Source organism: Euprymna scolopes, chromosome 7 (genome assembly GCF_053919585.1).
Source record: "Euprymna scolopes isolate OS-2025 chromosome 7, ASM5391958v1, whole genome shotgun sequence".
In the NCBI taxonomy this organism is placed as follows: Eukaryota; Metazoa; Mollusca; class Cephalopoda; order Sepiida; family Sepiolidae; genus Euprymna; species Euprymna scolopes.
The window spans coordinates 17,738,272-17,882,450 of record NC_136488.1 but is presented as its reverse complement, the minus strand read 5'-3'; the positions used below and the strand labels follow the sequence as shown (position 1 = coordinate 17,882,450).

Below are 144,179 nucleotides of genomic sequence, written 5' to 3'. Positions count from 1 at the left end.
ACGTGCGACCAGATTTTTAAGCTCTTAATTACCACAGGTTCCCATCTGTGTATTTTTCGAATTAGGGGCACCTCTAGTGCTTATCATCTCCCTACCAAGATACTCCTCTTGAGAAAAATTTTATGGGATCATAAAAAAACAAAAAACAATTGTCAAAAAAATATATATCTTTCTTTCGGCTTATCACATCTGAAAACTCTCCAAATACCCGTTTACGTAATTTATTTTGTCCCACTCTTAAAAATCTAACTGATTTCTAAGCCAACCATTCGTCTTAATCTTATTTTCTACTAGATCATTTTAATTCTAATGTATATATCTAATAATGACTTTGAATTCCTGTCGCAAAAAAAAACATTACATTTACATACATTTAAGACATTTTGCAATATAAAACCATTTTTAAAAAAATACGTTACATTATACATTTCAAAGTCCATTAACACAAATAAATTGTCCCTTTTTTCAAAGACAGACAATTAAAACACACATTAAAAAGCTGCAAAGTTCAACAGTTTCACATTTCTGCGTCTTTCTTTTTGACAATAGCGTATTTTATTCTTTTTTTATAATAACACAAGATTTTAAAAGTACATCTGACTTTGACACAAAATTGTTACAAATAATTGACAGCTGAACTTTAAACAAACTGCTTTGATCCCAGTTACAATAACATGCACAGTGACTTGTTTTTACTACTATTTATTTTTTTTCATTCATTACTACGGATTTCGTTTGCGGAATATCGGCCTTTTTTTTTAATATTTCTTGTATACTTTTGTTCCTTGTGTGTGTTTAAATTTTTTTTTCTTTTGTTTTCATTCATCTCTACTAATATTCTTTTGCGGCATGTTTAAGACTGTTTTGACAGATACAAATCACGAGCAAGATCATTCAGGTCTTCTTGTGTGATCCAGTGAGGCTTGTTGGCACTTGTTCCTGAATATGTAAACTAATATCTTCCAAAGATATTGACTCGGCAGAATCCTCCCTTGAAAGCATTTCTTCCTCTGATGAGGAAAGAAGATCCTTATTTACTGGAGGTGCGAGTACAGGAAAATCATCTGAATGGGGAACGGGTCTCATAGCAGATCGAAGGTTGGGATATTTGATCTTTTTCCTAGAAAATATATTAAAACCAATTATTTTAGTTAAACAAAAATAACAATCATCTGCGTGGTTTCACTGCTCCCTTCAAACCATCGGGACTGCAAAGTTGAAAGCCGCTTGTCCTGATCACCAATTTTACAGTCAAAATAGTGAAAGTAGGCGGTTCTGAGGAGCGAAGTGATGGTTCGACCCTGTGCAACTGTTTTGAAGTCCCCATACAAATAGCAGAAAGAATTGGCCTTGTTGAGGCATCCTCGACGTTTTAACGTGCTTGAAGCCGTTGGAGAATCTGAAAATATAACAAAGTAAAACTAAATCATATGCAAGGCAATAAAATGTGCAGTTGAGCAACACAAAAGATGTGTAACACGATAGTTTAGAGAAACCAACCTCTAGCACCGCCTGCGAGTGATACAAAATCTTCCAATGACTGCCAGAGCACTACTGAGTGTGGCTTGAGACCTGCCAAAATCAGTCTTGATTATATATATATATATATATATATATATATATATATATATGTTTACAACAGCACGTTTGAACCAATGTCAAATAAATATCTGGCGAAAAGAGCTTTCTCGAAATATTATATAACACAGATATACCACCAGACCGACTTTCCCAGGTAACCACGATGCAAATATAAATATAATGTGCATATGAAATGTATGAATATGTACACATGTATTTGTAAGTTGTATTAATAAAACTTTTTCACCTGCCTCAGCTTGTGTCTTTCCGTTACATCTGCATTGTGCTGCCTTCTATATATTACATTAAACTATACACTATACAATGATTACACTATACAATGATTCAAGCAAACTACATCCACCTCTTATATATATATATATATATATATATATATATATATATATATATATATATATATATATATATATAAAATGGGTTAAGAAATTCCAACGAAAGAAAGATGTATATTTAAATAAGGGAGTAGTCACCAACAATGTGTATCTTTTAACATTATTTTATTATTCCGTGTCTTGGTTTTTCATTGAGAATTATGTTTGGATCATTGTAATAATGTTTTTAAGTCATTGAAATCGTTTTTACGCGCGTTTCAGACGTTCTGTGAAGCGTCCTCGTCAGAAATTATTTTCAAATGTGTTGGAGATGTAAATTTAGGAAATTCAAGGAGGAAATGGTTTGCTGAGTCCAAAGTGGAGTTGAGGCAAACCGGCTGACAAGCATGTTAGCCTCCTTGGTTGCCGTGCAAACAATCTCATGATTGTTGAATAGTGGGGGAATTGTTGATTGCCCATTATTTATTACACTGTTGTAGATTTTTCAGAAATCACGGGTTCCTAATTTCTGTGCTTTGATGCGTTTTCTTATGGCTTCGGTATATTCTCTCTTAGCTGTCGCTATTTCTTCCTTACAATTACTTCTAGCTTCTATAAACTTCTGTATGTTTGTACTGGACTTATGTAGGTTAAATCGGTGGTATGCATGCTGCTATTGGGCAATGGTAACTGCACAAGTAGAATAAACCATTGGGAGAGTGGGGTTTGCTGTAGAATTTCCAAGTGAGAACATGTGCTTCAAGTGCCGTTTTGAACCATTCAGTGGCCTCATTTGCGCACTGCTCAACGTGAAGAGAAAAGATATTTTCTCATAGGGCATCTCTGATGAGATTCCTGACGGCTTCCCGGTGAGCTTTCTTATAATCCATTGTCGTTTCGAGCAATGGTTTTTCAGTTTTGGGTCGAGAATTAAGCAAGATTCCTACCATTATCACAGTGTGATCAGCATTCGTTACACAATTGTGGTCAGAAATAGATCTGGGAGGCATGTTGATCTTGCTGATCTGGGAAACGTGTCAGTCGCGTGACCGTCTGTGGTAGGGAATGAGATATAGAGAAGGTATATGTTATGCTACCAGCTGCCTCTGTGTAAGTAGAGAATCCAAACCAATTACTATGGTCACCAAAGTCACCAAATACATGTACTTGTGCGCTAGTATCGAGGGGGGGTATTGTATCTATGCTGTCAGAGACTTGATTGATTAGAGTACAGTCCTGGGCCGAGGAAGAACGGTAGAGAAAACATAAGAAGCTAATGTTATGTTGTATGTTAAGTCTAAATCATATAAAGGCCTGGTCGTCTGATTGTAATTTTGTTTCTCTAGTCAAGGGGAGGGTGTTTCGAATATAGATTCCAAGTCCTTACATATGTCTGTCTGAGTCCTCACGGCAAAATGGGAAATAACCAGGCAAGGTTAAGTGGTTGAACTGAATGAAAAAGTAAAGGGAGTCATGTTTAAATTTAGGTTGGTGTTTGTTTAGTGTTCGTAAATCATATTCAATTATTCCAGAACAGGATTGTTGCCAGCCATAAAATTTCTCAACGTATCCTTTGTAAGGAGCAACCCATATGTATTTGTTAATGTATAATGGGTGAAAGATAATAGCAAGAAATTATTAAAAAAATCAACAATGATGAATGATGCTGAAAATTACGACTATGAAGAAATCCCTGCGTAAGATGGTGGTGGTGGTGGTGGTGGTGGTTTTTACAGACTTTTGCGAGTGAGTTAAATTCACTTCGACTTCGTTTATATAAGTCATTTTTTTTTTAGAGTCAGTTATATCGGAGAAAATGTAAATGAAATAGAATGAAACTGACTGATAATTTCTAAAAACACGCATCAACTATTGGCATGAAGTATAACCATTAGGGAATTATATGTCGCAGGTGTGTTTAATGGTCTATAATGAGTGTAGTTTCAAGGAAAAATTCGACTTTACTTCATTTTTGTAAACAGTTATCATATTCTTCGCCTTGGAACCTTAAACTAAAGACTTCACTGGAACTTGCATCATTTTTTTTTTTTTTCATTTTGTTCTATTTTTAACTTATTTTGAACACTTTTTTAATTCCGTTTTTTTCATTTTCAGATAGTTTTATTTATTTTTTATCTATTTATATATGTATTCCCGTATCTCCTATTTACTGTTTCTTTCTTTTTCCCCTTCTTTCTTTACTTTCTTTTCTATCTGTCCTGTTTTTCCTTTCTTATTTTATTATTGACTCTTCTTTAGTGATCCCAATTATTTCATAGTGGCCTATATTTTTTTGATTACCTACATTTTTACTAATCTTCCTATTTACACTTATCTGCTTTTAATTACTATTTATCATTTTATCCTATTCCTAGTCATTAAGTTCTTTATTTTTCTATATTTGCATTTTGTATAATTCTGGCCCTTCTCTTCTGATGAGAAACATTTAGCTTCGAAATGCCATGGCCTAAAGTATTTTTTCTTAAATTTCCCCTTAACTGTTCATTATTGTTCTGATGATATAATAGAATAATATATATAAGTTTTATTCATCATCTTTCACTTTATATTATTGTTTTCTGTTCCCCTTGATAGTGATCACTTTTCTTATCTTAATAAGTTTTGCTTTATTAAAGATTTACTCTTTGATAAGATAATTATATATATATATATATGTGTGTGTGTGTGTGTGTGTGTGTGTGAGTATTTAAAGTTTTAGTTTTTAAATTTTAAAAAGAAATATAAATATTAACATTAACATTTATGTATTAATCAATATTCGAGGAAAGTGAAAATAATATTGATTTACAAATATTTATCTCTACTATTATATAAATGGAACTTTGTCTGCATATGTGAGTTCGTTCCCTATAGACTCAAAAACAGCTGGGTCGATTTTTATGAAATTTCGAAGGTACTTTGTGTGCCTGGCAGTGTTCTTGGATAGGTTTGTACCAGAATGTCTTCGATAAATATCAATAATCAATAATCGAAATAATCTGATGAAAAAAGGAACAGGAGAAGTTTTATTACCAAACAAGGCGAAAGGCCAGACATATAAAATAAACAGTACGTTCTTTGATATGACAGGGGTGCGTTTGGAATGAATATTTTTGTTCAAAGCACAATTGCACCATGACAATTGAATTTTGCATTTTAAACTTAAATTCAAACCATTATCCTCGCACAAATAGTAAGGCCCGACATATAAAATCAGCAGTAAGTTCTTTGATATGACAAGGGCGCGTTCGAAACGAATGTTTTTGTTTAGAGCTCAATTGAAGAAGTGCACTTTGGTTTTGCATTTTAAACTTTAATTCAAGTCATTATATAGAAAAATAATTTTATAAAACCAACACTAGGTGATCTACAGTGCAATGTAGACTACAATGTATTGTGGACTAAATCATTGCGGTGAAGTATGTTAAGAATCGTGCCGGTGCACCACAATGAGTCCCCAACTAGAGCAGGCAATCAATCGATTTGATTGAAAAATATGCGATTTCATCGATTTTGATGACAATAAAAATATGGGAGTGTGAATCATTCGTTAATCATCATTCAATCTCGGGCAACGTCGGTCTCTTTGCTAGTTGTTCATAAATAAGGGATACAAGATAAAGTGAATTATTTCCTTATTTTATGGCGTTTCAAAAATGTACCATTTTCTTGAGAGAGATGTACCAATTTTCTTCAGAGAGAGGCTAGAAAATAAATTTTATATAACATTCTTGGTTAGCGCAAAAATTCAAAGCTTCAGAGTGTGAAGTAATGTTCGAAAGATTATACAGAAATATATAAAGATGCCCATAAAAAAGATATTTAAATTGGTGTCAAAGGGTGAAGATACAGTTGGGTAATAACAAATTTCAGTGAATGAAGTTGGCTGAAAATTGGTAATATCCTTAAATTCATTGCTCGTAAGTATATTCGTAGAGTTGGAATAAGAATATTCAAATCATATAGATGTATAATTCTTCGGAAGATTAAATTGAAAGTGTGAATGCAGTTATTGTAGGTTGAAGAGGGTTTGATTTTTGGAATATAAATGTACATTTTCATAATTTTATAAATTATACAGAATACGTAATGTTGGGACGATTAATCAGAATCGGGAATCGGAAAACTCAGTACTTTTCGGAATCGATATAGGAATCGGAAGAATCTTTGCCTATTTTCTAATGCATAAATTATTCTTTTGACTGTCTTTTTAATTTGATTTTGTTTAAAATAAAATTTTCCATTGCTGGTAGCAATGATAAAATAATAATAATTTATTGATTTTTAACTACTAGTGATACAAAAATTCATTGATCATCTCCACAAGTGTATTCTTACGTTTGAGAAAATATCTGCACATTTAACGTGTTTTTATGGTAACTGGAAAAAAAATAACAACTCTGTAGTTAAATATTTAGAGGTTTAAAAAGAATCATAATTGGTATTTTTTTCTGAATATATATATATATATATATATATATATATATATATATATATATATATATATATATATATATATATATGTATGTATGTATGTATGTGAACCGTGGATTTTATTTATTTTCAGGTGTGATTCTAGCAATTCTCTACACGGACAAAGTCAGCGTATCTCCGATTCCGACGAGTACTGCTGACGATACGGGTCAAATTAATGCTGCATGTGAAGAAGTTGAAACACCTATACAAGTCAGTCTGGAAAAGAATGAAATAAAATGAGCGTTTCGCATCTTGTAAATAAATTTCAGTGTCTTTTTGAGAATATTATTTTTTTTTTAATTTAATTAAAGTGAATCATTTTATACTCTTTTTACAAAATCAACCAAGATTTTTCTAGTTATGTTGTTGTTATAAACCAAAGAATCAGGCGACAATGGCCAGTTTTGTCCAGAAAAAACAGAAACGCATAAAATTATATATATATATATATATATATATATATATATATATATAATTTTTTAAAGTTTCTTTTTGAAATGTCGTTACTTTCAATGTATACCGTTTTCGTTTAATGGGTCTAGATTGTTATTTTATAACCATTCACCGTTAATTTTGAGTTAAGCTCAATGTGTCTATTTATAAACATCTGAAGAAGTTGGTGGGGACAGGATATTTTTACGGAAACATAAGTCGTAAAATTGCCAACTCATTAATGAAACAGTTGTAATGGAAAAATCCAGGAAATAAACGAAGGTTATAAAAAAGAAAACGTGAGTCTTTGAATTTTCAGCAAGATTTTGCACTATATATATATATATATATATATATATATATATATATATATATATATATATTTATATATATATATATATAGTGCAAAATCTTGCTGAAAGATTTTTGCACTATATATATATATATATATATATATATATAGTGCAAAATCTTGCTGAAAATTCAAAGACTCACGTTTTCTTTTTTATAACCTTCGTTTATTTCCTGGATTTTTCCATTACAACTGTTTCATTAATGAGTTGGCAATTTTACGACTTATGTTTCCGTAAAAATATCCTGTCCCCATATATATATATTCAATAATTGAGGAGAACTTCCCCCAAAGAATAGATCAAATAAAATAAATGATAAGAACACAGTTAAACTTTCATTCCTAACCGTTGCCAATCTATGTAATACTATAATAGGTTCTAATAATAGTAAAATAAACAAAATAATAAATAATAATAAATGTGAATCAGATGAACCAAATTTGGGGAGAAAATGTAACTATAGAATACCAAACGAATGTCTACGGGATGGTAATTCCTAAATTTACGAAATTGTATATAAATATAAAGTTAAGGTGGATAATAGTAAGAGGATATATCTAGGGGCGAAATTTTTTAATGGCAGATTCAGAAACTATGTTGCATCATTAAAAATTGAACCTGAGAATGAACCGAATCGGGGTGTGGATAATGATAGAAATAATTATTAAAAATAAAAAAGAGGAACACAACTGTATAAGTGATTGGGTTAGGGAACTACGTAAAAAAAAAATTTTTAAGAGTTTGAATTAAAATGTTCAATAGTAGATAACGCTACAAAGTATAAACCAAGTATATCAGAAACACGTAATCTGTGTTTACTTGAAGCATACCACATAATGAATTCTAAAGAGGAAATCTTAAACAAAAAACCAGATGCTATACAAAGCTGCCCTCATAGGAAAAAATTCCTGGTTAACCTGACTGAAATAAATTTATACTGGAAATTTTACATAATATATTGAGGGTGAAATGTGTGTAAAGGGAATTCTTAAATTTAATATTAAAATTTCAAAATGGTGCCAAAAATAAGTAAATTAGTAGATCTTCAACTTAACATATAGGAAATAAAATAATTATAACCTAAATAGGAGAAATATAGGTAGTTTCGGTTTTAGTAATCCTTGTGGATAATAAAATTACACCCGAGTAATTTCAACAGCACAAGAATGGAAAAACAATTCTAAAATTAAATAACTGCAAGATATTGTGACAGTCAGTTATCTCCCTTACAACATTAAGAATTTAAGAATGTTATTGAAGAGAGAAATAAAATGACGAAATTCAAAGATAAATTTAAAATTTAAATCAATAAAGTAACTTATTTGAGCAGAAGTTAATTTTAATTAATAATTTTTTAACTAACCTTTGAATTACAATTCCTTTCTGAGAAATAATATATTAAATAAATTACTTATGAGATCGTAGATGTAAACAAAAATTGACACGAAACTATTATGGATTGAAGGGAATATAGTTGGAACATGTAAATTTAAACTAGAATTTGTGAGTGTAGTTTAGTATTTAGAAAATAAATCAACTAAATGAATAACTTGGAAAAAATAACAATTACTTAATTTATAAAAATACACGGAGGATTAGTGTAATATTAAGAGATATAATTGGTTGAAATATAATTAAAAAGTAGAAATACGAAAATAACAAGGCGATTTATAAATGTCATGGGTAACGGGAAATAATTAAACAAAACTTACAAGAGGGGGGTGGAGGTAGGTTCAACCGCTTGGTCTGTTAAATAGGGATTAGGAATGTGATCTTATAGTGTATTTCACCGTCGGAATTGAAATTGTCAGAATGGTCACGAGATAATTTTAATGAATATGAAAATACAAACGATGATGCTCTCATTTTTACTTTATTGTCTTGATTTTATGAAAATATTATATGAATGCTCGAGTATAAAAAACTGATAATAATAAAGCTTAATAATTGAGTCAATAAATATTTAATTTTTATTGATATATGAACGTTACCAGATTTTGATATATTTTAATCTATCAAAATTTTGGTTTAAAAATAATACAATTTTTAATTATTATTATTTATATATATATAGATAGATAGATAGATAGATAGATATATGTATGTGTGTATATATATATATAGAGAGAGAGAGATAGATAGATAGATATATGTACATAAAACACATAAAATTATGCGTACAAATATATATATACATATATAAATGAGAAAACCTGAAAATGTGACATGATGTAATCATTTTTATTTACTTTCTTTTTTGTTGTTGCTGTTAAAGTCAGAATTTATATATATATATATATATATATATATATATATATATATATATATATATATAGAGAGAGAGAGAGAGAGAGAGAGAGAGAGAGAAAGGTCTTATTTATTTGTTTTTGTTCGCGATAAGTTTTGAATGAAGTGCATTTTTACCTAAATGCGAGTTCGGAATAATTTTCCCTTTTACCAACTTTGTAAATGGGGAGCGGCATATATATTGCTTTTAAAAGTGGATTATTATATTTTACAAATTATATATACATATATATATATATATATATATATATATATATATATATATATATATATAAAAGAAAATAGGAAATAAAATTCTGTAAATTGAAGTTCACAACAAATTTATTTTTCGATAAAGAATACAAATAAACAAATTAAACATGTTTCCTTATTTCATGGAGTTTCAATGAAAGGCCTATACTATCAGAGGAGACATCGTTAGGAAAATGATATTCATAGACAGTCTATAAATTTTGCTAACTCGTAGCACATAAATGGAAAATTAAAAATTATCTAAAGAACTCGTATTTGTCTGAAAGCTGAAAAGCAACAAGTCTAAAGGCTACTCCATGGAATAAGGGAACACGTTTAAGTTGTTTATTTGTACGGCACACAAATAAATACATTTGTTGTCAAAATTACATTGGTTGTAAATTTTGATTTACAGAATTTTAATTTCCTATTTTCTTATATTATTGCACTATCCTGAATAGTGAGCTTTGTACTCTTGTCGGGAATGTCATATAAATATCATAAATATTAATAGTAATATTAGTTCTTTCTTTAAATCTCAATTAATTAATTGATATTTACGAATTTTAAAAGAATATATTCTAAGCGTAATTATGATTAATGTAGGTTATATTTATATTAACTTAGTATTATCAAAAAGTTCGTCACGTTGAAAATGAATGTACTCATGGATTAAAAAATATAACACACATGTTTTTATGAGACTTGAAATATACACAGAAGACGTTACGTGTGATGAGCCAGATTTGATTTGATTTTTGTAGGAATATATATATATATATATATATATATATATATATATATATATATATATATATATATATATATATTCCACAACTGTTGGTTATATTTTTATATAACACAAGAAAATGGCGTATTTGATTTTTTGGCGGTAGCAAATAAGAGAAGAAACCATCCCTTTAGTAAATAAATATATCCTACAAAAGGTTACTCCTTCTTACTCATTGCATGTGATAATATCCACCTAACCCGAATAATACCGAGTGATTCTGTATATAAACGAAACAGAGTTTTATGTGTAAATTCAATAAAAAAATAAATAAACGTAAGTATTGTCTATTTAAGAAACAATTGCATCCGTGTTTCTTTTCTCATTTTCAATCTATTTGAGCTTTATTTTTACACTCATTTTTTTTTTTTTCAATCAAAACCCGTTCATTAAGATTTTATCGTCTGCAGTATTTACTGATCTTACTATGGTGCTGCTTTGGCTTGATATCTACGACGAAAATACGCCTGACATTTTGTTTGTTCAATTTACGAAACTCCGCATCAGGCCATGTTCGTTCAATTACTTATGTATGTGCTCATGTGTTAGGATCGATTGCAGATGATTTAAGAAAAATAACGAGAAATGAGCGTTAAATTAGCGTAAGTTTTTCATTCTTTCCATGTGTAAAAAAATATTTGATACGTGTTAAGAACGTGGCTAAAATAAATGTACATATATGTATATATATATATATAGATATAGATATATATATGTGCATATATATATATATATGTGTGAGTATGTACACATATAGTTATATATATATATATATATATATATATATATATATATATACATATATATATATAATGTGTTGTAATGTAAATTAATAAATTAGTTTTAAAAAGCAAACTTCCATATCATTTTATAAATTATACTTTCAAACAATTGTACATTTATTTTAGTCACATTTTTAACATGTTATAAACATATTTTACACATGAGACGCTTCACTATTTTAAGTAATTTAAATGTAATTTAAACAGAAGCGTATAAAAGCATCCAGATTTTAAACGAAACAGTAATCAAAAACTGCCTAAGGCGACTGAAGAAATTCAGTTGAAAGTACTTGCAAAAAAACAGACGGATTTAAACGACAATGGGACTTTTTCACACAAATTTGACCGCGATATTAGAACGACCATACGAAAAATCGAGAAATTACAAAAAAAGACGATTAAGCAGAAACACTCCGTGCTGTTCAACAATGTCTTTCTAAATGAAAACATACTGCCTAAATACAATATATATATATATATATATATATATATATATATATATATATATATATGTGTGTGTGTGTGTGTGTGTGTGTGTGTGTATATATATATATATGTATATATATATATATATATTAGTGTTGGGACGATTAATCGGAATCGGAATCGGGAATTGGAAAAATCAGATCTTTTTAGGGTATCGGAATCGAAATATGTATGCCTATTTTCCTATGCTAAAAACGATTCATTTTTATTTGATGTTGTTAAAAACAAAATATTCCACTCCTGATAGTAATAATAAAATAATCAATATTTATTGATTTTGAACTATCAGTAAAACTAACATCTATAGATCATCCCCCACAAGTGTGTTTTGACGATTGGTAAAATATATGCACATTTAACATGTGATTTTGCGGAAATCGGAAAATAACCATTTTATAGTTAAATATTTAGTGATTTATAAACAATCAGAATCGGTAATTGTATCAGAATCGGGAATTTAGCACGGAATCAGGAAAATTTTGGAATCGTCCCATCACTAATATGTGTGTGTGTGTGTGTGTGTGTGTGTGTGTGTGTGTGTGTGTGTGTGTGTGTGTGTGTGTGTGTGTGTGTGATTATTTAAATAACTTCTCGTTTCCTATTTTGCAATAACTTTTGCTCTTTATGGTTTCAGAATTTTTATTCGGATATTATTTTTGCCTCTGCAATGATATTCAAATTATGTTTCGTATTATCTATGCCAACCATAGCTATGTGGTTTTATTCCACGCAGCCTGCGGTCTTGTATAGTTTCATAGACGACATTATGACATTATTTATGGGTTGAACATGAACATATGAATGAAAAACCATCATTTAGTAAAGTCAGAATATAAAGGAGGGTTTTTTTTTCAGACGGTTTGCGGTTTTTCATTCTAGTTATTTCGTTGATTCAATTACTGAAAATAAGAGAGATCTCGTCTTGCAGCTTCTCTTTTTAAGTCTTTTGGTTACAGACGGAGGGAATGGCTTTAGCAAATGAAACCTTCTCGTAGCTGAAGTTTTAGATTCGCATATCATGTCAGAAAACATGGATGATAATTATGCATGGTCAAAAAATGGATTAAAAAAATGTGATCTCGACTTATCTTGGCATTATTTCCAGTTGTTCTGAACTTCTCCTTGCCACTGGACTCAAGTAGTGCCAATTCAGGAGATGTGTGTTTGGCATTTCACATCGCTTACCTCACATTTACACGCCCAGGTACCCTTACAGTGAGGTATTTATTGTCTTTTGAGATTGGACGGAGGTGATGATGGCGATGATTTCGTAAGGTTAAATTTGAAATTTTTAGAAAACCGAGTTATGTTGTATAATTTTTTTTTTATTTAAAAAATCATTTTTTTAATTTGTCGATTCTACCTAAAGTCCCAGAAAAAATAATTTTTAAAATGATCTTTCATCTAATAAACAAATATTGACAGCATAACGCGGTTTTCTCACATTTTCAATTTTAATTTTACGATATAATGCTTTCAAATGATGTCACTAACTAATTCTGTTCAACTTTCGCGCCAATCACGCGAGTCACTTCAAAACTGACTTTGATATCATCGTCTTTTCTTCTCTAGTGGTCACCAACCCAAACTTACCATCACCAACAAAATAAGAAAAAAATATAAAATCTTCTATTATAAACGTGAATGCCATCGAATGTCTAAGAAAAAAATACGCTTTTTCATTTAATAAAAATATACTCGCGGTGGGTCATGAAATACACTTAAATATGATATTTTAATTTGTCGTATATATTATTATAGAGTCGTGATTTCAAAAGTAAAAAAAAGTATTTGGGTGCCGTGATCCAGTAGAGGAACTGAAAGCAAAACTGTAGCATTCAAAGCTGGTGACGTTACCACTGTACCAACGTAACAAGCATATGAACTGATTAAAAATAAATTAAAATGAATGTACAAAATTTATAATAATTTCAATTGTTATCTCTTTTGGACTCCTTAAAAGTGTTTTAACCGGTTAAAGACCCATAAAAGAACGGTTCATAAAAAATCCAATTATCTGAGGCCCCTTACGCCGCTCTGCGGTTCGTAGTTTCGGAAGAGATATAGTTTGAAAATATGCAGACAGATAGACATAGTGAGTTTTATGAATTAGATTTTAATTTAATTTAAAATCAAGATATCATGAAAATAATATGAACCGAAATAAATGTTGGTTTTAAATTTTAAAAAAAAATGAAATTCTAGTTTGATATGCATTGACAAATGAATGAGACTATAAAGTTACGACTGAGAACTCCAGAAAACAACTCAAACAGAATAGTTTTTCATAACAAGCCTTATTTTTATTTATTTATTTATTTATTTATTTTTAGATTAAATTCCACAGTTAATTGGTGAAAAATTGCAGTAGTAAAGTTGAAATCGACGTTGATTGGTAACCTGGAGTATCAAATCTGTGTTCTGTCAAATCTATAGCAACATTTGCGCTATAGATGTTGGCAACTTTCCTCTTGTTTTTATTCTGTAAATACTATGTTCGAGAAAGAATTATGGCAAGCAATGCCAGTAAAAATACCAACCTTACGTTTCAATCAGTCGTTTCAAATATTTAAGTCCAATGTAATTTAAAAGTGGGGTTCTTCGTTGATTTTTGTTTAACGGCATACTGTGCATTTTGGAGTTATTTACTGTCGAGTCTAATCGTTACTGTAAAAGTTTTAATGCTTCAAATTCTTGATATCTTCAAATATATATTCATGGTGACTAGCGAGTAAACGAGTTGGATGCGGGCTGAAGTGACGAGGGAAACAGGTATGGTTAAAGTAGAGAAAGACGTCAACAGAGATGGCGCTTGACGTCACGAGATCACGGTTAAAAGAATAACGTTTTTCACAAAGTTCCGTGTTGAGACTGAGTGAACCGGGCGCGAGACAGTATGCTATCATAATACGTTTAAAAGCGTTGAAGTTGTCAAAGATGAAAAGCTTCTCACCCGGTGTCCGTCGTTGTGTTAAGAATTTCATTAACGAAATAAAAGAAAAATTACCTCTCTCTCTCTCTCTCTCTCTCTCTCTCTCTCTCTCTCTCTCTCTCTCTCTCTTTCTCGCTCTAGCTCTCACGCGTTCTCTCATGTTCTCTCCAAAATAAACTTAATACAATGTAATGAACTTTATTAGTCTATCTTTCTGTGCAAAGAAAAGTTCATTTTATCTAGCTACACTGAGGAAATACTCGACAGGTTAACGTCCACACAAAAGAAACGACCAATTACAACAATAGAAGATAAATGGATGAATAATGTTTATACCCTCGCGACGATAAGCACTATCTAGTATACACGTTTTCGTGTCATGTTCAGGATACAGTCTATTTAACCTATACATACGATCGACTAGTACTACCACTCCGGCTCAGAGTGGACCTGGAAGTAATAACAACTAAAACGTGACTTCACATTCTCTAAAATAGGGAATTATTTTTTCTCTTCCCTACAGCCCTTTTCTCACAGAAAAAATAGTGTTAGTCTTTATCTGTATCATTATTTTAATCATATGTGCTCGGTTGAGTTTCAATCTTTGATCATCTCTGGTAGGACATTCGCAAGAAGAACGCGTTTGTTTTTTAACATAACTGTAAAGAATGTTCCCTTTTTCTGTGTTCCTTTCATGGTATGGGATTTCAATGAACAGCGTTTCTTTCCAAGAACTTCTTTTCTGTGGAACGAATTACCATGAGACTACTTCTCTACTGATAACAACATGGTTGTCATCAAACCCAGTGTCAATAAGTACTTGTCGAACTATCCTCTTAAGTAATCAAATTCTTCGCATTAAGCCTTATGTTTATTCATTATTCTAAGAGTACTTTTAGATAATGGGCATACGTGGACAGATTGGCAGTTGTAGCCAGTGCTGTATTTAGAATTGGGGATCAAGGTCATTTTTTGTTTTGTTTTTTACACAGTGATCACCACTTATCAAGGCCCGGAAGCCACTCAGGGATAAGGGTTATTGCAAGTACATTACATTAGTGCGGAGATTTGATGAAGTGTTTACTTAAGGGGGCGGTTCAATAGGAATTTGTTAACGTTGGACTTGAAGACATCCAAGTTGTAGTCCGGTGGGAAGCAGGCAGACGGAACAGAGTTCCACAGGCGTGCAGTTCTAAGAAAGAAGTTTTGTTCATGGAATCCGCGTTTTGATTTAGGCACAGATATAGAGTGGGCGGAATTTTTCACAGTGGATTCGGCTAGACGGGTGTTTTTCGTGAAAGATTGGCGAGGGGGGGACCAGAGATTGGAGTTCAGACGAGCACCTGCCATGGAAATAATGATAAAACAAGGATAGGCTCGCAACGTCTCTTCTGTGGGAGAGAGGCTGCAGGGTAGAGAAAAGGGCATCCCTACACTAAGCCGCGAAGTCTATTTTGTACTCTGTCAAGGCAGGATAGGCTGTTTTTAGCAGCTCCTGCCCAGATATGGCAACAGTATTCCATCCTTGGACGTACTTGGCTTTTATATAGATAGAGAATTGCATCAGTAGTGAGATATCTTCTGGAGCGGTAGAAGGATCCCACCATCTTTCCAGCGACCTTGGCAACAGACTTGATGTATGTGTTCCATTTCAGATCAGGAGTAAAGGTCAAACCCAAAAGCTTGTCTAAACACGGGGCCTCACCCAGACGAGAGCCATCCATCACAATTGATGCCAGATGGGGATCAGAGCGTTGATGATGTAAGGATAGGAGTTTGGTTTTGGATGCATTAAAGGTAACCAGCCACATCTTCCCCCACTGAACCACGTGCTTCAGATCAGAGGAGAGAGAATCAGAGAGAACTTTGTCATTTACAGCCTTTGATGTGTTGCCGTAAATGGTCGTGTCATCAGCATAGATGTCAACGAATGATTTAAGTATGTGTTTAGGGAGGTCATTGATGTAGATCAGGAAGAGAGTTGGGCCCAGGATTGACCCCTGAGGGACTCCAGCATTTATATTGCAGGCCTCCGATTTTTGTCCATCTACCACTACTCTTATGAGTCTATCGGAGAGAAATGATTTAATGATTGAGAAAACATTTCCAGTTATACCGTAGCTGGAAATCTTGTGAAGTAGACCCTTATGCCATACCTTGTCGAAGGCCTTTGATATGTCAAGAGCAATTGCCCTAGAAAGTAAGCCTTTGTCAAGATATTCACTAATCCTGTGGGATATAACCGTCAGCACATCTGCGGTAGATCTTGCAGAGCGGAAACCATATTGTGTGTCACTAAGAAGGTTATTCCTGCTGAGGTGGTTGACTATTTCTCTATTTAATATGGATTCCAGCAACTTACTCATAACACACAGGAGACTTATTGGTCTGTACTGAGAGGGAGATGACTTATCACCTGAATTCTTAAATACAGGGCAAACTGATGAGGTCTTCCAGGGAGTCGAAAATCACTTCTCCTTAAGGCAGCGCTTAAATAGTTTCGTAAGTATGGGAGCAAGTTCTGGTTGAAGCTTTTTTAACACTATAATTGGGATGCCATCAGGGCCAGTTGCTTTACTGGAATCAAGGTTCTTGATTAGCTTGGCGACCTCATGCACAGATATTTGTATATTACCTAGCTTGTTCTGTGTTATAGGAGGAAATATGGGGAGTTGATGGCCTTCGTCGCATAGGGTAGAATTAGCTGCAAAGTTCTTTGGAAATAGTTTGGCCTTGTCTGACGCTGACGAGATGACCTCTGGTCCATTGATAATGGTTGGGATAGAACGCACACATCTGTTCAGGATCCTATTTGTTATTTGCCAAAACTGGTGGGAACCAAGCCGCTGATCAGCTACCTTGGATTTAACAGACTGGGCATATAGCTCTCTTGCATTTTTTATTACTATTTTACAGTGGTTGCTGGCAGTCCTGAAAACAGCTTTAGTTTCAGTGCATCTATTACGTTGGTAGCTATGGAAAAAGTGATTTCTGTGCGCGATAGCAGCAGCACATTCTGGGGAGAACCATGGCTGGCTGTTAGGTTTTTGTTGGAATTTTTTAGATGGTATGAATTGGTCTATGCCTACAGTTAACCATTCGGTCAGATCTGATACTATAGAGGACACATCCTTTTTAAACATGGAGTGCAGAGGTAAATCAAATATATTCAGCCATAGAGTATCGGTATACAGTACGGTGGAGGGGTACGTCTGGGGGCTTCTTACATTTCGTTTTTAGATCATAGGTCATTGTTTTAGATTAGAAATTCTTAAGTTCAAATGGGTCTGTTGGGATCGTGGTTAAAGGTTGTTTATTTACCTAATATGTCATAACAAAATAGATGATTCGAATAGTGCAGAGCACATGTTGACATTGGGCGATGTTGTATTGCAACGTCAGAAAATGGTTCGTGAAACTCGATTATTACGAGATCGGGGAGTCTGATTTTGGGTGGCAGAGACAGCGGATCGAAAAGCGGGTCTCTTAATCTCATTGATGAGCGAACAGGTTTCTCGTGGAGGCGGCGAGAACAGCCACATTGAAATTGAAATCATAGCAAGATAAAGAGCCCCTCCTCCCTTAATTGGCAGGTTCAGTGTTGTAACATCAATGGTTGAATAATCATTTATCCAGAAAACTCATAGAGACTGGCGTCTATCATTTGTGTTTAAAGATTTTGTTTCCAGAGTCGAGAACAAGCAAATAGACGCAGGCGACTCATGGAACGGACACGCGAACGAAATGAAAGATATGTTCGATTTTATTGTAATGAAGACCATCATTCGGTTCAAACGTCTTTCTCATGTAAGAACACTTTTATAAACTTCCCATTGTACATGTACCGTACAGTGGACATAAAACAAATTAAGTCACAATATACAATTCACTTTATAAAGTGAACTAAATAACAAACAAATATAACCCTACGAGCAATCAATAAACAGTAGAGGAACAGTAAACAATTTATTAACGAGATGTGTCACGTAATTGACTGCAATGTGGCAAGCACGGTTGTGCTATGTGACAGCATTTAACGTATTATAAACACTATATGTAGGAATACAACGAGATACAAAAATATATTACAGTACCATTGAAAATACGAGTGGCGTAATGAATACCGATTGGTTCAATGGAATCGACTCAGTCGATTTCGAAATCTAGTCTTTTCTTTGGAATTGACTTTTATGTAGTATTATCGGAAAAGTACAATTCGTTCTATTTTAGTAAGGCGTTAAAGAAACCAAACCAAAACAAGTTCCACCTTCTCAAATTGGGTTATACGGTACAAATGTCAAAAACTGCTTTTATTTCGGGTAAACGTCTCTAAGAATTATAAATGTTATTTCCTTCGTCTTTTATTTATTTCGTGAATGCGAATATTTTTACACTATCTGTTATAATCCAATTGAAAAAAATCAAGGGAAACACGCCATGTTTCTTCGAGTGCGAAGAATGAAGAAAGCAACGAATTTGGTTCTAAATTCGTGTTTTCCTGTTTTATCTCACAGTTCTATCTTGTGTGTTGATCATATTTAGCACACGTTATTCATGGTTGTCTTCTTGTTTTGAGTCATACTGCGATTATCTATGTGCTCTTGAAGATCTGTCGTTTGTAATTGCATCAAAGCACAACAGTGGAATCCAAGCAAGACTGAAAGTAAGCCATCTTGAATTTTAATTAGAATTATTCAGATTTTTTTTAACTATTCATTTATTTTAAAAAAAACTTTTGGAAAAACTTTCTAAATTTTTTAGATGAGGAGTGATAATATGTGTTATTTGAATTGTTCGAACTACCGTTCACACCTCGGATGTTATTCTCAGAAAAAAAAAATTCAGCCTATGTAACCTCTGACCTGCATTAGATTTATCTTGATAATGGATTTTATTGGTGAATATAAAAAAGAATGTTTTTGTTCTTGTTTTCCATCAAACCATTTTCGTTGCACTATGGTATGCTTTTTATGTTGGAACCTGTTTGTGGGGGTCTCGACATTTTATTGCATTATCCTCACAGACAGGTTCCAACATAGAAAGCATACCATACCCTAGTGCTCGTCACAGGAAAATATTGTAAATATATAAACCTGCCTTTGAAAAATATAATAATTTTACTGATGACATATTTTCTGCCCTACTTACAACATTCCAGACGTCACCTGATACTGCATGTAGTCTGAAAACGAAAGCTTAATTCGGATTCATACCGATTTGTATATAACGTTTCTGATTTGTTCCGATTACCGATTCCATCTTATGAGAATAACACTCAAGAGGGGAAAAGTAGTTTGATTAAATAATTCGCAAAAATAATACAAAAGCTACTCAGTTTCTTTTAGAGAAAATTCTCAGTGTATCTTCTAATTTTATTCTTTCGATTATTCAGACTACTCATCGCATCTTGGGTGTTCTATTCTCAACATTCCGATGGATGTAAGCTCCAACCTTCTTCAAGTGTGTCTTGTCGAACTCGGGAATCTTTATGCTGAATTAGGAAATCTATACTAATATCGAAGGCATTCCAGCATATTTATCGAGACATTTCATTCTTGCGTTACTTCCCCTGTTTTCTAGACGGTGATAGCTGATTTGGCGCCCCCGACGAAACATTTTCCAACAGATATTTTATCTGAAGGAATTTATCACATTCTTAAACGAACTGTTAGTATTATTGTGAGTATTATTATTATTATTATTAGTAGTAGTAGTAGTAGTAGTAGTAGTAGTAGTATTGTAAGTAGTTTAGTGTAAGAATGGTGCTTTTCTGTAAAAAAATGTTTATTTACTTTTAAGAATGTTTCACATAAAAAATAAAGTTAACAATTACAAGAAATAAATATTAAACATTTATTAAATAAAAGTAAAAATTGTTCACATCGTTCAACCTTTTTTCGTATAAAATGTTAATAATAATAATAATAATAATAATAATAATAATAATAATAATAATAATAATAACAATAATAAATAATGTTATAATGTTACATATGTTGGAAGATGTTTCGTCGGGGGCGCCAAATCAGCTATCAACGTCTAGAAAACAGCTGCACTATTGCAAGAATGAAATGTCTCGAGAAATATGCCGGAATGCCATTTCGAACGTAATTTTTATTTAATGAATGGATGTCGAAATCTTGTAGCAGGCATAAAAAATTTTAGTGACCCCTGAAGTGCTCTTCCTTCTGACAACATTGCGGGTCGTCCTCGTTTCTTTCTTCTTTTTTTTTACCTTGAAAGTAAACTTTCAGAATCGTTAAAGTTTAATTAATTTCAATCTTTTCTAAAAGAAATGCAAGTACCCGTGGAGTAACGGATAAAGTACTAAGTAAAATTCAGTTCTAAGTTATACTCTTCTGAATGGTTGTAGGTTCAATCCTCAGTAAGGGCGATACTAGGGATATAATCGTGAATTAGTTAAGACCTGGTCGTGGCAGGCAGAACGAAAGCATGTTAATCACGTGGGTTAAATCGTCTGAAATCCTATACAGATTCACTAGTTCGACAGAAAGATTCCAAAGTTCGACAAAATACACCTAAAGAAGGTCGGTGGTTACATCGGCAGAAACGTTGTAAGAATAACACTGAAGATGAGAGCAATAGTCCGAATAATCCAAATAATATTTTTTAAATGTCAATTTACATAAATAAACGCATTTAAGTGTTACAAAATTACTTTTATGCTGGACTGTCGTTGATTTTCAAATAAACTAATTTTTTTTTACAGTCTACATTCGTAACACACACACACAAAAATATGTATTTACCCTTGCGGTTACGGAGCGCACACTTTAGAGAATAAGGACGGGTCGATATGATACTATAATTAAACGCACGTGCGAAAATATTCTCATTGCTCGACGTCGACCATTTCCTTTCGTCTGGCAATAAGCCGATACAAAAATCCTTCGCTGACAGTGATTCCAAACTCTCATTGGAAACAAAATTTGTCACAGACAATTGGCCACTAGTTGATAAAAAAAAACTCTTAACTCAAAATGGTTCGAACCAACATTGTCATCATGACATTCCTCATAGACGACTAGCAATGAGATGAGTTAACTTAACCACCTTAAATTCCGATGGGACAATTCAAAACCTTAAAAATTATTTGCAGCAGTTCTACGAAAATAAATTCATCTCAAACAGGATATAAAAACCCAACTAATGAAAGAAAAAATCGAACATCTTTAAGTCAACATCGACACTTGACCTTCGCGTAAACAAACACAGATTGAGTTGTTCGGTTTTTTCACCAGCGAGACTTATTTTTTTTTTAATTTAGGGTGTGTTTTTCTTTTTGAAATACAGATATTTTTTTTAATAAAACTATGTAGAAGTTCTACGAAAATAAATTAGAATACGATTAACTCGTTTATGCCTTACAATTTGAATTTAAAAAAAAAACTTTCACGGACAGATATATTTTAAAAAAGAATCCTCTCTATTTCACACTTCGTCAGCAGACGAAACGCAAATTCGAATCTATAAAACAACTGTAATTGACGGATATATTCAAAAAAGAAAGAAACTTTCTTTTATTTTGATGAACGTATGTTGTTTGTGCTAAAATCAATCAAGAAGAGAAGTATTTGTAGCAGCTATAGTCATTACAAGGACAACAGCAATAAGTAGCAACCTCAACCCCATTAACAATATTTGAAACATTTTCATTTGTAAGGTAGACGCTGATTGGAAGCAAACACGTTATTTTGATTCTGATTTGTCCAATTAGAAACAAACTCTCATATCAGTAGAGCACTGGTCTCGAAAGTTTTAAGGGGGTGTTCGCTACTATTATAACTCTTTAATTGTGAGAACCCCTACTGTGTAATCAACCTACATTGCTGAGTTCAACCACTAACCTTCTCCATTGGTATGCAAACCAAAACCCGCCAAAACAGTAGCTCTCAGAGTTGACAAGAAGCCAAGATGGTTTTCCTGTTTTATTTCTAATGCTATTTCAACACGCACTAATAAAGCACATATGAACTATGTCTGCTTTTAAACTAACACATACATACGAACTTATTAAAAGCATTCTCCTATTATGACCTATTATTCATTCTATACAAATAGGACACTTATTCTTTATATTATAGATCCTCAAAACTTTATTTGTCGTCCAAACTAACACATTTACAATTATTTTATGTTAACAATGATGGCCAACATTATTGAATAGATGTTAGAATGAGACCCTGTCCCTATATTATTCAGTCTTAAATCATTTGTAATAGTTTATAAGCTGTACTGAGAATTAAACGGACGCAACGGATAATAGTGGTAAGGTTATTAATTCTAAGACACAGTTTTTTGAAGGATGATGGTTCAATCCTCAGTGCCGCCGATACTAAAAATACAATTACGAATTATTGGAGACTTTTTCCCGGTCATGAGTAAAAGAACGAGAGCGCGCTCCCATCTGTGGGTGAAATAAAGGGTTCCATTCGGATGTCCACGCAGATTACTAGGTTCCAAATAAAGGTTCCTGAATTCGACAAGATGCTCCTGAAGAAGGCCACAGGTTACAGCAGCCGAAAACTTCTGAGAATAATATCCAAGATGAGAACAATAGTTCAAATAATACAAATAATACAAAATCCTCATCTTATAAATTTTGAAACATTGTATTGCTTAATATTTTTCAGACACATTCTCTAAGAAAAATCTGAAAAAAGTCATCGACGTCGGATGAGAAATCATCTAAATATGAAAAGTCTTGAATTATTTACTATAAATATTTTTTTAAAAAAACTATATTTTTCTATTAATAAAATATCAAATATTGCGCTTAAATTTTTTTCTTTCAATTTTTCTTCTCGTTCTAATTTACAAAAATCAACAAATGGAATGTGCTCCGACGAACTCTAAGCATTTGTACCTCCTCGACGTGAATACTCCCGACTAACTCTACAAACAACAAAATCTCGCCCCTACATTGTACATAGCGGAAAGCCTTCTACTCTAATAGTTTTTTCTCTCGAACTGCTAATCGTCAGAATTTCCTCCCGGTCCCCTCTGCTTCCCTGGCATACAGAAGTTCAAGTTTAATGTGAACAAACATCTTACTGCTCAACTCTCTACATAAAATGTATGTTAATTTGATCCCAAATAGTAGTCGCTTACTGTGCCTTGTTTGGAATGAAATTAAAAAAATTGTCAAAAAGTTGAATTAAAGTTATGTTTTTTTGTTGTTTTTTTTTAAGAAAGTTTTTTTTCGTTCTATATCTGCAATGTATTCGCATGTTTACTAATCATGAAAAAAAGTATAAAATTAATTTGTTTTTTTAGTTCAAAGTTTAACAAATATAATTATAATTAGGTAGAGTACAATAGTTCACAAGCGAGTAATTTGATCGTATATTCATCTTGCAAACATCTGTCGCTTGGTGAAGCTGTGCACACACGCACACGCACGCATGATAGCTGTTAGCCAAAACGCACTGAATGATTGAGGTCAGGCTGTCAAAACGGATGTCGCTAAATATTTGACGCTCACAGCTATCGAAGCTAGCGACCTGTAAAGAGTAGGTCACATATATAGCCGAGAGAAAAGGAAAAAAAGTGGAGAAGCAAAAAGCCAACAGGCAAAGCAACATTAGACGAAGGCATGGTTTCATCCACCCACCCTTCGGTTCACCCTCTCTGTCTGTAGTTGGCTGGCAATAGTTATTGGACTCAAAAAGTAAATTAAAGATTGTCTCTTACAATGTGCATTGAATAGAACTTATTAATTTATTTCAATTGGGTTGGTTCTATATTCAAAATACAATGGACACTATTTTCATATAAATGTTAATAAACTCATATTTGCTGCGTGTTATTGTTTTTTCATCCCAAAAACTAATTTTTGCGCTATCCAGATAGATATCAACGCAATGAAAACATATTCACTGATTAAATATACTTCTCATTCCGTGACATTTTATCGGTTCTTGCTAGTAAAGTATTAATTTTCAAAAGGTACGTGCCAACATTTAAGCCTTATCGGATTATTAGTTTACAAATTACAAGAGCTAATAATGCAAATTTTCAAAACAATGAAAGAAATCTGAATTCCGTGTGTTAGACAAACAATACTTTATGGTTGCAAAAGTACTGTTCAGGCAAGGCAATGACTTGAAAAGTTTTCTATCAGAAATAATATTTAAGAGATATTATGTTCATTTTAGGCGCGGTGGTATAGAAACAAATGGTGCTGAACATTAAGGTCGCTCAAATTCAGCAATTGTGCCAGAAAACATTTTGAATGTCCAACTAACTCGTTAAGATCGATCGTTTATTAGAATTGCGTGAGATACCAGATAAATGGAAGATATCAGAAGACAGTGTATCCACCATTCTGTATGAACTATTGTCAATGAGAAAGTTGCGTTCAAAGGTGGTGCCACGTTTTTGTACATTCAATAAAAAACAGAATATTATATATAATAACGCTTTGAATAATCAGAGAATTGCTTTCAACTATTTCAATGCAATAAAAGTTTTGTTTCAGTGTGTGACAATCAATGTCGCATTGATCTGGCACTTTAATCCAAAGTCAAATCGACATTCACCTGAAAGCTGTTCAAACCAACCATAGATGCAAACATCAGCAAGCAAGGTTTTGGCCACCATATTTAAGAATGTGCAATGCATTTTTTCCTCGATTGAATTGCGAAATAAAGAACCATCAATAGCGAATTAGTGCATAGGATTAGTAGTGCATTTGAAAGAAGAAATCGCTAAAATCCTCTATAAATAAAAAAGAAAATGGTGTTTCTTTCACCAAGATAATGCACCTTATACCAATCAGATCGCAACGCCAGCAAAACTAGATAAAATACATTTCCAATTGTTATCATCGCCATTCGATTCTCCAGATTTTATCCCTAACGAGTTCTGAGAAGCTAAAAGAATGAGGGATGGGTCGTTGATGGTGAATAATGAGTGATTGTGAATGCAAAAAGATACATGGCACACTCTATATGCAAATTGCGACTATCATTCAATTCTCAGTTTTGATACAAAAAAAAGAAACATTTCTAAAGGAGATTAAGTCATCATCACCACATGATAGAATAAGAAATACGTATGAATAAATGATTAATTAAAGACAAAGAATAGATAATGACAAAAAAAACATGAAGTGGTAATGAAAAAAAGAAAATGAAAAAGATGATCAGGGGAGATAATCGTGATTACAGGTTAAAGTTTATTTCATGAATACTAACGATTGGAAATGAGATATTTTACTCGACGCAAGATAATTGCAAATTCAATTTTTTTTTTCGATCACAATGATCATAATATGTGTGTGTGTGTGTGTGTGTGTGTGTGTGTGTGTGTGTGTGTGTGTGTGTGTGTGTGTGTGTGTGTGTGTGTGTGTGTGTGTGTGTGTGTGTGTGTGTGTGTGTGTGTGTGTGTGTGTGTGTGTGTGTGTGTGTGTGTGTGTGTGTGTGTGTGTGTGTGTGTGTGTGTGTGTGTGTGTGTGTGTGTGTGTGTGTGTGTGTGTGTGTGTGTGTGTGTGTGTGTGTGTGTGTGTGTGTGTGTGTGTGTGTGTGTGTGTGTGTGTGTGTGTGTGTGTGTGTGTGTGTGTGTGTGTGTGTGTGTGTGTGTGTGTGTGTGTGTGTGTGTGTGTGTGTGTGTGTGTGTGTGTGTGTGTGTGTGTGTGTGTGTGTGTGTGTGTGTGTGTGTGTGTGTGTGTGTGTGTGTGTGTGTGTGTGTGTGTGTGTGTGTGTGTGTGTGTGTGTGTGTGTGTGTGTGTGTGTGTGTGTGTGTGTGTGTGTGTGTGTGTGTGTGTGTGTGTGTGTGTGTGTGTGTGTGTGTGTGTGTGTGTGTGTGTGTGTGTGTGTGTGTGTGTGTGTGTGTGTGTGTGTGTGTGTGTGTGTGTGTGTGTGTCTTTTGCCCGAAAATTCACAAGTTATGTCTACCAATGTAACCGGATTATGTAGCTTGCGATGAGAAGTCGTTATAACACATAAAAAAGCCTTCTAATTATAAATGTGCGGACTGTCTACTAGAAAATTATCCCCAGTTAAAGGTAGACTTTTGTTATTTGTTTTGTTGTGTATATTTCTGGCACTGATGATAGCCCATTTTAATCTAAATACAAATACATACGTATGAATGTAGATAGATAGATAGATAGATAGATAGATAGATAGATAGATTTTATAATAATCTGTCCACAAATAAACAAATCAAAATTATGTCATACTCTGATATAGTCTCAGTTTCGAAGCAAAGAAAAGCTAATAGTGTTTTAAGAGATTCCAAAACATACTTGAAAAAAATTCAAATAGAAAAAAAAACTTTTGGCGTTAGAGAATTATCGTCAAACGGAAATCATATTACTCAAAAGTAAAGCAAAATGTCTTCTAATGTCAACACAAGCAACACCGACATCACGAAAAGCAATGACGAAAAAGAAAGTTCATAGACCTGAAAATAAATTTCAAATCACACAGATTTGAATGTTCAGAATAAATTCGATTGCACATCAAAAACGGTTCATTGATTACATTGTTAAAAGTCAGTACAATATTTTGGTCGAATAACTGAGAAGATATATCAAAAGTTTTATTTTGATGTCACTCGAAAAAATAATGAGTAATCCAACGAAATCTTGTTACTAGTTTGGAACATCATATGACTATTGTTATTATTTAATTGAACTTTTATGTGCAAAATGTTGCTGAAGGGTTTTGAACTTAAATAGATTCTTTATTTCTGATGATATCATTCTGTAATTTTAACACAATCTGACTAAGACATTGGGAATGTTTTTTAATGCAAAATTCAAACAATCTTTGTTTATGAAAAACGATGTCTTTTAAATATTGTCCCTTTTCAACATCGCATATTTGTGATCTTTCCAAAACATGACAGATTGCAGAATCTCTGGATTGTGATTTAACTCTCTTATTTCGTTCCTGATGTTTTCCTTCAATTCTTGCAGGGTTTGGAGTTTGACGTTTCGAAGTCTGCTAGCTTACAGAATTGTACGACTGCGAAACGCCGGATGTCCAGCTAGTCGACTATAACAAAACATTACGTCGGCGTAAAAAGGAACCCTAGCAAACAGCATGGTTACCGGATAACTCCAAATAAGACGGAAGCGATGAATGCACAAAATCAATACATTCTTGTGAATGGAACAATTGAACAAACGAAGATGAATTGACATCCCTCTAGGTGTTGGTCGATAAACCATACGCAGTGGGGATTAGATACTGTACTGATTACAGCATAATAATCAATAACATCACGAAGACGAACGCATACCTAATAGCAAGAACCAAAGACTGTATTCCTGGAATTGGTCAAGTAAACTATATCACTGTGATCCGTTAACACGACACATGGATATAGGGAGGGCAAAAGTCATTTCGGATTTTGTGGTTCTATATTGCAATTAAAAATATTGTGCGATGCCGTTCAAAATGTAAAATTCGTGGGTAACTTTCGTAGAAATGATGAGTGAATGCCTAAATGATCTCTGAGGAGTCGACACTTACATATATGACGTGCATCCGAGCTTACAACGACAATTAAAGGGATCATAGAATGATCGTATGAATAGGATTTGTTAGGGTGGAAAGAATAAAGGTAACAATCAGTTTGGCTAAAAGTGAATTCTTATATTTAATTGGACACAGGAGAATGCCATTACAAGAATTGAGAGTGAATTAAAGAATATTCAACACAAGTCCTTGAATCGGGTTAGACGTTATATCAGAAATCTGGTCTCAATTTTTTGGAAATTCTAGGTAACTGTCGTAGACTTGCAGGTCTGTACAAACACAGTGGTATAATTAAGAAAAAGTGTATTTTACAGAAGTACACGTCATGATTCTGTGGTCATAACTGCTACAAATCGGTACCCAATAACGTGTTAAATATAGATATATCTGGGTAAATCCATTAATACTGAAATCAGTAAATCAATTTAGCGAATAACAGTAATTTCACTTTAAAAGAAAAATAAATTCATTTGAATGGAAAAAATGTCAAAAGCTTTCGATCAAATCAAGGAACTTTTAGTTACGGAACTAGTATTACACGTTTCAAATTTTAATGAATGTTTTGAAATAATAATGAATGCATCGATATCGGCATCGGTGCAATAGTATTGCAGATAAATAAGTAGAAAAGATTTCACCTTATAATTTATTGGTCTCCCGACAAAAGGAATGTGGACCTGTAAATTCACCCTTGTCCGTTCGTCTGTTTGTCCGTTCGACTGTCCGCAATTTTCTCAATAACTACGCCTTGGAATTTTTTTAAATTTTTCACAAACATTAAGCATGATATGAGTAAAAAAGTAACAGAACGGATTTTCCGGGAAAACTCCGGTTGCCCTCTAGGAGTGCCTTTCAGGTTAAAATGGCTAAAAGTGATACTTTTTGTGCTTATTAAAAAAAAATTGATGTATTGGATTTTTATAAAACTTTCTGAAAAGTTTTAACTGATTTCTATTTAATTCTGTTTGTCTTTACTTCACGATAACTTTTGTGTGTGCCCCACGGGCTGTTTTAGGATTAATAAAAACACTCCATTTTTAGGACTATTTTACCATATTGTCCAAAATTTTCTGTGTGTGTCTATTTAGCAGTTCTGCATGGTACTGAACTCAAATTTAAATATGTTAAGGCCTTGTGGACTTTTGGGGCTAAATGGGGAGGGCAAATGATGAACTTAGTCATTTCTTTTTTATTTCTTTTTTTTTTTTTTGCATGGTGCAGAACTCAAATTTATATATGTTAAGGCCTTGGGGACTTTTGGGGCTAAATGGGGGAGCAAATGCTGAACTTAGTCATTTTTATATCTCGTTCACTGTGCACTCTCGGGTGAGCATGCATGCTTCACTTGTTTTGCTAGAAATCTACGTCAGCTTCAGAAAGCCTATTCAACTATTGATGAGCTTTAACAATTACTATACATTGAAATGTGCATATAATCGGTAGCAGTATAGACAGATGATGATCCAAGTAATTTATAAGATAAATTTGTAAGCTAAAATTCGAACATTGTTTTTGTGATGTTTACTATGACAAGCGTTTCATTTGGAAATTCAAAAAAGATTCCTGGAAAATTCAACTTTAAAAAAAAAAATTATTTAATCTTCACCCCAAACAAGGCACAGTGCCACTTTGAAGTAAGGGGCTACTCTCGGGGACATAAGTTGCAGCGAAACTACGAAGCAAGCAACAAAATGTCTGTTCACATTACGCTTGAACTTCTGCATGTCAGTACAGTTGGGAAATCAGAATGCCCAAAGGGAGTTCCAAAGTCTAGTAGTTCTGGGGAAGAAACTATTGGAGAAGAAGGCTGTTTTACACCAAGGGATCTCTACTGTGTAGGTGTGAGATTTAGCTGCTTGTCGGGTTTTTCGTGGGTATTTAAGTCGACGGGGTACAAGTGCTTGTAGTTCGTCAGAACATTAACCATTAAAATACTTGTAGAACAAGCAGAGTGATGCAACATTTCGTCGATGGGACAGAAGCTGAAGCTTATATGACAGTTCAGGACCTATCAGGTTGGCGACTCTCTTTTGAACCGTTCTAGGAGTGAGAGACTAGTAGCAGATGCACGAGCCCAAATGTGACAACAGTACTCCATACATGGGCGAATGGTGGCCTTATAAAGGTACAGGATACTTTCAGGCGTAAGTAGCCTTCTAGAACGGTAGAGAGAGCCCACTTTCTTCGCAGTAGCCTTGGTAATGCTCTCAATGTATACTTTATAAATGAAGACAAAAAACAAAAATCATATTGAAAAGAATAAGAAAAAGGAAAAGATGTAACAAGATATATTTTAGGGTGACGGTGGCTAAGTGGGTCACGATATGGATCGAAACTTGGGTGTGGCAAGAATACATGAGGGATTGTAACTAATCCGTCGGAGGATGCTTCAGGATTAACGACAACTTGGATAGAAAGAGAAACATTTTACTTGAAGACACGTGACTCTAATTACAAATATTTGAAAAGCTAATCGTGGAGGGAATCATAACGCAAGAGAAAAAATATCATGTATAAAAGAATAAAAAATCATTGTATAAGAAGCGTTCCAAAAGCAATTACTCGTATGTTTTTTATTCCGCCCGAATGGATCAGAGGGGATTGCAAATTCCATATATTTGATGACTGAACATATGCATTCATGACCTGAAAGTTTCATTTCTTTATTGCAGACATTGACGGTATAAGAGTCCTTAGAAAGCACTCCTAGTCATGGACGTGTGTCAGAAGCAAAGATGCGTCATTGAATTCAGGGCAAAAGTGCATTGAGAATGGTGGTGACTATTTATAAAAATAAATTCTGGAGCACAAAAGAACGCTCCTTTTAATCGTACCGCTCATGTCTTAGTAGTTCTTCAACTTTTAGGGTAAAAAAAATAGAACGCCTTACTTTTGGAATAAATTTGGTGATAATAAATCTCCAGGAACATTACTAATACTAAATTCTAAAATTTAAATCAATTCAGTAAACATAAAAAATACTTTTATATATTTTCTTATGAAAGTTTAGCAATCTAGTTATGGATGCTGGGCTACAAGTATTTAGTCTTGGTATTCATTTTTCATCATTCCCTCGTTGTCACCGGTTTCTTATTTGTTCTTCAAAGTTTGTCAAGCTGTTCTGACATGATATTACTCATAGGAAATAATCTGTGATCAACTATTTAAAAAATGATGTGTTCTTTTTTCAACCCAGCGACCAACATGTTCATCATGTTGCAAACGAAGGTACTTCCTTTATTTTATTTTGTATGAAAATCGCTCCAGACAAGGTATGAAGCCATTTGAGATAAGGAGCGCCTTGGGTTTATTTTCGGCAGTCGCGTAGTTCTCGCTTCTCATATTTTGCCCTTTAGTCTTCACATTCAATGAGCGATTTTTTTTCTGACAAAGATGGAAGAATTGCTGCTGTCTAGGTCACAATATATTTCATTAAACACTTATCGTTGCCAAGTTTTTTACCTTGAAGTAGCATTTTTAGCTCTTTAGATCAAGTGGCTTCATATTTTGTCTGGAGAGATTTCCATAAAAAATGAATAAATAAAGAAAGTGCACCCGTTTGCAAAATGAAAAACGTGTTGGTTACTCGGTTGAAAAGATGACACTATTTTTTATTAATAATTTACCAGGGTTTACTTATGTTATAAAAGCCTGACAAACACTTGTTCTGAGAGATCGAAGACACCCTAGGGTGGTCTCTACTAGATATTCAACTTCTCCTCCTGTATGCAACTTACTAAATATAACCAATCCATATTTAACTCTTAGCTCTATTATTATTTCTATTTCAAAATGTAAGCGAGTTATTTCTTTTGTTGTGTTGCCTCTAACCGTATTAGAGGTTTTATGAAAACAGATCAAGCTGTTGTGCGGATTAGGTCATTGTTTTTTCTTGATTATTGAAGAACATTATTATCAAACTCTTTATCAATACACACAGCTTGGCTCCATCGTAAAATTTAATTTTTTTTTCTCCTGCGATGAAAAACGAATTCAAAATCTATATTCTTCACAAACGATTAGAGACGGAGTGCGAATGTATAGTAAAAGTATAGACAAGAGAAAAAATCTTAAAAAATGAAAAATAAAGAAATTGTGCGAAACATTTTTGCCGAGTTTTCGGGGGGGGGGGGGGGAATATACAAAGAAAAACTGAATGTAACTTTCTATGAGATTGTTTAGATTTGACTTGTTTTTCATTATTGTTCCATTGAAAATTATGTTGCTTTTGTTGTCGTTTTGTTGCTTTCTGTTGTTATTTTGTGTGGGTCTGTTTTGAAACGTTAGTGTTGTTGTGGATGTGCAAGGTGTTCGTGAGATGATGATGATGATGATGATGATGATGATGATGATGATGATGATGATGATGATGATGATGTAAGGGAAAAGGCGATGAGGACCAAGAAAAATAATGGATAGTGATAAATAAGACGAGGGAAAGAGGAAGAGTATGAGGAAACGAGGAGGAGAATAAATAAAAAAAACAACTGAACGGATGTAGAAGACTGGAACGTGAAGGAAGGGAAAGGAAGAAAGAAAGGAAAACGTAGAATAAACAGGAGTATGAAACGGGAGAAAGAAGAAGGCAGGGGGGGAGAAAAGAAAGAATTAAAGAAGTAACAGATAAAATAGAACAAAAAAAGGAAAGAGAAAATAGGAGATAAAACAAAGACAGAAAAAAATAACGACGTGGAGAAGGAGAAATTGAAAATTACAAAAAAAATTTCAAAGGAAAAGAAAAAAATGGAAGCTAGTGAATAGGATAAGGAAACAACAGAATTTCTATCATCGGTATTACTATTAATTGTGTGATACAATAAGAAAGACGAAATAGAAGAAAGGAGTTAGAAGATTATAACAGACGAAATTGTAAGAAACACAAGCAGGAGCGAATTCTCACGGCTGAAGATTTTTTTATACACTTTCTTTCTGGCTTCTCCAATTAGAAGCAAGCTCTGGGTCACGTGACCGAGTTTATAAAAGATTAAACCGGCAATACACACTCTCTCTCTCTCTCTCTCTCTCTCTCTCTCTCTCTCATATATATATATATATATATATATATATATATATATATATATATATATATTATATATATTGTCATTTCAAGATTTAGGAATATATATATATATATATATATATATATATATATATATATATATATATATATATATATATTCCTAAATCTTGAAATGACAACTCCACGTGGAACGGACCTGTCGCCTCCAACTTTTCTCTTGACACTCAACAGAACCCACCCGGCCTTCAGGCTCGGAGTTCGATTAAGACGTTAATACAAACAAGCCAACATGACTATCTCCAGCCACGGACTTCAATGAACTCTTTCTCATCCTACAGTACTGTTTCTATTTTTTTTTTTTTTTTGACGCACGTTTTCACTACTACTCTACTACTTTAGACAAAAACATACGTGAACACTAGGTACCTCCAATGCGCGCCATAGATTTAATCCCTCTATGTGTAACGCGATGTAACTACTTTAATATTATCATCCTAACTTTTGTACAATTTAAAAAAGAAGCTTTAAATAAACTGCTAATATTTTTTTGAACATATGAAAATAATGGAAATGTGAAACTAAAATCGTTTTTACATTAACCACGCTTTAAAACAACGTTCCTATGTTGTGATCATTGTGAAGGCATAAAAACGCCTCTGTTTAAAAAATCTAGTAAAAATCAACTAATGGTCAGATTTTTATGAAATTTTCGATACTTACTCATTTTTAAATTAATTTAAATATTAAAAGTAGGTTTTTATTAAATATATGAGGGGAAATATTTTTAGGCGTTCAACCCCTCCCCCTATATTCTATGTTACGAAAACTAAAAAACAAATTTAGGTCCATAAAAATTTTAACATCTTATAAAGCTGAAGTGTTTAAATAATATATATATATATATATATATATATATATATATATATATATATATATATATATATATATATATATATAACCATTACAAAATTTACTTACCTTGCAGTTGTAAATAAAAATGGACATAAAATCAATATTATTATGTTAAAAAACTCAACGCTTCCTCTCCATAATATTTTTCTCGAAAATATAATTATTTGAAATATAACAAAAAACAGAATTCTAAAAAATAATTAATTTTAAAAGATTTAAATGACATTAAATTCCAATATTCTGCGATATGAATTTTAAACATTTTTTAAAGGTTTCCAATATTAAAAACATATATTCATATAATAGAATGTGTGACTACTGACAATGTTAAATTAGGAAATCCATTATCAACTTTAAAAAAAATTCATTTTTGATTTTATGTTTTAACGGTGGCAATCTTTCTAGGGCAATTGCTCTTGACATATCTAAAGCCTTTGATAGGGTATGGCATAAAGGTTTACTTCATAAGATCGCTAGCTATGGTATAGCTGGAAAAGTCTTCTCAATTATTAAATCATTTCTTTCTGATAGGTTCATAAGAGTAGTAGTTGAGGGGCAAAAATCAGAAGCTCACAGTATTAATGCCGGTGTCCCTCAGGGATCCATCCTGGGCCCAACTCTTTTCCTGATCTACATTAATGATCTTCCAAATCATATCCTTACATCATTTGTAGACATTTATGCTGACGACACTACCATTTATGGTACCACATCTAAGACAGTAAACGAGCAAGTACTCTCCAATTCTCTCTCCTCTGATCTTGAGCATGTAGTACAATGGGGAAAGGAGTGGCTGGTTACTTTTAATGCATCTAAAACCAAGCTTCTCTCTTTACATCATCAACATTCTAATCCACATTTGTCATCAATTGAAATGAATGGCTCTCGTCTTCAGGAGGCCTCAAGTTTTGACAAGCTTCTGGGCTTGACCATTACTCCTGATCTTAAATGGAACACGTATATCAAATCTGTTGCCAAGGCCGCTGGAAAAATGGTGGGATCTTTCTATCGATCCAGTAGATATCTCACTGCTGATGCTATTCTCTATCTATATAAGAGCCAGGTACGTCCAAGGATGGAATACTGTTGCCACATCTGGGCAGGAGCTGCTAGAAAGGACTTGTCCTGCCTTGATAGAGTTCAAAATAGACTTCGTAGCCTCGTAGGAGATGTCCTTTTCTCCTCCTTACAACCTCTATCTCACAGAAGAGATGTTGCGAGTTTGTCTCTGATGTATCGTTATTTTCATGGAAAGTGTTCAACTGAGCTTCAATCTATGGTCCCCCCTCGCCAAACTTTCACAAGAAACACTCGTCTAGCTGTAAACACTATCAATAATTCCCCCCACTCTTTATCTGTGCCTAAACCTAAACATAGATTCCATGAACAAAGCTTCTTTCTTAGAACTGCACGCCTGTGGAATTGTCTTCCGTTTTCCTGCTTTCCGGCTGACTACAATATGGTTGTGTTCAAGTCTAAGGTAAATAAGTTCTTGATGAGCCGTTCCATATAAGTTATTAAATTTACCAAATTTTCATTACTAATGATTACTATATTGACCAACTTCTACTGTACACTCTTTAACCCTTATCCTTGAGTGGCCTCTGGGCCTTGATAATGTGGTGATGCCTTTGTAAAAAAAAAAAAAAAAAAAAAAAATTGTAGCAAATTTATTTTTTGCGCCTTTTTCAAAATAAAATTATGGAGGCCTCTAATTAACAACCCCGTCATTTACATAATTTTCGTTAACAGCGAACGTTAAAATCAATTTAATACGATTAACTCTCGTCTGTGTAGTTTATTAAAAAGAAATCTATTTGTTTTACATAAGGTAAGTTATATTATTTTTTATCCATTTTTTTATTGTAAATATTTATTTATTCATAGATTTCTGCATCAAAAGCGTATAAAAAGTTTATCAAGTAACGTGTAAATTTTTATTGTTTTGCGGGTTTTTTTCATACAGTTCCAGTGGTATTATTAACCTTAACACGGGCTAGTTTTTAGTTCGTAATATATGAGAAATTACGTTTTTCGAACTTATGCACTTATGTTACCGTGCTAAAATAATAACCTTATTATTTAGAAAGCCATTCTTAAAATGGGGATAGGGAAGGAGTTTTGTAACTATTTTGTACTTTCATCTAACAATATAAAAAATATCTTAAAACTGGAATTAAACTTGAAAATATGATTTTAAAAAATAGCACAGCAAGATGAGTGCATAAGCACCATTTTTATTATTAAAATCTACGATTTATTTAACATCTACGATTTATTTAAAATCTACGATTTATTTAAAATCTACGATTTATTTAACATCTACGATTTATTTAAAATCTACGATTTATTTAACATCTACGATTTATTTAACATCTACGATTTATTTAAAATCTACGATTTATTTAAAATCTACGATTTATTTAATATCTACGATTTATTTAAAATCTACGATTTATTTAACATCAACGATTTATTTAAAATCTACGATTTATTTAACATCTACGATTTATTTAAAATCTACGATTTATTTAACATCAACGATTTATTTAATATCTACGATTTATTTAAAATCTACGATTTATTTAACATCTACGATTTATTTAAAATCTACGATTTATTTAACATCTACGATTTATTTAAAATCTACGATTTATTTAAAATCTACGATTTATTTAACATCTACGATTTATTTAACATCTACGATTTATTTAAAATCTACGATTTATTTAACATCTACGATTTATTTAAAATCTACGATTTATTTAATGAAAAATAAAACTAATTTTAGCCTATTTTATTTTCGCTTCTTTTTTCAATAATTACTGTTCGAATGTTAATATTTTATATTTAACATACAAATATTTGTAATATCATTAACTATCATTAAACTATAATAACACAATTATTTTAAATGATAATAGTACACAGCCAAATATTTATATTAACTTTTTCATTTGTTTAGATGAATATCGAAACCAATTTAAAATATAATATTTAAGCGTATTTTACGACCGGGCAACGCCGGGCAGCCTACTAGTTATATATATATATATATGTTGCATTACTGGATGTTATTCAGATGACGTATATTCTATATTGTTGTTGTTATTCGTCTAAGGAGAGTCTTAGTGAGATATCTAGAGACAGGGTACACACTACTACAGGAGCACCAATCCTGTAATTAAACTAGAAGAGATTTTTTAATATATTGATAGATGGACCGAGAGTGCGTTTGACATTTACGTTTTACAGTTGTACATATAATATAAACACGTTACCTTTCTCGTTGTAATGATGAACACAGAAAGACGGTAGTTATAAAAAACATGATGATCATTTATTCTTCGACCGGTCGGAAATGATTCTGTATTTCAGGGATTCAAAGTTGTTTACATGGTTACCTCTAAGCCTTCCGCTTCCCAGAGGGTGCCTTGACTCTAACTGAGAATCGGTCTGAACCTCTCTGCTTCTTCCCACTGACTGATCTGAATCTCTTCTAATTCACTTCGAACTCTTTCCTATATTGAGAAATCACACGTATGTCTGGTCAACGTGACCACAACTCACGTGTTTCAAACATGCGCGATTTGCACGTTTTGAAACCATTTCTGACGACCAGGAAATTTCCCATTCTCTTTGTTGTTTTACAAAAGAATTTAACTACTTATCTAATTCTGTAACCGATATTTTTATTATGAATTCTTTCTCAGAATTGTGAATAGTTTCCAGCCAAATTTGTATTTATTAAATATTTTAACAGAATCCAGAATTTAACTAGACATTCCATTTAAACCTATTGTTCTTTAAGTCTTATCTACAGGGTTCAATCCCCGCTTATTCTGATATCATTTTCATTTAACTAATTCCCTGTTTTTTTACTTACATGAAAAAGGGACAGCCCTTATCATGTAACATATATTAATAATTATATTATTTGTGTAAATCTTAAAACCTAACAAAATTATAACCAAAAAGATTAATTATTAATTACAGTTTGAAAAAGAAAAATTAAGGTTTTTAAAAAATCATCAAGTTGTTTTTGCTGTTCCATAATATTGAAAACATCGTATAATAAACACAAGTGCTGACGTCACCGATTTTGTACTTCATTCTTCACAGTCTGTTGGAGGTTCCTAATGAACTCTGTCTTTTTCAACAGACCTGTCTCATCTTTAAACTACGTCTCCATACAGGGACACTTTCTACGACTAACCCTTTTTCTTATTCTTACTAACGAAGATAACTAATAAAGCTGTTATTAAAACATAAGGCGACTTCTCGACTACATTTCTACATTTTGGCGACTCCCGACGTGACGGCAAACATGCAACGTTCGTCGATATCTGATTTTACAAGATAAAACAAATAAAACAAATAGTGAATTGAAAAATTTATCGGGAGGGAGGACAAAAGACCGAGTGACAATAAAAAAAATGAAGTGATTTAATGACGTGGATGGACATTCTTTGAAAAATAACTTAAACGGACGATTGAGGAAAAAGGCAAAATGTGATGCCAGAAAAATGAAAATAAAAAAGAAATTCAAACATTTTTAAAACGAATGGACGCATCTTAAGAATATGTTATATGTTCATTAGATTTGCGAGATTAGGAAAAAAATGCTATTGCAACTTAAGCATGACTGACCAACGAAAATTCTATTTCAAACTCAAGCGTGCTTCAAACTTAAGCGTGCTTCAAACTTAAGCGTGACAGATCAGCAAAAATGATATTCAAATTTAAATGTGACAGACCAGCAAAATAGTATTTCCAATTTAAATGTGACAGAGCAGTGAAAATGATATTTCAAATTTAAGTATGACAGACCAGCAAAAATTATATTTCAAATTTAAGTGTGACAGACCAGCGAAAATGATATTTCAAATTTAAGTGTGACAGACCATCAAAAATGATATTTCAAATTTAAACCTGACAAATTTAAGCGTGAAATGATATTTCGAACTTAAGCATGACAGACCAGTAAAGATTACATTTCGAACAGAAGCGTGACAGACCATCAAAAATTATAGTTCAAGCATAAGCGTCACAGACTAAGAAACAAATCACCTTATAAAAATAAGTGGACGCATCTCTTAAAAAAAAACAATAGAAAAAAAATCGAGAAAACAGAAACAAGAGAAAAACGAACGAAACTAGAGACGATTGTTTGATTCCAGCTTTCATCTTTGGCGGTCATTTTCCATCGTTCTACTTTTCACCTCTTCGATCTTCCGTTCGATCAGCTTATTGATTTCAAACACAATGAATTTAAAATTCTTCGTTCGCTTCAAGTATCTTCATTGAATCAATAAAAGCAAGAAATAATTCGTTTCGATATTTATTTCCGTGAAATAAACCGATTCAAGAAATGGCTATTAAAAATTGCTCTAAATCGAATTAGACAAAATAAATAACTGTAGCTAATCCTTTCTAATGTCTATAGACCAGTGCAAATAATCGGTTCCGGTCGTCCTACAACACACATGCCTACACAAACATATGTACATAAACGCACCTGCATACATATATACATATATTCACACACAGCTTAAAAATGTCCATATTGTGGATAATATGCATGTACGTTTTTGAGTATTTTGCAGCGTTATATTGTGTATGTGTGTTGGGATTTAGCATTGCAGTTACATGGCGTTACTCTTTACTTTAGTAATTCATAAAAATAAAACTGGAAATAAATGAATAAAAATCCGGGTCGGCATTTTTTTTTTTTTAACAAAAGTTTTTTTTTTCACCGTTACTTTCGGCACCACTAAAAATGCCACTTGTTCATTTTAGCCTGGCACTCGTTTCTCTTTCTTTTGACCGCACGCTATTAACAGCCGGTTCATTTTCGTCTTCAACTTCACATATCTATTCTATTCGACGCCAACTTTGCTTCTTCGCTGAGCACGTGATGTACTTTTCTTTTTCCTTCTTCTCGCGCACACTTCCTAATTTGTGTATGCCTTTTTCGGCTACTGCTATTGCTGCTAATCTCTTCGCAGCCAGCCATGTTCGCTGCTGCTGATACTTTCCCACGCGCTCATATGGACTATGTTACAGGTTTAACTGTTCTTGTTAGTGTATGTATAGATGTACGCGAGCAGATGGAATTTATACGTGAGCTATTGAAGATTCCTTTGCGACTGTTATCCCTAACCAAATGCGGAACATCGCATACGTTTTGAGGTTCTTCCGTGCGAACGAGTAATGAAGTCTCTCTATAGCTTTTGACTGTTGATTATCCTCGTCTTATAGAAGTTTCTAACGTTACATCGGCTTATTGTAACTTTTGATGTTAGAAACGATTTTCATTGGTTGAAAATGCTTTAAGTTAATACGTTCCTGCGAATGTTTTTAGCACTTGCTAACTGGTGACCTTCATATTCTCTTAATGTTTCATTTATTTCATGAAATGTTGATCGATCCGCGCAAATGTCTTACAATGTTTATATAATTTTAATTATTTTTAAGCTCTACACATGTATTAAGCATTTTTGAAAAATGTTGCTTTAAGTTCATGTTTATAATATACATAAACTTAATTAATACATATATATATATATATAAATATAATAAATTCCACAGCCAAACAACGTCGCAGCCCACAAGAGCCATGACAGTCAAAGAACCGGAAGTCCAAGACTCGAGTTTCGCCCTCATTTGGGCTCATCAGTTAGACACATCCGAACTCAGGATTCGAAACCCGAGCCTCTTGCATGCAAGGCAAGCACTCTACCAACTTTATATATATATATATATATATATGGGTTCGGCAAAATAATGGAAGCACCTTGTGAGACATCAATGTAAAAAAACCTATGAAAAAAAATGCCAAAATATTGGTTTCATTTTTATTTATTTATCTTAACTGTTGTACTTAAGAAATTGGTTGAATTTAATGTTATTTAAGGCATATACATATTAATTTTTTTTTTAACATTAAAATGGCAGATCTATTTGAGTTGATGGCAAATTGTCGGTGCCCGGACGACAGGTGCTATTCTAACGAAAGAGGCTGAGATAATGTCGTATCAGAGGAATTCTGTCGAAGGTGATAACAGCCTATAAAAAAGATAGGGAAACACTCTCATCTAAATAAAATGGTGTCAGAAGAGGTCGTAGAGATTTTGTAAAGATTATGAACAAAGGGCACATAACCACGGTATTCAAAATTATAGAACAGATTAAGAATCATCTGGATAATTCTGTTTCAACAAAAACTGCTCGTCGAGAATTTTACAACCTTGTCACATTAACTGAAGTATTCATACGGCTGGAATCTATTCATTGCAGGGATAGTTTGACTATGTCACCGAACATCCACGCAAGCCTGTATCGCACAAGGAAACGCGGTTGTATTACTATCTTAATGACTATGACATGTGTACATTATGCATACATGTACTAGACATGCATTGATATGGTCAGTATGTAACAGTAAACATGTTTCATCCTTGTTTGGAATCGTCAGTGTGGAGATAACTGCTGCTGATCACACAATTCAAACCCCATATACAAGTCACATTTTAACTCAAGTTTATATATACATACACACATTATATATATATATATATATATATATATATATATACACACACACACACACACACACACTTATATATTTATAAAACATATATTTCAACCTCTTTCATATGTGAAAAACCAATTTATGACAAACCTATTACAGTAACTATTAAGATTACCAAGAATGAAGGACTTGTTGTGGCAGGAGATTTGAAATATTGAAAACGTTTTTGGTAATTTTGAACATGTTTATGAAGCAAGTGGATATGCAGAAAAGGAAAACATCTTAAAATATGGTCCATATTGGTTTAGAAAATGAAAAGTCATTTAAATTGGTGTTCTTTGATCCCCACAGCATGTTCTTTTGATCCTCACAGTTTTTCCACTCCATTGACAAGATTCACTAGGCAAATTTCGGTGATAATGTGACAATCGAGGCTCCCATTTCCTGTTTCTCCCAATAATCACTTTTATAGGCATTATTTAAAAAAAAAAAAAAAAGCAAACCTCAACAAATACAATTGTGTTTTAAAATTACATTGGAATTTTATTTGTTCTTTAAATTATATATGTACACAGATAAAATAACTTTCCACTTCCTAAGAGTGGACGGGGGAGGGAGAAAGTATTTATTCAAAAATCACCTTCTCTGGTGGCAATGATGAGAGTGATCTTTTCTACTAAGTTAACACATTTGCTTTTTATGCAGATGAAGTCACAGCTACGACACATAATTTTCCTTGAATTCTTATTAGAAAATGCCACTATCTTATTTTTTAACCAGACAAATCTTATTCTTTTAATTCCGTCTCTAATACTGCTTCTGTATGAATTTTGCATGGCAAAAGCTTAAGATTATCTGCTAGAAAGAAAACATACAAAAAGATCTTGAATTACGTTTCTGAATTTTTGACACAAAGATTTTTCATATTATTTGGATTTTTCAAACTACTGTTTTCATCTTGTGTGTTATTTTCACAATGTTTCAGTTAATGTAACTTCTGACATTCTTTAGGTGCATCTTATTGAACTTAGGAATCTGCACAAAATTTCTAGCGGAACACTTTATTTAATTTCCAAGGGTAGCATGCCTTCATTCCGTCAACCATGATTGAATAAAAGTCCTAAGTAATTCACAATTGTATTTCTGTCGCCCACACTGAGGATTGAACCTTGTTAGGACCTGTAGTATATAGTTTAGGGTACTTGGAAAAATTCAGTTGTGAAAGTGACTTTCTTCTGAAAGTTGAAGGTTCAATCCTCAGTGTGAGAAATGAAAAATACAGTTGTGAATTACTTAGGATTTCTATGACGTCATAGATGATGGAATGAAAACATGCTATCCGCGTGAATTAAATTTTATGCTGATTTACAAATTTGAGAGAAAAATTCCCAAGTTTGACAAGATACACTTGAAGAAGGACGGTGGTTACATCGTTTGAATCAATGTGAAAATGACATGCAAGATAAAAATCCAAATAATATTGAAATCTTGAGTCATGTTAAAGAAAGACTTGAGGAAGAAATTGTATAACCCGGTTATTTATGAGCAAGTTAAACAAAGCTCATCAGATGAAGAAAACGTTTTAGGTGTGCATATAGAATGAAGAATATGTGAAATGTAAGTTTATAGACCAAGTGATTAAAAAAGAAATTGAAGGATACACTCTTTGAAGTGACCAGAGTTGTGGGTGGAAAAAAGACTTCCATGATAAAGAATGATATGATGGTAAAATGAGAAAATTGAAAAATGTATTAAAAAATAAAAAAATGCAAATGATGGATTTAGTGAATAAGGATATATACCGAATATCAAAGAGGACAGCAAGAAGAATAGCCTACAAAACAAAGACGCTGAACAAGTTAGGTTTTCAGATATACTACAAAGGGATGACCGGAATAATTAAATATTCAGAATAGTTATGCAGATGGAAAAGACAAATACAGATATTGTTTGCAATGTAACACAGCACGTGAGAAAATTAGCAGCAGCCGTAAGATAGCTGAATAGTGAAAATATTAGCAGCAGCAGCCATCTTAACACATATACAAATTAAGCAAGTGTGCATGCGCTGACGTCACGGGAAGAAAGAGAAAAGAAAAAAGCAGAAAAAAGCACAACACGTAGTCGAGCAAAGGAAGTAATCAGATGTGTTTTGAAAAGTGGGCGGCAAAAGAGAAAATGCGCTGCATGATCTAAAAAGCGGAAAGGCAAGCGACGACGAAAGACACATGCACGAAAAAATGTCTTGACAGACACGTTCAACACATGAGTGATATTTTGAAACACAGGAAAGTGCATTGTCAGAAATTACTGGAATAAATGTTGGTATATTCACCTAATAAATGCGGAGTCATATTTTTTATGTTCTTTCTTGTTTGTTCTTGGAATGGTACCAGAGAACATGCAGGTCCAAGTTCAACAAGTTTTTGTTTTTTTTACTCACGTTCACCCCTTACAAGGCATATCACTACTTGACCATAAGGTGTTACTATGTAACAACATGGTTCCAGTGTAACAGCCAGATTACATCGGGAAGTACATTTAAAATGACAATAAATAATAAATGAACCAGACAAAAGGAATTTGTGTCTTAGAATGATTGTCTAGGTAGTTTCGTATGGATTGCCTGAAAGAGATGCTACTGATTTAGTGCCTGTAATAATAAATATGTAAATATGAATATGAAATAATGTAAGGCCTACTTGTAAAGAGATTTGGGGGAATGCTACGGAAAATAAAGATCTGAAAGTTTATGTTATCAATACAAATATGATAAGTTGTTGTAATGTTGCAGAGCACAAGAAAGACAAAAGTTCTCCTGCTCAGTTTGTTAAAGGGTTTGTTAGCAACTCAACTCTAGTACATACAACAAGTGCAATAAAATTACAGGTTGTGAGATGATAATCAGTGTGTGTGTAAGACAAGTGATGAATGAGAACCAAGATGTAGATATGGTAAAGTTATAGAGGTTTTCCAGAAGTTTTGTTACCATTGGTGATCTCATTGGATTACAGCAAGAAGCTGGTGTTGACATGCAAAAGTTAGAAGTTGATGGAGTAAATTCAGGTTTCTATTCAGCAGTGTGTTACCAATGTCAATCAAATCCATCAAACATAAGTGCATAGTGTGATGATGTATGGAAGTGAAAGCTGGCTGATGACGGTTGAGAGTATGTATTGCATGAAGAGAAATAATGAAAGAATGAAACAATGGATGTGTGAATATTAAAAACAGGCTTAAATTTGATGCCTTTACAGATAAAATCTGGGAAATATAACGAGATGTGTGCAAGACAGGAGACTTTTATGGTATTGCCACATTGGAATTGGTATGGCTATGTTGAAATAATGGATACGAGTCCTTCAGTTTGTCAATATTGAGGGATCCGGTTAAGTTCACAGAGAAAAGCCAAGGAAAACATGGAAGGAAGTGATGGAAATGAATTTGAGAGTAAGACATAAATAAAGACCTGGCCAGAGATAGGTTACTTATAGAGTCAGTTTCTAAAATCGGTGTGATACTGTTGATGTCAACTACAACAAGTTTGTTTTTTATTTGTACTCTGGTTCACTCTTTACAAGTCATATCACCACTTGGACAGAGGGTGCTACTATTTGAGACCATGCCTAGGGAAGATTAACAAGATGTTGGTTTACGTTACATTTAAACTTCTGCATATCAGTACAGCCAGGGAAGCAGGTAGCAGAAAGGGAATTCCAAAGTCTACCTGTTTAAGGCGAGAAATTATTAGAGTAGAAAGCTTTTTGACATTTAAGGAATCCAACAGAAAAGGGATGTGATTTTGTTGCTAAGCATGGTTGTCAGGGGGTATGTACATCGAAAAGACACAAGGGCAATGAGTTCATCAGAACACATTCCATTAAAATATTTGTAAAACAGGCACAGATGCAATATTGTGACAATGGAACAGGGATTGGAGCTTACTTGACAAAGTGGGACCTACAGATTGAAGACTCTTTTTGGACCCTATCCAAGAGGAAGAGACTACTGGTAGATGCAGCAGCCCAGATGTGGCAACAAGACTCCATGTATAGGTAAATGGTGGCTTTGTAAAAGTACAGGATACTCTCAGGTGTGGATAGTCTTCTAGCACAATAGAGAGAACCTTCTTTACAGCAGCTTTTACAATGTCCTAAATGTATTTGCTCCAATTCATATTGCCTATTGCCTGTGAATGATGTTGAGGAGTTTGAAGGAAGAATTCTCGGGTAGGGTGTTATTTGTCATGGATATCGGTGTAATTGTTAAAGGAGAGCAGCTTAGTCTTACTAACATAAAATGTTACCATCTATTTACAGCCTCATTCCACTTCGGTCTGGAAGTCATTTTCTAAGGATTCTGCCATTGTTTTAAATTTGTGTACATCCGTTCTTCCTTTGTGCATGTTATAGAGCATTGTATCACCAGTAAATATATCCATCTCGGACACAATATTATCAGAGAGTCATTAATGAATATCAGAAATAATAGTGGTCCACGGATCGACTCCTGGGGCACTCCCGCATTAATGTTTGGATGTATAGATATACATGACAACCTGGATGATCCTATTGCCTAAGAAGAATCTAATTATATTTAGTATTCGTCCAGTTATACCGTATAATTTCATTTTCATTAGCAGCTCTTGTGGAAAGTAAAAGAAAAAAAGAGTAAGGGAGTATAACAGAAGAATAGTTGATAAAATGACTATAGAGAGAAAGTGATCTACCGGGGTAAACAAAAGAAGGTTGACATGGGATTATTGGTTATGGTGTGGCAATGACAGTGAGAGAAGGACGGAAGATATATTTAGATTTGATTCATGGACACTGGGAGGGGGTGGACTATGAGTTTGTGATAATCAATGAATTTTTTTATGATGATCGGGATCGTTTGCCATGGTTGACAAGAGTTAGAGTTGAGTTGCAAGTTTAACACCTGATGACAGTTGGAGCTTGGACACAGTCAAAAGCAGATCGTGGCTTGAACTGGATTGAGATGAGCTGACAGCAATTGATAATGACCTCAACAGAACGTACATGTGGACCGTAGAATTTAGAATGTAGTTTCTTCCAATGGTGTTACCGACACATACACAGAGTCCAACAATATATACAGAATGTGTCCAAGTCAGTGCTTTCTACTTGTGTATTGTTTTATTTTTATACTTGTGAACCTATGTGCTCCCCTTGATGGCTGCCAGTGTGAGAGACTACGAATGTACAGCCATAAACAGATAAGATGAAGAACAAATCCATGGGAAACAATGTTAGGGTCGACAGCGCTGTTGAAGAGCAGAAACATGGTGCCAAAACCTGTCCAACACATGCCAATTAATGTACTTTTGCCAAGAATTCAATAATGCAACTCTGCCTTTGATGCAAGTCCATGACAAGGGTTGCTTCCTTAGAATCTCACACTGCCAATATATGCAATAGAGATGAAACTTTCAGGTCATATTTCTGCTTTATAGAACAATCTACCAGAGATAGTTGTGACGATGACTACTATATTCATGTTTAAACTGTCCTTGAACAAACATTCAAACAGTAGATATAAATAGCATTCATCTGTCTGTACATGGCTTGTTGCACAATGATATTAATTTGAAGTCTGTCCACATGATATCTCACAATGGTAAAAAAGAAGTTCTCTTATTTTATATAAATCTCACCTGTCTGTTTAAATGTATGTAGGTCTGCCGAAAATTTTCGACAGAGGCGACAAATTTTCATAAGATTGGTATCATTTTGAAGTTGACCCTTCGAATGACAAATATCGAAAAATTGGCTAAAACATTAATTCCTTCACCCTCAACCAAGCACTTTTCTACAGGAAGGGGGGGGGAGGGGTCGCTTTTTACACCGATATTTTCAAAAGTCAACCCCTCTTTTTGATTGTCTAGCCTTAATTTAAACCTACGTCACTTATAGTTTGGCGATGAGCACAACAGCAAACACGTCACGTTTTTTTTTTCATGTTCTTTTCCTCCATTGCGTTATGGGTACTACTGCCTGCCTACTACCACTTTTTTTTTTTTGCTCCACATACACTTCCAAACACCCGGGCAATGCCGGGCACCCAAGCTAGTTTTATATAAGATTGAATAAAATGCATATTTTTTAATCAGTTATCATAACTGGTTTTATGAACTTATCCAGATTTTCTATGGAGGATTACTGTGGGTCACTCACATTATGCAATCTTTTCTATTTTATTATAAAAAAAATTATTTGCTTTTTATTTCATTTTTATTTAAAGTTTTTTTTTTTTTTTGTACATTTATACTTTTAATGATTTAAAACTGTTACATGTCCAAGTTTGCTTGTGTATATATTTTTGCTGCTAATAATATTAAACCATTTTATGGTAGCATTAGTATGTTTCCATTGGTTCAACTTTAGTATATTTCTTAATTATGTATTAATATTTTTAATGTGTATATTTCTTAATTATGTATTAATATTTTTAATGTGTATATTTCTTAATTATGTATTAATATTTTTAATGTGTATATTTCTTAATTATGTATTAATATTTTTAATGTGTATATTTCTTAATTATGTATTAATATTTTTAATGCGTATATTTCTTAATTATGTATTAATATTTTTAATGCGTATATTTCTTAATTATGTATTAATATTTTTAATGCGTATATTTCTTAATTATGTATTAATATTTTCAATGCGTATATTTCTTAATTATGTATTAATATTTTTAATGTGTATATTTCTTAATTATGTATTAATATTTTTAATGTGTATATTTCTTAATTATGTATTAATATTTTTAATGTGTATATTTCTTAATTATGTATTAATATTTTTAATGTGTATATTTCTTAATTATGTATTAATATTTTTAATGTGTATATTTCTTAATTATGTATTAATATTTTTAATGTGTATATTTCTTAATTATGTATTAATATTTTTAATGTGTATATTTCTTAATTATGTATTAATATTTTTAATGTGTATATTTCTTAATTATGTATTAATATTTTTAATGTGTATATTTCTTAATTATGTATTAATATTTTTAATGTGTATATTTCTTAATTATGTATTAATATTTTTAATGTGTATATTTCTTAATTATGTATTAATATTTTTAATGTGTATATTTCTTAATTATGTATTAATATTTTTAATGTGTATATTTCTTAATTATGTATTAATATTTTTAATGTGTATATTTCTTAATTATGTATTAATATTTTTAATGTGTATATTTCTTAATTATGTATTAATATTTTAAATGTGTATATTTCTTAATTATGTATTAATATTTTTAATGTGTATATTTCTTAATTATGTATTAATATTTTTAATGTGTATATTTCTTAATTATGTATTAATATTTTTAATGTGTATATTTCTTAATTATGTATTAATATTTTTAATGTGTATATTTCTTAATTATATATTAATATTTTTAATGTGTATATTTCTTAATTATGTATTAATATTTTTAATGTGTATATTTCTTAATTATGTATTAATATTTTTAATATGTATATTTCTTAATTATGTATTAATATTTTTAATGTGCATATTTCTTAATTATGTATTAATATTTTTAATGTGCATATTTCTTAATTATGTATTAATATTTTTAATGTGCATATTTCTTAATTATGTATTAATATGTTTAATGTGTATATTTCTTAATTATGTATTAATATTTTTAATGTGTATATTTCTTAATTATGTATTAATATTTTTAATGTGTATATTTCTTAATTATGTATTAATATTTTCAATGTGTATATTTCTTAATTATGTATTAATATTTTCAATGTGTATATTTCTTAATTATGTATTAATATTTTCAATGTGTATATTTCTTAATTATGTATTAATATTTTTAATGTGTATATTTCTTAATTATGTATTAATATTTTTAATGTGTATATTTCTTAATTATGTATTAATATTTTTAATGTGTATATTTCTTAATTATGTATTAATATTTTTAATGTGTATATTTCTTAATTATGTATTAATATTTTTAATGTGTATATTTCTTAATTATGTATTAATATTTTTAATGTGTATATTTCTTAATTATGTATTAATATTTTTAATGTGTATATTTCTTAATTATGTATTAATATTTTTAATGTGTATATTTCTTAATTATGTATTAATATTTTTAATGTGTATATTTCTTAATTATGTATTAATATTTTTAATGTGTATATTTCTTAATTATGTATTAATATTTTTTAATGTGTATTTACTAATTTTAATTATATTTTATTAGTTCTTTTTTAATCTTCAGAAGAGTGTGATTTTTACAACTAAATTTCACCAAGTACTCTATCCATTGCACAACAGGTCCTTACAAATTAGTTAGGATTTCTACCCAGTCATGGCTGACAGAACAAGAGCATGCTACCCCATAGATTAAATAAAAGGTTCCAAGAACTCTATCCATTGCACAACAGGTCCTTACAAATTAGTTAGGACTTCTACCCAGTCATGGCTGACAGAACAAGAGCATGCTACCCCATAGATTAAATAAAGGGTTCCATTCAAAATTTTGTGCAGATTCTCCAGGTTTAACAGTTGGATCCTGGCTTTAGATAAGATACACCTGAAGAAGGTCATTAATTATAAGTAATGAATAAAATATATATAATAACAAGTAGCAATATATATATATATATATATATATATATATATATATAGTAATAATATAGCAATATATATATATATATATATATATATATATAGTAGTAATATCTAGCAATAAATAGTAATGTTTACATGTAGAAATAAATTAGGTTTAAGGCTCCTAAAATTTGTACTAGAATTGTGTGCAAAAACCCATAGACCAGTACTTGGAAAAATGCAATCGTAAAAGTGGCATTCAATTCAAAAATACAACTGTGAATTACTTGGGACTTCTATTTAGTCATAACTAAACAAACAAAACGGTAGTTTGAAGAAATTACAATAACATAAATAATCAGTCCTCAGCTCAAAAATTCAGCACCGCAAAAGCATTTTTACGAGGTGCCTTAAATAAGTTTCTAGACTTTTTTGTACAGGCATTTAAAATTGTCATAGACTCTTGAAAATTCAGTACGTTATTGCTATACATCTTATGAGATGACTGATCAATTTTTATGATTTCAGATGAATAGCTACAGCAGGAATTGGAATACGCCTTACTTAAACCTGATTGTCACAGCTGATGAATTTCAAAAATGCAATCAAGACATGAAGGCACTTTAGAAAAACAATATGCAATAAAATTATGTTTTAAACTTTGAAAAAAATGCCACAGAAATGTATGGAATGCTTCAGACTGCTTTTGGAGCATTTTGACTGAATCGAGCATTAGTTTTGGAGTGGCATAAGAAATTCAAAGAAGGCAGGGAGTCTGTGAGGGATGATGAAAGATGTGGGAGGAGTAAGGCAGAACACCAGAGTTGATTGGCCAAATAAAGAATTTCATGGATAAGGATCATCATGTGTCTATAGAGATAATAAGTGCATGGTTTGATGTCAGTGTGGAAACGGAACATATAATTATTCACGAGAAACTGAAGGTGCGGAAGATTTGTGCAAAGTTTGTCCCAAGGGTTCTCAAGGAGGATCACAAACTATTTGATTAAGATGGGCATCCAGACAGTTTCTCACCATCCCTATAGTCTAGACATTGCTGTAACTTTTGGTTATTCCTTAGAGGCTGTCGTTATGAGACAATTGAGGAGATGAAAGAGGTTGTGATGAGAGTCATTGACACGTTCACGCAAGAGGACTTCCATATGGCCTTTCAGAAAGTTGTTGGAATGGTACAACAAGAGCATTGCAGCTGGAGGAGATTACTTCAAAGGGAACTAGAGTTTAATATGTGTACCATCAATAAAGGTGGCCATACGATAAAAAGTCTAGAAACTTATTGAAGACATCTCGTATATATTACTTTTTTGAAAGTGATTGTATTTATGCATTTGCTTATTTTATAATTCATTGCTATTTTAATATGTTCACAAATCTATTTTCAAACTGAACTATTCTTTTGTATAAGTGAGCATTTATTTGTTTTAAATTTAAAGTTAATATTGTAATCAAAATCTGGTGAGATTAGCACCTTTCATCTAATGTTTCTATTCTTTTTGATTGTGTTGGCTGAGCATTATAATGTTCTTAATGAGCATTCAAATCCTATTTTGATGTTTTTCAGGAATAATTGATGCTGATAATTGATGAAGACACATGTGAAATGCAAGTTTAGAGACCAAATGATTGAGAGTTGGGCTGCCAGATCCACTAGAGAAAATATGGAAGAACAGTAGAAAATGTTGAAGGATACACTGTTGGATGTAACAGGATTTGATGTGGGTGGATAGAAAGACTTCCAAGACAGAGTAACTTAATGGAAGACTAGGGATGTTGAGAAAAGAAAAGTAGAAATAAAGGCATCAGTGGATGAACGTTTTTTAGTGAACATTAATGTATAGCTGGGGATAAACAAGGCAGCACAAAGCATAATATTTTCAGTCTCTAAGTCGTTATTACTTACGTTAGAAACTTGGAAAGAAATAAAATGCAATTATACATTTCAGAGGATGAAAATTCTTTGAAGGAACTATCTTGAATCAGGTGTTTTTGGGGTTTTTCAATTGAAGACTTATTTTGTAATTAAGTTTTATTGCAAGAAAAACTTATGTATCAAAAACATTAGAATGTTAAAATTTTACAAAAAGTCGAATTGTTAAGTTTTAATGAAATTATTAAAAGAATGACTAAATGCTGTTAGTTTTTTTGCTTCAATCATAATTTTATGCTGAAAAGTTTTAACTTTTACATAAAAATATTATATTTTATATTAAAATAATTTTCTTTTTTTAACATACATTTAATATAACGATCAATATATTTTTTAAATATTTTTCCAAATGCCATTTTCATTGCTACTGATTTTTATCATCATAATATGTTTTGATAAAAATTGATTTTATAACGTTTTTGTCTAATTTTATCAATTTTATAAGATTTAATGTTAATATTAGGTTTTACAAATAAAAAATAAATTTTCCAATTATGTTTCTGATTTTTTTTAGATGAGGATACTTTGTATCATTTGAGTTATTCGAACAATGTTTCAGTCAATGTAACCTCTGACAGGTGTACCTTGTTAAACTCTGGAAGCTGCATTTTCAAATAGGACCCTTTACTTAATCTATAGGGGTGGTAAGGATTCATGGCATCTTCTATAAATATAAAAGCGAAAATGTACGTACGTTTGTATGTGTGTTTGCTTTTTCTGTATGTCTACAAAAGGCTTTTTTCAGAAGCGGTCGGTCGGTTCACAACTTTTTAAAACTTTTTATATCACATATAAATCGTAATATCTCACAGTTAACAACGAAGATCGCCTGTCTATTTAATTTGCTCAATTTCGGGAAGATAAATATTCAACATTTGTCGCTTGCCGCATGTGGGTTAGTCTTTTTCTTATAATATCTTGGGGGGGGGGGGAAAAATGTTCAGCAGTAAATGAAATACTATCCCGCAGTCAAACCTGACCTCAGTAACTCATTAAAACGGGCACCTGCCAAATCCAAGTAATTAAATAAATTCAAACGTGTTTCTGTTAGCATATCGAGGTGGGGCAATGGTTAACGTCGCACGTTTTTTTTTTTTCACACTTTAATTTACAACTTTGCCTCAAGGGTTCGGGTTCGATCCTCATACTTACATTTTTTTTAACCCCACCCCCCACCCCCGGAGTTTCCACACACACCTCCAAACACCCGGGCAACGCCGAGTACCCCTCGCTAGTAGTGAATAAAGTACTTGGTAAAATTCAGTTGTAAATTACATTCTTTTGGAGGTTGAATGTTCCATCCTCAGTGAAAACAACACTAAAAACACAATTGCAAATTACTTAGCAATTTGCAATTGTGTTTTTTTTGTTTGCACTGAGGATTGAACCTTTTCTCAACATTCTCATTCTACCACTTCTACTCAATCATGGCTGATTGAACAAGAGCATGTTATCCCCCTGGATTAAATAAAAGGTTCCATTTGAAATTCCGTGCCGGTTCCTGAGCTTGACAGAAAGATTCACCAGTCCAACAAGATACACCTGAAGGTTAAAGGTTATATTGACTAAGACATTGTGCAAAGAACTCAAGTTAAGAACAGTAGTTTGAATAATCGAAATAATACAAATAAATTTTATGAATTATAAAGAAGAATCGTCTAATTGTAATAAGTAAATGTTTTATTGTAGTTATTTTTAGGGCTAAAATTATTATCACGCTAATTTCTGCTTACTAATTCATATAGTAATTTAGTATTTTTTTTTACACAAACATATTTTGTGACTGATATGAAAATATGTTTCAGCTGAAGCTAGATCTGGTCCAGCCAAAAATTATTTTGTGTAAATAAAAAAAAAATTTCTAAACTAATATGCAACTGTACCTATATAAATATTACCTATACAATACAACTGTACCTATACCTATATAAATATAATACTATAAACATAAGGCTTGTAAGATTGTACAACCTTCATGAATAAATCCATACCTGAAATGAAAACAATTTTTTTGTTTCAGAAAAAACTTAGTTTAAAAGCATTATATTACTTATTTATTATAATTAAATTGGCCACTTATAATTAAATTGGTCACTTATTATAATTAAATTGGTCACTATCGTTTCAGAAATATTAATAGTTCAATTATATTTGAAAACAAGATGACAGTGCAGTCTAATCTTTTAATTCTGAAATGTTTGGACAAATAAAAATTACTATAATAATGCATATAGCAATTCTGGATATAAAACAAATAGTTTTAAAGGAAGGACATTTAACTTTTGAAAAAGATTAACATTGTAACACGCAATATGATAAATAATAATAAAAAAATAATATAGGATTAGGAACATTTCCATAAATAAAAAGGAACACCCTCACATGTATTAATTGAGTTCTCTCACAAAGTACAAAGTAACTAATAATACAATGATGGCTCTAAATTGGAGAAGCATAATGTGGTTCAACCCGCCTTTCTCTCTTAGCAGACAAACACGTTGAAAAAATTTTAGAACAAAATTGGGGGAGTAACGATAAATAAAATTATTTTTTAAAATACAGTGAAATTACCTTACTTTCTGGTAAAAAAATCTAAACTAAAATATAATTGCAACAGATTATAATAAAATCAAAACATCCCACTCTCTCACAAGCTTCACATTGTAGGTGTAATAAAAAAAATGATTGCACACACATCAATGTAGTCTATAAATGTGTTGTAAAATCTGGATGCACAAATTATAACTGAAATAACAATAATCTAAGTACCATTAAAACTAGAAATATTAGCAATATTAACAACAAGATCCACTAATAATACAAATAATAATAATGGGCACGAAACAAGTACTAATATAAATGCTGCCACTTATATAGGTTCAACATAAAAAAATCCAGCAGGGAATTTGGACCCTTAAGATTCCATATTATAAGGACTGATCTTGAACAAGCTTTTATTACCATGGCTTAAGAATATTTAATCATTGTCTAAGTGAGGTACTTGCTATCTTGAAGAATAGGCCTGCTAGTAATAGGCAATAATGGGTAGATACTGTGACCTAGAAAGAAAATAGTTACTGAATTCTAGTTTAATGCAAAAACTGAAAGAAATCCTTACGCCATATACAAATTATAAAGGATTGTTTGTACGGAAAGTTTGCGTCAGCCAAAAAAGTTTTCGTATTGAACAATGAAATCCATCTTTTGAAGATTTCTATCTCTAACCATCAATTGATCGTGAATAACGGATTAATGTGCATGGTAAATTACAGACTTTCACACCTCCCAAATCTATTGAATCATTTTGAAATTGTCAGATAGCTTCATAATCACTCATTTGCAAACCGTTATCCTCATAGTTGCTCTTTCACGCTGTTTTGGCCAACTATTCTTCTGGCCTTCATCAGGTGGTTAACCACGATAGGATAGGAATGCGTAGTCTTGTTAACTGTATCCTCAGTAATTACTGCCTTCCTCTCACTACGTTTTTGGCCAATTAATTCTCTGGCCGATTTTGGGCAGGATCGAAACTGCTATCTTCAGACAATGCTCACCTGAAACCATACAGATTCAATACCTCTATTCACTGTGCCACAGGCCTGAAGGGCAATCAAGGTTGGATTTTTGGTCTTATAAATCCAGGTTTTTCGTTCTTATCTGTTCTTCCAGTGTTGGGTCTGTACCGAATGGCATGTTATTTTATTATTGGAATCCTGTGAGATGAATAATCTTTATATTTATATATTTATTTGTCGATTGTCATTCTCATTTTTTATAGTTGTTTCACCATAGTTGTGAAGTAACAACTAAGAAGATGAACAGAATTCAAATATCAGCAATTTAAAATTAGTTAAAATTTATTAATAAACTTTAATTGCCATAAATTACCAGATCTTGGGCTATAACCAACTTAATATAGCTCCGATAAATATCACTATTCAATAAATATATGTATGCCAATAATATAATTTAAGAAAGCAGTTAGGTTTGCATATGTCAGCACTTGTACTACAAAAAAGGCTGAAGCCGATAGCTTTAGTTCTAACTTTTAATTTCACCATTTTCCATACAACACCATATCTGCCACACTACCACAACTAGCTATACAATTGTCTTGTAGTATGTAAACGAATAAATTAGAAAAATGCACATAATAACTAATATAACAATATCTAATATAACATAACTAATATTTATAATATATCATAACTTTAATAAAAAAAAGTTGGGTTTTTTTCAAAGGATTTTTTTTTTTACTTCAGTTAACTCCAAACAAGGCATAAAGAAACATTAATGGACTACTCTGAATTAAAGGCCAGATTTATAAGAGCATCCTAAGTGGGGAGTTGTGCAGCAAGATGTTTGTTTGTTAAATTCCTGAATGCTAATATGGTTGAGAAAACAGGAAGAGAATTCCAAAGGCAAACTGTTCAAAGAAAGATATTATTAGACTAAAAAGCTTTCTGGCATCTATCTGAGGATCTCTATAGTGAAGGGGTGTGATTTTGCTGCTTGTCAGGTTGGTCAGATGTATTTATATTGAAGGGGACACAAGTATAGCAAGTTCATTGGACCACATTCAGCTGAAGTACTATCACAGAGACGCAACACTGTAACAATGGGACAGGGGTTGGAGAGAGTGTTGCACGGCACAAGATTATAGTAAGAAGTTTTTAGCTATATTTAGAAACATACTAATTTGCAAAATTACAAACAATATCTCACTGTACTGTAATAACTTTGATTAAACTAAAAAATTAAACCATCACCATTTAATTTCTCTAAATATATATTTTAATTACTAATAACAGTCCGGATAGACAAAAGATTAATTATTTAAAAAAAAGAAAAAAAGAAAGAAAGAAACATTACTACATATCACCTATTTTTATAGGTTTGGAGATACTTTTGAATTGCTAAATCCTGAATGAGAATGACAAACATATTAATGTTAAGACCTCAAGTTTGTTTTTAATCCTAAAAAATTTCTTGGACTTGTATCCCTTTCAACACAAGCCTGTTTATCCATAGAATTTACAAATGGACTGAAGCCCACTGGATAATCCTAAACATTTTGTTATAACCAGCTCTGAAGAAGAGATGAGTCTAGTTTCAGAAATTACCAAAAGAATTTTAACTTTTTCTGCATTGTCCTTTTCATTTAAAATATAGTTGAACTGAAACGATCATAGTCAATATAATTGTAATAAAAAATATGTTTTGAAAGTAATCTTTTTCAAAATGAAAAAATAATAATTATAATTCTTTTAATGGTGAAAAGATATTGTAAATACTCAAAAGTATCAAATATTATGGAAATTTTTAACAAAATAATTTGGAGTTTCTAATGTTAGAGATGATTCAAACTTTTATTTGGGGGAGGGAAGAGATGATCATTACTCTGCAAAGTACATTTCAGAACTGTACCTGGTATGAAACTTTTTTACCATATTTTGTTTGGTTGAATTTAAAATCAATTACCTAATATTTTTTTTATTAAAACTGGTTTATTAATTACTTGATGTGTCATTTATCTTAAATCTATTTAATGTATACTCTGAGGTTTTATTTGATTCTGCATTTCATCAATTCCTCCAATAAAATGTTTGAATTATCTTTCACATTCATATCACTCTTTCAAATTAAAGATGGAAATAGTTCATATGAACACAAGGATTCAGAAGTACCAAAAATTTTAACTGAAAAATTGAAAAACAAAAAATAATATATATATATGAGCAAAACCTATGATGAAAAATAAAACAAAGTTCTTAAGTTTACACTTTAATCTTTCTCTTGGATTTTTCTGGTTTCAGAAATTGATTGACTAACTAAGGCTTGCTGAAAATATTTTTTTATTTTACACTTAAATGTTTCTTATATATATTTTTTTTATATTTTCAAATTTATGCTTAATATTTTTTCTAAATGTTTACCATTTGAAGAAAAGAGTATGTCTTTAAAAATCCATGGATTAAAGATTTTTGACTGGTACAATTTCCTTGCTTGAATTTGATGGATTAATATTGTAATTTATTCAATTTTATTTTTCATCATATATTTTGACTACTTCTCTAATTGCTTTATCTAGTATATTGAGCTTTTTATTATTTTGACAGATTCCAATTTTAAAGAGAATACTTATATTCATTTTTACAATTGTGTGTGTGTGTGTGTGTGTGTGTGTGTATGTGTGTGTGTGTGTGTGTGTGTGTGTGTGTGTGTGTGTGTGTGTGTGTGTGTGTGTGAAAAATGTATGTGACATACTACATAACAAAAGAATTGAAACACAGGAAAGTAATACTGAATAGTCATGCAACACACATTGTTATGCTAATGTTTATAAAATTCCTTCAAATTTTCAGGATATTTAAAATGATTTTTATTTTGTTATATATATGTTTATTTGGTGCAAAAATATTTCTTTATAATTTTAATGTCTCAATCTTGAAAAATAATTTTTTTTTTTCTTCCTTTCATCTTTTTTTTTGTTCTTAGATGCCACAGATAAAATGAAATCAGGAAGGACGAGATCTTTGAAGAATTCATTTTTTTAAGTAATTAAAAAGATTGGCATTGGTTAATTAGGACATTCTTGCCCCCCACCACTACCTTCCTTAAGCATTACCACCGTTAGAGTCATTTTGGATCAGTCCCGTCCTGGTCACGAGGAAAAACAAGTCAAACGTAAAGGACGACACAAGTTATTTCCTGTTGCTTAAAATTAAGCCTTGATCATTTTTTGTTTAGCAGTTAGAATGGAGACAGACATTTTCTGGGATCTATTTTGTCACGATGATTTCGTTTCAGTTGATTTCTTCCTGTATCAATAAAAGAAAAGAATTGTTTAGAAACATGCAAGTGAAGAATTGAAGGAAACTAAAAAAAAAAACTATTTATCTTAATCCCATACTTGGCAAAGATAATTAAACTTTTTCATTCATTTTATTGTTTTTATGGTGGGAATCTAGAGTAATCTAATCAGGACAACTTGGCATTGCCCGGGATTGAATGATTATTTCTCATAACAAATATTAGTTTAAAACTTTTTACATTTTAAAGTATTCAATTTTGGGTGTGGAACCCAGAGATATACTCAGCATTGATTATATTGAAGGAGTTGGAAGAAATAGTGGTAAATTTAGCCTTTGAACCCTCTCAAAGAACAGGCAACATTTCCTAAAGATAAATGAGGACCCCATGTATTATTATTTTTTTTCATTTGTAATTTTCAAGTTATTAATAAAATGATGTACTTGGTTTTATAGATGCCAAGTTTAAATGTAAATCTAATGTTATATCCCTTTTGATTAACATGAAATGTAGTTATCCAAGTATCCTGTGTAATGTAGTTTGAAAATATTTATGATTATAAGGGTCTATCTAAACAAAAAGAAAAAACTAAGAGCAGTTTATGAACATAAAACTAAAATTATGTTTCTAGAACTTCTAATGATGTTCAGAAAAGCTTCAGAGAATAAATCATTTTTTTTTTTCATTCATTCAAGAGGAAACATAAATTGTCTCAAAAGCTTTTGATAGTTCTTCATTATTAGAGTGAAATTCAAAAATTGGAATATTAAATTTAAAGTAAAACCAAATCTACTCAATTACCATGACGCAAGAATGAATATATTCAAAATTCACAAAAAAAAATGATAGGTAAAAAATTAATTATTAATGAAAACAGTTTCCGGAGGCAATTAGTGAACATTAAGTTTTTCCCAAATTGGCCTAAGATTTTCCAAAAAACAGTTATCTCCCTTGTTACAATTCCAACTCTGTTTTTTGGGGGTTTTTTAACTCCAATTTTTGCTAATTGTCTTTGAAAAATATTTTCATTAATAATTAGGTTTTTTTGGATATGTTCATTACAGCAACAAGCACCAAATATTTAAATAGAAAGTTGACTGAGTATAAATGAAGCTTTCAAATTCATGAATTAGCTCAAACTGGGTTTTTAATCAGACAAGATTATAGTGTTATATTACTGTGTGAAAGACATAAGCAGAGAAAATTAGTTGTTGAAGAAGTAAGGAGTCAAATTTGACATAAGGGATGCACATGACAACACGCAGAAGTTTCAGAACGCTGTTAAAAGTGAACTGACAATATAATAGTATGATGTCACTATTGCTTTACAGCTCTCTATGTTCCGTCAGTTTTAAAAGGAGAAACTAAAATAGCAATATTTCTGTATTATAATCCTTTGTGTGAATTAATTGTAACCAACAATGATTGTGCATGTTTAATCCAGCAAAACAACCACCAGGAAGAAGTTTTCATCACTTCATTTTAAAGAAATTCAAAGTGATATCATCAGTGGTTATTTAACAGCAGAAGGTGGGTATCATATATAATGAAATATCTTTTATAATAATCATTGTGACTCATTAATATTTGTAGAAAAACTGTTAGAATTTCATGGTAAAATCAAAATGTCACTTTGCACATTTTTATTGTTTTCTTTTTTCAGTTCTTTTTAATGAATGGAGGGGTTTTTTTTCCTATCTTTTTTTTAAAGATGGGGAAACTCGTTTTCAATCTTAACATTAAAAAGTTTAAAACCCGAAATAATTTAACTTTTTCCTTCTAAATTATAAAACTATATTTTTACAAGCAACTATCTCAACTCAGTGTTGCTCAGAATCCATTAGATTCAAATTTCCCTATAAATATTTCTATTTTCTATAATCACACGTTTTCTAAGTTCAGTATCTAAAAAGGGACCCGTTTTTCAGTTAATCATAAGACATTAAAAAACAATAGTAGATCAACAATCAATGAAATGAATCTTTGCTTTGTTTCAAGAGGAAAGAATGAAAAACATTACAGGAAATTTTTATGCTTATTTAGAATTATGCATATTTAAAAAACAAAAATACAGAAAAATCTTTATGATGTATCTACGAAATGAAGATGTCATATTTCAAAAATCACAAATTGATCAAATAGTTTTCTTTTAATTAAAAAGTTTCAATGCTTTTGAATAGAAACAAAATATCTTTAGTTGAATTGTCGCTCTTGAATTTTGGCAAAATTTAAAACAATATGGCCGCTCTTGGCCTCCTCTTTGTTTCCTCATAAAATTTAATATTCTTAATCAAAAAAAAAAAATTAGTCAATTTATGTGATTTTTGGAATATGACATTTTCGTTCCATGAGGAGTACATACATCATAAAGATTTTTCTATTTTTTTTTTAATATAAGTGTTATTTCTAAATAAGAAAGCACCAAAGATCTTTAATAAAAAATAAAAAATTAAGCTTAACTAAAAGAATTCTAGACACAAGCAACCCTACCTGTAAATCCTTTCTAGAAATCCTCGGAACACACTGCCTGGAACTTGTTGATGCTTGCTAATCAATTTCTGAAGTTCATTTCGTACCTTTAATAGTGGAATAAAATTTTGGAATTTCTTTTATATGTTAAAAAAGAAAACATTTGTTTTTAATCCATGGATACAAAAAGCCCATAAGAAATTAAAATGACTTTATAAAATTATTTTGTTGATTCAAAAATAAAGCAATTAAAAAAAAAATACTAAAAGGTTGAACATAAGTAATTTCTCATAAACAGACAAAAAAGAAAATGTTTAGTTTCAGGGTTTACACATAATGAACAAAGAAACCAAAAACAACTTCAAATTATGATTTTATTTATTTATTCATTTTACTTCAGCAAGTTCTCGGAAATCAAGAGATCCTTTCCTTTGGCTAACACTTGATTTCTTGATAAAATACACAAATATATTCATACAATATTCTTCTTAACTAAGATTAAGTTAGTAAAGCAATGAAAAATATTTCCTTCTCCCTGATTTACCTATTGACAATTATAGTTGATTTTATTTGTGATCTTTTCTTTGTTTTGCCAGATTTCAAAACAAGAATTCATCTGGTCTGATGGAGTACCAGCTTAGTGCTCTTAGTTCCTTATATAAGCCAGTGTGTAGCCATACCAAGAATCTTATTTGGCTTTGAGTACTATGTCATTTTGAATATTTTGGTTGTAGGTCAAAGTGACCTCATGTCAGGATATATTAATAAACCTCAGCACAAAAATGATGACATTTGAGAATTATTTTTAGTTTACCTTTAAACTCTTTTGTTTATTCATAAATGTGAATTCAGCTATGCAGGTTTCAAATGACATGATTTGTATTATAGTCATTTGTGCAGCAATACTGTAAGGAAAAGTATGAACTCATATTTTCTACTAATCACTTAAGCCAAGGTGCATCCTATAGAAAATAATCCAGATATGTTATATAAATTTGTGACATGTAAATCTGTCTCATGAGAAGTTGATGTCAATAATATCACATCGCCTTAAAATATCAGTGAATGATGTTTACAGTTTTTTCTTTTTTGAATTTAATGTCATTTAAGATTCAATTTTATATTTTATTATATACAAGCAGTACTAACACAGCGTTGTATGTGTAGAAATATATTGCTAGTCAAAAGTTTTTTTTATTTTTAGAAAAAAAAAATCTTTTCAAATATAGTCATGTTTATAATTTTTGCCTCAAAAGAAAATTTAAAAATACAAATTGTAATATGAGGCCAAGTAATTAAAAAAAAATTAACGCAATGTTCTTAAAAAAAATAAAATGTCAACATGTAAAATAGACTGATTATGAATAGAGAGCAAGGACAAAAACCGACTTCCATTTGATGCAATGGGGAAGATGCCACATTGAATAGATAGTCATAAATGCTAAAAAACCCTCCTAATGTTGCACAAAAATTACAATATAGGAAAAAAATTATCCTTCTTATTTTTACAGCAAATATTTAATAAATATTCAGCTTTGAAAATTTCTAATGAAACATTTTTTTTTATCGAAAAATAAATACACATAAAAATGAATAATTATATAAATATATAAACCAGTCAACAATAGTTTAAAAAAAAAAAAAAAGAGCAAAAAATTACCAGAAAAAATTTTTCTTTTTAAATTAAAAACAAATGAACAAAACAAAAAAAAGAAATGAAAAATGTATTAAATCCATTGGAATGAAAAAATATATCAACAAATTACAAAAGAATAAATAAACGTTCATTCGAATTTAACATTTCTCCAGGAATAAATAGAAAAACAAATAATAAACAAAAAAAGATTTCAGAAAAACAAAAAATAAATGAAGGAAAACAAAACAAGAAAAGAAAGAAAATATGATAAATTGGTATTTGTACACTTTAATCAAGACATTAAAAAATTAAAATATTGAAAAAAAAAAAAAAAAAAAGGTTATATTGTATGTATCCGAAAAAAAAATTTCACTTAATTTGATCGAGTATTTTTTTTTTTTTTACAGCGGAAAAACATGTTTTTATGAGAGCCCGTTGAAGGCAGACATCTTGGATTTTTTTCTTAATCTTTGTTTGGAGTTTAGAAAGGTCACGGGGAGATAACTCCAGTTAAAGCGCCGACACTCTCTTCCCATCTTTTTTAATACTAGCTTTTTTTCGTAAAAATCGGACCAGCAAAAGTTTTAGTATTATGAAAAACCAAAAACTACTCGATGAAATTAAGTGACATTTTTTTTCAGAGAACTTCATTCCATAACGGATACGTACAATTTAAACTTTTTGGATATTTTCATTTTTTTAATGTCTTGATTAAACTGTAAAAGTACTGAAAAATCAATTAAATCTATTGAAAAGAAAAAAATATCCAATCAAAATCGAGGTTTTCAACAAATTACAAAAGAATACTTAAATAAGTGTTGATTTGAACTCAACATTTCTTCAGAAATAAACAGAAAAACACCTATAAATGGCAAAAAGAAAAAAAGAAAAGGACAGATTTCAGATAATTTCTTGGGTGGAAACTAATCTGTCACATAGTATTCCAAGAAGAAAAATGAAATTGTCTGTTTTTCATAGAACCAAAATTTCATGAGATTTACTAGCTAACCTTGTTAAATTACTTTCTGAACCTCATAATTTTTCAAATTTTATTTAGAAAACGTTTTTTCCTTCATACTTGTTTAGGTTTCCTGTCTTATTTTTTTCCACTAAATTGGATATTTAAGTTACAATAACAAAAATAAACCATTAAGAAGGATAAATAAAGATCTAACGTAAGATAGATTACTTTGAAAGTCAATTTCTTAAAACCTAACATATTCCAGCATATAAAATGGATGTAAAACCAATGATAATGATCATCATCATCTTGATGAAGCTGAAACTTGTGATCTCGCATAACTCCATAAAATTTTCCAAATTGCATAACTTATTGTCATTCAGGAGATTCAAATGGTTCACAAGAACAAGGTTTGACAAACATTATTATTGATTTTAAGCACATTTGTTGGGAAAGAAAATGGAGAAAAAAAACTATTTCTTTACAACAAATGATGCAAAGCAAGGGAGATAACTGGCTGGATTTTTTAAAACTTTTTTATTTTGATCAACAATCACATTCATTGCAGCAGCAAAAACTTCTGAAATGAAAATAAGACTTTTAAATTAGCTACAAGATTTCTTTCAATAACTTATGCCAATGAAACCAACGGTTTGCAATTGTATTTACACTTGGGGCTGGTAAGATTAAAATAAATATTTTTATGACTGTTAAAGAAGAAATAAAAACAAAGTTCTACAGTTATATAAACTAAGCCAAAACAGTAAATAAAAATACCAATAATAAAACATTTTAATGGATTTAAATAAATTGAGTTCAGAATCTGCTTTCGTTTCTTTGGAACAACACATAATAATCATGTGTGCAGTGGCAATTCTGCGACAATTCGTTACATTCACATCCATTCACTAATGACAAGGCTGAAAATATATGATTAAGATTAACTATATTATTGATTTGCAATTGAGAGAAAGATGTTTCTTTTCACTCAGTGATATAGTTAAAAGAAAAGGGAATTCTTGACCATAATATAACAAAAACAATGAGATATCTTGATTACACAATGATATATTGTTTTTTAGTATTATAAAAATATGGAAATTTTTAATATTTGAAAATATTTGACTGAAGTTTTAGTATTATAAAAAGTGGGCTTTTTTAGTATTATAACATTTAGTATTATAACAACTAGGCTTTTTTAAGTATTATAAAAAGTGGGCTTTTTTAGTATTATAAAAAGTGGGCTTTTTTAGTATTATAACAACTAGGCTTTTTTAAGTATTATAACAACTAGGCTTTTTTAAGTATTATAAAATGTGGGTTTTTTAGTATTGTAAAAAGTGGGCTTTTTTAGTATTACAACTAGGCTTTTTAAGTATTATACAAAGTGGGCTTTTTTAGTATTATAAAAAGTAAACTGCTTTTAGTATTATGAAAAAATATGAAAAAAAAATATATTATAAAGTTTTATTAGTAAACTGTAAATTTTGAAAATAACCCAGCAGAAATTGCAAGTTATTTTAATTTTCTGTTAAACTCAAGTTAAAGTACTTTATTCCAAATGAGAAAAGCAAAAACTGTTGTCAAATATTTGAGCAGGCTTTCAATCAAAATCTCAAATTCTTACACAATGAATTTTAAAATCTATCCTTTTATTATTCATAACAAATTTATTATAAAAAGGTCAACTGAGTGCGAGTTTGTATTTAAACAAAATGAATAAAATTATTGCAGAATATACATTTTCAAAATTCTTCATTATGCGTTTATATCCTTACTAAAAAAAGGAAATTTAAAGAAAAGAGATTTTTAAATGTCTTCCCAGAAAACATCAAAATGTCTAATGTCTGTTCCTGACCAACAATGGATTTGCGTGCATTTGGTGAATAATTTCCAGGTATTATATCATCAAAATTGACCAAATAAGGACATGCATTTGATCCCACACTCATTTAAATACGGCAATGCTACTCAAACCATTGATCCGGTTTTAATCTCCATCTATAAGAACAATGTAACAGATCTGGATTGCAGAAAAAAACAATTTGAAAAGATAATCTTTCAAAGAGACAAAAAAAAAAAATAGTTGCAAATTATTAAATTCTGGATCAGAAAACTAATGCTTGAACAATTCCAATATTTTTCTGGATTCTGATACAATTACCAATTCTTATTCTAAAATGGCATAAAATGAAGAATTTCATTTTTGGAGATAAAAGGAATTTAGTGAAGAGTCTTCATCTATTTAAAAAAAAAGTTTTATTTTTTTTTTACTTTGACAAACTTTTTAAATCTTTTCTCTTAATCCAAAATTTTCATCTACATTTTTCAACATGTTATTTTTTCCTATTTATTCACCCTTGCCACTTTGTCCCAGTGCCATTGTTTAGCTAAATCTTTTATTACGATCAATAAATTTAAGTTTTACTGGTAGTATGAAACCAATAAGCATTTATCATTAGTACCAGAAATAGAAAATTAAGTTTCAAACAAAAAAAAAATAAAAGAATCGTTTTTGGAATCAGAAATTAGTCTCAACTTTTTCCAATTCTGATAACACAAAAAGTTCGAATTTTTCTGATTCCAGATTCGGTTTGTCCCAATATTACTGAAAATCCAAAAAGCAAGGAGGATAAAAAGTCAGTAAAAGATGAATAAGTAAAAAAGTCATTTGTGAATTAAATCTAAACTCACTTGGTCTGCAAATTCCTCGGGGCTTGATGAAGGGTCAGGGTAGATGGGTTCTCCAAATATGGTTCTGTATAAAAAAATTGGGGGCCAATAATCAAAAGATGTACTGGGGAAATAGTTTTAAAAACTTTTTTCATCAAGGTAACATTTAAGCAGCAAGACAAATATTTATTAAATGAATTAATGGAATCGAATGAAAAAAAAATGATTGTGATTGAAAATTAAAAAACATTACAAAATTGAAATGAAAAACTCACTTTAATTTGACTGGAAATCCACCATAAATCGGAACGATGGGTAATCGTGTCTTTTCATAAAGTCGACGTAATACACCTGAAAGGAAAGTTAAAAAACTAATCTCAAGTATTTCCTATATTTTATGTGTTAGGTGTAAAACTTTTCAGAAATCACCAACAGTAATAATGCAATTTTAATTTGCTATGTATACGGTTGTTCTTGAAAATCAATGGTATTATGCAAAGTGCTAATAAAGATGTTCAGAAAAAAGCTGATATCAAAAATATATAATGAAAATATTAATCTCAATACTTTTTAATAGTAATTATTTTCAATGTGAAAATTAATTGCAAACATTAAGCAACAATGGGATAATTACCATACACCTGCTTAAAAGTCTCCAAGATTAACAAGATATTCTATTTTAATCATAGAATTGTTTTTCATTTTGTTTGTTAAACATTTTTAATTATCATTACTATTTTATGATATAAGATTTATAAAAACAAAAATTTCCTTCAAAATAAAATAAAATTTTTCTAAAGTCAGTTGTATTCGTTTGTAAATTACAAAAGCAACAGCAACTTTCAAAGTCAAGATTACAGAGCAAAATTAAGAACTACCTATAAACGAATAAATCTGTAAATTTTCTGTTTCAGAATCTTTGAGATGAGGATTGATAATTCGTATTATTTTAAAATTGTTTTGTGGTCTAAAAAAAAAAAAAAAAAATGTAATTATTTTTAAAAAATATTATTGAAAATTTTCCTAATTTAAACGAGTATTTTTAATAGATACAATGAATAACGATTTAGCAATTTTCTTTATTATTCTAAAAATATAAATTTTAAATTATGTATATGAATAAAAAGTTATCTCCCTTGCTATCAGATTTTCTTACAAAATACAATCTAATTATCTCCCCTTATTCAGAAAAATAATTGCCCCGAGAAACAAAGTTAGTTTAGAAAACATTTTTTTTTTATAAATACAGATCATTCAAAAAATTACAAAAATAGAATAATTATTCACAATCAAAATTTAATTCTTTGACTATCCGGATTTAATTTACATAAACTAAACACCAACATTCTGTTACTTAAAATTTTTACTACATCATTTTTTCGTTTTCCTTTTTTCATTGTCAAGATAGCAATCCATTTTCAACGCGAAGTTCAATATAAAGTTGATGATGGTCAAGTGGTAAACGACGTGGATTAAATATCAAGATGTGCTAAGTTTGAGTTTGTCTACAGAAACACATTTCTCCTGGAAAGGAGATAAATAAAATAAAGGTTCAAAATTTAAAAAGATGATTTGAACGTCACAAAACAATAAAAATAATAAATAGGTGACATGTCTCAAATAACTGAAATTGTCCAAAACATATTTTTCCAGCTCATTTTAGAAAAATGCGTTCCATGTTTTACAGTGAAAAAATGTCCATCACAGATTACAGGCTTCCCGAAATGTGCAAGAACGTTAGTGAATGAAATGAACAAAGAAAATGCAATGAATATGCAAATATGAAGAGCAGTCAACTTACTTCTGCACCAACTAGGAGTTCGGAATGCTTCACGAACATTTTGAGTAAACATTGGAATCACAGGCTGCAAGAAAAAATGAAGTTAAATAAAATGCAGGGATTGATCAACACCAATAATTTAGTAATGTAACTAATTCTCAACTCTATCATAAATGCTAATGTGTGTATGTATATATATATATATATATATATATATATTATATATATAAAATGAAGAATGAAAAAACAATATAAAAATCTATCTTAATGCATATAGATTTAATCGTTTATTCAATATGGAGATTACATTAATTAGATGTGTAGGATAAGTAAACTCTTTATACCTAGGTATTTTGAAGCCTAATGCTTCTCATAAAAAAAGGAGAGAAGATGCTAGGTAACATATTAGAGATGTAACATCTAGCGATAACTACATTAGAAGCGAAATAATGGGATGTGAAAGGAAAAGGATAATACATTAAAACTGTGGAGGGTAGGAGATAGAACTACAGTAATTAATGCAATAGAGGAAGAAGATTGCTGATATTACAAAGTGGAGGTATGTAAGGTGTTTACTGCATTTGCCATGGTAGGATATGAGGTATGTGTTTAATATATGTATGCATATGTGGCGATGGATCTATATTATTGGAAGGAATATAGGAGATGGGACTGAAGGTTAATCATATGGAATTAAAGGGTATAGCTAGAGAAGAGGTTTTCTTGAAATAGGGAATTGATGCTAAGTCCGTATATATTAGAAAGCGTCTTCGAATTACAACATAGGATTGACCGAAGTATAAATTATAAAATAATAAAAGAATAAATAATATAATACAGGAATAAAATATGAAAAAAATATACAAATGAATAAAATAAAGAATAAGCAAATCAGACAATAAAAAAAATTTTTGAAAAAAAAAAAAAAAGGAATAAAAGTATAAAATTATTTTTAAAAGTCGGTCATATATATATAAACAATATTAGACTACATTGCAGTGATCAAGATTTTATTCATTTTATTGATCATCTTCTCAAAACAAAAACCTTGTTACATTTTCACGGACCGTTCCATTCATAGAAGAACATCCAACTTTATTATTTCATTCTCTGATCTTCCACTTCATAAAAAAATACATATCGAGGCAAAACAAAAATCATAAAATAACTCACATTTATTACATTTTCAATTGAGAAGAGGCATACAAATTGATACCCTGAAAGAGCAGTCATCTTATTTTATTGATAAAACATGAGTAAATTATATATATAATCTATACACACACACACACACACACACTACTGTTGGGATGATTAATCAGAATTGGAAATCGCAACTTTTGAGGGGATTGGAATTAATATTAAAGCAATTCCTTTATCTTTTGCTTAAAATGAAAAAAATTTTCCACTGCTGGTAGGAATAATAAAATAAACATTTATTGATTTTAAACTACCAGTAAAACTAAAATCTATAGATCTCCCCCACCCCTGCAGTCTGTTTTTATGTTTGAAGAAATATATGCACAGTAAAAATGTGACTTTAACAATAATTGGGAAAAATAACTTTATAGTTAAATATTTAGAGATTTGTAAAGAATCAGAATCAGGAAAAATATTGGAATCATCCGATCACTAGTATATATACTAACAGGACATTTTTTTTCTACAACAATCTGTAGAAGTTAATATTAATAAAATATTGCTTTTGAAATAATGTCTCTCAGGGATAATATTATTTAGAAAAATATGAATTCTTTCCATAAAAACGATTGTCCTTGCATGCTAAATATTGTTTAAATAAAATGAAGATTTTTTTTTTTTTTAACTATAGCAATTTAATCATTTTTAAAAAATAAATATTTTATATTTTATTACAGTAAAAATAATTGCCAGATAAGCATTCTTTCAATCAAAAAATATCACGTTTATAAAATATATTTATTTAAAAGTGTACGGTTTTAATCGATCAGACAACAATTTGATTTTGAAACAATTCATTTTAAATTGGATAAAATTAGTCTTTTGCTTTAGTGACATCAGATTAATCACCAATCATCATCTTAACTGATCAGATAATATTTTTTTTAAATGTCTGTGAAAAGTGATAACATATGTACGAGCATGAAATTACTTAGCATATTATTGTTTAAATAAATATACGTACTTCAATCATATCACACACAACTTAGCAAGCAAAACGCGCTTTTTTCCGAGACTAGTATAAAACATTTCAAGTGGTGAAAGGATGTAAGAAAGACACTAAGACAACCACTTCAGACATCATGAAATGAATTCCGAATGACATCTTCCACTATGTCTACAAATGAGTGTTTTTTTTTTATGTCATTAGAAATTATAAAATTATTAAAAATTAAATTAGTGACAATATTTGATGATTTTATTTGACTATTTGGTACTTGTACAGATTAATCAAGACATTAAAAAATGAAAATATCTAAAAAAAAAAAAAAAGGGTTATATTGTACGTATCCGTTATGGAATGAAGTGAAGTTCTCCGCAAAAAAATTTCACTTAATTTCATAAAGTAATTTTTTTTTAACAGCAAAAAAAAAAAAAAAAAAAACAATTTATGATACCGAGCAAAAGATTTGATTTTTAGGAAGAAAAGCTTGTATTAAAGATGGGGAGAGAGTGTCGGCACTTTAAACCGAGTTATCTCCACCATGACGTGTTAAAAAAAAAAAAATTCAAAGATGGCTACCTTCAATGCGCTGTCATAAAAACGTGTTTTTCCACTGTAAAAATAAAAAAAATAAAAACTACTCGATCAAATTAAGTGAAATTTTTTTTTTCGGAGATCTTCAATCCAAAACGGATACATACAATATAATCTTTTTTTTGGTATTTTCATTTTTTAATGTCTTGATTAAACTGTACAAGTACCAAATAATTTTGTACTATATCATTGAGGTTGCCTGGAATTTTTGTTACAGTGATTATACCATTCGAACACGGAGAAGAGACAGGTGCCAGTATAATTGCAATAATTAGAAATGGATGGAATACGTTCAAGGAATATCCACTATTACTAACCAGCATAAATCTTGGCACTATTGACCAAAGGAAAAATATCAGGCATGTGGATACAGCATGATGATGTATGGAAGTGTGAACTGACCCATGAGGGTTGAGGAAATGCGTTGCATGGAGAGAAATGACATGAGAATGATATGATGAATGTATAATGCAAGTCTTTAAAATGTGCTAAGATCTGATGAAATCAAAAAAAGATTAAATATGGACAATATTCAAAGAATGGATGAAAGTTCTTGACGAAATCATCAAAACATATTTTCTCCACATCAGAGTTCTTATCACTCTTCATTGTCTTAAACGTCTTGCATAGAAACCGATTATCATTTCTAAACCTGCCAGTAATTTTACTGAATTTCTTGCATACCCAAAGAGTTGAGTTACACGCGATTCCTTTCAACAAACTCAGAAATTCAACTTTATACTTCGTTGGGAACCATGAAGATCTTAACAAGATGAAAGTTTCTTTCTTAGAACTGCACGCCTGTGGAATTGTCTTCCGTTTTTCTGCTTTCCAGCTGACTACGATATGGTTGTCTTCAAGTCTAACGTAAACAAGTTCTTGATGAGCCGTTCCATATAAGTTAACAAATTTACCGAATTTTCATTACTAATGATTACTATATTTTCCAATTTTTACTGTACACTCTTTCACCCTTATCCTTAAGTGGCCTATTGGCCTTGATAATGTGGTGATGCCTGTGTAAAAAAAAAAAAAAGTTGTTCTTGAGACTTATGTCCATTAAACTAAGATATTTTTGGTTTCTTCTGATGTAGGTCTTAGCTTTCTTCATATGTGTTTTATTAGAATACAATGATGGGTTTCCCATAATTAAGACCGTTGATTTAAAATCATCGAAGAAGCTTTCATGTATGAAAATAAACCACATAAATCATATTTGCTTCTTTCTTTTTATGGCATATCAATCTTTTTCAGTTTATTTAATGTTGAATTTAGTCATTTTCTTAAAAGTTTTTATGCAGCAAATTCTTTATATCTTCAAATATTTATTCATAGTGTTTGGTTTGGTTTGGTGGTTTTATAAAGTAAAATTGTTGTTTTGGTTTTTGGCTTCGCCAAATTTGATTGAGTTTTGTAAGAAAAAAAGGAAAAGATAATAGCATCAATGTTTGGTGCATTGAAGATCAGGAAACCGGTATCTTCAGACTGTCTGATCTGATAGCCAGAGTTAAATCATATTTAAATAGGAAGGAAAACATCAGAATATAAAAATGAATTGTATATCTGAATAAGGTCAGAGAGTACATCAGCCAAACCATAGATAGATTGGTTGGTTGTTTTTGTTTTACGGCATATCAACTCTTTTCAGGTTATTTAATGCCAAATCCAAAGATTTTGAAGAAAAATTCTTTAATAGAATATATTTGTTGTTTTCAAGTCAGTTTCTATTTAACCCATAGTTGGGACCCTAACAGGTACTACCACTCCGGGTCAGAGTGGATCTGGGAGCAATGGCAATTAAAGGGTGGTTCCACACTCCCCAAAGCCCGCAAACTGGGGCCTCACCATCGGATGTAGTTTAAGGTCATATCCAGGACCACCATAGATAGAAGACAAAGAAGAAAAATGACTTACCACGTTAGCAAGCAGAGCTACTTTAGCAAAACCTATTCTCTTGCTCCACATGATCCGATATTCCTCATCCCCAAATAAGGCTTCTCGTACACCACCTGTTCACAAAACAGAATGGTTGTAATCAGATGTTGGTTTGGATGTTTCAAAAAGATACAGACATTTTTTAATATTATAAATTCATGCAAGATGTACCTCTGCACGACTGGTTTTCATGTAGAACTTACAGAACTGGTTTTCATGTAGAAAAAAGTTACAGAACTCTAAAAGCTAGAAACTACTACAATCACATGATTATCAATAGAACATTAAGAGGAAAATGCCTGCTTATTGTCCAGAATTCTCCTATTATTAAAAAATAAAAATTAAAAAAACCTGCATGATGAATGTACTTGTGACAAAACAAAAATATATTCCAAAAATCACATGCATTGATCATATAGTTTAAGTTTTAAATAAGAAAATAACATTTAATGAATAACCGTGGAGCAACTGTCTCATGTCACCATTTTCTAAACAATCTCAAAAAACAAAGAGAGATAACTCAACAAATATTCAAACTTGCAAGATTTTTGTTGTAATGCCTACAAATTTCCATCATTTAAAAATGATTTTCTTTATAAAAATAAAAATCACTTGCTTTTTGGAATATGATATTTTTGTTTTGTCACGAGTGCATACATCATACAGATTTTTCTTTATTTTTGATTTTTAATAGAAGGAATTCTGGACAAATAGCAAATGCTCTTGCTGGTTTTACTCACTCAATTCAAATCTAAAAAACAATTCACATTACTCTGATGAGTGTTTATAGCAAAAAGAACATTGAAACTAACATTCTTTCCATGGACAATTTTAATTTAAACACTGGATTCTAACTTTACGACCAATCAAGAATAAAGAAGATAATTATGTTTTAAATTGTACATGAAAAATAAAGGGATTTTTGGGGGTTATTTTCTGAACACTAGTAATCTTACAGTTCAATATGATAGCAAAAAAAAAAAAAAAAAAAAAAAAAAACAGTTAAGTAAAATCTATGCTTAGCAAATCCCAACTTTAAACCTTTGTAATTATCACGATCCGCAGATTCTTCTTTACTTTTCTAACAGTTCAAAATTGTATTAAGATCTCAGAACATCAATGAAACTGCAGTGCTTGATGCCTTATCAGGCAGAGTGATAGATTAATCAAATAATAATTGGATAAATTTGTATTTATTTTTTTTACCCAGTCATGACCATTGATTTGGTTTCACTCTATGAGAGATCTTTAATATGTTATGAAATGTTCCACTTTTCTTCTTTTTTTTTTTTTTACTTCCGGTTCTGTATAAGCATTTAACACTGAAAAATAGCTGGTCACTTGCATAATTTTAATCTATTTTTCTATTCTTTATTTAAAAATTCATTGTCTTTATATTTTGCGTTTTTCGCATTTTTAATCTATATAATACACTACTACAATTACATGATTATCGATAGAAAATTAGTCATACACCAAGGCATTTCAGTTGCGTATGTACATTATCATCTTTTTTACACACATTAAAGAAAAAAGATCATCTAATAAACAAAGATTATGATTAATATATATTGCTCAGGTAAAACAAATTCTGACTTTATTCATTTTAAAATGAATTGTTCCAAAATCAAATTAGGTTTCATCGACTAAAACCATACAATTTTCAAATAAATGCATTTCAAAAAGTAACATTCATTTTATTGATTCAAAGAACATTTACCTGACAATTGTTTTTAAGGTAAGAAGATAAAATATTTAGTTCTAAAAGGAATATTTTAAAGAATGTTTAGCTGACAATGAAAATTATTTAATGGCTGAAAAAGAGTCATTTTTGTTATTAAAAGTATTGAGTCTGACAATTCTTTCAAAGGTATTATTATTAATAACAGTAGATTATACAAGTTGATGTAAAAAAAAAAAAAAAACAAAAAAAAAAACAGATTTCAACAGGATCTTGCTAGTTAATTAATCAAAACTACATATTTTTTGTGGGCAGATAACTTTGGATAGCTTGTTTTTGTTGAGTTATTTCCCTTATAGCGGTTAATTTATATTTCTTGTACATGATTTTCCCTAATTAAAAGGGATCAAGTAATTATTTTGTTTTCTTATAAGTTTAGGTGATTTTTATTTTATTACATTATTTTGTGAGGTTGTTCAAGTGTAGGTTATATTTAGTTTGTAAGACTGCCTATATATTATATTAGTTTGTAAGACTGCCTATATATTATATTAGTTTGTAAGACTGCCTATATATTATATTAGTTTGTAAGACTGCCTATATATTATATTAGTTTGTAAGACTGCCTATATATTATATTAGTTTGTAAGACTGCCTATATATTATATTAGTTTGTAAGACTGCCTATATATTATATTAGTTTGTAAGACTGCCTATATATTATATTAGTTTGTAAGACTGCCTATGTGGACTATATTTGCGACTAATTCTATTCTACTCATGGCTCAGATGGTAGAGGATATTAATTTGAATGTGTGGATTTAGCTATGAATTTATCTTTTTTTCTTTTATTGCATGGCTTGTGTATTGTTATTTATAGTTTATGATACCGTACTTCTTCAGACACAACCTACAATCTTTGCTGTTTGTATAGCAAGCTATTGTTGTCTTGATAACCTTCCGATTGTAGCAACCAAAAACATTTACTTGTATTTTCTCCTTGCAGAGAGCAACTCATCAGGCGATTCGATCCACGAGAACCAATCAGCTTCCGGAGCATATTAATTTCATCTCTCTATTGAAAGACTACTTCGGATTCTTTGAGAATCATAGACAGCAGTTAGAGAGATTACTGGAAACAACAAAGAAAGAAAGTCTTCTTTTTTGCATACGTCACCAACACTGAACAAAATTTCCAAAAAAAGCAGCAGCCAACAAACTTTATTGCATTCTTCGCCAAGACACTGTCGTAACTTTCACTAATCTATAATCAGTGGTGTATGTAACTTAAATACCTTTTGTTGTTGTAATAAAAATGTTTTGTTTCCCCTTTTCGTGTGATGACCGTTTTAGTTGATTTTAGAAGATTAAAACAAGAAAAATAGATGAAATGAATAATTTGGTTTTGCTTAGAAGAAAGTCTCTTTACCTGGAGCAATTGCCAATATGTGTCCTTGTTTTAACAAGTTAATACAGCTCTGAACGGTACCAGGAGTAACTTTGAACACATCCATTAGGATTCGTAAGCCTGAAAATAATAAGACAGAAATCATGATTATAACTGAAATGGGGAAAAATTTGATATATTTCAATTTTAATCTAATAGAATAAACTTTTATCATTTTTTCATTCCTTCATTAAGGATTGAACTCTGATAATATATTTTAACCACTGATTATGTTCATCAAGCTTTGTATTTAGTACAAACATAAAGCAAGAGTTTTTTCTGATAGTTTAAAAATCTAATTATCTTTGGTAGCATTTCCATAAGCAGCAATATTTATATTTTTGTCTTAAAAATGATACAATATACAAGAACTCGTGAAACAGTGGTTAGAGTTCTTGGAAAAATCAATTGTAAAAGTGATATTCTCTTGAAGATTGAAGGTTCAATTCTCAGTGTGGGTGACAGAAAAAAAAGAAAAAAAAACAATTGCGAATTACATAGCTGATGGAACAAGGGCATGCTAACCCTGTGAAGTAAATAAAGGTTGGAGGTTACATCGACCAAAACATTGTCAAAATTACAATCAAGATGAGAACAGTAGTTCAATGAATCCTCATAATACGAATAACCAATCCTCATCTTAAAAGTTCAGAAAGTTGATTCTCTGAATAATCTAAAGTAAGAGACAACTTAAAAAAAAAAACTAATAAATAACAGTTGTAAAAAAAAAAAAAAAATAGATTGCAAAACACCCCATAAATCCTGTGAAGATTGTTTTTTTATCACTTATGCTACAGATCATGTAGATCTGCAGCTGGTCTTAAAAGCCACCTATACAATCAAAGGCAAAGAAGAAAGGACATTTGTGAAGATGCAGCAACATCATCTATATTCATACAAGCTGTAACCAATTGTTTAAGAGGCAAAAATTTCAGATCAGTAGTCTTCAGTTCACAGGTTGCTTTTGTCATTAAGAGAATATTGTAAAAGCCAATCATTATAGATTATGAAATACATATTCTAGGTAACACAGGAGTATGTATGTTAGTGGCTGCTGTTTCTTTTCTATCCAGGATGTTTTATCTATTTGTATAAAAAGCAGTATTGTCATGTGATATGGATTTGTATAATTTGGATTGTTCATATTACTATTCTTGAATATTATTTGCACAATGTTTCAGTTAATGTAACTTTTGATCTTCTTCAGATCTATCTTGTTGAACTCTGGAATCTTTCTATCGAACTCTAGAATCCACACAGATTTTCGAAAGAAAGCTTTATTTAATCAATGGGTAAGAATGGCTGATGGAACAAGAGCATGCTTCCCATATGGATCAAATAAAGGATTCTGTTCAATATTCTGTGAGAATAAAACTCAAGATGAGAGTATGTGTGCAAATAATTCAAATAATACAAATTAGCAATCCTCATTTAAAAAACATTCAGAAACTGTTTGTCTCAGTTCTTTAAATTTATTTTGGTTGATGAGGTTGTTAGTTACGTTTTTTGTGTCAATGTTCCTATTTACAATGCCTCCCCATGGGACAGAATGAGACACCAGGGTCGTTTTTTAACGTGGAGAAAAGGAACAAAAATAAAAATTGTCTCAGTCGTGAAGGATTTCTCCTCCACTGACAGAGAACAAGAAATTGAAGTGCAGCATCTGAAGAACAGATACTACACTTTGATCTTGTCCCGAAGGCCAAGAAAGTGATTGTGTCAATGTTAGGTCCATGTGAAATCTCAAAATTGACCACACATTTTGCTTATTGTGAAAGGTGTTTTATGATCTTAGTGCTGTTTTAATGTAGCGTTTAAATGAAGAGTTATTTTCTTATGACTATTGAATTGGACATATTGAAGGTGATATGTTTTTGGCATTTTGAGTTATTTTGACTGGATCAAAGTTTTAATGCATACTGAAGAGAGTTTTCCCATCAAAAGATTAAACATGACATTCAGATCAACTTTATATAGGTAAACTGCGGAAGACTCCTAAGCATAGTTACAGGTTATAATTTTTTATAGTTTGTACTATATAATAATATATTTAATATATAATAAGTTTTGATCTGATCATTTTTTATGCTTGGTTTAGGATTTTTAAAATCTTTTGTTAATTTTATTTTTGGTATTAAATCAATAATACTTTTTTTTTTAATATTATTTCTAATTATTTAATTTGATAAATTATGTGTATTTTATCCATTTTTTTTTTTAATTTCAAACCAAGGCAATATGCTCGTTTTTTACAGAAATGTATACAGTTTAGAAGACAAGTATAACAGATAATCAAAATATTTCAATGACCTGGAACTTTGAAGAGGAATCTATCACCAACTGCCCGAATTGTTCGGCCTTTGTCAATAATACATTTTGCCATGACATAATAGACATCAATAGGAATGGCACCATGATAATAAATGAGAAGAGCTGGTCCAGAACTGGGAACATTGCTGAAACCTTCAACTTCATAATCTGAAAAGAAAAATATAAAACAAACACAGTCATAATTTTTTTGTTGTTAATATCGAGATATTTTTAATAAAGACCAACAATTACACATTGGATAATAAATTTTTATATTGTTAATATATGTATCTTAATAAATCAGTTAAATACTGACAATTACACATTGTATAATAAATTTTCATCATATTGATGGAAGAAGTAGGATCTCTTAAAATTATGAAGATTTGCGATTGTGATTTTATAACAATGCAATTTCAAGTTTTTATTACAATTTTATCACTAAAGATTTATAACAGTATGACAATCTTAAAATCAAAATGAAGCTGCCATTTCCAAGATTAACAACACTAGATCACTTGAAATCCTTGACATTTAATCATTGCAAAACTTTATGACATTTAATTTTTAGTTGCCATGAGATAAAAAAAATTCCATTTTCAATCAGATAAATGGGACATTGATCAAATTTTTAGAAAAGTATTCAAGATTTCCTATAAACATTTTGCTGATTACATATTCCTGCCATATCGTGTTGTAGATGGTTCATAATATTTTGGTGTATGATCCATCAAGTTTCGTAAATCAAGAACATTTTATGCTTAAGAGTCTGATCTGTAGAGTAGAATAGTTTCAACTGATGCCTTGAAAAGTTTATCACAGTTTTTATAGCATCATTTCAGATTTTCTCGAGACGGATGTTAATATATAGAGAATACTTGTAAATATAATTTGTTTAGGCTTATAATTCAAACAACATATTTGGCTATGACAGTTTTGAAAAAGACCAGGGTTACATCGACGAAAATGTTGTGCAAATAGCATTCAAGATGATCTCAAAATTTCAGATTAACCCAATCTGAAATTTTTAGATGAAAGATGATTGTTTGAATTAATTGGACTAATGTTCTCATCTTGAGTGTTATTTGCACAACGTTTCGCTCAATATAACCTCAGACTTTCTTTATTGTCATAGCCTTTTCAGGTATACAAGTCGCCATGTTACAACTGAATACGAAAGCATTAGTCCGTCTGATTAATCCAAATCATGCAAACATATTATTATATGTTATTAGAAATTTAAGAAAAAAAAACAAAAATGGTATTACCATTTTTTTAAAGCAAATTATTTGTTTTAAAGAAGCAAATGTGCAAGCTTTTATGTGGGATCAGACCAAACTTTCTACAATCAACACTAAGATGGATTTCCATCTCAAAATATTTTTATATATCCGACAGAAAAGGAGTAAAAAAAAAATTTTTTTTTAAAACACTCTTGGAAAGGACCTTATATGGTTGAAATCTTGTACTTTAAGGTAAATAATTTGTTTTAAAAGAAAATAAATAATATCGTTTTTGGTTTTCTAAAGTTTCTAATAGCATCTCAAATTTATGATATCTCAAAAGTGAAAATATTATTTTATTAAACGTATCGTTAAACGTAAAGTTAGTTTCATTCTGCAATGGAAGTACTGATATATGTAGGTAGCAAGATTAGTGTTAATATAAAGATGATGCTTTAAATATAATCATTTTTGCTAGAAAATCCCCCAAATAATTACGATTATTTTGTTTTATTTAGTTTCATTTTTCAATAGTTAATGTAGGTACGAGGTGCCTTAAATAAGTTTCCAGACTTGTTTTTGTGCAGGCATTTAAAATTGACTCTTGAAAATTCAATATGTTATTACTATATATCTAATGGGATGACTGACTAATTTTTATGATTTTAGGCTCAAACAAACAACTACAGCAAGAATTGGAATACATCCTACTAAAGCCTGATTGTCAAAGCTGGTGAATTTCAAAAATGCAATCTAGACGTGAAGACACTTTAGAAGAACGATATGCAATAAAATTCTGTTTTAAAGTTATAAAATTCCCACTAATCTTTACTACACTAAAATCACAATGACTAATGTATACTCATTAACCCTTATCCTCGAGTGGCCTCTGAGACTTGATAAGTGGTGACTCCCCATGTAAAAAAAAAAAAAAAAAAATACAGGTTCAATTTTTATATTCTAGATAAGGTTCTCTTATGTTTGTGAAAATCTTTATAGCATATCAAAATGATTAGAGATTGAAGAGTTGAGATTCGTTTCACATAGTGCTAGGATAGCAGAGAATTTTACGTGGGGAATGGTAATATAGCATCAACTTTTTAGTTACAGAAGAAGAGAGCCTCAAGGCAGAAGATGATTTGGTTACTTTTAAAGGGAGCTGTTTGATTTTTTTTTTTTTTTTCAGTTTTGTTGGTTTTTTAGGGGTTTTTTTTTTTTGGTTTGATAGAGGGGTTTCAAAAGTCTGGGTTTTTGTCCAATATCCAAAACAAAGTGCACACAAATTGACTATTAGTTAAATCTGTATCTATGGGGTTGTGGTCTCAGGGATATCAACCAGAAATTTTCCATATGCGACATGACACTACAATTACATAGTTAAATTACAAATAATAAAAAAAGTCCAAAATGTACAGAATATTTGTTACAATGATGTTTTTACAGACCGAGTTGAGATGGAGATGATTAGAAAGAATATGCAAACAAATTCTAAAAATAAAATGTTATTTTAATGCATTTGTACTTTTATTTAATCATTTGTATTTTTAAACCTTGGTGGAAGTATACGCTCTACAGAGTGTTACTATAATTTTAATTTTCTTTTAATCTTTTAAGACAAAATTTAAAGTTTAATTTATAACTAAAGATTAATATCAGTGAAAAATGGTGTTACACTTCACAAAAAGCCCTTTAACATAAAACCTGTGTTTACGTACCATGCCAGATGTAACCCTGTCCATCCCACAAGACGGCCAGAGTCTGTCGAGCCCCTTGCCAAAAGTCCTGAGCATATGCCTTACAAAGACGTTGTCGATAAGAATAGACATGCAGAAAAAGTACGGACGCAAGCAGTAAGACAACGATGAAAAGAGGCAAGAGGAAAGAGATGATGATTGGATAGATCAACCAGAGCACCCATCGCATGTAATCAATGTCCAATGAGAGCAGATAATGGTGGACTCCGGGCAGCAGGCTGGAGACATTCATGTGAAAATGGGAAAAATAATCCATTCTGGAATGTTGCAAATGAGTGGAGATTGGAGGCAATACACAATGTAATTTGGCATTTGACTGAAGAGCAGGTAAAATGACTAGACTTTCTCAGCAGTCTGACATATCCTCATCTGGTAATTCAAGTATCATAATTGACCCTGCGAGCACACAAAAGAAACAGATAATAAAAGCACCTGAAAAGAGTAGAAGAAAATAAAAATTAAATAATTTGTAAAAGAACAGAATTATAAGCCTTTTTTTTTTTTTATAAATTTTATTTTGTTCATTTCATCATTTTTGATCTTCTCATAATTATTCAGCAGATTAATGGATATACATTCATGACACACAGCCTAATCCATTGCTATAGTTGACAATTTCACTTCACTTCTAAAGAAGCTCCATAAACAAGGAAACCAGTATGGACCGAGTTGCAGTAAAGGATTTATAAGGCATTTAGTCAGCTCTCCAAGATCTGGAGAAACCAAAAATTCATCCTCAGATCTAAATTAATATTTTATAAAACACCGTCTTTTCCACACTGCTATATTGAAAGCAAAACTTGGCATCTCAAAAATCAGTCAAGAGAAGAAATTTGATTCCAAATGCTGTAGAAAGATTGTAAGGATCAAATGGAGCGATCAAATTACCAAACAAAAAGTCAAAGACTGCACTAACCAACAGGTAGTATCATTAATAATTGTCAGATGATGTCTAGGCTGGCTCAAACATACCCTAAGATTTACCATGGGGAAAATTATCGACTAAGTGCTCCAATGGATTCTTGACGGAAAAAGAAGAGGAAGAGTAAAGAATGAACTGGAAACAGACAATCAAGACAGATTTGATAGCAATGGGAAAAACTGGAGAGACACTGTGGATCTGGCTTTTGATCAGAAACGATGGTAAATTTTGACTGCCTCATGCATCGCAAGGCACGGGAGTTCCTAAGTCTAAGTCAATAGTAACGACAGTCAATACGATTCTAATTTTGTTATGTAGAAAAGTAATAATAATACATTTTACAGTAAAAAGAAAAAAATAATCATATACATTTAATTTAATTACAAATTGCATAGACGAGTAACCAATGGCAAAAAGCTGAAATTGCAATGTAAACTACTACTGCTAAGATAAATTTCTGTTCAGTGTCAGATACAAGACTCTTCTTTTTTCTCCACAATTAAATTTTGAAGAGATACATGCAAAAGTTGTTAACTTGTTGTCAATAAAAAAATGTATTTAGTTTTATAACAATTGCTTTTATCATTTATTTATTACTAGCCTGGGTGCCTGGCAAAAAAAAAAAAAAGTGGCATAGGCAGGTAGGCTCAAACCCATGCCATGAAGGCGGAAAAGAAAATGAAAGATAATCTGACGTCTTAGCCGATGTCTCCATGACACGACCAGAAGTCAAAAACGTTGAAATTAACCAAAGTCAATCCAACGGTGAGGATGACTTGCTAAAATGTAGGCAAAAAAAAAAAAAAAAAAAAAAAAAAAAAAAAAAAAAATCGACCCCTCCTTGTACAAAATGGCCGAGTTTAAAGTGAAGGAATTAATGTTTTGAGCCAATTTTTTGATATTTGTCGTCCGAGACATCGAGCCTCAAAATGATACTGATCTTGTTAGGATCCATCACCTCTGTTGAAAGTTTTTGCGAGATATACATACATATCTTTAAACAAACAGGTGAGATTTATATCATAGACTAGTGGGAGTACCCGGCGTTGCCCAGGTGTTTGGAGGTGTGTGTGCTGTTAAATAAAAAAGAAACCAGAGGGGGGGGGGGGTTAAAGTTGGTAGAATCGAACCTGAAGCCCTGAGTCGAAGTTTGAAAATAAAATGTGAAAAAAAACATGAACCGTTCGCCCAGCCAGAATGAGTTACTGAAAGATGTTTGAATTTATTTAAGTAAGAACCAAATTGACAGGTGCCCGCACGGAAGTCGTCTAGCCTTACGACGACAACGTAAGCAATAGCTATTCAGCAAATGAGGTCAATGACCAGGTTTGTTTGTTATAAGCGAAGTAAAAAAAGAAAACATAAGAACGAACGTTAAAACTTAAGCGGGGGGGGGGGGGGGGTCAAAACATCGGAAAAAAAAACACAAAAGAAACTAACGTAAGGCAAACGAACGATGTTAAATGTAAAAATCGAAAAAACAAAAAAGAAAACAGAAAAACAAACACGTGAAAAATGGCTTAAATAAGCCAGTTTCAATATTAAAAATTTTTAAATTGGTGGGTACCCGGGTGTTTTTGGGTGTGTGGTCGGGGATGGATAAGCGAAGTAAAAAAAAAAATAGAAAAACGAACGTTACATGAAAAATGGCTTAAATAACACTGGTTCAATATTTAAATTTAAAAAAAAATCGAAAAAAAAAAAAAAAAAAAGACATCTCACACCACGATTCGAACCCAAAACGTTTAGATAACGAACCAACGCGCTAACCAACTGAGCTAACGCGACGTACATGAAATTTAATCAGTTTTTCAACTATTTAAAGTAAATCAGGTCATGACGTCATCTGATGCATGCGTAGAACCGGTCGTCATCACGTTTTTGTGTGTGTGTATATAAAAAAAAAAAACGCACTAACCCTATTTGGATTAAACCAGCTTCCTCCAAAGGAGGGAGCATGGAATTCGCAAGCGGTCGCCAGTTGCTTGTATAACCCAGATAGGAGAGATGACGATGTTAGGTTTTTGCAACTTTTGCAGGGAGGTGTCACCGTCCTACTACATACAGCACCTGGAATTCCGAAATTGGTCATCATTTTAGTAATGACTAGACTCAATGTTGCTTAGCTTCAATGATCTGATGGGAACCAGTGTTTCAATATGATTATGTCGTATTTAAAGAAACAATCACTAAAGTTAAGCAATACTGTCACCTAATATATATATTATTCCTTAATTGGAATTTTTTATTTTGAGATGAGCATTTTTATGTTAATTTTATTTTTTATATCGGACTATTAGTCTCATCTTTATTAGTTGTTGCTTGTTTGTTTTTATTGGTTCACAACGTTTCGGCCAACTTCCTCTGGCCTTCGTCAGGTGGTAACCGCGACGGATAGGAACTTCGAATCTCCTAACTGCATTCTCAGCCATCACTGCCATCCGTAGTTGTCGTCGTCTCACCACATTTTTGACCAATTACCTCTGGCACGCTTTGAAACCGCTATCTTCAGACAATGTTCATCTGGAACCGTAGAGATTCAACGTCTCTATCAACTGCGCCACGGGCCCCGAAGGGCGATCAAGGTTGGATTCTTTGATCTTATAAATCCAGATTTATTCATTATCTGATCTTCCATAGTCGGGTCCGTACCGATTGGTATATATATATTATTCCTTAATTGGAATTTTTTATTTTGAGATGAGCATTTTTATGTTAATTTTATTTTTTATATCGGACTATTAGTCTCATCTTTATTAGTTGTTGCTTGTTTGTTTTTATTGGTTCACAACGTTTCGGCCAACTTCCTCTGGCCTTCGTCAGGTGGTAACCGCGACGGATAGGAACTTCGAATCTCCTAACTGCATTCTCAGCCATCACTGCCATCCGTAGTTGTCGTCGTCTCACCACATTTTTGACCAATTACCTCTGGCACGCTTTGAAACCGCTATCTTCAGACAATGTTCATCTGGAACCGTAGAGATTCAACGTCTCTATCAACTGCGCCACGGGCCCCGAAGGGCGATCAAGGTTGGATTCTTTGATCTTATAAATCCACATTTATTCATTATCTGATCTTCCATAGTCGGGTCCGTACCGATTGGTATATATATATTATTCCTTAATTGGAATTTTTTATTTTGAGATGAGCATTTTTATGTTAATTTTATTTTTTATATCGGACTATTAGTCTCATCTTTATTAGTTGTTGCTTGTTTGTTTTTATTGGTTCACAACGTTTCGGCCAACTTCCTCTGGCCTTCGTCAGGTGGTAACCGCGACGGATAGGAACTTCGAATCTCCTAACTGCATTCTCAGCCATCACTGCCATCCGTAGTTGTCGTCGTCTCACCACATTTTTGACCAATTACCTCTGGCACGCTTTGAAACCGCTATCTTCAGACAATGTTCATCTGGAACCGTAGAGATTCAACGTCTCTATCAACTGCGCCACGGGCCCCGAAGGGCGATCAAGGTTGGATTCTTTGATCTTATAAATCCACATTTATTCATTATCTGATCTTCCATAGTCGGGTCCGTACCGATTGGTATATATATATTATTCCTTAATTGGAATTTTTTATTTTGAGATGAGCATTTTTATGTTAATTTTATTTTTTATATCGGACTATTAGTCTCATCTTTATTAGTTGTTGCTTGTTTGTTTTTATTGGTTCACAACGTTTCGGCCAACTTCCTCTGGCCTTCGTCAGGTGGTAACCGCGACGGATAGGAACTTCGAATCTCCTAACTGCATTCTCAGCCATCACTGCCATCCGTAGTTGTCGTCGTCTCACCACATTTTTGACCAATTACCTCTGGCACGCTTTGAAACCGCTATCTTCAGACAATGTTCATCTGGAACCGTAGAGATTCAACGTCTCTATCAACTGCGCCACGGGCCCCGAAGGGCGATCAAGGTTGGATTCTTTGATCTTATAAATCCACATTTATTCATTATCTGATCTTCCATAGTCGGGTCCGTACCGATTGGTATATATATATTATTCCTTAATTGGAATTTTTTATTTTGAGATGAGCATTTTTATGTTAATTTTATTTTTTATATCGGACTATTAGTCTCATCTTTATTAGTTGTTGCTTGTTTGTTTTTATTGGTTCACAACGTTTCGGCCAACTTCCTCTGGCCTTCGTCAGGTGGTAACCGCGACGGATAGGAACTTCGAATCTCCTAACTGCATTCTCAGCCATCACTGCCATCCGTAGTTGTCGTCGTCTCACCACATTTTTGACCAATTACCTCTGGCACGCTTTGAAACCGCTATCTTCAGACAATGTTCATCTGGAACCGTAGAGATTCAACGTCTCTATCAACTGCGCCACGGGCCCCGAAGGGCGATCAAGGTTGGATTCTTTGATCTTATAAATCCACATTTATTCATTATCTGATCTTCCATAGTCGGGTCCGTACTGATTGGTATATATATATTATTCCTTAATTGGAATTTTTTATTTTGAGATGAGCATTTTTATGTTAATTTTATTTTTTATATCGGACTATTAGTCTCATCTTTATTAGTTGTTGCTTGTTTGTTTTTATTGGTTCACAACGTTTCGGCCAACTTCCTCTGGCCTTCGTCAGGTGGTAACCGCGACGGATAGGAACTTCGAATCTCCTAACTGCATTCTCAGCCATCACTGCCATCCGTAGTTGTCGTCGTCTCACCACATTTTTGACCAATTACCTCTGGCACGCTTTGAAACCGCTATCTTCAGACAATGTTCATCTGGAACCGTAGAGATTCAACGTCTCTATCAACTGCGCCACGGGCCCCGAAGGGCGATCAAGGTTGGATTCTTTGATCTTATAAATCCACATTTATTCATTATCTGATCTTCCATAGTCGGGTCCGTACCGATTGGTATATATATATTATTCCTTAATTGGAATTTTTTATTTTGAGATGAGCATTTTTATGTTAATTTTATTTTTTATATCGGACTATTAGTCTCATCTTTATTAGTTGTTGCTTGTTTGTTTTTATTGGTTCACAACGTTTCGGCCAACTTCCTCTGGCCTTCGTCAGGTGGTAACCGCGACGGATAGGAACTTCGAATCTCCTAACTGCATTCTCAGCCATCACTGCCATCCGTAGTTGTCGTCGTCTCACCACATTTTTGACCAATTACCTCTGGCACGCTTTGAAACCGCTATCTTCAGACAATGTTCATCTGGAACCGTAGAGATTCAACGTCTCTATCAACTGCGCCACGGGCCCCGAAGGGCGATCAAGGTTGGATTCTTTGATCTTATAAATCCACATTTATTCATTATCTGATCTTCCATAGTCGGGTCCGTACTGATTGGTATATATATATTATTCCTTAATTGGAATTTTTTATTTTGAGATGAGCATTTTTATGTTAATTTTATTTTTTATATCGGACTATTAGTCTCATCTTTATTAGTTGTTGCTTGTTTGTTTTTATTGGTTCACAACGTTTCGGCCAACTTCCTCTGGCCTTCGTCAGGTGGTAACCGCGACGGATAGGAACTTCGAATCTCCTAACTGCATTCTCAGCCATCACTGCCATCCGTAGTTGTCGTCGTCTCACCACATTTTTGACCAATTACCTCTGGCACGCTTTGAAACCGCTATCTTCAGACAATGTTCATCTGGAACCGTAGAGATTCAACGTCTCTATCAACTGCGCCACGGGCCCCGAAGGGCGATCAAGGTTGGATTCTTTGATCTTATAAATCCACATTTATTCATTATCTGATCTTCCATAGTCGGGTCCGTACCGATTGGTATATATATATTATTCCTTAATTGGAATTTTTTATTTTGAGATGAGCATTTTTATGTTAATTTTATTTTTTATATCGGACTATTAGTCTCATCTTTATTAGTTGTTGCTTGTTTGTTTTTATTGGTTCACAACATAAAAATGCTCATCTCAAAATAAAAAATTCCAATTAAGGAATAATATATATATACCAATCGGTACGGACCCGACTATGGAAGATCAGATAATGAATAAATGTGGATTTATAAGATCAAAGAATCCAACCTTGATCGCCCTTCGGGGCCCGTGGCGCAGTTGATAGAGACGTTGAATCTCTACGGTTCCAGATGAACATTGTCTGAAGATAGCGGTTTCAAAGCGTGCCAGAGGTAATTGGTCAAAAATGTGGTGAGACGACGACAACTACGGATGGCAGTGATGGCTGAGAATGCAGTTAGGAGATTCGAAGTTCCTATCCGTCGCGGTTACCACCTGACGAAGGCCAGAGGAAGTTGGCCGAAACGTTGTGAACCAATAAAAACAAACAAGCAACAACTAATAAAGATGAGACTAATAGTCCGATATAAAAAATAAAATTAACACTGTCACCTAATGATTAGCTCTTCTTTATGGTATATATTGGGATTCTATGCGAGTAAGTAGAGGTTATGTTAACTAGTATGAATTTTGATGAGCATTACATTAGTACATGCAAGAATAATCTCGCAGTAAGAGAAATAAATCCAGCTGCAGTCATTGTGATTGAAGGTCAAGGGCCAGCTCTCAACAAAACACACACACACTAGAAATGCAAGTGTTGAATGACAGAAATAATGTCACGTGTTTGGGAGACAGAACAGTTTCTAGAGTTGGAGCCGGGAAGCAAGAGAGGCAACATGCATCTGATAATGTAGAGAGAATCTAAATGAATGTTGCATAGAGACTCTGCCCATACATCACCATCTTAAGATTAAGAAAAACAAGTAATCAGAATTAGATATTGGTCTTTCCTTCTACGAACAACCATTCTCTAAATAAAACCTTAAAAAGCCAACAAATCTTGTATTTCTATGCATAAATATATTTGACTCAAGTTAAACAGAAGATCAACAACTACAAGGGGTCACAATCCATGCATGGAAAAGCGATGATTGGAAAACTAAGAACAACAACTGCGTAACATATGTAAAATAAACATTGCTTTGTTGATTTGTCTCGTGATCGATCACTGGCAAAACTGCACATGTGCAAAAGTGCGTACTTACATAAAGGCGATGTGCGAATTGTTTATCGCATAAATATTACATTTTCATTCATATTCTCGAGTGGATGGCAACATTAGGAAATACAAAGCCGCAAGATAGATGAAGTGAAAGAAAGAAAAACCTAAACTAACACATGGTTAAAGTGTGATGCACATGGGTGGGTAGTTATTAATGTATTACTATATAGATAGGATTATATTATTATTATAAAATCCACTCAGCTATTTCAAATAAATATATCCCTTAAGCAGGACATATCAATAATTATCAACAAAATAATTATTTTCTTATTTAGTCATATCCTTAAACTTTTATCAAAAATATAGGACCAATAGGTACTATGAAATGACACCAAATAGGTCTAGAAACTGATAAAAAAAAAAAAGGGTTCAGAAGAGTTATGAATGACATAAAATAAAAAACTGCCAACATTAAACTAATACAAGATAAACTAGAAAACGTTGACAAACTTGGAAGCATATGTTGAGGTAAAAAGCTTAGTATTGAGTTGTTATCAGGTTGACAAGAAAGTTTGTGTGGTTTTTAACTGTTAAATTCAAATAAACATATCTTGGCTCAAACAAAAATTTATTGATCAAAATAAGCGCCATCAATATCAACACACTTTTGCCGACGCAAAACAAGTATATTTATGTCAATAATGTAAAAATCTTGCGTTGTGCTTGTGATGGAGTCACTGAAGGCGTTTTTGATATTGCTTAGGTTTTTTAATCATTTCTTATGCAGAAAGTTGTCAAGATGCTTGAAAAAGTGGTAATCAGTAAGTAAGAGTATGGCGGATGAGGCAGAGTTCCGTAGTCCAATTTCTTCAACTTTTGCAGGATCAGTTTAGCAACGTATGGTCGGGCTTTGTCGTAGAGAAGAATTGGGTCTTTTCTGTTGACTAATGCTGGGTGTTGTTGAAGTTTCTGATGCATTTCATCCATTTGTTGACAGTATTCTTCGCCGTAATGGTTTCGATTACATTAACAGACCAGAAACAATCAGCATGACCTTCTTTTGGTGCAACTCTGGCTTCAGGAAATGTTTTGGAGGTTTGTTGGCATCTAATCACTAAGTTGACCATCACTGGTTGTCATAAAGAACCCACTTTTCATCGCAAGTCACAACCCAGTCAAGAAATGTGTTGTTCTTGTGTAAAAGAATGGAAGATTACACTTCATAGCGGAGTTTCTTTTGACTGTCCTAGAATTCGTGAGGCACCCATTTATCAAGTTTTTTTTGCCTTTCCAATCGCTCTCAAGTGGTTGAAAATCATTGTATACATTGTGTCTAAATCAGAAGCAAGTTCTCGAATAGTTATGCATGAATTGGCTTCAATTGAGGCTCTTAATTGATCGTTGTCAACATCCGATGGCCGACAACCAAGCTCATCTTCCAAATTCTTGTCGACACCACAAAATTTCTTAAACCATCATTGTACTGTGCATTCTATAGTGGTTCCTGGGCCAAATGCTTTGTCGATATCACAAGCTGTTTCAGCAGTTTTTTGTCCTAGCTTGAATTGAAATAAGAAAATAGTTCGAATTTGATTTTTTTCCATTTTGTATTCAATGTTCTGAAAAGAAGACATAATTGTTTTAAAACAATTGTAATTTAAACGATTAGAAAGAGAAAAAAAACGCTCTCCAAAATAATATAAAAGTAAAGGTATTAATTTGAAATCAAAATTAAAAATTCCACAAGAACTTTTTCATCAATCTAATAGCTTCTTTCAAATTAGCCTCTTACGTCTCAGTGACAATATTTAAGGTAATATTTAAGTGAATACAAATAAAATAACGAATATGCAATAATGATAAGTTTTATTAAAAATAAATGGTTTTATTGTGTTTATTTACACATAATTAGCAACAATGATTTTGATAATTTGTATTAAATAATTTTCAACTTAAATCATTCTATTTTTAGTCTAAGAATTCCCTCAACATTGACATTATAAAAATACAATTCTAACACTAATATGACCATGTAAACCTTATTATAATAGAGATTGTGTGTCTGCAACTGAAATTATGTCACCTACTTTCTTACTTCTTATTCCAAATCATACTTTTTATATTGTCATACAAAAAATGAATCTCATTAATTACATAATAATTTACCTAATCTACATTCTTTTAAACACAAAATATTATGTAGAAATTCCTAAATTATTTAGAGTTGGTTTTGGTTTGTTTAATAAATGACTCATTTTTTCTTTGGTCAATTCAAATGCATAATTATGTAGGAAGTTGTACTCCAAAATATTCCCTCATTAAATCTTAATAAACTTACGTATTTACCAAATGAGCTGCAGATGATGAAATTAAAATTTTAAAAGATTTTAATTTTATTAATTTTTTTTTTTTTTTTTTTAAGATCTAGGATAGGATAGTTAAATCTAAATATTATGACACAGTTTGGTCAATTTGAGAAAAAAAAAGAAAAGGTGAAAGAAAAGTTAAAATAAAAAGACTTCAGGGCAACACTGGGTACTTACAGCCAGTACTTACATAGCATTTATATGAACAATTAATGAAATAACTTAATCTCTACTAATAAAAATAGAATAAACACAAAGTTATTAAAGCCAGTAAAGTTATGAGGCCTCATTTTTTAATCAATGATTGTAATTCTATTTTTAAAAACAACTTAGGTCACATGTATTAATCCTGGATTAGTATAACTGAATACAAATTTCAAAAGAAACAAAAAAATTATTATATAAATTATTATCCTTGAAAAATAGAAAACAAATTAAATGTTATTTCCAATTCTTTTCTATCATATATAAAACTATCACTTATACAGACAAATAGTATATACTAAAGACCTAATTTTTTAATAAATTATTGTATTAAAAAAATAACTTAGTTTTGATATGTTATTAATTTTAAAAGAAACAAAAACAATCATTTAATTTAAATTATCGCCCTTGAAAATAGATTTTTTTTAAATTAAATAGTTATTTTTTTTCAGTTCTTTTCATATTTATATATCACTTTATTTACAGAAAAATAAAGTTACAATAAAATTTTTAACAAAAAAGATGGGACAGGTGTTTTTCAAACTGTTTATACAAATAAAATGCAGCACAATAAATAATTAAGGATTTTAATAGTTTTTCAACAATATTTCAGCTAACTATACTTTATGGATTTTCAGATTTATTTATATAAATTGGAATAAGTGGTGTTATGAATTGATAAATTTGTTTAACACAAAACTAAAAAAAAATAAGGGTTGGCAGAAAAAGGAAGGAATAGGAAATCAGTGAAATGGAAGAAATGAAAATGACTATAATAGGACATTGAGCATAAAAAAAATTATGTGACTAAATTGTCTTATCATAAATACTTGTAGGGAAAATTATAGAATGTTAAGAAAAAAAACCAAATTATAGTAGATAATTGATGTGATTTTAAGTAGAAAAAATGATATTACATACTTGTAGTTTTACTAGTGTATTTGATTCTCGGAGAAAATTAAATGAGAATACATAAATCTGCAAAGTGTGTAGACATTATCTAATTAAGCAAGTAAATGATTATTTAATTCGGTAAAATATATTGAAATTAAAAAAAAATAAATAAAAACCCTTCCTACTAGTAATTTTAGAACTGTGTGAATTTATGACTTGTTTTTTTAACTGTTTTTCAAATTGAACTCTTTCATTTCAAATTCTTAAGACTTGTTAATGTCTGTTCAACTTACACTTTACCTTTTCAAGTTGAAAATGTAGTTAAAAAGTGGGGAGGTAAAACAAGTAGGAAATTTAAAAAAAAAAAAAAAAAAGAAAAGTTGGGATAATTTTTTTTTTTTTAATGAGGATATATTTTTTTAAAAGGGTGTAAATTTTTTAAAAAGTGGTAAATTAAAAAAAAAAGTGGGAAGACGGGCAGTGCAAATATTAAAAAAATTCATGATATTCTTCATTGGGATAAATAGAGATAAGGAGAACTTTCTGTGTGCTTGTCAGTCATTAATAATTTTTGTAAATGTGAGAAATACATTTCACTATCAAAATATTTTAACTTCTTTTAGAAATGAAAAATATTGTATTAATACTAAATAATAACTTCCCAACAAATAAAGCGGATGCCATGACCAGAAATTGAAACCAAAACCTTGATATGTTCAGTTCAATATTCTATTTAAATTTTCTTATGAATAAAGCGTAAGATATTACCTTACAGCTTTGATGTGAGGTCATAGAATTATGATTTACATCAAATCAATCATACCAAAACAATCGTATTACTTGAATTCTTTTGACTACTATTCTCATCTTGAGTGTCATTTTAACATTTTGGTCAATGTAACCTCCAAACTTCAAGCACATCTTGCTGAACTTGGTTATCTTTCTGTCAAATTCGTGAATCTGCATAAAATTTTGATCAAAACCCTTTATTTAATTAATGAAAGTTAGCATGCTTTTATGTAGTCAGCCATAATTGATAGAAGTCCTAAGTAATTCACAATGTTATTTTCAGCCATCCACATGAAGGATTGAACCTTTAACTTGCAGAAGAAAGTCATTTTTACAACTGAATTTTTCCACGTACTCTAACCACTTGCAGACAATTGTAATATGAATTTTAGAAGCCTTAAACCCATTTTATTTCTTGATGTAAATATCACTATTTACTACTAGTTGATATTACGATGTATGTATATATACTTTACTAATAGCTTTAACCTTTTGAAGTGTTTATATTAAAAAAAAAAAATCAATTTATTAACCAATGAAAATTAAGCACCCATGAATATAAATAGTAAAAATCCAACCAGTTTAATTAATCCCTGAAGATGAATCCAGAAGGATTTGAAAGTACTTGGACAAATTGAAGTAAAGACTAGAAGACAAAAAAAATGGAAAGGATTTAATGTAAAATTAATTCAATCTAACGAATTATGCATATATTATTTTATGGATTTACATAAAATTTTATGCATCTATTTTCATTATTTTGACAGTGCACAATACTTAAATAGAAATAGGTAGTAATTTTGGAACAAATATGGCAATCAAGTTACACAGAATTTCTATGTGAATAACAAAGGATCTGATTGGCTGACCAGTAAACCATGGAAATATATAAAAACACAAAAAAAACACTGATTCCATGCAATAGTCTGACAAGTCATCATGCAGGCGAAACACAGAAAATTCTATGTAGCTTAATTGCCATATTTTTTTTATTACCTACTTATTATATATTTTATCTATTATCAATAATTAACATTTCTCATATTAAATTCTATACAGTCTATTTAGTAGTTAATCATCATGCAACATATGTGCTGCTTCTTCCAGTCATCTTATATATGTTGAGTGACAGTCAATTATTTATTAAGTAGATCTAGTATAGAATTTAACACAATATGGGAACTGTTAATTATAAATAATATATATAGATATACAGGGCTCTATGAACAAATTTATCTTTAGTTGACCTTTGACAATTAAATATTTTTGTTTACTAGCCAAATAGAAAAGTTACTAGCCAAACCCACATGATTTTTAGAATATGACATTTTCATTCTGTAACGAGTATATCCACCAGAAAGATTTTTCTATGTTTTTTTTTTTAATAAGTGTAATTCTAAATATACAACAAAATTTATGTTGATACTTGAAGGTATAAACATTAAAATTTCTTCAGATGTTTTTTAAACAGTCTTCGTTAAAAAGAAAGAGCATATTGTTCTATTAAACTTTTATTGTTTAAATAATTTAACTTTGTTTGTTTTATTAAAAAAAAAGTTGAAAAGATATTTTTCACTCAGTAGTGAGGTTTGGAAGATTGCTAGTGAAAGAAACACAATCACCAAAAGATAAGTGTTTCATTATTTGTAGTCGCCACTTTGAAAAATTACTCGCAAATGCAACTGTTTCACTCGCAATGCAGAGCCCTGATATATATATTATAATAAATAGTGATATTCACATCTAGAAACAAAATAGGTTTAAAGCTTCTACAATTTGTACTAGATTTGTTCGCAAGAATCCATGGCACAGTGATTAGAATATTTGGAAAAATTCAGTAATAAAAGTGACATTCAATCCTCAGTGTAGGCAACCGGAAATACAATTGCAAAGCAAATTACTTGGGACGTCTATCCAGTCATGGCTAATCAAACAAGAGCAAACTAGCTCCATTAATTAAATAAAGGGTTCCATTTGCAATTCCAGACTTCGATAAGATACATCTTATATTTTTTTTTGTTTTATTTAATTAGTTTTCACCCCAAACATCGACTGAACATTGTGAAAATGACACTCAAGATGAGAACAGTAGTTTGAAAAATCCAAATAATACGAATAACTAATCCTCATCTCAAAAAGTTCAGAAATGTCATATGAAAACGTGTATAAACATGTATATAGCGCATCGACGGATGATTTTTGAATAATTTGTATAAATCTTCTATAATTCTGATAATCACGCTTGTAGTTTAAATGCATCTATCTAACAAGAAATATGTGACTGGAATGAGCATATATATTGTCAGTCTATAAAAGAATTTTATACTCCCAGGAAACTTTCTCCTTCAGAGGAAGCCGATTTAATCCATCTATGGTTAGTGCCGCGCTTTGGTACGGTTCTACAATACATAAGAGAAAGACATTTTTTTCTGTCTGTTTTTGTTGAGTTTAAACTCCAAAAGTGCCAATGATACACTTACCTTCCATGTTCTGAGTCAGTATGACCGAGCTGGTTATAGTAAAAAACAAGAAAACATGGTACTTGTGCATCTATGTTACCATGCTGAAATCATTTAGAAACCCATTCCAAATATGAGGAAAGAGTGTTTTGTAATTATTCTGTACTTTCACCTAACAATTTAATAAACAAAATCCACACTTATAGTATGAGTGGATCTACCTATTGTAAAAATGTCATTTAACTTGAAAATATTAGTGAAAAATAGTATGATAACAGATGCACAAACACCAAAAATACTCTCATATTTGTCTGCTTGGGGTCACCTGGGATTAAATTAGTGCATCATGGTGTGGGTTGCAGGATAAAAAAAAATTATTTTCATTCTTAAAATAAATAAAAATAAAAAAAAATAATTGAAACTAGATCATACAGTCGACTGCTGCTGATGACCATTTGTTCTTTCTATTATATTGAACCAGTTGCAAAAGTTTGAGTGAAAGAAAATATTGTATGGAATCAGAGGGAGAGGTGTGTTCAAAAAGTAATGCAAGATAAACATGTTACACTTTGCTTTGACTTTTCGGTTTTCTTAGTCAGGAGCCAGACAACGCTGGGTAGTCCTAATAATGTGAAGTTAAAGAAATTAGTATGTGCAGCAGATTATCAGTTTAGATGAGAGTGTATGAAAAGCAAAAGAGAGAACTTTTTTTCTTTTAATTTTCTTGTATAGACATACAAAAGAGATTAGCAAGACGGGGGGGGGGTACATGAAAGGATTAGGGGGAGGCGATCTAAATATTGTGAAACTGACACAGGAAACTTTTTTTTCAGCTAGTCACATGACAAGAAAATAATGAATAGTTATGGTCTGGCGGTAGGTAGGGTTTGTAGCCCAAAGCCAAGGATCAGTTGGACAAAAAAACAAAAAAAACCTGATTTGAAATCCAAGTCATAAACAAGAGAAGAAAAGATGCGAATCATGGTTGTGGGTGAGGGATGGGTTATATCAAACAAATAATACAGCATTAAAAGGTCCAATAAAAGTAGATTTTTAATGCAACAAGCATAGAATAGAGATTTGTCACGTATTATTTTGTTTTACTCTTGATATATAACACACTAACAACACTTGTTCCACGCTGAGAATAAGAAATACAATTTTCATCATTATCAGACTTATAAGATTATACGTACACAGAAGCAGTGGATTGGATATTATTGTGAGACAGCTGTATGACAAAATATTCAAAAGGTGAAAAAAAAAACATAAAAAAGGTGAGTGAATCTCTAAATCTTATAGAAATTTTGGTACTTGTACAGTTTAATCAAGACATTAAAAAATGAAAATATTGGGGAAAAAAAAGGTTATATTGTACATATCCGTTTTGGACTGAAGATCTCAGACGAAAAATTTCACTTAATTTGATCGGGTAGTTTTTTTTTTTTTTTACAGCGGAAAAACACGTTTTGATGACAGTGTGTTGAAGGTAGACATCTTTGAATTTTTTGAACACGCCACACGGGAGATAACTCAGTTTAAAGTGCCAACACTCCCTCCACATTTTTAGTACTAGCTTTTCTTCCTAAAAATCGAACCTTTTGTTCGGTACCATAACAAATTGTTTTTTTCACTGGAAAAAAAAAAAAAAAAAAAAAACCTACATGATGAAATTAAGTGAAATTTTTTTTTTGGAGAATTTCATTCTATAAAGGATACATAAAATATAACCTTTCTTTTCGATATTTTAATTTTTTAATGTCTTGATTAAACTGTACAAGTACCGAAATTTTTATTCTCCCATCATTTATAAAACAAATTAATCGAATAAGTGATGCTAATACAAGCATTGCATTATGTGCTCGATAGAAAACTGGAGAGAGAAAAAAAAAAAAAAATCAATGTTGGCAGAAGGACTGACTACAAAAAAAGAAGTGAAATAGAAGAAATGAAAACAACTCCAATAGGATACAGACTGACAAACAAAATTATAAGTGACTAAACTGTCTTATAAATACTTGTATGGAAAATTATAGAATGTTAAGAAAAAGAACAAGTAATGATAGCTAAGCAATGTGATTTCAAATAGAAATAATATTACCTCCTTGTTTGTGTAACTGATTCTCTGAGAAAATAATTAAATGAGAAGACATAAAGCTGCCAGGTGTGTAAACATTAATTCAGCAAGTAAATATTTATTTCACTAACCTACATTGAAATGAAAAATAGAAAAACACTTCCTACTAGTAATTTTAGAACCGTGTGAAAGTATGAGTTTTCTTTTCTTTTTTTAAACAGTACTGCTTATGTAATTAATAAACTCTTCTGCTGCATGAATTTCAAATCCTTAAAACTTATTAGTGTCTGTTCAACTTAACAAGCATTGTCAAGTATAATACTTAACCAACAACATAACAAATATCATTAAAAAAAAGGAGGGAAACAAAGCAAATCTTTTTAGCAATGATGGTCAATATATATTGAATTAAAATCAGTTTGTTTTCTCCATTTTTCATGACTTTTAATGTTGATTTACCTCCTCTGCATAAGGTTAGACACAAGGTCAAGTGCGAGTTTGAAAAATTGCAGTATTTGTCCCTCCTCGACGTATGTACTCCTGACTAAACTGAAAAACAGCTAGATCCCATCCCTTCAATACTGAGGACTCTAAAAGACAGAAAGCTTTCTACTCTTAAAGTTTCTTCCCTCAGATTGCTAGATTTGGGAATTCCCCTTATGCTTTCTTGCTTCTCTAGCTATACTAATCTGCAGTTTTAAATGTAATGTGAACAGACATTTTACTATTTAACTCTCTACAGGCCCCTCTTAAGGTGTGATCCAAAAAAGTAGCTCCTTTACATTCAGATGGCAATGTGTCTTGTTTGAAGTAAAACAAAAAAAAAAGAAAAATTTTAATAAAAAAAACAAAAGAATAGATTAATGTACTCTAGCCTACAAAACACAACTGAGCAGCCTTGTCGGTATTCCACAGTAGGGGTGCCTCAGGTGATTAGCAATAAACTATACCCTTCTCCAAAAGAAGTTAAAGCTTGGGATAGTGAACCTAAGACTGAACAAAGACATAGCTAAGTCGATAGAACAGGACCAGATAAAACTGCAATGGCCCACCCTGTGTCGAACTGAAAGTCATAGATGTATACTCGACAGGTGTGCAATGACCAAATATTGAAACATGAGTTTGCTGCCATGATTGGAATGCCTTATTTGTTGTAATTTTATATCTTTATTTTTGCTTCCGTTTTCTATCTATTTCGTATATGTTTTGCATTTATAAAAAAGCAATTCATTTGCCCGTGTGATGACAATTATTCTACATCTCATTGAATGATGTCTTTATTTCAAGAAGAAGCTGCTCAACTTTCTATCATTATCTTATTATTGAACAACTTAAAACAATAACCATGATGAAAGGTTTCATAAAAAATAAAATTTTAAGTCTTTGTTCTCTAATTCTTTAATCACTTTTTTTGTTTGCTTTTTGAGGGGTCGAAAGTCATATATAAACAGCTGAAAACAATGAACAAGTTCACAATTTAACTGTGTTTTCTTTTGATACTTTTTTTTATAAAATAATTCTCACCTCGTTTTTCCTTTTTTATTATGGTAGACTTCATTTAAGTATTAGTGATAACCAATCAGATTTTTTTATAAAAATATTTTTTTTTCAAATTTAATTTTGTTTTACCAATACTGTCATTGGAAAAATAAAAATGTGATTCGATTTTGGGAGAGGGGGGGGGGGCAATTACACCTTCAGAATACGTAGAAAATTTTTATAGAAGAAACAAAAACATTTTAAACTTTACAGTAAAGGTTCACTTTATTCTACAAATTGAATGTTAATTTTTTTTTTTTTTTTTTTTTTTTACATCTTCACCCCAAACAAGGCACATTGCCACTTTGATGTAGGGGGCTACTATTAGCAATACACATGAAAAAATTGAAATAGCTTGAAATATTTCAATATTGGTATGCATAGAAAGACCTTGATAAGCTAAGAAAGAATTTTTTTAAATTTTTAAAATCTGATTAAAATTAAGGAAGTTATGGCTATTTTTGTGCCTCACACGTTTGGATATTTTTCCCTCTTTAAGACCAGACCATATGCGTTTCGTCACATTTTTTACACTACTTTTTCAGTAAAAATGTCATATCTTTGTTAAAAGACAAGACTAAGAAATGAAATTTACCATATAAGTGTATTTTTGTACAAGGAATCAGAATATGCAACTGAAAATCTCCCAAAGTTTATGGTTTCCAAATAATCTGCAGTAAATGTGCATAAATATGCAGCAATTCCTTAAAAATGCCATGTATCCATAAACAGAAAAGAAGTTGGAGAACTCAAAGTTGAATTGTAATGTGCTTTATGTACAAAAAAATTAAATCTAAACATAAGACCATTTAAAAATGAATATATTGCAATATTTCTTTGGTATTATTGTAGATTAACACCTTCTGTTTAACCCCACTCAACTCCTTCTGACCACCCCTCCAAAATGTGATTCTACCTTTTTAGGAAATTATGTATAAAATGCCATGAAAAAACTTTAATGAAAGATAAACAAATTATTTTAGAATTGAATGTAAAATAATTTCCTATTACAGGTCATTCTAGCATTTTAGGGCAGTTAACTGTTTTTTTTTCTATGGGAAAATATGCATGCTTTTTTTTTTTTTTTTAAGATGATTATGTGTAGTTTTAAGAGGGTTTCTATGCAATGAGAATATGGGGAGGGTTGCCATTCGGACTTTGAATTAATTGTAGGGCTAAGGAAAATTATATGTGAACATACTGAAAACTTGACAGAGACAAAGCTAACAAAAACAATATTAGAGGGGGGAGCGGTTAGTTTCACAAAAATTTAATGTAAAATAATTCACCATTTCCTGGCCATTCTAGCATTTTAGGACAGTTAACCAATTTATTTTTATGTGTATTTTTCTTTAAGGAAGGATCTATTGTTTGTTTGTTTTAGATGCTTGTATGTGGCTTACAGAGGTATTTTGTTGGGGGGGGCTTGCCACTCGAACTTAGTGTTATTGTTAGGGTTAAAGAGTGTTTTAGGAGACTTGCCACACATAATTTGGATTAGAGGTGAAGTTAAGAGAGCTTTTTTTCAAAGAGAGCGTTCATCACTCATATTTATTGTTAGCGGTTCATAATTATTGGCTTTTGAAAATGTTATGGATTAAATTTGGAATATCACATTACTATTAAATATGTAAACTTATGTAAATAAGGATGTGAAACTTTACAAGAATTAGGACAAACAGACAAAAATACGTTTTATTTAAAACAAGTGACAGTACTCTATCAGAAAATGTGACTTTTTCGTACCTCTGTGGATAGGAATACGAACCGTTACTTCATTTTTGTTTTGTTGTCCTAACTGCAAAATGCCGTTTCCATTTCAAATAAATATTTTACAGAAAGTTATATATATATATATATATATATATATATATATATATATATATATATATATGTGTGTGTGTATTCGACAGGTAAATAAGTCAGCAAATGTTATATTTAGTTTTAATTTAATAAGAAACTGCATTGCGAAATTTCAAAGAAAATTCCATAAATTTGTTTTCTATTTTCATAGGCCGTTTATACTACGCTGGAGCAGGTTGTAAAAATATCTTTCGCTTAATAAGTAGAAAAAAAATAACGAAATAAAAAGCTTCCTAATTGTAGTTTGATGTGTTTTCTAACTGCTTTTAAAATTTCAAGAATATTGATATAGATTTTGAGGGTTTGTATTACTATACACATAGATTCGAAAAAGTTGTCAAAAAAACAAATATATAACAAATAAATGTTATCAAAAGCAAGTTACTTTTCTACCTAACTGGATAATTTTTTAGTGTTTTTATTTAATGTAACATCTTTATTCAGCTTGAAAACAGTGTTTACCGATGTTTTGGAAAATTTAAAATGGCGCCCGACTCTCTTGAAACGGTAAGTTTGGGGAAAAGAGTTAAAAATAAAAAAAAAGTAGACAAAATACTGCTAGAAACTCGCTCAATATATGTTACCGTGACATAGGCTGACATATATTCGATGAGTTTTTAACAGTATTTTGTATAGTTTTTTTTTATTTTTAACTCCTTTTCTCAAACTTACCGTGTCAAAGAGAGTCGGGCCGGGCGCCATTTTTAATTTTCCAATACATCAGTAAACACTGTACGTCTTTCGAGCTGAATAAACATGTTACATTAAATAAAAACACTAGAAAATTATCCAGTTAGGTAGAAAAGTAACTTATCTTGCCTTTGATAACATTTATTTGTTATATATTTGTTTTTTGACAACTTTTTCGAATCTATGTATAAACGAGATTTTGATACTTATTTTGATTTTGAAAAAACATTTGTGGCTGTTCGCAGTAAAACATTGTTTTAATTCGCTGTTCAAAACTAATTTAAAGAATAAAAGTGCATGCAAGCTATATATCTACAAAAGTTTTTGTTTTTTTAACCATATTTTTAAATTTGACGAAAAATGTGAGAAATTGCAACAGATTCATAATGCCGAATTGGTTGGGATTGTTGTTATTATACATTCTGAAAACCGAATAGTTCTAAACTAATGTTATTCTGATAACAAAATAGCTCTAATTAAACATATAAGAACATTTATATTCATATTTTCATGTTTTTCTTAATTCGTTCTTGAATAAAAATTAAAGAACGCGTGTTGTTTACACTGTGCTATCGCTGATTCTACAGGCTGGAGTTGCTGCTGCTGCTGCTTCTAGTAATACTAACTTCATTTGACCAAATTCGAGAAATAGAAACAATTTTTTTTTCGGGTAGGTCCTTTTAAATTATCAATTACCACGGTCCTACTCAACATAAAATAATACTTTTAATTGATAAAGATAGTAAAAAGATTGATTTACTTACTACTGGGTGTCCGAAGAATTTTTTTTTCAAAATGTTCGATACTCGTCATATTAAAGTCTTATTTTTAACACGACAAAAAAAGAAATGGTCAAAAATATTTCCGACACTTTACAGTATTAAGATTAACACCTCTTCTGATTGGTTCCCAAATTTCATGACGAAATTCTTCATACAATCACGGTACGGACCTTTAGAAAACAGGGGGGGTCATTACAAAACCTTACCGAAAACGCCATTTTATGACGTTCACATTTTTATCACTTTATTTGCTTAAAACTCTTAAAATATATAATGTACATTCATATTCATTAATTCATTTGAAAGTATATTCATTTCCGAACAAAACAGTAGTAATTTGAAGACTTGAAGTGCTTTGGTTTAAAAATATGGCTATTTTAGTAGAACTACCTTGAAATCTGTGATTATCCAAAGCGTTTTTTCGTCCGTGTGTATTACTACTACTATCAATGACATAATCTACAGGGGTACTATGTGGGGAGTTGAGCAGCAAGATCTTCCTGACCACATAATATAAGATATAGTTCTAAAACGATCATCATTTTGTAATTATTTTATTTTTAAAAGCCTATTTTAGATTTTTTGTTATTGCCACCTCAACCTTAGGGTTAGTGTAAGAGTTAACAAAGTGTAGTTTGTTTATTGGGGAGACATTTCTCTCTCCCCATATTTTTTAGCAGACAAAATAGCAGTACACTTTAAAAACAACACATACTATTCATTAACCTTAAGTCCTGTGTGGCAATAGAAAAAAAGAACTAAAATATCAGTTTTGAGAATGACATATTAAACTAAATAAGTGTTGGTCATTTCAAAGATGTAGCAAAATACCTATTCTGTGATATGCTATGTGGTAAAAATCTGGCTGATTAATAATGCTTTCTGATTAGAAATGGGGGTGATTATTTTATGTTAAAGAAAGTAACCCCACTACCAAAAGTTAAAGTCTAAAATGTATTTTTTTAAAATTTTGTCCATATACTTTGTTAGGATGATCTTAAATCTTCATCGAATTACAAAACATTTCCATGACTAATTTTTGTTACTTAACATTCTCTACTTTCTCTATCATTTATGAGAATCCTACTACTTTAGATAAGTATAGTTTAAAATCTAAATACAACATAAAACTTTATTCCAGTCTATTAAAGTATTGCTGTTTAAAAGTAAATGTATTATTAATAAATAATGTGTGTAATGATGTTCATTTTATTTCCGGTAATTTTAACTGTTGAAATAAATTTTAACAAATGTTACAAGTTTATTTCGTCTGTGTCTTCTTTGAAAATTGCATCAAGCATTAGCTCTTACTTAAAGGACTTGTAAATTGAAATATCTTGACAAAATTGTTTTATGATTTTGAATTGAATGAAACAAATATTTGGTGCTTATGCAATTTAGCCAAAGATATTAAAAAAAATGAAGATAAAGAAAAATTATAATGTGCCGTTATAGATTGAAGTTATGAAAAAAATGCTTAATTTGATCAAATAGTTTTTTTTTTTTTATAGAGGAAAATCAAATTTTAGTGACAGTGATTTCGATGGAGCCATATTGGCAATTCTAGCTACAGGGAGTGGTGAGAAGGGGGGATGAATCCATCTAATTCTTGAAATTTGCAAAAATGCATACAAAGTTCTAATAATTTTATCAATAAATTTGGAAACGATTTTTTAAAAGAAAAACAGAACAGAAAGTAAAAAAAGAATACTTAAAATAAAATTCGCAAAAATGTAAGCAAATAGATTTGGTATTTTCTAGTTTCATAAAAATAATAAATACTTAATATTTCATCTTACATTTTTTCATTGAAATCACTCCAGACAAGACAGGAAGTCATAAGATGTGAGGAGTTAAAAAATAATGTGTTATATGAATAGATTCTGACCCCAAAAAGACCAATTCTTTACCTTTTATCAATGTTCACCTCCTCTCTTTGATAAAAATTTTATTTTATTACAATCTGATGAATTTAGAAAATCCTTTGTTGCAGTTTCATTTCGGCTGATGCAGTTTAGATCATACGAAAAAAATGTTCAAAGTGTAAGATACCTTCTAGTCAGAAACAAGTATTTTCTGAAAGAAACTCAAGTGAATTACATTACTTATGCAAATAACACGCTGCAAGGATAAGAAGAAGGTGCTAGTCAGAAGCAAATATGTATTTGTCAGATGCATTACTGTTTTGGTCTAAATTCAATTAACAGACTGACTTTACTTTGTATATTAGACAAGTGAATAACATTTATTGTAATATATGATTGTGAATTCTAATACTGAAAACTTCTTTGTCTATTTTTAGCATTCCATCGGCTAAGGAAGAGCATCGAGTGGTGTTGACAACTAAACGAGGCAGCTGTGTAGTGAAACAACGGCTAAGAAGAGGACATAGCCCCTCTTGGCTGATCTTGATCATGCCTGCTATGTTGTTCATATATTTTGCACAAGCAATCAACAGGATCATTCATACATGGACAATGGCCAAGAGGAAAGTCCAGAGATTCAAGGCACAAAAAAACTGGAAGTCCACTCCGTTGGACATTTCATTCAATACATACTTAAAACGGAAAGAATATCAACAAATTTGATTAAAAAAGGTAAAAATAAACAGAAGGTGGAAAGGTAGAGATTAAGAAGAGGTGAAGAGAGAGTGAGTAGAAAAATATACATAGGTGTTTAGAGAGAGAGAGAGAGAAAGAAGGTTCGAGAGAAAGAGAAAGAAGGTTCGAGAGAGAGAAAGAGAAAGAAGGTTCGAGAGAGAGAGAAAGAAGGTTCGAGAGAGAGAGAGAGAAAGAAGGTTCGAGAGAGAGAGAGAGAAAGAGGAGGTTCTAGAGAGAGAGAGGAGTTTGAGAGAGAGAGAGAGAAGAGTTCGTGAGAGAGAGAGAGAGAGAGAGAAGAGTTCGTGAGAGAGAGAGAGAGAGAGAAGAGTTCGTGAGAGAGAGAGGGAGAAGAGTTCGTGAGAGAGAGAGAGAGAGAGAAGAGTTCGTGAGAGAGAGAGGGAGAAGAGTTCGTGAGAGAGAGAGAGAAGAGTTCGTGAGAGAGAGAGGGAGAAGAGTTCGTGAGAGAGAGAGGGAGAAGAGTTCGTGAGAGAGAGAGAGAGAGGAGTTCGTGAGAGAGAGAGAGAGGAGTTCGTGAGAGAGAGAGAGAGAGGAGTTCGTGAGAGAGAGAGAGAGGAGTTCGTGAGAGAGAGAGAGAGAGGAGTTCGTGAGAGAGAGAGGAGTTCGTGAGAGAGAGAGGAGTTCGTGAGAGAGAGAGGAGTTCGTGAGAGAGAGAGAGGAGTTCGTGAGAGAGAGAGAGGAGTTCGTGAGAGAGAGAGAGGAGTTCGTGAGAGAGAGAGGAGTTCGTGAGAGAGAGAGAGGAGTTCGTGAGAGAGAGAGAGGAGTTCGTGAGAGAGAGAGAGGAGTTCGTGAGAGAGAGAGAGGAGTTCGTGAGAGAGAGAGAGGAGTTCGTGAGAGAGAGAGAGGAGTTCGTGAGAGAGAGAGAGGAGTTCGTGAGAGAGAGAGAGAGGAGTTCGTGAGAGAGAGAGAGAGGAGTTCGTGAGAGAGAGAGAGAGGAATTCGTGAGAGAGAGAACTTCGTGAGAGAGAGAGAGGAGTTCGTGAGAGAGAGAGAGAGGAGTTCGTGAGAGAGAGAGAGAGGAGTTCGTGAGAGGAGTTCGTGAGAGAGAGAGAGGAGTTCGTGAGAGGAGTTCGTGAGAGAGAGAGAGGAGTTCGTGAGAGAGAGAGAGAGGAGTTCGTGAGAGAGAGAGAGAGGAGTTCGTGAGAGAGAGAGAGAGGAGTTCGTGAGAGAGAGAGAGAGAACTTCGTGAGAGAGAGAACTTCGTGAGAGAGAGAGAGAGGAGTTCGTGAGAGAGAGAGAGAGGAGTTCGTGAGAGAGAGAGAGAGGAGTTCGTGAGAGAGAGAGAGAGGAGTTCGTGAGAGGAGTTCGTGAGAGAGAGAGAGGAGTTCGTGAGAGGAGTTCGTGAGAGAGAGAGAGAGGAGTTCGTGAGAGAGAGAGAGAGGAGTTCGTGAGAGAGAGAGAGAGGAGTTCGTGAGAGAGAGAGAGGAGTTCGTGAGAGAGAGAGAGGAGTTCGTGAGAGAGAGAGAGGAGTTCGTGAGAGAGAGAGAGAGGAGTTCGTGAGAGAGAGAGAGAGGAGTTCGTGAGAGAGAGAGAGAGGAGTTCGTGAGAGAGAGAGAGAGGAGTTCGTGAGAGAGAGAGAGAGGAGTTCGTGAGAGAGAGAGAGAGGAGTTCGTGAGAGAGAGAGAGAGGAGTTCGTGAGAGAGAGAGAGGAGTTCGTGAGAGAGAGAGAGAGGGGAGGTTCTAGAGAGAGAGAGAGAGAGAGAGAGAGGGGAGGTTCTAGAGAGAGAGAGAGAGAGAGAGGGTTCTAGAGAGAGAGAGAGAGAGAGGGTTCTAGAGAGAGAGAGAGGGTTCTAGAGAGAGAGAGAGAGACGGTTCTAGAGAGAGAGGTGGTTCTAGAGAGCGAGAGAGAGAGACAGAGAGGAGGTTCTAGAGAGAGAGAGAGAGAGAGAGAGGTGATTCTAGAGAGAGAGGTGATTCTAGAGAGAGAGAGAGGTGATTTTAGAGAGAGAGAGAGAGGTGATTCTAGAGAGAGAGAGAGAGAGAGGTGAGTCTAGAGTGAGAGAGATGTTCTAGAGAGAGAGAGAGAGAGAGAGAAGAGGTTCTAGAGAGAGAGAGAGAGAAGTTTCTAGAGAGAGAAAGAGAGAGGCGGTTCTAGAAAGAGAGAGAGAAGGTTCTAGAGAGAGTGAGGAGGTTCTAGAGAGAGAAAGAAGTTTGGAGAGAGAAAGAAGTTTGGAGAGAGAGAAAGAGGAACTTCTAGAGGGAGAGAGAAGAGGGTGCCTAAGGAGAAAGAGATGTGCCTAGAGAGAGAGAGAGAGAGAGAGAAAGGAGGTACCTAAAGAAAGAGAGAAAGTGCCTAAAGAAAAGTGACAAGTAGAGAGAAACAAAAAAAGATAAAGAAAACTTTAAAGGCAAGAACACAATATTATCTTGTAATAATCAGAAAGTCAGAAAATAGAAGCTACGATGAAGCAGAAGGAAAAAAATGGTGAAAAACAAAGCAAATTCAAGTTTCCAGCGTTGAATCTTCTCTCGTCCTTTGAGATTCTTAGCTACAACAGCATCAACTGCCGGAGAAAGGTCTTCAGTACAAACTCTTCTACACAAGATGGCAGTGTCATAAATGAAGAAGCTGCAGTCTTTGAAGACAAACACGACTTACCATATTCAGACCTGAGTAAAACCTATGACTTTGTCCATAGATCAACAACTTCTTGCCCTGCACCGATGTCTAACCTCCCAAGCCGTGGCTGTTGCGGACGAGACAACCTTGCCATGGAGCGAAGTCCACGTAGCACTTGCCATAGCACAGCTACCAGCTGCACTGCAATAAGGCTCAAGCATTCATGCAGCATTGAAAATTTTTTACGGCTTAGGAGCCTTAGTGATGAACTGAGCATGGAGATGGAAAAGCATAGTTATCAGAGTATAAGGAGCTGCGGATCTGGGAAGACGACAGAACACAGCTTTCTTAGCCTGGCGACCAGTTTGCAGAGTTTAGAGAATAGACTGTGGAAAATTTGCAAGGTAAGCAAGATTAATTGCCTTTTTTTCTTCATAGAAAACATGTTAAGGACATATGCTAGTTTCTGATTTAGTAGATTCTTTCATGACCAATATTTTTTAGCTCATCTGCCATCATAGTTACATAACTTGTGTAGAAATAGTATTTACTTAGTTATAAAACAGTTTTATTTCAACTAAAACAGGTTTATAAAGCCACATAGAAATTGCATTTATGTTACATAGCTGGGGTCGGACACCCAAAACAAACAAAATGAGAACAAGATCGTCCTGGTTATTGAACTCTGACGCAATCAAATGTCAATATGAACTGAACAAAAGAAATTATCTGACAAGCAGAAACAATAAATAATGAAAACAAGAATTATGAATCGAAATCATGTTCAGAAAGGTCAGTGCGAAACTAAATAAAAGCAGGCAAGTCTGAACAAAATGACAGTTATTGTTTGGGATTGAGTTGTAGGTGCCTGTAATCTGAAATTTCCTCTCTTGCTCCTCCACATGCTGACCATCAAATAAAACTGTTTTTATAAACAAAAGTTTGTCATTTTTTTTTCAGTATGCATGTTACGGATTTGTTCCTAGTCTAGGGGCATCGGAATGCCGCAAATATATCAATGAAAAATAAAAGAGTAAGAAAAAGATAATTTGAAAAGAAAAACAAATTTTTATTAACAAAGAAAAGGAGAAACAAAATCAAAAGTAGTAAAGAAAACGAATGTCTAATAAGCTGATTATAATCAATAGTGTAAGGGAAATAATTCTGTCTTCTAGTTATTTCCCTTTTATTAGGAGTAAATGTTTTTATAGTAATGTTTGTTTTTATCTGTTAGACATAAATGCTTTTTGGTCAAATATAATTCAGAAAAATCTATATTTACCAGTTTATTGATGGAAGAGATTTTTCTCTGTATCTTGTTTGGTTCATCTGTTATTTTAAGGACTCAAGTTTTCTTGTGTTTTCCTTCGGTCGGAGTTATAATAGGTGGTCACCTCTCATTGCGTCCCAATGTCGTTTTGTAACTGAGTTATAAGCAACGCTCGTTCGCTATTTATAGCGATCACTAGAGAAGGTTCTAGAATAAACACTTTAGAATGCTTTTTCTCCCATATTTTGAAAATCTCCAGAGACCCTATTTTGAACGTTTTATCTTCAAATTCTTAAGAATACTTTTTATATTATTTTATATATAATCTTTAAGTAATTCATTATTTTTATTATTATTATATAATATTTTAAGTATTTTCATTTTGTTATAATTTATGATATTAATAATTATTTTTATATTTTATTTTCTATTATGTTATTATTTGGATAATTAATATTATCTTTTGTGTAATAAATCATAATTTCTTCATATCATAAGAGGAAAATATATCATCCGATGACAATGCACAACTTAACATTTTTCCTTGAAAATAAATGGTCTGTAAATAATGAAATAAATTTATTTCATTTCAGAGGACAGCAAAAATATAACATTTCTTCATTTGTTGGAATTCATTAGTATTATATATGGTTAAAGAAGCTTTCAGTAAATACAATACAATAAAATAAATGCAGTTTAAATTCCTATAAATACTAACCAAGTTCAACATATCACAGATTTCACATTTGCAAATTTCACAATTACAAAATGGAATTCAACTATAGAACAGCGAAAAAAAAAATCTTAACTGAAATTTTAAAATCGAAAATGAGGCTCATAAGAATAAATTTTGTGAGATTTTACAAAATAGAAAGAGCATAGAGTCATTTCCAAGATGAGAACAGTAGTCCAAATAATCCAAATTATCAATCCTCATCTCAAAAATTCAGAAACATAAATGTTTGTGTTTTTGGCCAGGAAGTCAGTATTTTCAGACAGCCTGATCTGGTAGCACTAGATGCCCCTAACAGGTATTATCACTCTGGGCCGAAGAGAAGCTGAGAGCAATGATAACCAAGGAAACTCCATATTCCCCACAGCTCCCATATGTAGCCCTCATCACTGGATGTCTTAAGGTCATAGACAAGACCAAATTCTCTAATGTATTCATTTCATTTGTTTATCTTAATAAAATCTAAAAAAAAAAAAATTAAAGAAATACATACATATAAATGACAAAAAAATCTATATTCCAAATTTCAAGATGTTGTCCTTATCGTTTATTTCTTTCATTATGTTTAAATGTTCAACTTTTGACAGCACCTGTTTCATAACACAAAATCATTCATGCAAGTATGTCTATTTTTTATTCATTCATCAGAAGAAAATAAACTCAAACTTTAAAAGAAAATTAAAAAATATGAGCACGATTAAAAATCCGAAAATCAGAAGAGAAGTTGCAATTACACTTTCTTTTAGTTATGCTATCTTTAAATTTTAATGTAGACTCACAAACACCAAATCTACAAATCTAGTGCGGTTATATTGTTATAATCAACATAAAAATATCTTATTTAATACTTTAATTTATTATTTTATATTATTAGTTTATATTTATTTTCTTAAGTAATACTGACAATAGTCAAATCCAGAATGTACATATGGGTTTGACTGCAGTCATCTAGGAAGCAGCCCCATGGTAATTTTATTTATTGAGATTGTCGGACTGACTTCCTCATCTTGGTTGTTATAGTCACAACGTTTCAGCCGTTTTGCCCTCCGGCCTTCATCAGGTGTTTTGTATCGAATTGGGGAACCGTTTGTTAGGAGTCTCAAACCCAACCCTTTATTATTATTATAGGGGTACCGTGTTCGGACTCCAGCTAGGCTCTGGGACATAGTTGCCGATTCTCTGTTTTGAGTGTTACTTTTCACTGCCTTCGTTCAGGATTGAACTCAGCACCTTTGGGTAACTGTACACTTTGATACAACGTCTAGGACCACTCAGCCAGATGTCACTAGGACAAAATACAGACAATTACCAGCCCCATGATAATGTTTTCAATTTCTGTCAAAAAATATTTGATTATTTATAACAAGAGAGTTAACATTTGTATTATGAGCTGAAAATTTCAATAAGATTTCGATCAAAGAAAAAAAATTAAACAACAGATGTTACATTTTTTTCTTTTTTATTGTTTTTGTGTGAGAATAAACTACAATGAATTAAACTTTTCACTCAAAAGTTGAAAAAAATAATTTAAATAAATTAAAAAGAATGAAAAAAATAACCAAAATATGACAATTTCATATTTTAGGAGTATTAGACGAACAATAAATATTAAATAAAATGGGTTTAATAACTTTGGAATGAGTAGCAGGTGTCCAATATGATATAACTGACTTTATCATCATAAATTGTAATCTTCAAAATTTGGTGAGAAAATTTTGTATTCAGTATAAATTATTTTAAACAGTCCACAGACTGAAAGTATACTTTGATAATAACATCAACGCAACACAAGCAAAATACACAAAAAACACACATGCACACAAAATACACACAGCACACGACACACATCCATACACAACATACACATTTTGAATGTAGAGAGTTCCCCCCTCCATCCCCAACTATACAGTGTTGTGATTTGAAAAAGTCTCTTGAGAAACTCGAATACCAACTAAAGTTTCTTAAATACTTGGGAATAGCTGCAAAACTTCAGAATAAGTTTTGATCATTGTACGAAGTATGGAATAAGGACCCTGAAAGCCAATAGACTCAAAGGGAACACTTTCCAATTGACATCCAAGTTGTTTGTTTTATTTGTTGATTTTTAAGATAAAGGAAAGATTTAAAGAAAAGTGGAGATATATTTTTTATGTAGAGTGCGTTTTTTTTGGGGGGGGTAGCTTTCCTTTGTTTTTTACAAAACTTTTTAATAAATGAATGTAATTTCTCATTTTAAAAGGAGTTCATTCTCTACAATTATTCAATCGCGTTTTATTTTTATTCTTAGGCATTTAAGAAAAACATTAACAGGGCTCTATGGACAAATTTATCTTTAGTTGACCTTTGACAACTAAATATCTTCGTTTACTAGCCAAATAGAAAAGTTACTAGCCAAACTCACATGATTTTTAGAATATGACATCTTCGTTCTGTGACGAGTATATACATCATAAAGATTTTTCTGTATACTTTTTAATAAGTGTAATTTTAAATATACAACAAATTTTATGTTGATACTTAAAGTTATAAACAATCTAATTTCTCTAGATGTTTTGTCAAAGCAGTCTACGATAAAAAAAATAGTATTGTGTTCCATTAAACTTTTATTATTTAAATAATATAACTTTGTTCGCTTTATTTTATAAAAAATAAAAAAAAGCTGAAAAGATATTTTTCACTCAGTAGTGAGCTTTAGAAGATTGTCAGTGAAAAAATACAATCATTAAACAATAAGCATTTCATTATTTCTAGTCGCCACTTTGAAAAATTTCTTGCAAATGTGACTGTTTCACTCGCAATGTAGAGGCCTGATTAAATATTTTTTTTTTTTTTTTAATGTAAGTTGCGTTTTTATTTTTTTCTTTGTTCTCATGTACTTTTTGTATCCCTGTTTCTACTCTCGTTTTTTCTTGCTCACATGCCTCTATTCCGAATTCGTAGCAGTGGGCCATTTGTTAGAGGAAAGTAAACACTTTCCACATGTTAATAATTTTATCAACAAACATACACAACCCAAATTGTTTGTTTTGTTCATTTTTAATATAAAGGAAAGATTTATTGAAAACAAAAATGGAGAGAATATATTTTTTTATGTTGGGCAAGTTTTTTCTTGGAGTGTTTTTTTTTTTTTTAACAAAACATTTTAACAAACGAATGTAGAGATCGTAATTTTTTAAATGAGAATTTTGAATGCTCACCTTTTCTGTCTTTGGTGAGTGAAGGAGAAATCCTAGACGAAGGCAATTTTTATGCATCAAATATTAAATTTTTAGTTTAATTTATAAAGCTTTTAATAAACAAACAAAACACAGCAGAGATCAGTTTACAAACACTTTCATTTTTTTTCTGTAAGCAAAAGTATAAACAAATTAAATTAAAAATAAATTAAAACCAAAAATGATTTTTCTCATTTCAAAGTATTTCAGAAAAAATTCCATTTTTTACTTGATTACTAAATTTACAAAAAATATTCTATCAAATTGAAGGTTAGAATTTGATTAAATAATTCGAAATAAGAAAACTGATGTTACTGCACTGAAATAATGTTATTTAGAAACAGTCTTAACATGGGGAGGGTGTTTTGTAATCATTCTGTACTTTTACCTAACAATTTAATAAACAAAAATATCATAAAAATTGAATTTAACTTTAAAATACTATGAAAAATAGTGCTGTAACATAAAACGTTCTCATTTCTGTTATTTTTAATTATTTAATCATGTAAAAAACTTTTTAAATTTTGTAATCAAGGAAAAAATGGAAGAGTCAAAATAAGGATACAAAAAATATATAAGAACCAAGAAAAAAAATAAAAACACAGCCTAAATTGAAAAATAAATATTTAATGTTTTTCTTAAATGCCTAAAAAGAAAATAAAAAACGAAATTGAATAATTTTAGAAAATGAACTTACTTAAAATGAGAAATTATGCTTGTTTATTAAAAAGTTTTGTTAAAAAAAAAAAAAAAATGGAAAGCACTCCCCCCCCAAAATGCATCCTATATAAAAAAAACTATATTCCCCCACTTTTCTCTAAATCTAAATATTTAGAATCAATGAATAAAATAAACAACACAGTATATTGTGTATGTTTACTTACAAATGATATGTGAATTGGCATCAACTGGTGTTAATTGAAAAGTGTCTTCTTTGAGCCATTCAGCTTTCACAATCTTTATTTCATACCTCATTCCTATCATCATTCCAAAAACACATTTTTATTTTATTAATTATAAATTAAGAATAAAAATAATATTATCCTTTAAATCACAATTCAATAATTGTTAGTTAAAATTGAATCTGATCTCACAAAATCACAGCTGTCTTTCAACGGAATTTCATCAGAAATTTAATCATTTTATTTTTTAAAAATGTCTGTGAAATAAAACTTGTTCACTTGGGAATGAAGAAAAGTCTTTTCTTTCAATGTTCACCAACTTTCTTATTTCTCTGGTGAAAAAAACTTGAGGAAATTGTGATGAACAAAGAGAAATAGGACACGAGACAGGGAATACATTTCTATGATTAACATAGAAATAAGAACATTAATAAGAAATTTTATTTTCTGGAAAAGTATTTTTCTCTTTCGTGTTCAGATGGATCCTTTAATTACAATTTACGTCAACACAAGTCTTAATGTGCAGTTTAGACGAACTCCGTTCAGCGTTTTCCGAGTTTATAATAATAGACACTTCATTTTATTAATCAGAGCAGGAAGGTCCTAACGTTGTTGAGGAGTTAATGTTGTTTTTCACTGCTCGTAATATTATTTTGTTTTTTACTATGTCCCTACCAATTTGTCAAAAGAGATTGTAATTTCAGATAATCCTCTGAATTAGTGTTTTATACATATGGTTGAAATTTCACTGAAATCTAATACACATATTTGAAGCTTTAAGGGAATTCTGACCATATATGGGGAGCAGATAGAGAGTCAGCACATTAATGAGCATGCAGAGACTTAGGTCTATTTCCACTCTCTTATTCCAGTTAAATTTATATGTAAGATTAAATTTCTTCAAAGTAGGATATATTTGAAATTATGTGACACTTACAAATTCTGGACCACTTCCATTGTTTTCCCTAGAAACTTTTACATATAAACACACTTTTAGTTTGTGCAGATTCTTTAACTGTTCATTCCATAAATAACATGCACACATAATACATTTCTTTGAACAGAATACAATATGAGTATTTACATTAAAAAGTAGGGGGGGGGCTATCTAAATATAATATCCATTTTTATGAATAACAATCAAAATTACTGCAAAATTCCACATTTGAGTTTGATAGTACTACAGGTTTTGTGCTATAGCTCAATCAGGAAAACAGTTTTTTGGGGTTTTTTTTTAAGTTTTTTGTTTTGTTTTTTACACCTAAGCATTTAATATTATCATTCAAGTGGTTCATTCCACTATCACACATTAAATATAATCATACAAATAATTAGTATAGAATTTGAATGACCAGGTATTCAATAGATATTTCAACTAAATACATCATTTCAGCCATCATTCTTGAACATGTTAAAGCCACAATACTATCTTTCAACTAAATAGAATACAGAAATCAAAGAAATTAAAAATTGAAATCTCCAGGATTACCTGATCCATGCTTTCAAAAATTGGTCTTCAATTATAGTTCCATTTTTTTCTTCTTTGAAATTCAGACTATAAATACAACAAAACAAAAGCAACATAAAAAATGTGATTTTTCTCAAACTAAACACCAAAAGATTCTCACAACTATGTTTCATCCAATTTTTCAAACGAATCTGATGAAATGTGAATAAAATTAAATAAAAAATGCATCATAAAAAGTAATTTTACAAGATTTTTTTTTAGATGCAACTATAATTGCCATCCAACATGAGAATATCATTGAACGATTTAATTTTATTTTTTTAAACAAACATTTGTTTAAGCAACATTAAACTTGTTAATCACAATATATTTCACAATATTAAACATTGTATTGTTTTATTATTTACTTGAATTTATAGAAATTAAAACTTTTCACCTTAGTATTACTTTTTTTTACTCCAATCAAGGCATATTGCCACTTGGAGCATAAAGCGCTATTTGAGATCATGTCTAACAGGGGAGTTGAGCAGCAAGATGTCTCTTCTCATTATATTAAAACTTCTGCAGGTTTGTACAGTTAAGGAAGCAGGGAACAGGGAGGGAATTCTAAAGCCTAGTAGTCTGAGGGAAGAAACTATTAGAATAAAAGGCTTTCTGGCATTTAGAGACTCAACAGTGAAGGAGTGAGATTTTGCTGCTTGTCCGATTAGTTGGGCGCATGTACATCAAGGGGGCCTAAGTGCTACGAGTTCAGAGCATATTCTATGAAAATACTTGCAAAACAGGCACTGGGATACAACATTGCAGCAATGAGACAAATGTTGAGGCTTGACCAACAGTGTAGGACCTATTAGATTAGGCACTCTTTATTTTCGGACTCTGTAAAGAGTGAAAGACTAGTGATAGCTGCACCAGCTCTGATGTGGCGACAACACACTATACACGGAAGAATTGTGGCTTTATAAAGATAAAATTAAAGGATACTTTCTAGAGTGAATGATTTTCTAGCATGGTAAAAATAGCCTAGCTTTTTTTACAGCAGCAGCAGCCTTGGCAATCTCTCTAATATATTTGCTTCAATTCATGTTGTCTGTAAATATTAAACCAAGAAGTTTGAAGGATAGAGTCTCACTTGTGGAATTAATTGTAAATTTCAAATTATTCAAGATTTTTTTTGTGTGTGTGTGGAATCGCTCCAGACAAAGTATGAAGCCACTTGTAAGTAAGGAGCTAAAAAAAAAAAAAAAAACTACCTCAAGGTCAAAAACTTGCCAACGATAAGTGTTAAATTAAATAGATCGTAACCCAGAAAACAGCAATCCTTTCCTCTATCAGAAACATCACTCCTAGAATGTGTGGACTAAAGGACAAAATAAGGAAAGCATGAATTATACGACTGCCAAGAGGAAGCAAAAGTTACAAAGTTGCCGAAAGTAAACGCAAAGCCCACTTCATACTCTTTCTTTTACATGATAATGCAAGAAATATGACATATCGCCCATTTTAAGAATTTCTTTTCAAACAGAAATTTTAATAATAAATTGCCATGATGAATAAACATTGCAAAATTTTATAATAATGCAATTAGAAATCGAACAATTCACATGGAAGAATTCTTTTCCTCTTTTAAAACTTAAACTTTTCTGAATAAAATTGAACTTCTTGTTCATTTTACTAGTTTAATCAGCCATATATAAATGCTAAAAGATTTGTCTAGTATTTCTTTGAATAAGGTCAAACTTACTGGTCATAAGGCTAAATGATAACCTTGGCCTTTAAAGTGGCAACCCAAACCCTTAACACCTCACTGATAAACTGAAATAATGATATGGTGTTCACTTAGAGTAATCATATCAGAAAAGAAAATTGTGTATTAAGAAAATAATACCTTAGTTTGATGTTCAATTTTTTAACCATTACCCCTGCTACAGAAATAAAAAGAAAAATAAACTGTTTTTACATTGAATTTTATTTCATTTTTGTTATTCTACATGACATCAGGAATTCCAGTTGGGATAAGAAATCATAAAAATGATTAATTATTCATATCACTTAAAAACAAGTAATATTGATGAAAAAAATTTTTTTTTAAATCAAAATTAATACTCTTAAATCTTAAAACTCGATCAGTGAACCATTTACTCTCTGACTTTAATAGGGCTGTTAAAGCTCAATTTCACTGGATTAATGTAAAAATAATAATTGACTTGTTGTATCAGTCAAAAATAATAAAATCACAAATCACTAGACATTCTCTTTCACTTCCTCTCTTTTCTCAAACACATGCAAATCAGCAGATTTTAGACATTAAATAATCTCACTCTCAGTTAAGTCTTTTTAACCAATGAAAATACATATAATTCGTTAGCTCATCTATTTCTCATTACACTGAATTTTCATATTGCAGTGCAATAACCAGTTGTTTTGTTTCTCTAATGTTATGAATTTAATCCCGACTCATAAACTATGATTTCAACATTTCTTTTAAAATATTCAAATTATATGCCAGACAAAGACAACCCCCTTTTATGGCGGGGATGAGGAAAAGTCTATGCCCTTTCTACTGCTCAATCCGCATTCAGGATCATCATGTCCATAACAAAACCCTGAAACATTTTGTTTGTATATTTATGTATAAATCTGTAATTTAGCAGTAACACCCAACATTTTCCTGTTTGCCTATTCATTATGGTTACAGATAGCTGAAAAACATGCATATATGAATTGATGAGAAAAAGTATGTTGCAAAAATGTTGCTATTTCAGAAAAGGATATTACTGTGTTTATTTAAGTGCATCACATGATTTTATATGCAAGAGAGAATGTGCGTCAGAGAAAGCAAGACAGAGAGTGAGAAAGTGCTTTATACTCATCCAATAATTATTCTTATAACTTATTCTTGCACCTATGTGTGCACCAGGGAATGGAACAACTCTAAACACAGTTCTGGACTGTCCAAAGTCGTTTGAAAACCAATGACCTGTCAAACTCAAAAAGGGAGTAGTATCTAATATCTCTGCCCAAATGTCTATAGTTTGTGAAATGGTAATTTCAGCAAGAGACAGTTGAATTTGATTTACTTTTGTAAATATATCGAAAATTATTTTACATTGAAGTACTTTTTTGATGGTATGCTGTAATTTGAACAAAGTTTTGCAATAAGCCTATTAAATCCAATGTCAGATGTTACAGAATATGGTTGAATATGAACAGCAATCATTTCTCTTGTCAAATAATGGATCTCTTGTGATCTATGATCATTAATATTCCAAACTTTCTTTTTGACTAATATTAATTCTTTATTAGTTTGGTGTTTCGTTGGAAACTCGTAGTTGCTGCTACTTGTTTCTGAAATATCTGTCCCTGAATATTCATTGTGCTTCCTTTTCTTATCTGCAACTTTTGCTTCTTTTGAATGAACATTTCTAAGATGGTTTAAAATATTAGTCAGTTTTTGCTGATTTGCCACTCTTTGATGTGATAGTTCGACAGCAAATATTCTTGGGATTGACATCAAAATACTTCCAGCAGAAATTGGTTGCCATAATGGTTGAAGGTTGTTTTTAATATTTAATTAATTTTTCATGTATTTAAATTAGTTATGTCTGATATCACATTAGTAATTTATCTCAATAAAATATACATTATCTAAACCAGAAAAATAAAAATATATATGCAATGGTAGAAAGAGTCCAAAAATGAGGAACAAATATATAAAGAATGCTTTATTTTCGGTTCGCACATCATCGCAATTTACTGTACAATTCCTCAACATGAAAAAAAGATGAAGTAATTTGACAGTGATTTTAAGTAAAAAATAAAAATGTTAATTCAATAGGAAGAGAAAGAAGTAAAACTTTCCATATGCTTACATATTTTTGCCTTAAATTCAATGCAGTTGTAAAAGTCTACATGTTAACAGCGCGTTATGCCTGTTATTTGATAATATGGTGTAGATGATGCCTGTCTCTTTGATAAATTTTCATTGGCAAGCAAAAACGGGAGTTAATTTGTTTTCGTTTACAATATAATTAATATTAATATCATTTATGACAACAAAATTTGCTGATAAATCTGCAAAATCAAAAAAAAAAAATTAATTGGTAATCGAACAATTTGATAATTGGTACATCCCTAGTAATAAACTTACATCACTTGCACATTAAACGTCTTTTTGCATTGGTAAGTGTTTTTTGAAGACTTACCAACGAATCATGAAATAAATCTTTCCTCTGAAAAAAATGGCAGTCAATAAATGAAAAAATATGTTGACATCTAGTATTTAGTAATATTGCTCAGATTCTTACGAATTAATTCTGCCTAAGCAAAACTATGCACAAGTTTGTTTCTGTATATTTGTTTACATATGTTTTTCTTCATTTCTTTGTATTTTATTTCATTAAACTCAACAGTGTCTGGCCTTTTACTTACATTCATTTCAGTTTCTTTCTTTTTTGTACTATGCCTTGCTGTTTACTCTTTTGGGCTTTTCTGTTCTTTTAGGGTTATATGGGTTTTGTCAACACAGTTTGAATTTTTTTAAAGTTTTCTCAATTTTAAGGAAATATTAGCAATTAGATACACAAACTGAATAAAAGTTTCTGCTATAGGTTTTGGGACAAACTCATGAGTAGATTTACACTGACTACTATCAGATACTCTTAAACAACATCAGATCATATATATATATATATATATATATATATATATACTAGCAAAAGTACCCGTCGTTGACTGGGTTCAAAAACAGTCTACAGAAAATGGACTCTGATTTATGAAAGTATGATAGGTTATGAAAAGGAAGGGTTGTAAAGAGATAGCTTCGAATTTGGGGGTATCAAATCCAAAGCAAAATATGATGAAAGTAAAAATAAAATAGATAAACCCCATAATTTATTATACCATACCTGTTCACACTGAAACACTTATCACAATATTCTGTGGATCTATATTAAAAAACTAGTTAAACTTTGGGACATATTTCCATTCTATGGAGGTCAGGCGCAAACAAAAACCCCATAATTTTATTATACCATATTTCTTCAAACTGAAACATAATTATCAAGGTATACTTACACAGATAGATATGAAAAGTCTTTATTAAAGTTTGTGCTTATTTCCATTCTATAGAGGCCAGGCGCGAACGCAGACTCCGCAATTTTATTATACCATCCCTATTTAAGTTAAAACATACTTATCAAAGTCTTATTATGTACATCTATATCAAAAACACTTGTAAACGTTTTTTTTTAATTTTTAATTTTTTTTATTTCCATACTTTGTGGATCAGGCGCATACGCAGACCCCACAATTTTAATGAATCATCATTATGCCAGATCAAACATACCCATTCCTGTGTCTCAATACATCTTCTATCATTATATGTGATCAGTTTTCTATAATAGTCAACCATACAGGAGCCTATTCGTGATCAGACACACACAGACGTTCAGCTTTATATTATAGAATATATATATATATATATATATATATATATACACACTACTTACTTTAATAGTTTCTCCCCTCAAACAGCTAGACTTTGGAATTCCCTTCCTGCTTCCCTGACTGAACTGATATGCAGAAGTTCAAATGTAAACCAACATCTTGTTAATCTTTCTTAGGCATGATCCCAAATAGTAGTCCCTTACGTCCAAGTGGCGATATGTCTTGTTAGGGGTGAACGTAAGTAAATAAACTTTATATATATATATATATATATATATATATATATATATGTGTGTGTGTGTGTGTGTGTGTGTGTGTGTATGCTTTGACAGAGCCTACAAAGATGCATAAAAAAAGAAGAAAGGAACCACATAACTTCCTAGAAAAGAAAAGAAAAAAAATGTGAATATTATTTATTTCAGACTTGCATGGCTATCCTGCATTTCCTGTGGCATTGAAAAGAAAACAGAACACTTCAAACAAATTTTTAAGTGTGTAACAGTGTGTATTTTAAAACACATGTCTCATTAGCTTTTGAAGATATCTCTTCCTGTTTTCTTAATTCGACATCACCTGAAAAGAGTTTCATAACAGTGGTTCTCCAGAGGTATTCAAGGTCTTAGGCTCAAAAGGAATAAAGCAATGTATGTCAGGAGGAAAAGCAAAAAAATGAGAAAAAAATTTGCAGAAAAGACATGTAATTCATCCATATTCACATCAACAGTCATTTGAATGACCAAATTATTCAACAGAAGAACGAAGCGGACTCCTATGTAGACGAAGCCAAAAATGCATATTTTTCCCAATGCCTTTTCCAAAATCTTTTTTTTTTTTTTTTTTACATAAAGGTCACCACTTATCAAGGCCCAGAAGCCACTCGGGGATAAGAGTTATTTTGTGCACAGTAATCAATGGGATAGTGTCATTAGTAGTGGAGATTTGATAGTGTCATTACTTAGGGAGAGGCGGTTCATCAGGAATTTGTTTACATTGGACTTGAAGACATCCATGTTGAAGTCAGGTGGGAAACAGGCAAGTGGTAGAGAGTTCCACAGGCGTGCAGTTCTAAGAAAGAAGCTTTGTTCATGGAATCTACGTTTTGATTTAGGCACAGATAAAGAGTGGGGAAAATTATTGACAGTGGTTTCAGCTAGACGGGTGTTTATCGTGAAAGGTTGGCGAGGGGGAACCAGAGATTGGAGCTCAGACGAGCACCTGCCATGAAAATAATGATAAAACAAAGATATGCTCGCAACGTCTCTTCTGTGGGAGAGAGGTTGCAGGGAAGAGAAAAGGGCATCCCCAACTAAACCACGAAGTCTATTTTGTACTCTGTCAAGGATAGGCTGTTTTTAGCAAAATTGAGCCGAGATACCACATCATTTTTAGAGAAACTCAACCATAACATTCAGCAAGTTTTGCAATCACTTAATGGAAATAAAAAGCCCTTTGTGAAGCTCTTGCTTCCGATTGCTGTGAGTCTGTTTTTTTGTTTTTTTTCTCTAGAGTATCACAACTTTCACATAAAATTAAAACAAAAAAGGTGCATGCATGCACATATATATATATATCATTTTACTACTTGGGATAGTATTTACATATAAACAAATAAGACAAAGTTCTCATTTAAATAGCTCAATAGTGCAATTTTTTCTAAAATATTTCTTAAATTATCACTTTACAAGGAACAGACACTTATATTATTATTCATTTTCAAAATGTTAAGCATTTATTAATAACGCATACAATTGTTTTAGCCTAATGCTGGCATACAAGTATATAATAGTTCATTAATCATAATTTTGCCCAACCGGGGATCTCATCAGCATAAAGAAAAATCTAAATTTCAACAGCCTATGAACAGGACTTTTATTAATATGGCGATATTCACACTTTTTAAATCCACATTAGATAATGTTTGCTTGATGCATTACATATATGTTGTGGAGAAAAAAGTGAAAATGAGTAACAATATGAACGTCTCATCTTTGAATAGTGGTAATTATAATATTATATATAATTACCATTACACAAAATTATAATTAATATTAGTATAATATCTGCAGTAAGGAGAGAAAATGAAGGTATAAAAACTATATAGTAATATATAGATTTATTCATTTGTGCAATAGGAGTATACATCAATTGCGGTAGTTGGGTAATAAGGAACTCTTTATACCATGGTATTTCGAAGCCTATATAAGATCAAAAAAAAAAGAAAAAGTGAATTTGCTTCCTTTAACTCCCACACACACATATACATATACATATATATACATACATACATATATATATATATATATATATATATATATATATATATATAGATAGATAGATAGATAGATAGATAGATAGAAAGACAGTGCTGAAGATAAGAGTATTTTTTATAGTAAACTACATGGGCTTTTATTTACTATATAAATTTTTAAACACTTGTACATTTTAGAGGATAATTTTTTGTTTTCATTTATGAAGGTTTCTACTCTGAATAATAGGATAATAAAACTTGTTTCGTCGTTGTGTCGATTCTAATGGTTTTTATTTTGATTAATAAAGTTTATTATGAAAAGAGTTATGATCTTTTGAAGTTGAACATCAAAAACAGCATTACTTTTGCACCAACCTAATAGCAAGGCTATTCGGCGTTGCCTCGGGCAAAAGTGTAACATGTTTCTATTAAAACTTCTATCTCTCTACCTCACTCTATTCATCTCTTTATCTTTCTCTTCCAAATACTCTCTCCTCCACCCAACCCATTCCTCTTTAGTGCTGGACACACACAACTCTCCTTTATATAATAGATTCCTCAAATAATGAGTAGACATTTTATTTCAATAATAATACTAAACCCCTCTCCCTGACAAAACCTGACTCAGTTGACTCCTAGAAGATCAATTTTTTTTCTAAATTTCAGATATTATTCATTTAGGGCAACGCTAATCAAGAATATGCCAACTTTGTGAGTGTTTTTTTGTAGCTTTTTACATTTAACTTGGCATACAAATACAAAAAGAATTTTAAAAACTATCTGGCAAATATACCCAGTGAACCAAGTGAAAGAGATATTCAAACAATTGCACTTAAATGGGCAGTCAGTTAAGATCTCTCAGTTGGAATACCTGAGTTAGCAGGTGAATGCTTAGCATCCGGTAGGATGCTCCATCTCCAGGTTGAACAAACTGATGAGAAAATTAAAAAAAAAAAAACTGCCCTTTATGTAACTGTTTTTTTTTTGTTTTTTTTTAATCAATTTTCACCCCAAACAAGGCACAGTACCACTTTGAAGTAGGGGGCTACTATTGGGGACATAATTTGCAGGAGCATTATGAAGGGAGATGAGTAGCAAGATGTTTGTTCACATTACACTTAAACTTCTACATATAAGTACAGTTGGGAAAGCAGAATCCCGGAAGGGAGTTCCGAAGTCTAGCAATTCTGGGAAAAAAACTATTGGAGTAAAAGGCTTTCTTGCACCTAGGGATCACTACTGTAAAGGGGTGGGACTTAGTTGCTTGTAGTATTTGTCGGGGTTAGTCGCATCAAGGAGGTACAAGTGCTTGTAGTTCGTCAGAGCATTCGCCATAAAGTACTTGTAAAACAGGCAGAGGGATGCAACATTTCGTCGATGGGACAGAGACTGAAGCTTAGATGACAGTTCAGGACCTATCAGGTTGGTGACTCTCTTTTGAACCCTATCAAGGAGCGAGAGACAAACAGCAGATGCACCAGCCCAGATGTGACAACAGTACTCCATACATGGGCGAATGGTGGCCTTATAGAGGTACAGGATACTTTCAGACATAAGTAGTTTTCTAGCACAGTAGAGAGAGCCCACCTTCTTTGCAGCAGCCTTGGCAATGCTCTCAATGTATCTTTTCCAGTTCATGTTCCCTGTAAACGTTAGGCCGAGGAGTTTAAAGGAAGTACTTTTAGGTAATGTGTTCTTGGCCATTGCTATTGATGGTAGAGAAGGTTTCTAGTAGTTATTGAAGGAAACAAGTTTTGTCTTGGCAACATCGAATGTGACCATCCATTTTTGTCGCCATTCCACTAGAGATTGGAGGTCATCCTCTAGTGTTTCTGCCATTTCCTTAGATATGTGTTCATTTGTTTTCCCCTCGTGCCTATTATAGAGAGTGGTGTCATCAGCAAATATACCCATCTCCGAAACAATTTTCTAGTTTTTAAGTTGGAAATCCAGTGCACTAAGATTAGTGCACTTTGGCCTACAAAAAATGTCTGAGCCACCCCGCTGGAATTCCTTGGTAGGGCGCCTCAGACGATTAGCAATAAACTAATCTCTTCTAAAACAAAGTAAAAGCTGGAAGGGTGGACTTTCTGAAAAATTTGCTTTTTAACCTCATTTTACAAAAATATTCATTGAAACGAATATCAAAATCACATGACATAGAAATGAACATCCTATCATCATTTCATGTAAAGTTCAAAGATACTTTGGTTTTATTTCAAGATAACAAAATCAAACACATACAAAAAACACATTTCTAATAATTGAACTTTCTCTTCATCTTATGAAAACTACACTATTTACACAACTTGATATCTTATCAGGTTTTGTTTTAAAAAAATTTGTACTTTTATTTACTCCAAACAAGACATATTGCAAGTGAGATATCAGAGGCTACTGTGATAAAGGTCAGATTTATAGAGGGGGACCTAAGTGAGCCGCCCCCCACCCTTATGGGATGTTGTTCACATTATGGAGAGCAGGGACGGAATTCCAAAAGATAATCTAACAAAGAAAGCTATAAGAATAGAAAACCTTGCAGAATCTAGAGACCACTATAGTAAAGAGGTAGAATTTTGCCGATCCATGTTAATAATTGTAAAATAAGTATAGAAATTCAACACTGCAGCAATGTGACAGTAACCTATTAAGTTAGAGGCTGCATCCTTTCCAAGAGAGAAAGGCAAGTGAGTGATGCATCAGCTCAAATGTAGAAACAATACACTATACATGGGTAAATGATGGTTTTATAACGATATAGAATACTGATAAGTGTCAGAAGTTTTTTAATCTGGTAGAAAGAGCTTATCTTCTTTGCAGCAGCCTATTCAGGATCTTCTATGTATTTATTCTAATTTATGTTATGCAAGAATAATAGACCGAAGACTTTGAATGCAGGACTCTGGAATAATGCAGTAGGAAATGTTTCTTATAGTTTTTAAAGGAAAGCAGCTTTGTCTTAGTAGCATTAAATATGACCAGTTTATTACAGACCAGAAGTCATTTTCCAAGGATTCAGTTGTTGCCTTGTAGGTGCATTTGATTTACCTGCATGTCAAAAACAGAATGTGCTGTCTGTAAATTAAAGTGTAACTTATTCTACTCTTGGTTCTGATGCCAATACATTCAATTCCACCATTTGTTACTCTGCTGTCAAAAATTCAACACTTTGCTGTCAAAATTTTCAACTTCAAAATATGACTCACTGCTCACAAGACTTGCTTCTTCAATGTCCAAATCTAAACTTACCAGTTTCTCAAAACTCAGGCTTTTTTATTCCAAACCAGAGCACCTCATTTGTATATCATATGACAAACTCATAGCCATATAAAGAGAACAGTGGCCATTACTTTTCTTTCTTCTTCATTCTTTCTGGCTGCCCCAAAACAGGTTTGTAACATTTCAGACCATATATTCCAAAATCAAATAAGATCTTCTCAGCATGGTCAATGCACTGGCTCATATGATGAATGGTTCACCTATTCCAAACTAAATCAGTTAATCACACGCTCCCCCCCCCACCCCCGATTCCTTTGGATCACTCATAGTACGCAGTCATCCAACCATCTCGGAGGATGTTACTTTCTTTGGGATCTTCACTGGGTTTTTTGTCCGGCTTCCTGTTGCTCATCATCTCTCATTCTCTGAATCTTCCCCAGTCAACCTAATGTCAAGAACGTTTTGGTACACCATCCACCTTGATATTGTTTTTGGATTATGTACCAGTAACCATACCTTTTCTCGATTTTATTGTGCACCAGGCCGCAGGTGGTTTAACCCACACATCCTCTCCAATTTGTATAGACTTTTTGGTTCATCAGATTGTTCTGTAAATTCTTTAACTCTAGGGTGTCTCCATTGGTACTTAAATATCACCCTATGCGGTACTGTTTCCTCAAGCTGCCCAGATGTAGGGATCATGTTTAACCAAAACACTGCTTCTGCAGGTGATAATTCCACCTCTCAGCAATGGCTTTTATAGTTCTATTGTTTCATTCTATGATACCATTTCCGCTCAGCCGATAGGTTGCTCTATAATAGTGCCCAACATTCCATCTATTCAAAATTTTCTGAAATATCTCTGAATGGAATACTGCTCCATTGTCCATCAGCACTTCTTCGACTGGTCCATGCTCAAAAAAAATATTTTCGAATTCTCTTGCAATGGTGTCTGCTGTTTCTGCTCGAATCTCCAAATGGAAAATCTCCCTGGATCACAATCTACCATAGATAGGTATACTCCTCCTTTATAGTGGGTGACGTCAATAGACAATCGCGTCCAATCAGCAGACACTTTAATCTCCCTGGTTGGTGGTGGGTCAATCATTCAACATTGATCACAGTTTCTATCTTTTTCACTATCTCTCATCACCTCCAAATAGACCTTCCACACTAGGTAAAGCATTCTTTCTACTTCTACATGGTGTAGCTCATGCAATTCCTTCACTTTATTTTGAGCAACACAGCATGTAATTGTCCATTCTGGTTTAAGCCAACTTTTTCTTTTCATCTTAGTCAGTACATCGACTTTTACTAGAGGGTACAAATGTTACACTTAACTTTAAGTCAAATTCATCAATCATTTCTCTCAGAATTCCTAAAAGTCATATCATAATTAATTCTGCTGATTTTTTTGTTCAAATCCTTTTCTCATCAGTTATCATAGAATTAACCCAGCTATGAATAGTAACTGAATCAGTTCGGATCTCAATTTCTTTCAGACCACATTTCAATACCAGTTATCATAGAATTAACCCAGCTATGAATAGTAATTGAATCAGTTCGGATCTCAATTTCTTTCAGACCACATTTCAATACCAGTTATCATAGAATTAACCCAGCTATGAATAGTAATTGAATCAGTTCGGATCTCAATTTCTTTCAGACCACATTTCAATACCAGTTATCATAGAATTAACCCAGCTATGAATAGTAATTGAATCAGTTCGGATCTCAATTTCTTTCAGACCACATTTCAATACCAGTTATCATAGAATTAACCCAGCTATGAATAGTAATTGAATCAGTTCGGATCTCAATTTCTTTCAGACCACATTTCAATACCAGTTATCATAGAATTAACCCAGCTATGAATAGTAACTGAATCAGTTCGGATCTCAATTTCTTTCAGACCACATTTCAATACCAGTTATCATAGAATTAACCCAGCTATGAATAGTAACTGAATCAGTTCGGATCTCAATTTCTTTCAGACCACATTTCAATACCAGTTATCATAGAATTAACCCAGCTATGAATAGTAACTGAATCAGTTCGGATCTCAATTTCTTTCAGACCACATTTCAATACCAGTTCCACACTCTTCACTGTTGCTTCCAACAATGAATGCTGCATCTATTCCAAACTAAATCATTTAATCACAGTATCATCAGCATGTATACCCATCTCAGATGCAATAACATCAGGGAGGTTGGTTATGAATATCAAAAATAATAAAGGTCCAAATGGTTTTCTTTTTTTTTACATGTGCTGCAAATGTTTTGCAAATAATTTTGCACATGATGAAACCCTCCCATTTTGCATCTTCTTTCTTACTCGAAAGGCCTATCCAAAAATATTTTTAAATATGCAGTCAGTATGATATTAGGAGAGTATTTAGGGGCAACTCAATACTTGGAAAACACCTTGTGCAAATAAAACCCCTGACCAAAAAGCTCATGACAAAAAAACTGCGTTTATGAGATTAAACGTAAATGTGGGAAACATTACAAAGGTGAAAACATGCCACCCCTCAAAGTAAGACTAAAAGAATACCTAAAAGCTGTCACACGTGGGGAAAAAAAAAAAAAAAAAAATCAAATAATCAGCTGTAGCAGACCATGGAGAGAAAAGGGCACTCATTCCCCAATGTGGAGTGATGTTAAAATACTCGATATAGAAGAAAATGGAGGATTAGAAAACTCAAGGAAGCAGCACATATGGTGGATAGCAACAACATCACAAGTCATCCAGGTACTGAATTTAACCGCATTTGGAATCCATTAATTACAAATTTATATGGGGAATCCATTGATTACAAATTTATATGGGGAATCCATTGATTACAAATTTATATGGGGAATCCAAGGGAAATAATCCTCCAAAAAACCCTTTTTTCTTAGAATTGCCTCCCTTGCACGGTGTTTTCTAAAACAAAAAAAAAACGAAAACAGGCGTGGAATGTCTACCCACGGTTTTGTAAAACATTTTTTTCACTAATAATGACAATTAGCATAAAAATTCAGTTAAAAATTGAATCAAAAGAAAGTCTTAAATGTTCCCAAGTGACCTCTGCAAATTGACCATTTTTTATAATTTACGGACATACCCTCAAATCCAAGGTGGATTTCTTACAATACAGAGCTAACCCCTTTTCCTTAGCTGAAAAAAAAAACGTGGAGTTTACACCCGGTAAAGGTCATAGGTTTCAACATCCAAAACATTGCACTAATAACACCCAAGATGAGAATAATTGTGCGAACAATCAAAACTATATAAACACCATCTGTAGCAATAAACTTAAACGTCTCCACAATTACACCAAGCGATTTGTTTTTTTAATACTGTCAGTTGCTAACAAACAAATAAATAATTCATTTTATGTTAACAAAAGACAAGGAAAAAAGGTTTTATATGACAGGGGTAGACATAGTTCATGCTTATTTTTTATTTTAAAAGCACAAATAAACCATAATAATTGACTTTTTGTCTACTTCTAACAACAAATTAACTTTCTATTTTAAATTAATAGGCTTCAAAATCAATTGAAAAATTGTTATCAGCCGTTTTTAATTGTCCCAATCTTCTTCTATTAAATAAATCTAAGATGCGTGTGTGTGTTAGTATGGCTGTTAAAAACTTTTGTCATCCGTATCGTTGCGACATGGACATGGTACCATAAGAAAGAGCAATCTCTCCAACAAATAATATCAAAAAATTAGAAAAAAAATGTCAATTATTTCATGTAAAAATGTTGTTTTATTTGAAGGGAGGGTCATGTCTGTCTTTTTAAATAGATAAATTTGCAATGTGATAGTGTCGTTAGAATCTTAGTCCAGTGGATAGCATGCTCGCTTATTTTGCGAGTCTGTGCCCAACACGTGTCATTTTTTTTTCTTCTTCTTTTCTTACAAACTTTTGCTTTCGCTTATGGCTGATGGCACCCAAATCCTGTTTTTTTTTTGTTTTTTTTAACGACCGAGCAACGCCTACCGCCCCCCCGCCCGGCTCCATTGTCACGACTGAGGATTAATAATTTGAATTATATTTGTTCTGTTACTGTTCTCATCTTAAGTGCTATTCTCACAGCATTTTGACAAATATAACCTCCGACCTTTTCCAGATTTACCTTGTCAAACTTAAGAATCTTTTTGTCAAACCCTGGAATCTGCACAGAATTTAGAACAGAACCCTTTATTTAATCTACAACAGTAGCATGCTTTCGTTCTGTCAGGCATGTTTTAAGTAATTTGCAACTGTATTCTTAGCATTGCCTGCACTAAAGATTGAACCTTCAACCACCAAAAGAGTGTCATTTGGAACTGAATTTTACTTTGTGAATTTTTAATCAAAATGACTCCTCATTTAATAATATTTAAGAAAAGCAGCATAAATCATTTTTAATGCCAACAGAACTTTTGCTCACAACATTATTTGCCACTTAATATTAAGGTTTAATGAAAACATGGTTTAATTTTTGCTGGGAAAAAAACCGAGTTGATACACACACTCTTAACTTTTCAATTTTAATAATCGCATGTGTATGTCAATTATGGAAAAGAAAAGTATGTGTGTGTGCCTTATCGACATGATTTATTGAGATTAGTCCATGAATGAAGATTTTTTTTTTTTACCAGTGCTTTTTAGGAATAAGTATCCAAGAAATTTGTAGTTGTGACGTAAGCAATTCCAACTACGAATGGAGAAAGCCAAATGAAGTTTCAATACTTCTACATCATAGGGACTGAATTTTTTTTTTTATGAAAATCGCTCCAGACAAAGCATGAAATCAATTGTTGGGAGAACAAAATACTACTTAAAAAAAAAAAAATGTTAGATTCTAACTCAGAAAACTGCAATTCTTCCTCCTTAGTTAGAAATGTCGCACATGGAATGTATAGACAAAAAGACAAAATAAAAAAAGTGAGAGTTACTAGGTTTTAAATCGACTTTGTGAACTAAAAACTTAGTTTAGGGTTAGGGTAAAAATTAAAATCGGTACACATTGTTTAGATTGTTCGGTGAAGTTCATTAGCATTCACTCATCTCAGAAGTGTCCAGTGAAACTCGGAATTGATGACATAAAGTACTAAAATTTTCTTAGATACTTATTCCTAAAAAGTTCCCTTTTTACATATTAATTTATAGTAAATTTCATAGAACACGTACATGCCGAAGTGAAAAGTCATCTGGAAAATAGTCACCATCATTATAAACAAGCCTAATAAGGAGTTTAAGGGCACATAACTCGTTTATAATTTTGTAAAGGACAGGGAACGTTTGTTGCTGAAAAAATAAAGGAATAAATACAAAAACAAAACAATAGAACATTATTTATTTATGGTACTTATGCTGAATATGGACTAACGATACTTCTGCGCTGATGTTACTGTGCTGAAATAATAACATTATTTAGAAAGGCATTCTTAACAGAGAAGGGAGGGTGTTTCGTAACTATTCTGTACTTTCACCTAACAATTTAATTAAAAAAAAAAATATTTGAATTTAACTTGAAAATACTATTTTAAACAACAGCATGGTAACATAAATGCATAAGCACCATAACATTATTTAGAAAGCCATCCTTAACATGGGGAGGGGACATTTTGTAATGATTCTGTGCTTTCACCTAACAATTTTAGAAACAAAAATGATCAATGTAGCCTGGTTGTCCCACTGAAGACTTACCTGCAAAGAGTTGCTTTTTAAGAGTACTACTTCTAACCTCCCCATGTTAAGAACGGCTTTCGGAAACATCCCCAACCTCCCCAGGTTAAGAACGGTTTTCGGAATAAACATCCCCAATCTCCCCATCTTAAGAACGGCTTTCGGAATTAACATCCCCAACCTCCCCATCTTAAGAACGGCTTTCGGAATAAACATCCCCAACCTCCTCATGTTAAGAACGACTTTCGGAATAAACAAGCGCTCGCGACACCACCCATTCCCCACTGAACCTGCCACTCCACCGTCCCCTCCCCAATGTAAACAGAATTTTTATGAATAATTAAACAGTTCTTCTGCTCGGTGTATGTCGGCACGTTACTTACGGGAAAACGGCAAATTAAACTGCAGAAGCACCTGTTAAATATTGTACAAGTTCTATAATTGAATACCCCCCTCCCAAAAAAAAATAAATAAATAAATAAAATAAAAATGTTTTTGTAAACCGCTCGTGAAAACTTAATTTTTTTAGATGAATTAAAAAGCATCAAAAACTATGTAGCACAGAAAAATGAACCACATTTTTGCTTTTGAAAACTTTCTTGTTATTTCAAATGTTTGTTAAAAAAATTCTTCCGCGATGTGACAAGTCACTTTACTACGCACGCGCAAACGCATCATGTAAGAATAGCATAAACGAAGGCAGTGAAAATCGTGTGAGGGTTCATGGGTTAATACCATGCAAACGGTAAATTTGCTACGGGTTTGAATATCAGATTCGTTGTCAGTGACCCCGAAAACCTAAAGTTAAAGTAAACATTTACCGTTATTATATATTTTTGCGTTCTCGTAAACACTTGTTTATATTTGAGGTTCACATAATGGCCGCTAGACGTCAGTTCTTTCGAAGAACAGAGGTCGATAACTCGTCTCTGTTGCTAATATTACTGTCATGCAGAAGTGCCAAAATAAGATACATTATATACAGTTTTGGTCATCCATACTTAAAAATATGTCTGACGTCACTTCCGCTAATGCACTTACTGATCCGTGCTATTTTTTAAATCGTATTTTCAAGTTTAATTAAAGTTTTATGACATGTTTTTTTTTTAATTCAATTGTAAGGTTAAAGTACAGAATAGGTACGAAACACTTTCCCCTCCCCATGTTAAGAATGACTTTTTAAATAACGTTATTATTTCAACATGGATCAATAAGTGCATGGAGTACCAAAAAAACAATGCTTCATTGCTTCACCCTATTTGCCACCAAAGTTATTTGAACAAGCAAAGTATGAACTTGAGTTATCGGCTTTCCTTAGTGTGCCTTGTTCTAGACTTGTTTACAAAGATAGCGTCTATATTTTTCGTCAGTTATTGTTTCAGAGGGTTTCACGTACGATGTCATTTGGGTCAATGTGCACTGGTTGTGGTTGTCTAACCTGCAAAGGGTGTTTATTCCGAAAGCCGTTCTTAACATGGGGAGGTTGAAAATAAGAAAATGCCTTTCGGAATAAACATCCAACCTCCCCATGTTAAGAACGGCTTTCGGAATAAGCACCCTATGCAGGTTGGACAACCAGTGCACATTGACCGTCATTTGTGTATTACTAAAACATGGTTTCAGAATAATACCAAAGAAAGACTTCGGTGCTTGTTAAAAATAGAGTTGACAAATCGATTTTTTAAATATGTGATTTAAAGCAAAAAAACTACAGTACTTAATAAATCGCCAGGTGGAATATCTAAAAATTAAGAAAATTTGAGTAGAAAATTATAGCTAAAAGTAAGTTTTACAGAAAATTGAGGGAAATTCCATTTTCCCTATGTGTGAACACCTAGAAGATTGCGAATACAGGTGACATACTTATCTCCCCTTTTCGCCACTGTAATAGCTGACGTACTGTTTTATACGGTAACGATATACTGGGTTTGTATTACTGTACACATAGATTCGAAAAAGTTGTCAAAAAACAAATATATAACAAATAAATGTTATTAAAGGCAAGGTAAGTTACTTTTCTACCTAACTGGATATATTTTTTGTGTTTTTATTCAATGTAACATGTTTATTCAGCTCGAAAAACATGCAGTGTTTACCGATGTATTGGAAAATTCAAAATGGCGCCCGACTGTCTCTTTAACACGGTAAGTTTGGGAAAAGATGTTATAAATAATAAACTAGACAAAATACTATTAAAAAACAACCGAATATATGTCAACTTATGTCACGGTAACATATATTGAGCGAATTTCTAACAGTATTTTGTCTAGTTTATTATTTATAATACCTTTTCCCAAACTTACCCTCTCCGAGAGAGAGTCGGCCGCCATTTTGAATTTTCCAATACATCGGTAAACATTGCATGTTTTTCGAGCTGAATAAACATGTTACTCTGAATAAAAACACAAAAAATATATCCAGTTAGGTAGAAAAGTAGCTTATCTTGCCTTTGATAACATTTATTTGTTATATATGTTTTTTGACAACTTTTTCAATCTATGTGTACAGTAATACAAACCCGATATACTTTATAATAAAAATTTAAAAAAAAAAAAACAATAGCAGTTGAACTACTCGATGGATTTTGGTCTGACGACTATCTTAATAATCAAGATTTAATTCTAAATAATTTACGTGACTGAAATAGGATTTAATGTAAAAACACAATCGTGACATCAGCATATTACGTATATATACAATATGTCAGTTTCAGATTTAAGATAAAAATATTTGCAAGTTAAATATAAACACGTAAACAAAATAAATATAAACAATAATGAACGATTGGATTTTAAAGATGAACCGGGGGGATAAGAGTAAACATAAACAATTCAACGATTTGTTGAATGAAGAAAAAAGTCATTTCGATATATTTGTTTACTTACCACGAATCAATGTATAAATTTTGTCGTCGTCATCAGCTGTTTTTAATCGACTCTACTTTAAACTAATGAAAACAACAAAAAAATCGTATTTTCTTTTCTTTTTAGCAAAAAACGGAAGAATTTATAACCAGCTCAACTTAAGAGCCTTTTTTTAATCTTAAAGTTTGCTTCGATTGCCAAGAAAGTTGGAACTGGCAGTTAAATATTGTCTTTTACTGTCGAAAACACACAAAACAGTGAAAGCTGGAGACTCATTCTTTTGCCGTTTAGTTTTATCAATGTAAAATAAAAACACGTTTCACTGGCCACAAGTAAAGAAGAAATAAATGAAATGGTGTGCGTTCTAGTGTGCGTGGCCGTGTTAGCTGGTATTAAGGAAACGGGAATTATCTGCCCTTAATGTTAACGCCTGGCACACGTGGCGCCACCGGCTGTCTATTTAATATTTATCTTCTTTTTTTTTTTATCAAAATCAGGCCACTGGCGTTTAAATTGATATCAATATGTAATCGGCCTGCCAAATTTTACAAACATATTTATGAAGAATAAAATAAAAATGTTCAAAAACAATTGTACAATATTTTAAATAAAGCAAGGTCTAGTGAAAATGTGGTATTGTGGTGAATGCAATGATTCTAGTAGGATAATCAAATATGTTAGAGTAGACAAAGAATGACCATTGACCAACGACCCTCATTTTCCCTACGCATTTGATGGCCTTGTGCCTAATTATTATAAAATGTAACTCTAATCCTAATAAAATAAAAAATTGATAGCAATCCTTTACACTGACAGTGTAATTTGTACAAACTTTTTAACTTCAATGTGTCTTCTCAGCTGCCAAACACTGGACTCATTATCCTCCCCAATTCGTCTTTCTTAACACAACTACTCCTCTCTTATGCAAATTAGTGCCTTAATATTTTTAAACCACACGCTCCCATGATCTTCAAACATCATTTCACATCATATAGACCTATGTCCAGATCGGCACTTACATCTCTAGTGCTTCATAACATAACTAGCCTTTCAAACATGGCCAGAGACAAATAGCCATTCAAACACAGCCAGATAGAACTATCCTTTCAAGCACAACCAGACATAACTAGTCCTTCAAACACGGCTAAACACAACTGACCCTTTATATATGGACAGATAAACTAACCATTCAAAGATAGTCAGACAAAGCTAATCCTTCAAACACATCCAGAGACAACTAACTCTTCAAACATAGTCAGACATAACTAGCCCTTTAAACATGAATATACATAACTAACCATACACAGCCAGACATAATTAGCCCTTCGTACATGGCCAGACATTGTAATATTTGTTTATTGGTTGTTATAACTGACAAAGTGGATACAAATATTATCTTGAGAGGAATATTTTATTTTCTTAGTTTTTACATACTTTTAGAATTCTGCTGGAGACTGACTGTCCAATCCTTTTTTAGGTCAATCATCGGTCAAAGAGAGAGAGAGAGAGAGAGAGAGAGAGAGAGAGAGAGTGAGAGAGAGAGAGTGTGTGTGTGTGTGGGGGTGGGTGAGCGAGCAGCAACAGCAGAAGAGAAAAGGGAATAGATTTTTGGGTATCTTGGTTAGTTGAGTTCTTTTAGAGAAAGAGAGGATTAAAGAAACAATGTCTTTTCTTCATGGTAGTAGTATGTGGCCTGAGGTCACTTAGGTTCACTCCTACAACATAATTAGCCTTCATGTTCTTGTGGAGTTTCAAACATTAAAAAAAAAAAAACAAATAAAAAATATGATTCTTGAATGATAATTAATACTTCTCCATACCATGACACTAATTCTCAAAAAGTTTGACTCTCAAATAGTAATTAACACTCCTCATAAGATGACATGGTCAATTTTCAAAAGTTTAAGTCTTAAATCCTCTTTCCTCTTTCTTTTTCTTTTGTTCACTCTCAAATTATAATTAACACTTCTTCATAACATGACGACACCAATTCTTAAACAGTTTGACTCTCAAATGCTCTTCTCTTTTTTTTCTTTTGCTGAACACTTAATGTGATCCTAACTAGTTGCATCAACTTTACTTTCTTGCTGAGATGGTTTGATCTAAATAAAAATTGACAGCATTATTCTTCACCGACAGTGTAATTCATACTAACTCTTAACTTTGATGTGTCTTCTCGGCTGCAAATCACTCGACTCATTGTCCTTCACAATTCATATGTAGCAGCGATGGCACCTCACAGTTTGAGATTTTTATTATCTTTGGTTTGTAAGCTCAGTGCTGATTGGTACTAGCAATCAACTTCCCTTCAGGCTTTCCCAATCAGAGGCGATCTCTCAGAGAGCTGAGCATGTGACAGAGTTTTTCATAAAGATTAAATGCACGACAACTCACTCCCTATCTCTCTCTCTCTCTCTTTCTCTCTCTCTCTCTCTCTCTCTCTCTCTCTCTCTATATATATATATATATATATATATATATATATATATATATATATCTTCTCTTTTGCCTCTTTCTGCTGACAACCTCCTTTCCTCTTGGGGTGTGACAGAATCTGCTTGAGTTTTTACCTTGGATTCAACGAGAAGACAAAGAATCCATCATGGCTATTGCTGGATTATAACTCCAACACATACATTAACTCTTTTAACTTCTCACAGAACTGCCTAACTTTTCATCTCCGTCCATACACACGAACACATTCTATAACTAACCCTTTTCTACATTCATACTAATGAAAATAATGAATAAACTTGTTTTTAAATGTTAGAATGACACTTTATCTTTTCACCTACACGTTCTTCTTGATGTAATCTATCCTCTCATGTAAAAAATTCATACCTTCATATTTTTAAACCACAGTAACGTTTCTACATTTTTGCAAATAAATAATTCAAAGTGTAATCGGTCAGTGAAAGATTAACCTGCTTGTTTCCAGTTCTGAACAAACCGGAAAACAGTGGACGATTTATTCTTAGAGTTCGGATAGACTTATAAACCCTGCTCCTCATTTTAATTGGTTTCTTTAATTTTCTTTACTTTTCCATTTTTTTTAAAAACCTTTTTTTCTTATTCCACTCCCCATCATGTTTCACGCTATTGTATATATTTTTGTAAATAAAATAACATAAAACGATTGAAGATATTTTTTTAAGTGTTGCGGTCTCATGTTATAACTTCTTTCTTTACATCAGTTCAAAATAATTCCGTATATGTCATCAGCAGAACCTGACATCACTATACAACTGTGACACTTTCAATCAAGTCATCCGAGCCCAGCAGTTAACGGGACTCAACAGCAGTAGTTAAAACAGCTTTTTTAAGGGCTAACTATGACAAACTATAATTGTGATTCATGCAGACCTTTTCAGGGCTAACTTGCAATAAACTACCTGAATGTGATAGACACTTCATTATCTGCTACTCCAGCTTACTCCTACAACTTCCAGCTCACTTCTGCAGCTTCCAGCGACTTCAACTCACTACTGCAGCAACTCCAGCAGCCTTCAATACATTCTTGCAGCTCCAGCATTCCCACCCATCAGCTCCTGTGGCCCTTGAGTCCAATGATCAAGCAATTTGGCTATACATGGTATAGGAGAGTGGTTTATAAATGAAGAAATATAAAACGTTATTACCAAAAAATTCTAGAATAAAAGATATCTAAATTTTAATAAAACTGAATAATGAAAATTGCACACAGGAAATCTTATGAAAAAAAATGTCTAAATTTTCATAAAAAATATTTCTCAATAGTGATGCCTGGAAAAAATTCATATGGTAAAAAGAAAGGTTAAACTGAGCTGCAAATTATTTAATCGTCATATTGTAGAGTGTGTAGGTAGAAAAAATATTTCAGAATCGTTGCGTCGCTTTAAAGAAACTATTTTGGCAGATTTGTTTTTTGGAAACCAAAACTTGCAAATTGCCATCTTGATTTTGGTTAGTGTTTTTATTTTTCTGTGACGGCTTTTGTTATATAGAACTAATTTATAGAAATGAGATACACTTTTATGTAATAAAAACTGTTGCATGAAAAGAAAATCAAAACGTTTTAGTAGTATTAAATGTTATCACCTAATTTCGTCTACATTCCACTACCGACTAAAGATCATTTTCTAAGATTTTTGCCATTGCCTTGGATATATGTACATTAGTTTTTCCCTCATGTCAGAGCATGGTGTCATCAGCAAATATTCACATATCAGACATAATTTTATCAGGGAGGTAATTGATGAATATCAGGAAATAATAAAGGTCCAAGGATCAACCCTTGAAGCACACTTTCATTAATATCATTCTGCTGGGATATACAGTCATTGAGGACAACCTGGATTTTTCTCTGGTCTAAGAAAGATCTGATTAAATTAAATATTCATCCAGCAATACCGTATGATCTAATTTTCATGAGAAGCCCTTCATACCAGACCTTGGCTTTGGATATACCAAAGGTTACCTCTCTAGCTTCCTCTGCCATGTGCTCAAAGATGACCATTAAAATATCTGCAGAAGAACATGCTTTTCTTTCAGAAAGAAATCTACAAGCTAGCCAGAAAGAAATTTACAAGTAAGTAAACTAATGCTTGATGAATTAATGACAAATATTTTAGCCAAAAGGGAGAGGCAACTAATGAGGTGATAGAAGTGGGCCTTACTGATCCTCATAATCTGGGAGGTGTGTCAGGAATGTGGCAGTCTGTGTAAGGGAGTGAAATATAGAGAAGCTATGCAAGCTGCTACCAGCTGCATCTGTATAGCTTGAGAAATCGTGCCAATTACTATTGTGGATATTAACATGAACAAATAGATGTGCTTGAATGCTAGTATCTAAAGAGAGTGATCTATTTTTACTGTTAGATACGTGGTTGATTAGAATACAGTCCTGGTCTGAAAAAGAATAGTAGAGGAAACATAAGTGTTGCTAGGAAACATAAGTGTTGCTAGGGAACATAAGTGTTGCTAAAGCACATGAAGACCTGATCATCTGATTCTAGTCTGTGCTCTCTCGTAATTTTTATTTTTCACTCCTAACAAGGCACAATATCACTTTGATGTAAGGGGCTACTATTTGGGACCAAAATTACAGGAATACTATGCAGGGAATTGGACAGACAGTGAGATGTCAGTACAGTCAGGGAAACAGAGACCTGGAAGGGAATTCCAAAGTCTAGCAGTTTGAGGGAAGAAGCTATTTGAGTAAAAGGCTTTCTGGTATCTAAGTATCTCTACAGTGTAGGGGTAGCATTTTGCTGCTTGTCAGGTTTGTTTACGTCATGGGGGTACAAGAGCTTCGAGTTCATCAGAGCACATTCCATTAAAGTACTTGTCAAACAAGCACAGAGATGCCACTTTTCAATGATGGGACGAAGATTGCAGTTTAGTTGCTAATGCGGGACCTATAAGATTGGCAACTCATTTTTTATCCCTGTCTAGGAACGTCAAGAGGAGAGTATCACAAATATAGACACCAAGTCTATCTGTGTCCTTACAGCAGATTAGGAGATATGCAATCATGTTACTAAGAAGTGCAAGATAGTTTCGCTTAGTGCTAGGATATCCGGGGAGTTTACTAAAAGAAATGATTCTACATTGTCTAGATTTGTCCTAAGTCCACAGATATTTATGAATACAAGTCTCAAAGGAGGAGGAGGAGGAGGAGGAGGAGGAGGAGGAGGCGATTTGGTCTTGTTTAGGTGGGTGTCTGGGTTGATTTTGTTTTTGTTTGGGATGTCATTTCATTTAATTGTTTCCATTTTAGGGTGAAAATAAGTTAAGTTTGATGCCAACTATGCACACACAAGTCTTTATCTATACGGTTATGCTCAACTCCCAACTTAGGCTGTCTCTCTAGGTATGGTCCCTAATACATAGTGGCCTCCTATGTCCTAGTGACAATGTGTCTTGTTTTGAGTTAATAAAAGAAAATAACAACAACAAATAGATTTATTCAATTACCTACAACGACATTTGGTGAGAACACAAAGCATCGAATGAAAAACAAAAATTCTTTTAAAACAAAACAACAAAAGGTTTATTTTGGTGGTCGAAAGTTGAACTGTGTACGAATGCACAAAAGAAGAATACAAAGTTCTTTTGGGTGTGTAAATCAGGCAACAGTTCTTTGAGGTGTCTCAGGTCGATCAGCAGTAATCTTCAGTGAGAATATACTGGAATGTCCAGTGGACGAGAGAGAAAAGAGAAAGGTATGTCTTTGTTGCTAGTTGGGTTCTTTTTGCTAGCTGAACATGGGTTCCTAAAGGAGCTAAGAAAGTTTCTTGGAGGTGGAGGCAGATGAATCAATGCACTCCCCAAGCTGACTGGTCAATATGTGGCCGAATCGCTCATTTGGAAGGGAAAATAGAGCTTTTATTTTATTTGTTACAAGCTGCTGAAAGTCTTTCAACAGTTATCTTCAGGTGAAGCACAAGCATCCAACAGACAAAGACAGTAGAGAGAAAGGGGGGGGTCCTCATTGCTTTCAGGAATCTCTCTGATGATTGACTTTGCTTTCCAAAGGAGTTGAAGTAGTCCTTCTTGGGACTGATAAAATCCTGCAAGATCATTGATCAATATGTAACCAACTGACCTAACAAGGACATTCCTCTGATTGAAACTAAGAGTTAAAAATAGTAATAATAATAAATATTTGTCCAAACTCCTTCTTCTCAACTCCTGACTTCAACTGTTATCTTCACCAACAATTCTCACTGTTTCTCTCTCTCTCTCAGCTGTCCATCACCTGACAGGATAGACAGAGGCACCGTTGCTTCTGTAAGTCAGGTTTTTCATTACTTTCACCACAAGTAAGAAAATAAGTCATTATAACTGCTACAGGCTAACTCCCTTGTCACAGTCTCAAATAAACCAACACAAAACCTGACACTCGCAGAAATACGTCACTGCCATGTATGTAGAAAAAATTGACAACAACTTTTTCTTCAACAACAAAGAAAAAACACAAAACTCAATTTTTTGCAACAAAATAACAGACCTTTTATTTTGGAGTAGAGAATAAAATATATACATACAATAAATGCCACAGACATTTTTGCATGTAAGAAATCCTGTCTAAAATTACCTACAGCACTCTATTTGTTTTTCGGCGTCATTCGACTGTAGCATGAGCAGCTTTCCATGAAACGAACAGCTTTCACAGCAAATCTCCATCTCAGCTCAAGAGTTAGGAGCACTCCCATCCTGATTTGACTCTCGTCAAGTTGGCATTTCCAGTTGCTGTGGGGATCAGGGGCAGCAAAATGTAATGCACTCTTCACTCTCTACTGATGCCTACTTCCTCACAGCCTATCACTCCAATTCCTGGACCTGCTTCTGCAGCTTCCAGCAACTCCAGCAACTCTCCAGCTTACTCTTACAACTTCAGCAGCTCCAGTACTTCAAGTAATCAGCTCCTGCATCTCACTGACATCCAGCTATCTGTTTCCAGTGCCCACTGACATGTACCTGCTCCAATATCCACTGACGTCCAGTTACTTGTTTCAGTGCCTACTGATGTCCAGCTACCCATACCAATGTCCACTGATATCTAGCTATCAGTTCTAGAATCAGACCCCATCTATACAACTTAGATCTACCTGAGGCATGTCATCCTACCTCAGGGATGCAAGAATCTCAACTCAACCTATCCTTGGTTCGGCTGATCCTGGTATCCATTGCCAACAGTTTTACCTTTTTCTTGGTAATAATAAAATACCTATCGTTTTCAAGTGAACATCTGCACTTTTCATCCTTTTTTGCTATTGTCACTTTGCTTGCCTTGTGTCTAATTTAGTAGTTGTACGATTGATTGGCATCTTCACACCTTTTGATCCTGTCTACAACACCTTTGTAATGTGTGTGGGAGAAGGTGAGTTTATTCATATTGCATGTCAATGTTCAACATGGCAGTGATTGACACAGCTTGTACTCGGACCGTTTGTGGCCAAAGATGGTTGGATGAATATAAAAAGAATATCAACCAAGAAGATATTATTATTAAGAGAAGTAATAGACCCTTCCGATTTGGCGACGGAAAAATTATAAACTCCTCTACCCAGGTAACTCTACCGGCGATAATAGGTTCCACTAGGTGTAATATAAGTGCTCAGGTAATTCAAGCTGATATTCCTCTGCTTTTGAGTAAAGCTTCGTTGAAGAGGGCTGGAGCTATTCTGGATCTTAATTCAGGCAAAGCTGTCATGTTTGGGAAGCCAGTGAACCTACAATTCACATCTAGTGGACATTACTGTGTAGATATTCTTGGTAGTGGTCATCATACAAGAAACTCCCATTCCGATGTGCTAATTGTTGATAACATGACCAATAAAGAAAAAAGAAAAAGTTTAGAAAAACTGCACAGGCAGTTTAGACATGCCTCAGCTGAGAAATTAAAACTGCTATTAAAGTCTGCTGGCTCAGATGTTGTGGAGGTCGCTAAAATTTTGGAAAAAATTGTAGCCAATTGTGAAATATGTAGGAAGTATAGAAAACCTGCACCAAGACCAGTTGTTGGTTTTTCCTTAGCTAATGACTAAAACCATACTGTAGCCATGGATCTTCATCAACTCGAACCTAACCTATGGTTATTTGCATATCATAGATGAATTTTCCCGGTTCAGTGCGGGTTGCATCACTAACACTAAGCAGTCATCTAAAATTGTAAAAAAATTCATTCAATGCTGGATTAGTATCCATGGAGCACCTAAACGAATGTTCAGTGATCTGGGAGGTGAGTTCGACAAT

The 144,179-nt window shown here is 32.0% G+C and overlaps 2 protein-coding genes across 9 annotated transcripts in view; one reads left to right on the top strand and one right to left on the bottom strand.

Moving 5' to 3' along the window:
* Nucleotides 1-6,672, top strand: part of LOC145280223 (apicoplast pyruvate carrier 1-like) — an 83,681-nt gene extending 77,009 nt beyond the window's left edge. Inside the window, exon 11 of the mRNA XM_080132008.1 lies at nt 6,481-6,672. Coding sequence (XP_079988134.1) covers nt 6,481-6,629 — 149 coding nt within the window. The 3' untranslated portion in view covers nt 6,630-6,672. The remainder of the gene's footprint in view (nt 1-6,480) is intronic.
* A 51,943-nt stretch (nt 6,673-58,615) lies between these two features.
* LOC145279617 (DGAT1/2-independent enzyme synthesizing storage lipids-like) lies at nt 58,616-135,852 on the bottom strand. Of its 8 annotated transcripts, XM_080130821.1 has the most exons (12): nt 135,462-135,852; nt 132,079-132,195; nt 116,016-116,081; nt 81,629-82,099; nt 78,691-78,858; nt 76,363-76,461; nt 73,232-73,326; nt 68,602-68,665; nt 67,076-67,151; nt 66,822-66,885; nt 61,552-61,637; nt 58,616-59,069 (listed from the first exon to the last, which is right to left on the bottom strand). In XM_080130821.1, exons 4-12 carry the CDS (start codon nt 81,921-81,923, stop codon nt 59,039-59,041), a joined length of 978 nt encoding a protein of 325 aa, XP_079986947.1. In that variant the 5' UTR covers nt 81,924-82,099; nt 116,016-116,081; nt 132,079-132,195; nt 135,462-135,852; the 3' UTR covers nt 58,616-59,038. The 8 variants fall into 8 exon arrangements, with proteins under 8 accessions (XP_079986947.1, XP_079986945.1, XP_079986948.1 ...); XM_080130819.1 differs by lacking the exon at nt 132,079-132,195; XM_080130822.1 differs by lacking the exon at nt 132,079-132,195 and having other exon boundaries at nt 81,629-82,063.
* Nucleotides 135,853-144,179: the final 8,327 nt, after the last annotated feature.

Bases quoted from the DNA above. Each gene is read 5' to 3' on its own strand.
- LOC145279617 (XM_080130821.1), bottom strand. From the start codon at position 81,923: ATGGATTATTTTTCCCATTTTCACATGAATGTCTCCAGCCTGCTGCCC. The intron at 67,152-68,601 runs GTAAGTTGACTG...CTTTCCTTTCAG, and splicing joins AACTCCTAGTTGGTGCAGAA to GTGTATTACGTCGACTTTAT. The intron at 66,886-67,075 runs GTGAGTTTTTCA...TTTTTTATACAG, and splicing joins GGATTTCCAGTCAAATTAAA to AACCATATTTGGAGAACCCA.